At 50.2% G+C, this 144,179-nt stretch overlaps 1 protein-coding gene across 1 annotated transcript; it reads left to right on the top strand.

The window, feature by feature from the left end:
* Positions 1-30,678: 30,678 nt before the first annotated feature.
* On the top strand, positions 30,679-109,206 carry LOC142302351 (telomere repeats-binding bouquet formation protein 1-like). Its single transcript, XM_075343410.1, has 16 exons — positions 30,679-30,791; positions 36,700-36,824; positions 42,834-42,925; positions 51,485-51,603; positions 56,064-56,113; positions 71,971-72,081; positions 81,113-81,241; positions 81,324-81,455; positions 82,478-82,538; positions 82,623-82,735; positions 82,869-82,991; positions 84,057-84,209; positions 93,682-93,813; positions 95,073-95,198; positions 101,821-101,909; positions 109,099-109,206. The coding sequence occupies exons 1-16, from the start codon at positions 30,679-30,681 to the stop codon at positions 109,204-109,206; spliced, it is 1,776 nt and encodes a 591-aa protein (XP_075199525.1).
* The last annotated feature ends 34,973 nt before the right edge of the window (positions 109,207-144,179 follow it).

The following is a 144,179-nucleotide window of genomic DNA, read 5'->3' as shown; positions in this document are numbered from 1 at the left end:
GTAAGCTGCTCTATAGTTTATTTAATACAATTTAATTAAATTGTACCCAAAAGATGTCAGAAAAGATGTCTGCGAATTCCATGGGTTTTTCCGTCATCTAAAAAACTCTCGGCTCACGCTATCAGCAGTGCGGGAGCCGAGGATCATTGGCAGATCACATAGGATGTTTTACACTGATGTAACTCTAGCCTAAGGGAAAATCTGGTGAGATAGCTGCCCGCCGAATGATCAGACAGCTGTCATTGTATGGGGACTTAAACACTTGTTCAGCTGAGAAATATGGCCTAATTCAGATGGCTATAATATCAGCCGGGCTCAATAAACATATAATTATCAAGTATTTTTAATAAATTAAAGATTACAACATCTACATTGATAATTCACCGCAACCACCTTCAGGATATAAGTACAGAGACAAATCCTCATTAGTACATAACTACATCACAAGAACAACCATCAGTGCATGCCTACTCCACCAGAACAATCGTCAGTACAGAAATACAGCCCCAGATCCACCGTCAATACATGACTGCATCATCAGTACAGAAATACAGTACATCAGAACCACCGTCAGTACATTACTACATCACCAAGGTTAGTATAGTGATCACTTTCAATGTCAGGTTAGCCCCTAGCATATAAACTTGTATTCCTTAAAAATGGTAAGGAGATAATTGGAGTTGTTGTTGTTGTTGTTACCAGTCATCAAACTATGGACCATACAGGAACCACAGTACTGATTAACTGTTTACTAGTGCTGCTACCTGTAACTAAAGAGTAACTTAAAGGTTTTGTCTGAAGGCAAAGTAATTTTAATTCTAAATCCCTATCTGTTTAGTGCCAAAATGAAAACTATTTTTTAATATACTTGCATTAATAATTCCCTATTCTTTAACTACACCATCTTTTCTCTTTTTTTTTTATCCCCACTTCAATTTTGACGACGCTTCCTTTGAAAATCCCAGTGCATGGTGCATGCTGGGATACTCCTATAATATGTCATCAGGGGCCGAGGCTGCAGTCACTGCCATAACCTCGGAAATGAAGTGGCGCGCCCCACCAGGGCCGTGGGGCACTTGTTACCGGGCCGGTGTCTGGTCTGGAGATCGTCGTGGTGCCAAGGCTCGGTTCTGGACCCCAGCGGTGTTGTTAGGAAGATGGTGGGATTATTTACAGGGGATGGAAGTTCATGACTCTGTGGCGCCCTGGCCAAGCCAGGGGCCACAGGTAACTACACCACCACATCCTACACCCTGGTTAGGTACATCGAAGCCAGACACCAAAATCCTTGTTGCCTTCCCCAGGGGCTGATGTCCACACCAGGGGGTTGAGCCAGGCGGTTGGTCTCCACCCACCGAGGAGTTCACAGTCCTGGAGGAGGGAAAAGGAGCAGTTAGAGTTTGGAGGTGAAAGTGTGAGGAGCAAAGGAGTAGTGGAGCAACTGACTGACAGAGTCCGGGTGTGTGGCCCGGACAGAACAGCAAGGTTGGCAGATGGTGGTGACCGTCTGCAGGAGTGGCCGATTGGAATCTACCGTAAGGACCGTGGATGGGCGGTGGCCCGGCGGTACCGGACCGGTACACAAAGAGAAGCCAGCACCAGTGGCAGGGGCTTTTCGGACCCCGGCAAGGCTAGGAGTCGCCGTGAATTTGCTGAATCCGTTAGTGAAGGGGACCTCCTGGGTTTCCAAACAGTCAAGACCCGACAGAAGGCAACCGTCCAACCGTGAAGGGGAGACACCGCCACCGCCAAGGGCAACAGTTTCCCAGGGCCAGCGCCTGCGGGCAAAAGGGGCTCCTCCGGCCCATATCCAAGTCGGGGAGCGGGTTACTGGTGGGAACCCATCGAAACCAACACAGACTTAGGTGCAGGGAGAGACAGTCATCACTAACCTACCGGGAAGGAACAACCGCAGCCGTCTGGGGACCCGTCCATCCAGCCGAGTGTTTTACCAAGAACTGTGTCCTGATTACTGGCTGAGTGAGTACCCCCGTGCCGTGCGGCACAGCGTTGCCCCTGAGACCCTGCACCTCACCAGGCCCCGCAACCCGCCTGCCATCCATCCCTACCTACCCCATTACCGGGCCCCGGGACAACCAACCCCCTACCCACGGAGGGGAGAACTACTATCAAAGCTGCTCCCTGTCACCGCTCCCGGGATCCCCGTCTAGAGCAGCGGTGGTGTCACCAAAATCACCACAACCGTGGGTGGCGTCACGGACAATATAATCAAATCCCCACAATCAACCCCCTTTTCACTCATGGGCGAGGAACGCCGCTCGAGTCCCCGGGATCTGGCCCACCGCTTGAGCCACCACCGAGCAGCAGCAGCAGCAGCAGAGCCGGACCCGAGCAGTGGGAGAGCGCAGCGTCCCCTCCTCCGCCCGCGACAACTCCACCTGTGGTATTCGGCCAGAGATAGCCGATGCTGCGGGATAGGGACCGCTGGAGAAGATGATGATGCAGCTGAGTTGGTATATGTGATGCCTGCCTGGAGCCACGGACTCAGGATCGATGAAACAGGTGAATAGAGGCAACCGTCCACAAAGCAGGAACCCAGACCCCGCAACCTTTTAACCCCTATACAGGGATTTGGAATTACGACAGGGCCCAGGTGATCGCTGCCTGTGGAAGACTGCGGTCCTGAGAAGAGCAGTTGTGAGGCCCTTGACTAGCAAGGTAGTCACAGATAGTGCCCCGCACAACACCTTCCCCCAATAAGGTGACAGCAGCCAACCCTTTAAAAGCCTAGTCACCTCCCGCAGAGCTTAATGGACACACCAGGGGGCGGAGCCATGCGGTTGACCACGACCACTGAGTAGTTCAGGAGGCCTGAGGCAGGAAACCAGTAGTCAGATTAGTTTTGGAAGTGAAAGTGAGAGGAGGTCAGGCCTGTGGTACAGGCCGGTGACAGTCTGACCTGTGCTGGGGTCGTAGCCCTGGTACCTCGGCTAGGAGGCAGACGGTGGTCTAGCCTGCAGGAGCCGGGAAGACGGCTCGGTGGAACCGTGGTGGACCGGGACAGGGTAGTGGCCCGCCGTTACCGACCCGGGGAACCGACGCGGAAAGGGGGGTACTCAGACCCTGAATGAGGTCCAGAAGCCACTGGGCCGAGTCAAATCTACTGATTGCGGTCTGGACTATAGGTCCTTTCCCACTCAAGTCCCGACTGAAGACAACAGCCCACCGAGGGGGATAGAAAGCCACCGCACAGGCAGAGAGATCCCACGGGCCAGCGTCTGCGGGCAAACGGGCTCCTCCGACATACACAAAGCCGGGGAGCGGACTCCCGTTGCTGAAGCATAGGCAGTCAACACATTCAAAACACGGTGCAGGAGAAAGGCCAAGACCACCAAAACGGGTGAAGGACCAGACGCAGCCAGCTGCGGGCACCGACCACCATCAACTTTGTTTACCAGAGACTTGTGTGTCAGTAACTGTGAGTACAACAGTGCCATCCGACAGCGCTCTGCGCTGCACCGCCCAGATACTCTCCCCAATGGGCCCCGGGGCCATTATCTCTGCCCACGGAGGGGTTAACATCTTGCTGCATCACCATCTCCCCCGGGTGCCCCGTAACTGCAGCGGTGGTGTCTACACCTTCACCACGTCCCGTGGGTGGCGTCACGAACTTAAACACTGCTCCGGCCGTCCACCAACCTACCACCCCCCTAAGCAGCGCCAGCAAACCCCTTTCAGAGTGAAGTGACCCCGGGTCCGGAGGCGCTCGAACCACCCACCGACGAGCCCGGATCCAAGCGGCTCGGCTGCAGTCGAGCGCGGGGCGGTACACATCTACTCTTCTGGCGTCACAAACAGGATTGAGCCCATTCACTTACGTAGTGAAGTGCGCCTTGAAGTGAAGTCAGCAGTGATCCGTTACGAAATGTGCAGAATCCGCCATCTTGTCGCCATCTTTTGGCGCGAAGATTCCTGCCAGAGTCTTCTTCCCCGTAGAAAGGGCGCGAAAAACTTAAGCCCCGCCCCCTGGGAACGCGGCCGTGCAGAAAAGTGATTGGTCGCAAAACGAAACTGACCGGCTGGAGAACGGAGGGCCGCGAAAAGACCGAGGGGGAACGGATGGAGGATGTCTGCTCCCAAGCCTGATGCCGGCCCCGCACCGACCGCTGGAGCGGCGGCGCCCCGCAGATAATGCCGACGGCGAGGAGAAGGCTACAGCTCCCGCTCCAGTCGCAGGAGCGGCGGGTCCAGAGGCTCCGGTGGTGACCCCCCGTGCAGCAGCTGGCGGTGAACCGCCTCCCGCAGGAAGGATGTCGGCCCCAGCAGTCTGCCCGGCCGTGTCAGGAACGGCGCCCGACTCCGAAGACCTCCCGATAGCCAGCTCGGAGCCAGAGGGGGCGACCGACGGGGAGGCCGCGGTCCCCGCCCTGGATACCGGAGCTGAGGCGGCATGGGATCGGTTGCCGCCAGGGACGGCGACGTGGTTGGAGAGGAAGATGGCGCATTTCTGTATCCAGGTACGGGTTGAGTCAATGCAGCAAGCTTTAGGTTGGAAGCAGGAGATGCAAAAGATGGTGGCTGTGGTGCGGGCGAATGAGAGGCCCGCCTCATGGAAGGCACCCCGGCAGGATAAGGCCATGCAAACCCTTCCAGAGCCACCGACCCGTCGGGAGACAAGGCCCGCTTACGGTGAAACCGGCGAACCCCAGATGTCTCAGCGCCCAGAAGAGACGGCGTTGCTCGTGGGGCTGTCCCAGATCTCCGTGCCAGCCTTGTGTGTAAGGAGAGCATACATGGGTGCCCAGTTGCACGTCCGCCTCTCTTCGCCATCCTCTGACCATGAAGACGGCAAAGTCTAGTATAAGATGGTAGCGGTTCCTGGCTACCATACTGACTGTCCCCGTTGGGACTTTGTTGATGTTCCCGTTTTAAAATGAACAAGGCTGACTTCCGGATCCGGTCCTGGCTGAGGTGGAAGCTTAGAAGAGAAGCTCCTGCCACCCCTCACAGAAACCGACTAAAAAAAGACCCCCCCGGACGAGCCACCAAACAGAGAGCAGCACAGGAGGTTACCTAAAGCAGCCAGCTATGGAACGGTACCTCCTGAGAAGCGCTGGAAGCGGGGAGGGAGCCTGGAGAAGCTGTGACATGGACAGAGGAGAAGATAAGATTATGGCGTGGATAAGCCTGATGGGGGAGGAGCCTGAGCGCATGGTGTGAGACACAGAAAAGCAAACACAGAGCTAGAGGGGGGGAGATATGAGCCAGGAGACAGGAGATAAGGAAGATATGAGCAAGGAGTCACAGGAGGACACAGCAGGAGAGAGGTGGATGCAGGGGACTGATAAGGGTGGATCACAATGGGAGGATGAAGGAGATATGGAGGCAGAGGGGAGAGAAGATGCAGGCAAAGCAGGGCAGCTCAGAGACACAGCAGTGTTGGAGGATGAAACTGACAAACAGTACAGGGAGATTAATCCCACTCAGACACACAGGAAGTCAAATGCAAGAATTAATAGTACCCCTTACAAAGGAAACAAAAAACAGCCTACTACACCAACATCACAAGCCTGCAAGTTATTGGGGGATGGAGGTAGTGGCCCAGTCCAGACAAAGAGAACTAAGAAAACAGCACCACCTGCAGGCCAAGACAAGTACACACAAAATCTTAATGTGGACTATAAAAAACTGGCTGAAGAAGTGACATCACACTTGTCAAAAGAGATTAAAGTGGCTATTGAGGCAGCCATACAAACATCATTAGCTAATATGCAAAAACAGATAAATGCCCATGCATCTAGACTGGCAGAATCAGAGCAGAGAATATCTGACTCCGAGGAGACAATACTGGCTATGCAAGCACAAATAGCAGCTCTAGCAAAATCTAATGAATACTTGAAGGATAAAGCGGAAGATTTGAAAAACAGATCGAGACGAAACAACCTACGTATAGTCGGGTTACCAGAGTCTGTGTCGATTGGACAGTTGGATAATATATGCGAGTTGGAGCTACCGCAGGCCCTGGGCATAAAGGCGAAATTCAGAGTTGAAAGAGCCCACAGAGTGGGTCCACTGAGACACCAGGAGGCGAATAAGGGAGAGGACCAAAACTCAAACAAGAATACCCCGATAAGAGCCAGACAGGTGATTGTCAAGTACCTTGATTATAAGCATAAGGAGGAAATATTGAGGGCCTTTAGAGAACGAAAGCGTCCACTACAATATCAAGGCAACAGACTGCTAATTTTTGGGGATTATTCAGCGGAAGTATCCAGAAGGAGAAAAGAATTTACCAAAATTTGCTCATTTCTGTACAACAAAAAAGTAAAGTGCCAGCTATTATACCCTGCTACACTGAAAGTTAGAAACCCCAATGGCTCGTTTGTATACTACAAGGACTACAAAGAAGCAGAAAACATTCTCATGGCAGAGCTCGACAAGACTAGGTCAGAAAGGCAAGAAAAAGGAGCTAGTGGAGAAGGGAATAATAGAAGAGGATCCCCCACAAGCTCAGGAAGAGATGTGGGACGTCTTGGGGGACAAAAGCAAGTCGAGACCAGGGAGGAAAGGAGGCCAAGCCCAGGTCAACAGCATAATTCTCGCCCGGAACACAGGAACCAACCCTTGGGAGAGAAACCATGATACCTGAACTGGAACTCGCTCATTATTTTTCCTTTTTTTGCCTGTTTTTTTTTTTTTTTTTCTTCCCAAACAGGAAGAGGCGTTGAGGAGGATGCATTACGGAGAGAGGGTTGGGGAGGTGAGAGGAGGAGGCTGAAGGGAGAAAAGAGAGGAAAACATCCCAAAGTCTGGGTCCTCTTCCCCCCCCCCCTCTTTTTTTTTTTTTTTCTTCTTTTTTCTTTTTCTTCTTCTTTCTTTCTCCATCTTCTCTCCCCTTGGTCTTTTTTCTTTTTCTCCTTTGTCCAGGAACATCATCCAAATTCAAATGAAGTGGGCTTGTTCTGGGCGGACTGATGGCTACCTGGAGTCAGAGATAAGTAGGACTGGAGAATCTTGCTGAGGTTTTGACATACTGTGCTAATTTTTGCATAATTTTCAAAGGCTTATTCAAGTTAGTCCGGGGATAGAACATATATTTTATGGGGGGTGATTAGGGAGCTACATATTTTGGCTAGGAATAGGGGAGCTCACCAACGTGGCGGAAAGCGCCGTGGATTTCTCGGAAGGGAAAATATGTTTTACAGTTACATGCTTTTTGTTGTATTTGTTATATTTGCAAGGTGGGGAAAGGGAGTGTCGATTTTGTGGTTCCAACTGTGATTCTAGTGTCGAACATCTCGTCTTCCTTGATGCAGGGGCCCATAGGGGAGGGAGTAGTAAAAGCAGAATACACAGGTAAACATGATACAGATAACTACGTGGAATGTTAAAGGGCTGAGATCACCTAACAAACGAGCAATGATATTGAGACATCTGAAAGACTAAAGACAGACATTGCCTTATTACAGGAAACCCACTTGGGGGGGAGGACTTTTTGCGCATGAAGAAACATTGGGTGGGCACCGTTTACGGGGCAGCGGCACAAGGTAGAAAAGCGGGCACTATGATCCTAATAAATAAACAATTCAGTCATGAGGTAGTGGCACATGAGGCAGACGACCATGGAAGGTGGCAGCACTTAACAATCGTTAGTCCAACGGGTAAACTCAGTATTTATAATGTCTATGGCCCAAATTCACAACAAATCACATTCCATGATGACATAAAGGCCACCATATTAGCAGATGGGGAGGCTAACATTATAGTGGGAGGCGATTTTAACACCGTCCCAAACTCAGCTGAAGATAGAAGGAGGGGCGAGGAGGGGACAGCTAATGTGGGCAGGAGTTTAGACAATAGGGATGTAACATTAGAAGACGTAGGACTGAAAGACATCTGGAGACTAACTCACCCACATGACAGAGTATACACACTTCTCTCACCCTCATGATAGCTGGTCACGTATTGATCAGTTCTGGATCTCGCAAGATTTACTGAGTGGAACGCAAGATTGTGTGATAGAGAATATGATGATCTCTGATCATAGTCCTGTGAGATTGGGCATTAGAGAGAAATTCAGGAGAGGTACAGATATCATATGGAGATTCCCATCGTTCCTTCTCAGGCAAGATAATTTCCACAAGGTGCTACAGGAGTGGTGGGGAGAATTCGCAGAGGACAATAAGGAACATAGAGAGTCCCCAGTGATATTTTGGGAAACGGCAAAAGCGGTCCTAAGGGGCCGTCTGGTGGGGTACGCAGCCATGATCAAACGGAAAACCAATGAGAATTATAATTTCCATAGTGAAGCAGTACGGGTAGCATATACAAATTATGTGACAAATAGATCTCCCATGACAAAAGGCAGATGGCTGGAGGCAAAAGAGGGATTTGACGAATGGGCCAAAAAAAAGGAACAACTATTCTGGTCGCACAAGGAGGTTGACTTACATAGGTTTGGCAACAAGGCGGGAAGGATGTTGGCCAATCTGGCAAGGGGCAGCAGAAAGATGACAGTGATCTCTAAACTGAAAACAAAGGGGGGAGAGGTGACTACGGATCCTAAGGACATTAATAAACTGCTGGGAGATTACTATAGAAAACTATATGGGTTAGGGAATAACGACATGACTGATGAGGCAGAGTGGCTAAGACAAGCCCAAATGCCTAGCTTGACGGAGGAAGATTTGAGTGCCTTAAACGCAGATATCACAGTAGAGGAGGTGACGAGAACAATTGGGGAGCTTAACACCAACAAGGCACCGGGACCTGACGGTTTTAACAGTGAATTCTATAAGGCTCTGAAGGATCTGATCTCAACGGATCTAACCTCAGTCTTTAATGCTTTCCTGGGAGGGGCGGAAATACCCAAAAATTCCAACATAGCATATATTAAATTATTCCCCAAGGGAACCAAGGACCTGGATGATCCCTCTAGTTATAGACCTATATCGCTCATAAATCAGGATTTAAAAATTATGTCCAAGATCATGGCTAATAGACTGGCCGAGATCTTACCTAGGATCATTACGAATCACCAGGTGGGGTTTATTAAGGGGAGAAATGCCGTTACCAATATCCGAAAGACAATTCTAGTGGTAGACGCGGTTAGACTGGGTCTCACTGAGGGAGGGGCTATATCTGCCCTAGTTACACTTGACGCAGAAAAAGCGTTTGATAATGTAAATTGGAGGTGGTTAGACAAGGTAATGGAGGCCATAGGGATTGTAGGCAAGATGAGACTTTACATTAGAAACCTTTATGCCAACTCAGGAGCTAGGGTACACACTCCGGGCTTTCTATCAGACGTGTTCCCTTTGATGAAGGGAACAAGACAGGGTTGCCCATTATCTCCTCTTTTATTCAACCTGGCAATCGAGCCGTTGTCAAGAATACTACAGGGACAAAATAGCTTTAAAGGAATCAAGATAAGGGGTTCAGAAGTAAAGACAGCGCTTTTTGCTGATGACATCATACTTTATATGGGGGACCCCGGTGCGGATTTGCCACAGACTCTTGCCTTGATTGAAAAATTTGGCTCATTCTCCGGTTTCAAACTGAACAAAAAAAAGTGCGAGATCATGTTCCTAAAGGGGCATCATGGGACAATGGGGGGACAAATAAGGGATGGCTGTCTATGTGGAATTCCTATAGCACAATCTTCAATTAAATACCTGGGAGTGCATATAGGAAGATCGGTGGAAACAATCTATAACTTGAACTATGGACCGCTAATCAGGAAAATTATAGTTCAATTAAAGGGATGGAAAGGTCTGCCACTTCCATTACTGGCAAGATGCCACCTGATAAAAATGATGAGCTTTCCTAGGCTGCTGTATCCCTTCCAGACAATCCCGCTATTGCTAAAACTAAAGGATGTGAATAAGCTCAACTCCGCGTATACAGAATTTCTGTGGAGGGGAAGGAAACCCAGAATAAAGCTGCGTACGCTGATGAAGTCAACAGAGGAGGGAGGTCTAAACTTTCCAGATGTCCAAGGGTATAATCTTGTATGTATCATGAGGCATGTAATTGATTGGGTGAGAGGAACGAGTAGGCACTCAGATCATGCGATGGAAACTAAATATGCGTCACCGTGGGATCTGACGTCCATTCTGCACTCCCCACTATCCAGGGTTGAAGGGCACATAAGGAACTCAATTATATTCCGAGACACCATGCTAACATGGAAGTTGGTAAGGAAAAAACTGGGGCTCTCATGGAAAGTGTCCAAGTACTTGAACCCCTGGGCATTCCCAAATTTTCCCCTGGGACGAGAAAACAAGCTATTTACTAGATGGAAAGAGAGGGGAGTCAGGAGAATGATAGATGTCATGAATGTGGAGGACAGGAGGTGGATGACAGGTCGGGAAGTGTTGGATAAGTACAACCTTAATACCTCACATATCATCCAATATGAACAATTGAAACATGGAATAATAGGAGACCTTGTTGTGGTTGGAAGAGAGCTGAACAGAAGTTCGATTGATGAGTTACTGGAATGTGATGTAACAAGTATAAATGTCTCTAAAATTTATCGATCGCTAAGGGGGGTGCTTATCTCACGGGAGGAAAGTCGGACTTTAACAGCGTGGGGGAAACAATTGGGAAGGGAAGAAGTGGTGGATGATATACTGAGAGGATGGGTACAAGTGCGGAAACATATTACCAATGAGAGATGGAGAGACACTCAATTCAGAATTCTACATAGGGCCATTATGGGTTTCAACATACCAGGTAGGGATAGGTGGTGTCCTAAGTGTCAAAAAGAGAAAATGGATATGCTGCATGGGCTATGGGAATGTGAGACAATCGCTAGGTTCTGGAACCAAGTCAGACTATTTGCCCAGTCAACATGGGGAATTTTCAGCAAACTAGACTTAATGGTGTGGATTTTCCACTCCTTTGAGGGAGGAGTAGGAGGAGGCCCGAACACGCAGGAAAAGAGGAAATACGCAATAACGCATGACATAGCCATGATAGCTAAGCGTTGCATCTTAAAACACTGGATTCAAAGGGAGGGCCCATCCATAAAGGAGGTTATGGGCGAACTACACAACCTTCTGAAGTGGGAAAAACTAGAAGCGGAGAGGGATAAAGATGGGTTGACAGCCAAGTTTTTTGTGAGATGGAGACATTTTATTGAAAGCCAATTCACACAGGGAGAAATAATTAACCTGATGGCACCTTTTGTTCACTCGGAGTGGTATATCCTGAGCGATATCCAGGACAGCCTGGGTAAACTGAGAATCACCTAGGAGGGGGCTCTGGCGGGAGGGGGAGATGAGACGGTTGGGAATACCAAGGCACGCTAGCAAAATTGAAATCATTCAGGGACGACACAGAGATTTAACGAATTGTATTGCATATGTTATATTATATTTCATTACCTCTGTTTTGGTTTAATGTTACTGTATACTATCTTAAATCGAACAGCAACATGGAACTCCAAATTGGGGTATCACCCACCTCTATGTCACATTTTGTCAGACGAATGTTCTTCTTTTGCAATGATACTTGTCATGTTTTTACAAATTTGAAAAATCAATAAAAAACGTTTTGGAAAAAAGGCTGAGAACTTGCAGGCCACCCAAAAACGTTTTGGCTTGTAAATAATCCCGGACCACCCTTTCAGGTCTTACAGTCCCTGGGGAGGCTGGTTGGAGGAAGCGCCTGCGGGATGTTGTAGGCCAAGGTCCTGGGGTCCCCTGAACGTGGGGCCTCTGAGAGACTGCCGGGTATGGAACTTTGTACCCGGTCCGTTTGGGCAATACCCGGACCCGTTCCTATTTCCTAGATTGAGGAAAAGGGGTGCTGACCTGTTTTTAGAGGCAGCATCAAGGTTCAGGTTTGTTTGGGTGGGTAAATGGAAGGACCCGGTCCCATCCTGTTCCCGGTTATTAATAAAAATGTTTTTTCATGTTTGCAACGTTTGAAGTAACCTGCCTCCCGTAAGGGAAGAAAACAAAGTAACCATACTTGTACATATGTTAGTATACTTGTATACATGTTTTCTTATCTTTTCAGTTCAGAAAATAAACGGTGGTGGTCGGACAGCCCGCGGACGGTCTGTAGTTACCCAAGGGGGAGTGTGACGCCCTGGACTAGGCAGGTAGTCACAGATAGTGCCCCGCACAACACCTTCCCCCAATAAGGTGACAGCAGCCAACCCTTTAAAAGCCTAGTCACCTCCCGCAGAGCTTAATGGACACACCAGGGGGGCAGAGCCAGGCGGTTGGCCATGCCCACCGAGTAGTTCAGGAAGCCTGAGGCAGGAAACCAGTAGTCAGATTAGTTTTGGAAGTGAAAGTGAGAGGAGGTCAGGCCTGTGGTACAGGCCAGTGACAATCTGACAGGTACCGGGGTCGTAGCTCTGGTACCTCGGCTAGGAGGCAGACGGTGGTCTAGCCTGCAGGAGCTGGGAAGACGGCTCGGTGGAACCGTGGTGGACTGGGACAGGGTAGTGGCCTGCCGGTACCGACCCAGGGAACCGACTCAGAAACCGGAGCACAAGGGGGGTACTCAGAGCCTAAAGAGGTCCAGAAGCCACTGTGCCGAGTCAAATCTACTGATTGCGGTCTGGACTATAGGTCCTTTTCCACACAAGTCCCGACTGAAGACAACAGCCCACTGAGGGGATATAAAGCCACCGCACAGGCAGACAGATCCCACGGGCCAGCGTCTGCCGGCAAACGGGCTCCTCCGACATACACAAAGCCGGGGAGCGGACTTCTGTTGCTGAAGCATAGGCAGTCAACACATTCAAAACACGGGGCAGGAGAAAGGCCAAGACCACCAAACCGGGTGGGGGACCAGACGCAGCCGGCTGTGGGCACCGACCACCATCAACTTTGTTTACCAGAGACTTGTTTGTGTCAGTAACTGTGAGTACAACAGTGCCATCCGGCAGCGCGCCGCCCTGCACCACCCAGCTACTCTCCCCAACGGGCCCCGGGGCCATCATCCCTGCCCACGGAGGGGTTAACATCTTGCTGCATCACCATCTCCACCGGGTGCCCCGTAACTGCAGCGGTGGTGTCTACACCTTCACCACGTCCCGTGGGTGGCGTCACAAACTTAAACACAGCTCCGGCTGTCAACCAACCTACCACCCCCCAAAGTAGCGCCATCAAACCCCTTTCAGAGCGAAGTGACCCCGGATCTGGACGCGCTTGAGCCACCCACCGACGAGCCCGGACGAGCGGCTCGGCTGCAGCCGAGCGCAGGGCGGTACACAGTAACCAGAAAGGGTCAAATCCAGAAGGTAGTACAGGGACAAAAATCGTCAGGCGAGAGAGTGGTCAGATATCAGGCTAAGGGTCAAAACCGGAGCTAGCAGCGAAGTAAAGGAATGGCAGGCGGAAGAGTGGTCAGGTAGTCAAGCTAAAACAGTACAAACAAACAGCAAGGAATCAGAGTCTAGCAGGGAATTACAGGATTATATCTGGCACCTGCTAGCAGAAGGGAGAAAGCATAAGAGGGGTGTGGTGCCTTCCCATTGGCCCCAGCTGAAAGGTAGCTACTCCAGCCGGAAGGCACACACGACCACAGTCAACCAGTCCTGCATGTCCTAGTGAATCCCAGCCTAATAGATGAGCGGAGCCTACGCCCAGCAGAGCCACTGACTGCTCCCTCGTCCTCAGCGCCGCCCACAGTGGTGACATGGCGTCTGGTGATTGAAGCAGAAGTCGACTCCGGTGGAGACGTGACAGTATGGCTCTCCACAGGAGGAGCTGGGCCCCAGGGCTGTTGGGAGTAGTAGTCCTCACCGATGATAAAGGAAGTCTATGGTGTTGTGAAGGCTGGGTGCAGGGCTGGAGGCGCAGGCGAATAACAGAGCAACACAGGAATGCAGTCTCAAGGTTTTTACTCACTGTTAGGGGTACTTTGCACGCTGCGACATCGCAGGCCGATGCTGCGATGCCGAGCATGATAGTCCCCGCCCCCGTCGCAGCAGCGATATGTGGTGATAGCTGGCGTAGCGAAAATTATCGCTATGCCAGCTTCACACACACACTCACCTGCCGTGCGACGTTTCTGTGGCCGGCGACCCGCCTCCTTGTTAAGGGGGCGGGTCGTGCAGCGTCACTGCGACGTCACACGGCAGGCGGCCAATCGGAGCGGAGGGGCGGAGATGAGCAGGATATAAACATCCTGCTCACCTCCTTCCTTCCGCATATCTTACGGAAGCCGCAGTGACGCCGGTAGGAGATGTTCCTCGCTCCTGCGGCTTCACACACAGCGATGTGTGCTGCCGCAGGAGCGAGGAACAACATCGGACCGTCGCATCAGCGTAATTATGAATTACGCCGACGCTCACTGATGATACGATTACGACGCTTTTGCGCTCGTTAATCGTATCATCTAGGCTTTACACACTGCGATGTCGCATGCGATGCCGGATGTGCGTCACTTTCAATTTGACCCCACCGACATCGCACCTGCGATGTCGCAGTGTGCAAAGTGCCCCTTACTGTGCCACCCCTGCATCAGTCGAACTGCTCGGATCCGGGGGGTTGCTGCTGTGGTTCGAGGGTCTCTAAACCCGGGGGCTTGCGGCCACTTCAAATGAAAAGGTGGTATTTACAGGGGATAAGAGTTTGTGACGCCACCCGTGGTTCACGGTAAAGGAGTACCGCCGCTGCCGATGGGAGTACCCGGGGGAGATGGAGTGGGGCAGCCAGATGATGTTCCCTCCACGGGTAGGGGAGGCCCCGGAACTCTAGATGATGTAAGGGGGTGTAGGAGAGCGTGGTGCAGGTTGGAAGCAGGGGAGGACAGCGTACTCACTCAGGCAGTGTTGGTAGGGATGCGACTGCAAAGCAGACTCTGACACAGAGGTAAACCAAGTCACTGGGTGCCGCTGCCACTTCAGGGGAGCCCGTCCGGGAGTCCACTCCTTTTGGTATTTCTGATGATCTGTACCTTGCCTCCATGCACTGTATTTTAGTGTTCGTTGTGACCCCTATGCTTGAAGCTGTCGGGGTCCCGCTCCCCATTGTTAAGTAGTGAAGCTATGCTCTCGATGGCTGACACTTGGGATTTCAGTGGGCCGCATAAGCTGGAAAGCCCTATCCCCCTCTTTGTTTTGATGCCCTCGATCTCTGAGCTCTTGGGGAAAGTCCATAAAGAAACTATCCTCCACAGGTTAATTATCATGTTGCGTGAAGCTACTCCCTGATCCAGGGTCCAGTACCCTGCCGCCGTGCTCGATCCCGGTTCGGTTACTAAGTACTCCAGTGCCCGCCATTCCCCAAAACTAAGCCTGGCACCTTCCTCCAATACCCTGCGACGGGGTCTCCGACTCCTTCGGTCCCAGACCACCATGTGCGACCTAGCCAAAAGTGCCCAGGGATCTCCAACTTCCAGCTCCTCACTCTTTGAGAGCTACTTCTAGACTAGGGAGCTGCTGCTCCCAGCTCCTCACTCTTTGGGAGCTACTTCTGTTCTGCCTGTCAGCCCTGCTCTGCTTGCCACTTCCTCCTTCACTGACTTCCTCCCTCCCACCAGTCTGCTTGACCTCTAGGCGAGTGGCCCTGTTCCAGCTAGACCACCCACTGGTGTGCCTGACAGAGTGTGGTGTGAGGTGTGACTAGGATTTGCATGCTGATGGAGCATTACCAACGTTTGGGATCTCAGAACCATGGGGGGTTCAGACCTGCACCAGAAGAAGAAGTGCAGTACCCTGTGACACCCTGACTAGTTCAGGGGCGTCATATTACGAGTTCCAGGTTAACACATCTAGTCAGTGACCGCCTTTGGAGTGCTGAGTTCCACTGTGATGGGCCAAAGCCGATCCAGGGTAGTTCGGAGGCCAAGCCGGTGCACCCTTCTATGTTCCTTCCCTGGTCGCCTTCCTGCGCTGACCTCTCCCGCCTATCTTGTCTCTCCTAAGCACACAGTGCCCTGTGCCGGTGTCCGTGGGCCTTGTTGGGTGGCTTGAAGCTCTGTCCCTTGGCCCTATACAGTATGGTCACTTTCCAGTGGATTCGTGTGCGGTTGTGGCCTCGAATACTTGCAGTATCCTTAGCCTCCAGGTTTACTAGTTGAGCACGTTGGTTATTCTCCTCTAGTCTAGGGACCGGGTCCCTGAATGCAGCCAAGTCCCTTTACTCCATTACGTCATATGTGGAACGAGACCACGGGTGTATGGGGCACCTCCCATGAGCTCTTGGACCCCTTCTCTCCTGTGCCTGGGTCAAGCTGCTCCAGCTCCAGACCACAGGTCTTCACTACACTCTGCTGCTACCACTCGACTCCCTAACCTTCTACAGTGCCCCCCATTAACTAAACCCCACCTCCAAGCTGACTATGTCAGAACCGTGGTTAATGGGGTGTCGCTAAATAAAAGTGTCTTTGAATGTGTAAACCGACCTATGACCTCCTCCTTACCTGGGAATGAGATACCACATCTCTGGCTGCGGTGCAGTACCTCTGTGGCGACTGGAGCCTCAGGGGCGCCACACATGCACCTCCTGTGAGCTTGGTGTCTCGGCAGATACTCCAGTCACCGCTGAGTACAGTGACAGGAGGAGCTGCCAGTGATCGCAGCTAATGTGCTCACCTCATTCTCGGACCTCCACTAACGGCAGCATCTCCTGTCAGGGTTGAACCTAGAATGTACGGGCTCCTTCCAGGTCCTGACTGCAGCCTGTACATTTTAACAGACTCTCTAATAAAGACACTAGAAGACATCTGGAAGGACCCGTACATTTTAGGTTCAACTCTCCTCTCAGCCCAGTGTCACCGCTTGACTAGCGCTGAGCACAGAGCGGTCACAGGGGTAAAGTGGATTGCGCAGCATACGATGTGGGCTTCACAAATATGGCAGAGGTCTCCTCTCAGAGCTGTGACATCTTAGTTATCTGGACAGCCCAGGGGGTGTGTGCAGGTCACAGCAGGAAGTAGACACAGTGTAAAAGATAGTGTGATAGTCGGGATCCAACCCTATCAGCCATTATGCACAGGGGCCATCGTATTTGAGGTGAGTAACTGTCGTTACACACAGCCAATCAAAGATGGCAGCGCCCAGTGTTTCAGTGAAACTAGAAATAAAAACTAAATAAACAATGAATTACATTTTGTATTAAAAATAATTGATTCCATAATCATTATTAATACTAAAATTAAAAAACCCGGCACCTTCCCTTTAAGGGGTTAAGCAAACATGAAAATCGCAAAGAGAGAAGCACACGACCAAAGCCTGATGTGTTAAAAGTGAAATCTTTATTAACAAAAGGGGGAGAGGGTGCGGGGCGGCACGGAACAAGTGAGAACACTGGCGGGCAATCACTGATAAATAAAGAATAGTCTTACAACTACTGGCAATCCATACTCACATCCATAATTGTGATGTGTAGCAATTATACAAAAATTCAAGATACATATATAGACCAAAGGATGTCAGCAGTTCACCAGGCAAGACATTATATTAGTGGGTATTAACAGGTGATGGAACCCAATGTTAGAAAAAGTCTCCCATTACACTTACAGAAACAATCCATTGAAAATTCAACGCTGTGGTTGTGCAACAAAGGCAAATATTGTTGCACTATATCAAAGTTTTTGGAGCGGAGGAAGGTCCCTACTACTGGCTAGTACACAGGCTCCACGCTGATCACTGTTCCTCTCCAGGTAATAGATACACTGCTATTCTAATGATTGTATGATGTATATATGGTGTTAGGGACCTTCCTCCTGTAATGCTGCCACCAGGGGGAGCCAGAGCTCCGCAGCAGACGACACTACACAGAGCAATGAGAACCAGGAAGGAAATGCACAGCGTTCTCATGCACTGCCTAATCAGCACAGCTGAGAGGCAGAACTGCAGGGTATGTGAGGAATAGTCAGACAGGCTGGGTCAAACACCGTACGGGCAGAAGCAGGACCGGAGGAGCGAGCAGAAGCGAAGTCAAAGTCAGGCTAAGGTCAGTACCGGAGGAAGCAACCGAGTGGGGAAATAGGAGGGGGGACACAGGACAGGAGGGACGACCAGGGGACAGAACACAGACAAGGGCACGGGGGCACAGGAACAGACAGATCAGGATATCACTCACAGGACCAGCAATCACAGGCAAAGCAGAGCTAAGCTTATAGCCGGCGCTGGTTCACTGGAAGTGTCAGCTTTTAAGGCATCCAGGGGCCGGAAGTGAGGCCCGAGAAAAGGCTCCGCCCCCTAGCCATGTGGATAGGGAGGCGAATCATGACAGTACCCCCTCCTCAAGGGGGGGCCACCGGACCCCCAGGCTTCCCAGGATACTTTCGGTGGAAAGCCGCAATTAACCGATCGGCCCGCACGGATCGAGCCGGCACCCAGGACCAGTCCTCCGGACCGTAACCCTTCCAATGAATCAGATACTGGAGGGAACTACGAACCCAACGAGAGTCGATAATACGCTGAATTTCGTACTCCTCCTCACCGTCCACCAGTATCGGTGCCGGAATGGTCTGAGAATCCACCACCGAAGGAACAAATGGCTTAAGCAAGGAGGTATGAAACACATTGGGAATGCGCAAGGTCTGGGGCAGTTGCAACCGAAAGGCCACCGGGTTGATCACTTCGATGATCTCATAGGGCCCTATAAACTTAGGACCCAACTTAGCAGACGGAACCCTGAGCCTGATATTCCGAGTGGACAACCACACTTTGTCCCCCACCTAAAAGGGGGGTCCCAGAGAACGGCGTTTGTCCGCTTGGCGTTTCTGGGACTGTTGAGCCGTTACGATGCACCGCCGTACCTCCTTCCACACCTCCCCCAGATACTGAACGATGGAGTCGGCCCCTGGACACCCCGAATCCACTCTAGAGAAGGTCCCGAAGTGAGGGTGAAACCTGTAATTACAAAAGAAGGGAGAAGTTCCCGTAGACTGATGGACTCTGCTATTGAATGCAAACTCTGCAAGGGGCAAAAACGTACACCAATCCTCCTGCTGAGCAGAAACCAAGCACCGCAGGATTTGCTCAAGGGTCTGATTCGTCCTTTCCGTCTGCCCATTGCACTCGGGATGATAGGCGGATGAGAAGGACAACTCAATTCCCAACCGCCTGCACAAGGCCCTCCAAAACCGAGAAATGAATTGTACCCCCCTGTCAGACACAATATTCAGGGGCAACCCATGTAACCGAACCACCTGGTGGTTGGCAAGGGCCGCAGCAGAAGGTAGACCGGAGAGGGGAACAAAATGTGCCTGTTTACTAAAACGATCCACCACCACCCAGATCACAGTCATACCATTTGAGACAGGGAGGTCCGTAATGAAATCCATGGACAAGTGGGTCCATGGTCTTTCAGGAACAGGTAATGGAACCAGTTCCCCGGCCGTCCGGTTACGACATACCTTAGCACGGGCACATGTAGCACAGTCAGACACAAACCGAGCAACATCTGAGTGAAGAGATGGCCACCAAAACAGTCGAGCAACAGCCCTGCGGGTGGCTGTAACTCCAGGATGGCCACTAAGTACGGACTCATGGAACTCTTGAAGTACCCGTAACCGGAGGTGCAAAGGGACAAACAGTTTAGTGTCTGGAGCGGAAGATGGCGCTGAGGACTGGGCCTCCCTGACCTCAGCCTCTAACTCGGACGACAAGGCAGCGACCACCACCCCTCGTGGAAGAATGGAGGAAGGAGGCTCTGGAGGTGACACCGGGTCCAAACTACGAGACAGTGCATCTGCCCTCACGTTTTTTGACCCTGGCCGAAAAGTAATACAAAAATGAAATCTAGAAAAGAAAAGAGCCCACCTCGCTTGTCGAGGCGTCAGTCTCTTGGCGGACTCGATATACGCGAGGTTTTTATGATCAGTGATGACAGTAATACGGTGAACAGCACCCTCCAAAAAATGCCTCCATTCTTCGAATGCCAACTTTACCGCCAATAATTCACGGTTACCCACATCATAGTTCCTCTCAGCCGGAGTGAATTTCTTGGAGAAGAACGCACATGGTCGCATATTAGTCAGAGTAGCAGGGCCCTGAGAGAGAACAGCTCCCACACCCACCTCTGAGGCGTCCACCTCCACAACAAATGGCACCTCGAGGTCAGGCTGTACCAGGACTGGGGCAGACATGAACCGGTCCTTTAACTCAAGAAAGGCCTGGACAGCCGTTTGCGACCAGTTCTGCAGATCCGCCCCTTTCCGTGTAAGGTCAGTCAATGGCTTGGCAATTTGAGAGAACCCCTTAATGAACTTTCAATAATAATTTGCGAAACCCAAAAAGCGTTGTAGTGCCTTGATATCCCTGGGTTGCACCCAATCCACGATAGCCTGCACCTTTCCTGGGTCCATTTTAAACCCATCACGAGAAAGGAGTAACCCAAGAAAGGCTATTTCCTGAACAGAGAAAACACATTTTTCAAGCTTGGCAAACAGATGGTTATCACGCAATCTCTGTAATACTGAGCGAACATGCATAATATGCGTATCTCTATCGGCAGAATAAATCAAAATGTCATCGAGATAGATGACCACAAAACGACCAAGAAAATCAGAGAAGATATCGTTGACGAAATTTTGAAACACCGCAGGGGCATTTGTTAGACCAAAAGGCATCACCAAATTCTGAAATAACCCCTCTGACGTCAGAAAGGCCGTTTTCCACTCATCCCCTTCTCTAATACGGATAAGATTATAGGCCCCCCTGAGATCTAGTTTGGTAAACCACCGGGCTTCAGAGAGTTGGTTGTAGAGATCAGGGATGAGTGGAAGTGGATACGTGTTTTTCACAGTAATTTTGTTTAATTCTCGGAAATCGAGACATGGCCTTAATCCTCCGTCCTTCTTTACAAAAAAGAACCCAGCAGCCACAGGGGAAGAAGAAGGACGGATATGCCCTTTACGTATACTATCAGATATGTATGATTTCATAGCAGCCCTTTCTGGACCCGAGAGGTGATATAAACGGGCCTTGGGCAATTTGATATTGGGAAGTAAATCGATGGCACAGTCATATGGGCGATGAGGCGGCAAAACCTCGGCCTCTGTTTCCGAGAATATGTCTCCGTAGTCCCTCAGGTATTCCGGAAGACCCTCAGGACTTACGGAGAACACAGGTACAGATTGTAAACACCTTTTATGACAAGCAGGACTCCATTTGACTATGGTACGACACTTCCAATCAATAACGGGATTATGTAACCTTAACCATGGATACCCCAACACTAATCCAGCAGGGAGATTGGCCATTACAAAACAAGAAATAGTTTCAGAATGCAGAGACCCGATCATCAGAGTAAATTTTTCTGTAGCAAACCGAATGAGGTTTTGAGGCAGCGGAGTTTTATCAATTGCCAGGAGTTGAATGGGTCCTTCTAACCTCACTGTCCCTAACTCTAACCTTTGGACCAACTCAGAGTCAATGAAGTTCATAGCGGACCCACAGTCAACAAAGGCAGTAGCAGACCAGACCGACTCCTTGACCCGGAGGTCGACATTCAGAAGTATCTTATTGGAGGAGAGGAAAGGTACCTGATAGTCTGGGCAACCTCCTCGACCGTTACCCAGACTTAGAAGTTTCCCGACGACTGTTTAGCGGAGGGGCAAGCCGGGCAGTCTTTCCTCCAGTGTCCATGATGTCCACAATAGAAGCACAGCTTGAGATCCCGGCGTCTTCTCCTCTCCTTCTCATCCGGACTGATGGCTCCAACTTCCATCTGTTCCATGGCCAGCAAAGAAGGTGCCCTAGGTAGAGGGGGCGGAATCTCACGCATGGTTCTTCTTCTTTCCCGTAATCTGCGGTCCATACGAACTGCCTCCGTCATCGCATCATCCAAGGTGCTGGGAGGTGGGTGCAGAGCCAAAGCGTCTTTCAGGGAGTCCGAAAGACCTCTCCGGAATTGGCACCTGAGTGCAGAATCATTCCACCGTACCTCAGTGGACCACTGCCGAAACTCAGAACAATATAGCTCAGCAGTGTAGTTTCCCTGAGTGAGACACATGATCCTGTCCTCAGCCACCCGTACACGGTCTGGTTCGTCATATATCACCCCGAGGGAGTCAAAGAAGAGGTCGACCGAATGCCGTTCCGGGGCCGAAGGGGGTAGGGAAAAAGCCCAGGTCTGGGGACCCCCTGTAAGTATCGACATGATGATCCCCACCCGCTGGGTCTCATTCCCCGAGGACCGAGGCCGGAGAGTGAAAAGAAGCCTGCAACTCTCCCTAAATGTCCGAAAATGGTTTTTCTCCCCCGAGAATTTATCGGGGAGCATCACCGTGGGTTCGGGGGAGGTCAGTTGGACATCAGTGGGACTATGCTGTCCTACGGTTTGTGAGGTAACTGCCACTGAGGTGGCCCTCGCAGAAGCAGAAACCTCACTCTGCAGAATGTTGTGTGAAGCTACCAGGGTGCGATGCTCTGCAGCCAAATCTTGCACCAGCTGCGTAAGGTTGGCTACTTGCTCGCACAAAGTACTGAGTGGATCCATTACAGTCTGTTATCCTGCAAAGTTGGATCCCACTACCAAGAATGAAATGGCTTTTTTTTTTTCCTATGGGAGATAAAGCCTATTGGGGCCGGCTATACTGTAATGCTGCCACCAGGGGGAGCCAGAGCTCTGCAGCAGACGACACTACACAGAGCAATGAGAACCAGGAAGAAAATGCACAGCGTTCTCATGCACTGCCTAATCAGCACAGCTGAGAGGCAGAACTGCAGGGTATGTGAGGAATAGTCAGACAGGCTGGGTCAAACACCGTACGGGCAGAAGCAGGACCGGAGGAGTGAGCATAAGCGAAGTCAAAGTCAGGCTAAGGTCAGTACCGGAGGAAGCAACCGAGTGAGGAAATAGGAGGGGGGACACAGGACAGGAGGGACGACCAGGGGACAGAACACAGACAAGGGCACGGGGGCACAGGAACAGACAGATCAGGATATCACTCACAGGACCAGCAATCACAGGCAAAGCAGAGCTAAGCTTATAGCCGGCACTGGTTCACTGGAAGTGTCAGCTTTTAAGGCATCCAGGGGCCGGAAGTGAGGCCCGAGAGAAGGCTCCGCCCCCTAGCCATATGGATAGGGAGGCGAATCATGACACCTCCGCTCCAAAAACTTTGATATAGTGCAACAATATTTGCCTTTGTTACACAACCACAGCGTTGAATTTTCAATGGATTGTTTCTGTGAGTGTAATGGGAGACTTTTTTCTAACATTGGGTTCCATCACCTGTTAATACCCACTAATATAATGTCTTGCCTGGTGAACTGCTGACATCCTTTGGTCTATATATGTATCTTGAATTTTTGTATAATTGCTGCACATCACAATTATGGATGTGAGTATGGATTGCCAGTAGTTGTAAGACTATTCTTTATTTATCAGTGATTGCCCGCCAGTGTTCTCACTTGTTCTGTGCCGCCCCGCACCCTTCTCCCCCTTTTGTCAATAAAGATTTCACTTTTAACACATCAGGCTTTGGTCATGTGCTTCTCTCTTTGTTATTTACAATATAGCGACTTGCCTAAGTCCCCATCCAGTCCTATGTAAACACTATGTTTTTTGTATTATGCCTTTATACATCCATCTGGTAAATCATGGTGTGGCTGTGGCTGTTTTTGAATATTTTTAAACATGAAAATCGGCCAGAATACAGATTAATGTGGCATCCAAGTGCTGTCTCACTTTTATCCTCACACATCCAAAGACTTCTGTTTGTCGGGTTTAATTCCTGACTCAGATGATATGTGAATGTGTCCCCGTGTTTTGGGGCAGACATGTGAATACCACATAAAGTATATGGCTATGATTTCTATCTGTGAAAAGCTTGGATATAGAACTCATACTGGATAGACACCTGAATGAGGCTGAATGTTCCATGTGACAGGTCGGCTTTATCATTGCTTTAAAGTGCTCTGAACTAGAAATCCTAAATACTCTCCATTGTTTTTCTCCAACAGATACGGCAAAGACCATATCCAATAAGACCTGAATTGAATAAGTAAGTCTTATTTAACTCTCTTAAAAATGTTGTCCAATACTAAGATAACCCCTTTATGAATCCTTGTCTCCATTCCGTAGTAACGTGCCCATCATTGTTCCCATTCCATAGTAATGTGCCCCATTCTTGTCCCCATTCCGTAGTATGTGCCCCATCCTTGTCCCCATTCTGTAGTAATGTGCCCCACCTTTGTCCCCATTCTGTAGTAATGTGCCCCATCTTTGTCCCCATTCTGTAGTAATGTGCCCCATCTTTGTCCCCACTCTGTAGTAATATGCCCCATCCTGGTCCCCATTCTGTAGTAATGTGCCCATCCTTGTCCCCATTTTGTAGTAATGTACCCATCCTTGTCCCCATTTTGTAGCAATGTGCCCATCCTTGTCCCCAGTCTGTAGTAACGTGCCCTTCCTTGTCCCCATACATTTTTGTGAAATTTGTCACTGGGGATCTCAAAGTCCAAACAAAACGTAAATTTGGTAATCTCACAAAAACCCAGAGGGATGCCCTGAGGGAACCTAGGACCATGGATGAAGTGATATTTAAAAATGCAGACAAGGGGGGAACATAGTGATCTGGCCTAAGGACCAATGCGAGAGGGAAGTCTTTAGGCAGCTGAGGAACACTGATACCTATACTAAACTACACTCCATCCCCCTACCTCTCTTTGCTAGACAACTATAAGCCATTTTGATTAGGGCATTTGATGACGGCATTACCACCACCTATACCAAAGTACCCACCTTTTATGTACGCCTTAAAATACACAAAGTCCTCCTTAACCCACCAGGGTGTCCCATTGTGTCAGAGATAGATGGTCTATGAAACCCCATATGAAGCTTCATAGACTACTACCTTAAGCCACTTGTCGAGACATTACCATCATATGTCAGAGACACAATGGATGTCCTGAATAGGGTTGATGGGATCTTTGTGGATGACAACGTGTTGTTGGTTATAGCAGATGTAGAATCTCTGTGTACTTGCATTGACCATAATGATCTACAGGCAGTTTGTGTCTTCCTCAGGGTGGCCAACTGGATTGGACACCTATGTGATGATTGTTAAGCTGCTCAACTTTGCCCTGTCACACAATTTTTTTGTGTTCAAGGATTCCTTTTATCTTCAACGGCATGGCAATGGGGGCGGCCTGTGCCCCCTCTTATGCAAACCTCTTCCTGGGGTGTACTGGGAGTGGGGTTTGTTTGGCGAGAGGGGGGAACAGTCACTGGTCGCCTCCCATATCCAATGCTGGATAAGATACAGTGATGATGTTTTGATTTTCTGGCAAAGCACAATCGAGCAGCTCCATGTTTTTTTTCATACACTCAATGACAATGAGTATCACATCAAATTAACACACAGGTGGGATCCTTGTAAAATGTATTTTTTGGACATACAGTTAGAACTTGGTTGAGGGGGTGCTGTGCAGACCGATGTTTATAGTAAAAAAAGTCGGTTAATTTCTTTATTTCACACATCCTCCTCGCACCAACGCTCCTCCATTAGATCTATCCCGATTGGCCAGTTCCTGCGGATGAGGTGGACATGCGCTACCGAAGAACATTTTGAGGCTCAGACCAGTGACCTTAAGGCCCTGTGCGCACTAGGCCGTTTTACCCGCGGTTTTGAGAAATGTTTGTAATCTTCCTGCAAACATTTCCCAGCAAAACCTATGGGAAAAAAAAATAGCTGTGCGCACACTGCGTTTTTTTCTCAAGAAAATTCTTTCTGAAGATTTTCTTGAGAAAATTTCTTGAGAAAATGTGCATGTCACTTCTTTTCCACAGGTACCTGCGGTATACCCCCGGTATTTCACTCCATTCACTGTAATGTAATCGCGAAATACCGGGGGTATACCGTAGGTAGCAAATGATGTGCGGTATACCCCCGGTATAGCCGCGATTTACCTGCGGTAATGCTCATGGCTGCCTGCGGTTTTGCAGGAAGTGATGTCATTATGACAGAAGAGGAAGCGGAGCAGAGTAAACACACACGTCACACTCCCTGAACGCCGCACAGAAGCACTTCCGTGTGACCTCCAGGTGCCCGTGCAGTCTGTGTCCCGCGCCAGCCCCACGGCTGCCTGCACAGCAGTGTCATTGTCTGCCCGCAGTATCAGCAGCTTGTCACGCTGCAGCGCAAGCAGACACTGACACATCAGTGCGTGCAGCCGCGGGGATGCCGAGCGCTGCTGTCAGGAGGTGAGATGAGATCATTACCTGCTGTGACGATCTCCTGCCTCCTGACGTCACCGCGGTCACTGCTGTCTATGCCCGTCTCGCGAGTGGCCCAAGACTGTCACTAGCGGTGACGTCACGGGCTCTCGCGATACTGCTGACAACACGGCGGGCATAGAAGTCAGTGACAGCGCTGACGTCAGCAGTACAGGAGATGATCACTGCAGGTAATGATCTCATCTAACCTCTTGATGGCAGCGCTCGTCATCCCCTGCAGTGACCTGGGCTATTGATGTTAGCTCAGGTCACTGCATTGCTCTCCCAGCCAATAGGGAACATTCTGTTCTTCATTGACTGGGACAGTGACTATGGTATGGATCGCCGTGGGCCCCCCCCCATCCCTTTATTGGATTACGCCGGACGTGAAATTGATTGTTCTTTTCAATAAATTGGTGAAAGACGGAATGTTTTGGGGAGTGTTTTTTCAAATAAAACTTTTTTTGTTGTCTATTTTTTATTTCTTACTGACTGGGTTGGTGATGTCGGGTATCTGATAGACGCGTGACATCACGAACCCCAGGGCTTGATGCCAGGTGACATTACACATCTGGCATCAACCCCATATATTACCTCGTTTGCCAACGCACCAGGGCAACGGGATGAGTTGGGGCGAAGCGCCAGGATTGGCACGTCTAATGGATGTGCCACTTCTGGGGCGGCTGCGGCCTGCTATCTTTAGGCTGGGGAGTGTCCAATAACCGTGGACCTCCCTAGTCTGAGAATACCAGACCACAGCTGTCCGCTTTACCTTGGCTGGTGAGCCAATTTGGGGGGACCCCCACGTTTTTTGTTTTAAATTATTTATTTAATGTAAAATAACAGCGTGGGGTGCCCTCTGTTTTGGATTACCAGCCAAGGTAAAGCTGCCGGCTGTGGTTTGTAGGCTGCAGCCGTCTGCTTTACCCTAGCTGGCTACAAAAGATAGGGGGACCTCACGTTTTTTTTTTTTTATTATTTATTTATTTTATGGCTAAATACAAGGCTAGGCACCCTTTAGTGCCACATGAAAGTCACTAAAGGGTGCCAGCTTAGAAAATGCAGGAGAGTGGGACATTATATATGTCTTTCTCATCTATCTATCTATCCCTCTATCTATCTATCTCTCTATCTATTCATCTATCTATCCATCTTTCCCTCTATCCATTATCTGTCTGTCTATCGATTATCTATCTATTATCTATATTATTTATTGCAGTTACAGCATAAAAAAACCGCAGGGACCAACCTGTGGAAAAAACGTGGAAAAACCGCGGTAAAACCGCTGGAAAAACGCATGCGTTTTTCCCGCGGTTTTGATGCGGTTTTTTACCGCAGGTGTGGTAATCTTCAACTCCCAGAAGTTTCTCAAGAAATTTTCTTGAGAAAAATCACTTTTCTAGTGCGCACATAGCCTAAAGGGTACTTTACATACTGCGACATCACTAGAGATCTCATTAGCGATGTGAAATTCTAGATCGCAAGTGAAATCTTTCGAGATCGCACATACGTAAAATGACTTATGTGCGATCTCAAAAGATCACACTTGCGATCTAGAATTTCACATCGCTAACGAGATCGCTAGCGATGTCGCAGCATGTAAAGTACCCTTACGACCCGCTTTTTACAGAGATGCTACAGCAACAGGTGCATTAAAGGTACAAGAGGGCAAAATCCACTCCTCGCGCTCAATTACTTCAACCAACAAAGAAAGATGGATCTCAACAAAAATTGAGACTCGTCTCAACATACAACTGTGAGTGGTTTTATATATATATATATATATATATATATATACAGATATATATATATATATATATATATATATATATATATATATATATGTATATATCTATAAAGGCCATCCTTTCAAAACAATGGTCCATCTTACACATGGAGCCCTCCTTCACCCAATTCTTATCTGAGACATCAGTTATAACCTCTGTGATGTCCTTATCCAAAGTCATTATGTATCTAAGATAATAAACCCCTTTAACACCAAAGGTCCTATCGTTATCCATGTGGCCGCTGTGCTGCATGCGCTAATATCCTGAGCTGCTTCACTTTTGAGACAGCGGATGGTTCTCCTTCCTACAAAATAAATCACTACAAGACGTGTAAAAGCACCCATGGGGTATATTATGCCATGTACAGTTGCTCCAAAATCTATATTGGCCTGACCTCCAGAGAAGTACAGGTCATAGAGCACATGTGCGGGACATTGGCATGGCCAGGACAGCGGCCGGTGTGGTTTCCTGAAATACTTTTCCTCATCACTTCAGGGATTTCCATAATTGTGATCCTGGGTCCCTGAGGATTTGAGGCATAGACTAAAGGGGGCTTTACACGCTGCGACATCGCTAATGCGGAGTCGTTGGGGTCACGGAATTTGTGACGCACATCCGGCCGCATTAGCGATGTTGCTGCGTGTGACACCGATGAGCGATTTTGCATCGTTGCAAAAACGTGCAAAATCGCTCATCGGTGACATGGGGGTCCATTCTCGATTATCGTTACTGCAGCAGTAACGATGTAGTTCGTCGCTCCTGCGGCAGCACACATCGCTATGTGTGACGCCGCAGGAACGAGGAAGCTCTCCTTACCTGCCTCCCGGCCGCTATGTGGAAGGAAGGAGGTGTGCGGGATGTTACGTCCCGCTCAGCTCCGCCCCTCCGCTGCTATTGGGCGGTCGCTCAGTGACGTCGCTGTGACGCCGCACGGACCGCCTCCTTAGAAAGGAGGCGGTTCGCCGGTCACAGCGACGTCGCCTGGCAGGTAAGTATGTGTGACGGGTCTGGTCGATGTTGTGCGGCACGGGCAGCGATTTGCCCGTGTCGCGCAACAGATGGGGGCGGGTACCCACGCTAGTGATATCGGGACCGATATCGCAGTGTGTAAAGTAGCCTTTAGGCGGGCTTTGCACGTTGCGACATCGCAAGCCGATGCTGCGATGTCGCACGCGATAGTCCCCACCCCCGTCGCAGGTACAATATCTTGTGAAAGCTGCCGTAGCGAAAATTATCGCTACGCTGGCTTCACATGCACTCACCTGCCCTGCGACCGTCGCTCTGGCTGGCGACCCGCCTCCTTATTAAGGGGGCGGGTCGTGCAGCGTCACTGCGACGTCACCCAGCAGGCGGCCAATAGGAGCGGAGGGGCGGAGATGAGCGGGATGTAAACATCCCGCCCACCTCCTTCCTTCCGCATATCCTACGGCAGCCACGGTGACGCCGGTAGGAGATGTTCCTCGCTCCTGCGACTTCACATACAGCGATGTGTGCTGCCGCAGGAGCGAGGAACAACATCGGATCGTTGCGTCAGCGTAATTATGGATTACGCTGACGCTGCACCGATGATACGATTACGATGCTTTTTCGCTCATTAATCATATCATCTAGGCTTTACACACTGCGATGTCGCATGCGATGCCGGATGTGCGTCACTTTCAATTTGACCCCACCGACATCGCACCTGCGATGTCGTAGTGTGCAAAGTCCGCCTTAGTACAGGGAGGGATCAGGGATGGCAACCTTAGGAAAATCCGGGCATACAGAGAGAGACGAAATGGATTGTCTCTCGGTACGATGACACCTCAGGGATTAAATGAAATTCGGAGCTTCTCCCCATTCTTGTAGAATTCTTGCTTGCATCTGCTCTCCACATTTGTTTCATACTGTTTCTTTCTATTTAATAAAATGATATATTTTATTCAATTGTCAATAGTGCCTTGCTGTCATATTTCCTGTCTGGGACCTATTTACTAATGAATGGTAAATTTGATCCAATGGACATTATGGATATCATTTGCCTTCTTATTGTGGACACCTCATATTATTCATGGACTTGCCCCTATTTAGGGCTAATACTTGCCTTTGTTGTATTCAATGTATATGATGTACTTCTTAAAAACCAACCTGGTGGATGTGTGCGTGCGCCCCTAATGGCTATCTCTCCTCCCCTCTCTCAGTGTCTTGCGCGCATGTCTGGGTGCGATAGCAATGGGTTTCTTCCCCTGGACATGTGCCCTAGCATTATAACTCTGCAACTGCGATGAGCAGATTGGTTTTGGCTGGTGCGCATGCGCTGCTATATCTGCTGTGATTGGTTCTGATAGCCCATGTGACTGCTATCACATGCTCTAAAAAGGTCCTGACAGGTATACTGTTCACTGCCCTTGATAAAGCGAGCAATTTCACATGCAAAACATGTTGGGGCGTTCTCCTGGGGCTTCCTTTGCACCACTGTTACTCTCGTCGGGTGAGCAGACATGTTTAGCGAACCCACTGGGCCACAGCACACAGAACACGTAGAAAGGCTTGTTTACAGACCTGAGCCTGGTCTTCTCCAGAGCCTCTAATGGTGAGGATGTTATGCTACAGGTATGAGTCTGGATGCCACTCGGGAAGATTGGTGCTGCGTCGGCTGGCCCCAGGGGTACTGGAGCAATGGTGTCTGGCAGTAGGTTACAGGAGGAGCAGGTGTCGACATTCCATCCGGGATGGATGAGTGGTAAAGTAGCTGCGACTGGCGTCAATACTTGCAGACGCGGGTATTGTATAAGCAGGTCGGCATGGATGGTAGCAGCTGCAGTGAAACAGCAAGGTTAACTACTGTGTACTTACACATTGTCACACTCGCCTTCGGGAATGAGGTGGTGAGCGCAGGTTTTGACGCAATCCCAAGGTGAGGTGGTCCCTCTGGACCACATGGGGGGCCCGGACCCACCCAAGCAAGGGAAAGGTGGCATCCAGGGACTGTGGCAGCTGAGCCAGGGCTAGGTGACAGCAGGACAGGGAACAGGCTCAGGACAGACAGGACTGGCACAAGAACACAGTACAGTTCACAAACTGGTCAGGATCAGGCTGGTCCCAGGACACAGGAATGGACTAAAACCAAAGGCAAGATGGATCAGAGATTCAGGCTGGTCCCAAGACACAGGAATTCATGATGGGCGGATCAGGGATACTGGCTGGTCCCGGCCACGGAAACTGACAGGGATACAGGACAACAAAAACTGGAACAGGACAGACACAGGAAGTCATTATGTAAGATTCCAGGCATTAGGCAGAAGTCGTCAGACACCGTACATCGGGTAAGGCTGCTTTCACACCTCCGGTTTCTGCAATGCGGCACACTCCGGCACTTTGCAGGAAAATCGCAACCGTTTTTTTTTGCTGCCGGTTGCATTTTTTCTGCATAGACTTTAATTAGTGCCGCATTGTGCCGCATGGCCTTGCGTTCCATCCGGTTTTTGCCGCATGCGGCAGATTTAGCCGATGCGGCGGCCGGATGGAACGTTGCGTAGCACGTTTTTTCGTGCGGCAAAAAAAAACGCATTGCGCCGCATTCGGCCGATGCGGCGCATTTTTCATTGCATGCCTATGGCGGCCGGATGCGGCGCGATGCGGCAAAAAACGCATCCGGACGCCGCATGCGGTTTTTGCCACTGCGCATGCTCAGTAGCATGCCGTAAGCGGCAAAAACCGGACGGGCCGCAAGGGAAAAACTTAAGCAAAGGATGCGGTGTTTTCACCGCATCCGTTGCATAGCTTGCACAGCCGGATTGAGCCGCAGAGCTCAAGCCGGATGTGTGAAAGCAGCCGGCTCCTGGTTCCACAAGAACACAGTACAGTTAACGAACGGGTCAGGATCAGGCTGCTCCCAGGACATAGGAATGGACTAAAAACGAAGGCAAGATGGATCAGAGATTCAGGCTGGTTCATGCAGGGGGGATCAGGGATACTGGCTGGTTCTAGCCTAGGAAACAGACAAAATCACAGGAGAACAGACACTGGAACAGGACAGACACTGGAAGTCATCGGACACTGGACATAGGGTAAGGCTCCTGTCCAGTGGCATAACTAGAGTTTGATGGGCTCCGGTGCAAAGTTCAGACCTGAGCCCCCCCTCCACATACACCGACACTTGGGGTACGGGATAATGACACTGACACTCGGGGTACAGGATAATGATGCTGACACTTGGCTCTTACCCACAGCACCCAGATTTCCCATGATATGAAATCCCTCTATCAGCACACAACTTTCCTATGTTCTGATATCCATCTTGTCCTCGGCACTCAGCTTCCCCATTCTCTGCTATACATCTTTCCCTCAGCACCCAGCTTTCTCATATCAGAGCATGGGAAAGCTGGGTGCTGAGAGAAGATGTATAGCAGAGCATGGGAAAGCTGGGTGCTGAGGGAAAGAGCCTTTATCCCTCAGCAAAAAACATTCCCATCCCCTGATTGTATCTTTGTCCCCCCTTGTATATAGTTCTCTAAATACAATAATGGCCCCCCACATAGCCTTCCAAATAGTATAAAGGGTCCCACATAACCCTTCACATATTAGAATACACTTCCATAGTCCTCCATGTATTATAATGCATTTCCCATAGTTCTCCATGCATTATAATTCACCCCATAGCACTCAATATATAATACTGCACCACATAGTCCTCCATATAATATAATGCACCCCCATAATCCTCCATGTATAAAGTAGCCCTTCAATTATTATCATGAATTTCTCATAGTTCTCCATGTATTATAATTTACCCTATAGTTCTCCATATATTATACTTCACCACAGTCCTCCATATATTATAATGCAGCCCTATAGTCCCCCATGTTTAAAGTAGCCTTCATATCCCTCCAATTATTATAATGAATTTCTCATAGTTCTCCATATATTATAATTCACCCCATAGTACTCCATATATTAAACTGCACCACATAGTCCCCAATGTTTTATAATGCACCCCCATAGTGCATGTATAAGGTAGGCTCCATAGTCCTCCATATATTATAATGTAGCCCCCATAGTCCTGTATGTATTATAACTAGAGTTGAGCGCTGTTCGTGGTTCGCGGTTCTGCAGTTCGCGGTTCAAGTGATTTTGGGGGGTGTTCTAGATAGAACTCGAGCTTTTTGGTAAAAGTTCGACAGTTGGAGTTACGTTCGAGAACGGTTCTATCAGCAAAAGCAGGGCTTTTTACAGCTACAGTGTGCAGGGAGCCATCGCTGGCAGCCTGCGGTAGGCTGGTAACCAAGAAAAATATCGGGTATCCAAGCAAAGTGCTTTGTTTAGTAACCCGATATTTATCCTAGTTACGTGTGCAGGGAGCCGACACTTCCCCGCTGGGCTCCGCCCCCTCCTGCACTCGGTATGTACACACACACACACACTCACACACACACACACACTCACACTCACCTGTCCCCAGCCATGCAGTCCCCGGCACTGACGTCCTCATCACCACATGGCCCCACTAAGCTCCACCCACTTCGCACACCGCCGCCCGCACACATGGCCCCGCTAGGCTCCACCCACTTCGCACTCCGCCCGCACACATGGCCCCGCTAGGCTCCACCCACTTGCACTCCTCACACATTACCCTGCTTGGCTCCACCCACCTGGGACTCTGCACACATTACCCCGCTTGGCTCCGCCCACCTGGCACTCCGCACACATGGCCCCGCTTGGCTCCGCCCACCTGGCACTCCGCACACATTACCCCAATTGGCTACATCCACCTGGGACTCTGCACACATTACCCAGCTTGGCTACACCCACCTGGGACTCTGCACACATTACCCTGCTTGGCTCCACCCACCTGGGACTCTGCACACATTACCCCGCTTGGCTCCACCCACCTGGGACTCTGCACACATTACCCCGCTTGGTTCCGCCCACCTGGCACTCCGCACACATGGCCCCGCTTGGCTCCGCCCACCTGGCACTCCGCACACATTACCCCACTTGGCTCCACCCACCTGGGACTCTGCACACATTACCTAGCTTGGCTACACCCACCTGGGACTCTGCACACATTTCCCTGCTTGGATCCACCCACCTGGGACTCTGCACACATTACCCCGCTTGGTTCCGCCCACCTGGCACTCCGCACACATGGCCCCGCTTGGCTCCGTCCACCTGGCACTCTGCACACATTAACCCGCTTGGCTCCACCCACCTGGCACTCCGCACACATTACCCCACTTGGCTACATCCACCTGGGACTCTGCACACATTACCCAGCTTGGCTACACCCACCTGGGACTCTGCACACATTACCCTGCTTGGCTTCACCCACCTGGGACTCTGCACACATTACCCCTCTTGGCTCCACCCACCTGGGACTCTGCACACATTACCCCGCTTGGTTCCGCCCACCTGGCACTCCGCACACATGGCCCCGCTTGGCTCCGTCCACCTGGCACTCTGCACACATTAACCCGCTTGGCTACACCCACCTGGGACTCTGCATACATTACCCCGCTTGGCTCCACCCACCTGGGACTCTGCACACATTACCCCACTTGGCTCCACCCACCTGGGACTCTGCACAAATTATACGATACGTATATTGTATACGTATATATATATACGTATATTGTATTGTATACTACGATATTGTGCCGCCCCAGGACACCGTGCCAGCACAGCTGCCGCCTAGGACACCGGGACGCCACAGGAAAAAGCCAACAGCAGCCTGCCAGCGACATCGGGGGTCAGGTGAGGTAAGTTCACAATGGACTCACATGACCCCGTGACGGCAGTGCTGCGAGACCCGGTCCCGGTGTCCTTGGTGGCTGCTGTGCTGGCACGGTGTCCAGGGGCGGCACGATATCGTAGCTGCAGGTAATACTAGCTACTGCAGGCTTCAGAAATATGGCGCCGGAGATAAGCGCTATGCGCAGGTGCCAACTCTGGCGCCATGTTTCTGAAGAGAGAAATTTGAATACAACCAGAGGCAGGGAGGAACAGGCGGCGGGGGAGGGGGGATACACGTGCATAACCCACCCGGACATTAGGAGAGAGGTGCACACGTCAATCAAAAAGTGCTTGATTTTTCAAACTTTATAAAGTTGGATTTCACTGCCTAAACACCCGAGCTGCCCCCTGTGTATGTACACACTGTGCCTGATAGTGCCAGTACTGCACTGGCTGCAGCTTATACATGAAAATCCTGATGTTTGGGTCCCTTTAACAACCACCGTTTAATGTGTTTTGGCAGTCATTAAGGGGCTGAACAAAAATATCCTGTAAAATGTTTAGAAATTTTGACCGTTTTTCTTCAAAGCCTCCTCATTACAAGGGCTCAAAAGTAATTGGGTAAATTAACTTTACCATAAATAAAATGTTAATTTTTAACCCCTTCACCCCTGGGCGATTTTTTTTTTTCTTTTTGGAAAATGAGAAAAAATTCCAAATGTGGAAAAATAATGAATAAAAAAAAATTGTAGAATTTCACTTTTTTTCACAATGTTCACTATAAGGTAAAAAAGACGTGTCCGTACAATGCCTCAGGAATTCGTAGATACGAAACATGTGAGGGTGAAAAAAAATCAGAAGTTTGTCCAAAAAAGAATCGCGCTTTTATCACCATTTTCCAAGATCCGTAACATTCATATTTTTGGGGATCTTGGGCTCAGTTACGGCTTATTTTTTGCGTCTTGAGCTGCCATTTTTAATTCTACTATTTTTGTATAGATGTAATGTTTTGATCGCCTGTTGTTGCATTTTAATGCAATGTTGCGTAGACCAAAAAAAACGTAATTTTGGCTTTTGGAATATTTTTTTCGCTTTGCTGTGTACCGATCAGATTAATTGATTTTTGTATTTTGATAGATCTGGCATTTCTAAACTCGACGATACCAAAGGTGTATTTTTTTTTGTTTTATCCTCAAGGTGGGCAAAAGGGGTGTGATTTGAACTATTTGCAAAAGAACAAAAAAGGAGAATAGCCGGCTTACCACCTGATGATGAGACCAGGCATATAAAGGATCCACCTGTAGCTCAGCAACGGATCAGTACAGGAACCAACTGCACATGGATGAGCTTGGTAGAAAAAAATATTAAAAAAGCCTTGGCAAAAAGTGAAGACATTTTTTTTTTTTACCTGATTTTACTAGTCTGATCCACCCGCGCCTGTTAGCCTCATATATCTGCTGATCAGATCAGATATGTGCGGGGATGTGCATGGGACAGACATTGCCAAGTACGGTCCAGTACGTCCTTGGTCATAAAGGGATTAATACTTGTAGAGAATCCTTTGCAGGTAATGACTGCCTCAAGTCTGGAAGCCATGACGTCTGGAAATGCTGGCTATACTCCTTGGTGATGCTTTGTGGATATTTACTGCAGCTGACTTCACCTTGTTTGTTGTCTTTCTGCCTTAACCCCTTAATGACGGAGCCAATTTTGCAATTTTCAAACTTTGAATTTGTATGCCCTTAAACCAAAAATTTGTGTCACAAAACGGTTACTCAATAACATTTCCCACATGTCTACATCAGCGCCATTTCTGAAACAGCTTTATTTTTTTGTTAGGAAATTAGATGGGTTAATTTCTCATTTTTACAGTAAAATTTACAAAACCATTTTTTAGGTCCCACATCACATATGATGTGACTTTGAGAAGCCGAGGTGACAGAAAATACCCAAAAGTGTTTACTGTCGCATTAAGCATTAGAACGTTTAAACCTTCTCATATGGTATAAAAGGGGATTTCAGAGATGATGCTGATGTAAAGTAGATATGTAGTAAATATTGGCTAACTTTTAGGTTTTTTTTGTGTCATTCAGCAATTTAGAAGCAGATTCACAGTCGGAGGAAGGACCTCGCCGCAGTGAAAGGCTAAAGCTTAAGCCAAAGGCAATGTATGTATATGAACAGCACTATCCCAGCCACCTGTTCAGACTCCGAAAAGGTAAGATGTGTGTTGTACATGTTTATGTGAATGTTTTCCTGTACCTATTATCAGATTGTATTGTAGATTCTAACACTGGATAGTATAGGGTCAGTGCTTCTTTTGAAGAATGCCTACTAGGTGAAGAATATATACTTATGCTCAAAGGTTTACATACCTCGGCAGGTTTTTTTTGCATTTTTGGCCTTTTTACAGAGAATATGAAGGATAACACAAAAACTTTTCTTCCTCTCATGGTTAGTGGTTGGGTGAAGCCATTTATTGTCAAGCTACTCTGGTTTCTCTTTTTAAATCATAATGACAACCAAAAACATCCAAATCACCCTGATCAAAAGTTCACATACCCCAGTTCTTAATACTGTGTATTGCCCCCTCTAACATCAATGACAGGTTGAAGAAGTCTTTTGTGGTAGTTGTGAATGAGGCTATCTATTTTCTCAGATGTTAAAGCTTCCCATTGTTCTTGGCAAAAAGCCTCCAGTTTCTGTAAATTCCTGGGCTTTCTTGCATAAACTGCCCGCTTGAGTTCTCCCCAGAGTGGCTCAATGATATTGAGGTCAGGTGACTTAGATGGCCACTCCAGGGCCATGTGTTTTTGATTGTTGTCATGTTGAAACATCCAGGTATGTCCCGTGCTCAGCTTCCAGGCTGATGAGTGCAAATTTGCCTCCAGTATTTGCTGATAACTTGCTGCATTCATCTTTCCTTCAACTTTGACCAAGTTTCCTGTGCCTTTGTTTCTCACACATCCCCACATCATCAGCGATCCACCTCCATGCTTTACAGTAGGAATGGTGCTCCTTTCATCATAGGCCTTGTTGACACTTCTTCAATGTTTATGGTTGTGGTTGATTTTGGTCTCATCACTCCAAATTACTTTGTTCCAGAAGTTTGGAGGCTTGTATCTTTGTTGTTTGACGTATTGCAGGCGATATACTTTGTGGCATTTGCGCAGTAATGGCTTTCTTCTGGGTTACTCGATCATGCTGCCCATTTTTCTTCAAGTGACTCCTTATTGTGCATCTTGAAACAGCCACACCGCTAGTTTTCCGTGAGTCCTGTATTTCAGCTGATACCTGTGGGCTTTTCTTTGCATCCCAAATAATTTTCCTGGCAGTTGTGGCCGAATTTTTTGTTGGTCTCCCTCTTTGTGGTTTGGTTTTTACAGAGCCCCTGATTTTCCATTTGTTAAGCACAGTTTGAACACTGCTGACTGGCATTATCAATTCCTTAGATATCTTTTTGTATCCCTTTCCTGTTTCAGACAGTTCAACTATCTTTTCCCATAGATCCATTGACAATTCTTTTGCTTTCCCCATGACTCACAATTCAGAAACATCAGTGGCTGGATGACAGATGCAAGAGTTTGTCTGGATCCGAGAAACTCACTCTGCTTTTATGCACACATACTGATTTCAAGCAAACAAGTCATAGGGGAGGATGTTACCTTTATTAGCCATTCAAACTCATTTATGTCAACTTCTCTGCATGTTACAGAGTTCATAGAAAGAAGAAATAAGGAAGGAATCACCATGCATTATAAAATATAATGCAATGGGTCCGTTAGGATTCAATAACAAAAATGACTTGTCAGTTTTTTTTATAAGTAACTTCCATTGTGTTTTTGAGTTCTAGCAATACAGGTTATGAAGTAGTTAAAAGTAGTTAAAAATTGTTGTTTTTCTTGGTGTTTTAACAATGTTTTTAGTATAGTGATGTCAGTTAAGTACACAGGTGTGTCTTATAAGAGTAAGGAAATGATGTCACTCTTTGTGGACCCGTAGAAGCGCCGTGTGCAGGTGCGAAACAGCCATTGTCCTATGTGTTTTGTGTCTCCCCCTCCCCGCTTGCCTTCACATGTAACCTGATTCAGGAATAAAGCCTTTTTGATACAGCAACACCGGTGAGTGCCTTTCATCCTATGGATTATGTATTCTGTGCATGTTATCAGGCCAAAATCACCAGGGTGTGTTAACTTTTGGTCAGGGTCATTTGGATGTTTTTGGTTGTCATTATGATTAAAAAGAGAAAACAGTAGTTTGACAATAAATGGCTTCACCAAACCACTAACCAAGAGTGGAAAATAGTTTTTGTTATCAATCATATTCTCTGAAAAACGGCCAAGAAAGCAAAAAAAACTGCCGGGGTATGTAAACTTTTGAGCACAACTGTATTAAATTGTATCTTAGTATTGTGTTTTTTTATGTAGTTTTCATATCATGCCTGTTTTGACCTTCCTGACCAGGTACATTTTTTTTAATTCTGACCAGTGTCACTTTATGAAGTAATAACGCTGGAATTTCAATATATTCCAGTGATTCTGAGATTTTTCTCTATTTTTTGTGACATGTTGTACTGTGTTTCAAACAGTTTTTTAGAGATCACATGTGAAATGACTGAGAGGCCTATGTGGCAGAAAACAAAAAAAAAGTGACATTTTAAAAACTGCACCCTCAAAGTGCTGAAATCCACATTCAAGAAGTTTATTAATCCCTTAAGCCCGCTTTACACGCTGCGATCTTGCTAGCGAGATCGCTAGCGTGCGTGCCCGCCCCCATCGTTTGTGCGACACGGGCATATCGCTGTCCGTTGCCCACAAAATCGCGCACCCCCGTCACACATACTTTCCTTCATATTGATGTCACTGTGACCGGCGTACCGCCTCCTTTCTAAGGGGGCGGTTTGTTCAGCGTCACAGCGACGTCACTAAGTGTCCGCCCAATCAAAGCAGCGGGGCGGAGATGAGCGGGACGTAACATCCTGCCTACCTCCTTCCTTCCTCATTGCTGCCGGGACGCAGGTAAGGTGAGGTTCCTCGTTACTGCAGTGTCACACGTAGCGATGTGTGCTGCCGCAGGAACGACGGACTACATCGTCCAAGCAGCAGCAACGATAATTGCGAATAGGGGGGCATGTCACCGATGAGCGATTTTGAACGTTTTTGCAACGATTCAAAATCGCTCATAGGAGTCACACACAACGAGATCGCTACAACGGCCGGATGTGCGTTACAAATTCCGTGACCCCCAATGAGATCGCTGTAGCGAAATCGTAGTGTGTAAAGCCACCTTTAGGTGCTTCACAGGAATTAAATCAATGTGAAAGAAAAAAACTGAAAAGTTTTCTTTTTCCTCACAAAATGTTGCTTTAGCCCCAAATTTTGCATTTTCACAAGGGTAAGAGGGGGAAGTGGATCTTACAATTTGTTTTGTAATTTCTCTTGAGTACCCTGATACCCCATATATGGTGGAAACCTACTGTTTGGGCGCATGGCAGAGCTTGGAAGGGAAGAAGCACCATTTAACTGTTGGACTGCAAAATTAGCTAAAATGGATAGTGGATGCCATGTCACATTAGCAGAGCCTCTGATGTGCCTAAACAGTGAAACACCCCCACAAGTGACCCCCATTTAGGAAGCTATATTCCTCAGGGAATTTATCTAGTGGTGTGGTGAGCCCCTTCAACTCACTGGTGCTTCACGGAATTTTATAACTTTGTGTCATGTAAATGAAAAAAATAAATTTTTCCCACAGACATGTTGCACATGAGACAATTTTTTTATTTTCACAAGAGTAAGAGAAGAAAATGGACCATACATTTTGTTGTGATATTTCTCAAGTAGACAGATACCCAAAAGTGGTGTACTCCAAGCTCGGAAGGGAAGAAGCGCTATTTGAATTTTGAAGCACCATTTTGGCTGTAATAGATGGCAGATGCCATGTCACTGTTATGCACGTAGTACCGCACACATGGAATATATAAAAGATAGTCTAAATCAGAGGTCTCAAACAGGCAGCCCGCGGGCCGCATGCGTCTCCTCAGGTGGCTTCGTGTGGCCCCCAGGCCCGTGCCCCCGTTGACTATCGCGGCAGGTGTAGGGGCCAACCGCAGCCCCTTTCTGCGCTTTTAGATTAATGTTTTGAGTCAAGCGCTCTGCGGCAAAACAATCATCACATAAATCGCTGACAGGGGCTGTGGCACCTGCACCTGCCGAGATAGTCAACGGGGGCACAGGCCTGCAGACAGCAAGAGGCAGAGATGAGGCAGCCGAGGGGACGCGGGACGGGTGAGAAAAATGGTGTTTTTTTTTTATCATGTGTATTGTGTGTGTATGTTAACCCCTTAGCGACCTATGATGTACTGGGTACATCATGGCTCCCTGGTACTTAAGGACCCATGACGTACCTGGTATGTCATGGCGAAATCGCGGCCCCGGTGGCTGTGATCGCTGTGCAAATACCAGGGAGGAGGGGACATCTGCCTGACCTCAGGAGGGGTGGTGTGTCCTCCCCGGACCTACGGAGGCTGTGATTGGCTCAGCCATTGAAAATGGCTGAAACATTGAAATCCAGCCATGATCAGTGCAGCTATACCTCTGTTTCACCCGTCCCCAGCTCTGATTGGAGAGACCGGCCTTGTAACCGATCTGTAACGCCTGCCTGGATCCAAAGACTCAGACGGGCTGTAATGGACAGGCTAGAGGGAAGCCACTCGCCAAGCAGGACCCCCAGAACCCTGAAACCCTTTAACCCCTTTACAGGGATTTGGAATTACACAGGGCCCTGGAGATCACTACCTGTGGAAGGCTGCAGTCTGAGAGAGTAGTCGTCAGGCAGGGTCAGACGAGGAATAGCAGAACAGGGACGGAATCGGCAGGCAAAGACGTAATCAGAAACAAGCAGAGGTCAAAACCGGATCGGGCAGCGAGGTAGGCCGGAGGGTAGTCAGGAAACATGCGGTAATGAGAGCATGAAATCACAGGAAGAAACAGGAGCCAGAATTCTCAGAACTATCTCTGGCAGAGGTCAGCAGACAGGAGGGAAATTAAAAAGGGTGTGGTGTCTTCCCATAGGCTGTAGCTGAATGATTGTACCTCAGCTGGGAGACACCCGCCACCTACAGTCAGCCAATGGCATTGCAGATCCCCAGGAAACCCAGTCCAGTGGATGAACGGAGCCTGCGCCCACCGGCGCCGCTGGCATCGACTCCTCTCCCATCACCAGCACCATCCACGGCAGGAACAAAGTGGGCACATTACTATAGGATAGGATAGGGACAAGGTGGGCACATTACTAAAGGATGGGGACATTACTATAGGATGGGGACAAGGTAGGCACATTACTAAAGGATGGGGACATTACTATAGGATGGGGATAAGGCGGTAACATTACTAAAGGATGGGGACATTACTATAGGATAGGGACAAGGTGGGCACATTACTATAGGATATGGACAAGGTGGGTATATTATTATAGGATGGGGACAAGGTGGGCACATTACTATAGGATGGGGACAAGGCTGGGGACATTACTAAAGGATGGGGGCATTACAAGGATGGGCACAATATTATTGGATGGGGACATTACTATAGGATGGGGACAAGGTGGGCACATTACTATAGGATGGGGACTAGGATGGGCACAGTACTACAGGATAGGGGCATTACAGCTCTCACAAACAGATCGGGTACCAGTATCATTCTGCATGAGTGATGCGGCTTCCAGTCACCAGGGGGAGTGAACCGCTGTAGAACGCAGAGGGACCTGACAGCGATGCAGATTTGTATGTGAGAGCCCATTCACCTGCTAGCTCTAATTATTTGGAGTCTGATAAGTGTGATTCATTTAGGGGGTGTCTGCTTTCCTTTAAGGGTAAACTTAGCAGTACATGGAGGATAATAAATGTAAGCAGGTAATGGAAACCTTTGTAAATATGGCGTGTACCCACCACTATGAGACTAGCGGATCGGATCAGATAAGAAGAAAGGAACATTGGAAAGATTGGTGAATGCTGCCTACAAGGCCCCTGCTCTTCTCCTTTGGCCACAGTTTAGTTAATGCAGTTGTATCTGATATTTTCCCTCTAGTACTGTTTTGTAAGCAGCATGGATGCTAATAATGTCACTGTATTATTTTTTCGGTTTCGTATATTTTTTTTTACTTTTCATCTACTTATAATCCTTTTGCACCATCCATAGCAGAAACCTTGTCTGTCAATGCTCTTCGTCAGGTCCCACCAGCCAAAGGAAGAGACCCTTGGAGGAAAAAATGGATGAAGAATTACTTAACAAACTGCAAAAACTGGAGCAAGAGAACAATGAGGTGTGTGCCTGTCAGTAATATAGGCTCAATATGAGCTCTGTGTGCTGCTGCCTTCAGTATATCTTTCACTTTCTATCCTGCACTTACTTCATCTTCATCATTTATGGAGCCAGTTTTCTCTGCCCTCCCTGAGACTATAGAAGGATTTCTTCCTCTCCCTGTCACGCTAGGTATGGGGGAAGGACCAACCGAGCGGCAAAGGGAAGTGAAGGGGACCCTTGCATCTAAGGAAGGGGAAGATGGTGACCCCTGACCAAACCAACTGCTGGTCCCTGGAGTCCCTCCCCACTCTAGATAGGTTCCTGTACCGCCCCCGTGCCAGTAGCCTGGCTGCTCGGATCCGGATCCGCAGTGTGGCTCGAGGGATTCTACCGGACCCGGAGTTCGAGCGGACACTTCAACTAAAAAGGGACGTATTTGTTCGGGTTGTAGTAAACTGTCTGTGACGCCACCCACGGTGTGTGGTGAGATGTGGCACCACCGCTGCTGCTGTGGGACACCCGAGGCGATAGGATGGCAGGTGGTTGTTAACCCCTCCTTGGGTGGGGATGGTTGCCCCGGGACCCAGTGGCTTGGTGCAGGGGACGGTGATGGCAGGGGCCGGCGCACCTGGTCAGACCAGGGAGTCTCAGCTTACTCACGGTGAAAGAAATCAGACAAGTCCAATGGTTAACCAAGGTGCTGGTGGCCGGCCGCCGCGGCCGGGTGTACTCTGGTCCCCTACCCGGGCTGGTGGTCTGTGTCACTTTTCTCTGCACTGTGTTGTGATGTGGTGGACTTCCCGGTGTGGAACGCGGGAGTCCACTCCCGGTACTATTGTTGAGAGCCGTGCCCGCTGACGCTGACCCGTGGGATCTACAGGCTCTGACGGATGCCCTATCCCTCTCTGTGGGTGGTTATCTCTTTTCGGGACTTAGGTTGGGACAGGACCTATAATCCTGCCCTCAATCGGTTAATTAGCTAGGCCATTGGTTCCGGTCCTGGCTTCAAGCTCCGAGTACCCCCTCTGTGCACGGTTTCCGGTCGGGTCTACGGTGTCAGTACTGGCGGGCTCCTACCCTGTCCCGGTCCACCTCGGATCTGCCGAGCCGTCTTCCAGTCTCCTGCTAGACACGGGCCCACCGTCTGCCACCTAGCCAATGTGTCAGGGCTCCGACCCTGACACCTTTCAGCTTCCACTTCCACTCTCCTCTTCACTCCAAACTTATCTGACAACTTCATCTGAACTGAACAGTTTTCCCACCCCGGGCTCTCCAGACCCCTAGGTGGGCGTTCTCCAATAGCCTGGTCCTGCCCACTGGTGTGCCTGTCTTTCCCTGGGGGAGGTGACTAGGGTTTCTGGTCGGCTGTGTGTATCCCTGTGAGGGAAGGTGTTATACGGGGGCCTATGTGTGACTACCTGGTTTTGCCAGGGCGTCACAATGGCATCTTGGACAATTTCCTATATTTGGACCAGCACTAGACGTACTGTTTTCGGCACATGGATATCACAGTGAGACTTCAATCTTTGGAGCCCTTTCACTTACATCCATTGATTCTGCCATATGCTAAGTAGAGTTCCAGCCTTGGCAGATGTCAGATCTTTCTTTGTCGCTCCTTATTGGGAGACCCAGACAATTGGGTGTATAGCTATGCCTCCGGAGGCCACACAAAGCATTACACTAAAAGTGTAAAGCCCCTCCCCTTCAGGCTATACACCCCCCGTGCTGCTACGGGCTCATCAGTTTTTTTGCTTTGTGCGAAGGAGGTCAGACATCCACGCATAGCTCCACAGCTTAGTCAGCAGCAGCTGCTGACTATGTCGGATGGAAGAAAAGAGGGCCCATAACAGGGCCCCCAGCATGCTCCCTTCTCACCCCACTCTTGTCGGCGGTGTTTGTTAAGGTTGAGGTATCCATTGCGGGTACGGAGGCTGGAGCCCACATGCTGCTTTCCTTCCCCATCCCTCAATTAGGGCTCTGGGTGAAGTGGGATCCCATCGGTCTCCAGGCACTGAGACCGTGCTCCATCCACAGCTCCTGAGGACCCTGCTGGATAGGAGCCGAGTATCGTTCAGGGACATGGCCCTGCTACTTGGAGGTACTCTGTGTCCCCGTGGGGACCGCGCACAGCAACACTCCAGCATTGCTGGGTGTGCTAGTGCACCGGGGACAGCAGCGCTGACTGTGTTTGTGCCACTATACACTCAGCGTCGCTGAGTGTGTTTGTGTAGGGGGACTGCCGCGCTGACCGCCGCTGCCATGGGTATCACTGCGGCGCGGCTGGGACTGTTAGTGCGCCGGGGACTTCCGCGCCGACCGCGCTTATACGGCGGCCGCGCTTATAACTCGAGTCCCCAGCTTCTGCGGCCTAGTCTCTTTTTCTTCCCGCCCTCAGCCCTGCCAGTCAGGGGAAGGGCGGGACGCTGTACAGGGCATGGCTACAGTACGGCAGCACTGAGGGCTGGAGCATGCTTTGCATACTCCACCCCCCTCACTCTGCACAGTGGGGCACCAGTTCCCGCACTTTTCTGGGTCACGCCCACGGCTCCCTCCTCTCCTCAGGACGCCGGCAGCCATTCCTCTCAGCTCTGCTAACGCTGGAGAGGACAGACAAGCTCAAAGAGACCCAGGCAGGAATTCTGGTGCCCACACAAACGCTTTGCGCGGGCGGTAAGCAGCACCTGTGGTGCTGGCCCCACTAGTGCAGAAGTGTATTTATAGTTTATTGATTATAGTCTATACTTTACACTGTATGGTGCACTGTTGATTTTTGGCTATATCCCCTCCTGTATTGCTCAGAGGAGACAACAGCATGTCGTCCACAAATAGCAAGGGACAGACTTACTATGCTGCCTGTGCAGCATGTACGGCTATACTGCCGGCAGGTTCCACTGACCCTCATTGTGTGCAATGCTCGGCCCCTGTGGCATTTTCTCAGCCGGAGTCTCTGCTAAGGGTGACCCAGGGAGATCCACCTGTTAACGCTGTCCAGGTGACAGGGACGGAGTTTGCAGTTTTTACTGAAAGACTTTCTGAGACTATGGCTAAGATATTAGAAGCCTTGCAGTCCAGGCCGGCATCTCAAGCCAGGGGCACTGTGGAATCATTGTCCCCTGGTCCCCCTCAGTTGGAACAGCAATGTCTTCCCGGGGTGTCTCATGGATCCCAGGGTGACGTCTCTGACACGGACCGCAGCCCCAGACCGACTAAGCGAGCTCGCTATGAAATCCCCTCGACATCATCACAATGTTCAGGGTCTCAGCGAGAGGACTCTCTGTATGATGAAGCGGAGGTAGCTGATCAGGATTCTGATCCTGAAGCCGCTCTCAACCTGGATACTCCTGATGGGGACGCCATAGTGAATGATCTTATTGCGTCCATCAATGAAATGTTGGATATTTCTCCCTCAGCTCCTCCAGTGGAGGAGTCAGCTTCTCAGCAGGAGAAATTCCGTTTCAGGTTTCCCAAGCGTACAAAGAGTATGTTTCTGGACCACTCTGACTTCAGAGAGGCAGTCCAGAAACACCGAGCTTGTCCAGATAAGCGTTTTTCCAAGCGCCTTAAGGATACACGTTACCCTTTCCCCCCTGACGTGGTCAAGGGCTGGACTCAGTGTCCCAAGGTGGATCCTCCAATCTCCAGACTGGCGGCTAGATCCATAGTTGCAGTGGAAGATGGAGCTTCACTCAAGGATGCCACTGACAGACAGATGGAGCTCTGGTTGAAATCCATCTATGAAGCTATCGGCGCGTCTTTTGCTCCAGCATTCGCAGCCGTATGGGCACTACAAGCTATCTCAGCTGGTCAGGCGCAAATTGACGCACTCACACGTACGTCTGCGCCGCAGGTGGCATCCATAACCTTTCAAACGTCGGCATTTGCGTCCTACGCTATTAATGCTGTCCTGGACTCTGCGAGCCGTACGGCGGTTGCAGCCGACAATTCGGTGGCAATACGCAGGGCCTTGTGGCTGCGGGAATGGAAGGCAGATTCGGCTTCCAAAAAGTGCTTAACTGGTTTGCCATTTTCTGGCGACCGTTTATTTGGTGAGAGATTGGATGAAATCATCAAACAATCCAAGGGAAAGGAAACATCCTTACCCCAGGCCAAACCAAAAACACCCCAACAGAGGAGGGGACAGTCGAGGTTTCGGTCCTTTCGGGGTGCGGGCAGGTCCCAATTCTCCTCGTCCAAAAGGCCTCAGAAGGATCAGAGGAACTCCGACGCGTGGCGGTCTAAATCACGCCCTAAAAAGACCGCCGGAGGTGCCGCTACCAAGGCGGCTTCCTCATGACTTACGGCCTCCTCACACCGCATCCTCGGTCGGTGGCAGGCTCTCCCGCTTTTGCGACACCTGGCTGCCACAAGTAAAAGACCGTTGGGTGAGAGACATTTTGTCTCACGGTTACAGGATAGAGTTCAGCTCTCGTCCTCCGACTCGATTCTTCAGAACATCTCCGCCTCCCGAGCGAGCCACGGCTCTGCTGCAGGCGGTGGGCATTCTGAAGGCAGAAGGAGTGGTGGTCCCGGTTCCTCTTCAGCAACAGGGTCACGGTTTCTACTCCAACCTGTTTGTGGTTCCAAAGAAGGACGGGTCCTTCCGTCCTGTTTTGGACCTAAAACTGCTCAACAAACACGTAAGGACCAGGCGGTTCCGGATGGAATCCCTCCGCTCCGTCATCGCCTCAATGTCCCAAGGAGATTTCCTAGCATCGATCGATATCAAGGATGCTTATCTCCACGTACCAATTGCTCCAGAGCATCAGCGCTTCTTGCGCTTCGCCATAGGAGACGAACACCTTCAGTTCGCGGCACTGCCGTTCGGCCTGGCGACAGCCCCAAGGGTTTTCACCAAGGTCATGGCTACAGTAGTTGCGGTCCTCCACTCTCAGGGTCACTCAGTGATACCCTACTTAGACGATCTGCTGGTCAAGGCACCCTCTCAAGAGGCATGCCAACACAGCCTCAACGTTACTCTGGAGATTCTCCAGAGTTTCGGGTGGATCATCAATTTTCCAAAGTCAAATCTGACACCGGTCCAATCGCTGACATATCTTGGCATGGAATTTCATACTCTTCCAGCGATAGTGAAGCTTCCGCTGGACAAACAGCGTTCACTACAGACAGGGGTACAATCTCTCCTTCAAGGTCGGTCACACCCCTTGAGGCGTCTCATGCACTTCCTGGGGAAGATGGTGGCAGCAATGGAAGCAGTCCCTTTCGCGCAGTTTCACCTGCGTCCTCTTCAATGGGACATCCTACGCAAGTGGGACAGGATGCCGACGTCCCTAGACAGGAACGTCTCCCTCTCTCAAGCAACCAAAGCTTCCCTTCGGTGGTGGCTTCTTCCCACCTCATTATCGAAGGGGAAATCCTTCCTACCCCCATCCTGGGCGGTGGTCACGACGGACGCGAGTCTGTCAGGGTGGGGAGCGGTCTTTCTCCACCACAGGGCTCAGGGTACGTGGACTCAGCAAGAGTCCTCACTTCAGATCAATGTTCTGGAGATCAGGGCAGTGTATCTTGCCCTAAAAGCGTTCCAGCAGTGGCTGGAAGGCAGGCAGATCCGAATTCAGTCGGACAACTCCACAGCGGTGGCTTACATCAACCACCAAGGTGGGACACGCAGTCGGCAAGCCTTCCAGGAAGTCCGGCGGATTCTGCTGTGGGTGGAAGCCACAGCATCCACCATATCCGCAGTTCACATCCCGGGCATAGAAAACTGGGAAGCAGACTTTCTCAGTCGCCAGGGCATGGACGCAGGGGAATGGTCCCTTCACCCGGAAGTGTTTCAGGAGATCTGTTGCCGCTGGGGGATGCCGGACGTCGACCTAATGGCGTCACGGCACAACAACAAGGTCCCAACATTCATGGCTCGATCTCAAGATCACAGAGCTTTGGCGGCAGACGCCTTAGTTCAGGATTGGTCGCAGTTTCAGCTTCCTTATGTGTTTCCTCCTCTGGCACTGTTGCCCAGAGTGTTACGCAAGATCAGGGCCGACTGCCGCCGCGCCATCCTCGTCGTTCCAGACTGGCCGAGGAGGTCGTGGTACCCGGATCTGTGGCATCTCACGGTCGGCCAACCGTGGGCACTGCCAGACCGACCAGATTTGCTGTCTCAAGGGCCGTTTTTCCATCTGAATTCTGCGGCCCTCAACCTGACTGTGTGGCCATTGAGTCCTGGATCCTAGCGTCTTCAGGATTATCTCAAGAGGTCATTGCCACTATGAGACAGGCTAGGAAACCAATGTCCGCCAAGATCTACCACAGGACGTGGAAAATATTCCTTTCGCAGAAAGTGGTTTTTCTAGTAGCAGTCACCTCACTTCGGAGAGTGTCTGAGTTGGCAGCGTTATCATGCAAAGCTCCTTTCCTGATGTTTCACCAGGACAAGGTGGTTCTGCGTCCGGTTCCGGAATTCCTCCCTAAGGTGGTATCCCCTTTTCATCTCAATCAGGACATCTCCTTACCCTCGTTTTGTCCTCATCCAGTTCACCAATGTGAAAAGGATTTGCACTTGTTAGATCTGGTGAGAGCACTCAGACTCTACATTTCCCGTACGGCGCCCCTGCGCCGCTCGGATGCACTCTTTGTCCTTGTCGCTGGCCAGCGTAAAGGGACACAAGCTTCCAAATCAACCCTGGCTCGGTGAATCAAGGAACCAATTCTCGAAGCTTACCGTTCCTCGGGGCTTCCGGTTCCCTCAGGACTGAAGGCCCATTCTACCAGGGCCGTGGGAGCGTCCTGGGCCTTGCGACACCAGGCTACGGCTCAGCAGGTGTGTCAGGCAGCTACCTGGTTTAGCCTGCACACTTTCACGAAACACTATCAGGTGCATACCTATGCTTCGGCAGATGCCAGCCTAGGTAGGCGAGTTCTTCAGGCAGCAGTTGCCCACCTGTAGGACGGAGCCGTTACGGCTCTATTATGAGGTATTATTTACCCACCCAGGGACTGCTTTTGGACGTCCCAATTGTCTGGGTCTCCCAATGGAGCGACAAAGAAGAAGGGAATTTTGTTTACTTACCGTAAATTCCTTTTCTTCTAGCTCCAATTGGGAGACCCAGCACCCGCCCCTGTTTTTGTATACACATGTTGTTCATGTTAAATGGTTTCAGTTCTCCGATATTCCTTCGGATTGAATTTACTTTAAACCAGTTTATAATTTTTTTCCTCCTTCTGGCTTTTGCACCAAAACTGATGAGCCCGTAGCAGCACGGGGGGTGTATAGCCTGAAGGGGAGGGGCTTTACACTTTTAGTGTAATGCTTTGTGTGGCCTCCGGAGGCATAGCTATACACCCAATTGTCTGGGTCTCCCAATTGGAGCTAGAAGAAAAGGAATTTACGGTAAGTAAACAAAATTCCCTTCTTTTTTGATCTGGAGCCCGTCACAGCGGAGCTCGGCACCCCAAAAGCGGTGATACTTCAGTGAGTAAAGAACCATGACTGTAGCTTCTCTGTCGTCTCATCACTGTCGGCGCTCTCATCTTCGCGCCCCTGCACCCCCATCCACTACTACTCCCAACAACCCAGGGGCGCAGCTCTGCCTGTGGAGAGCTCTACCAACTCTGCTTCGTCACACCATCCGCCCCAGAGAGAACCTCATGCAACGGCGGCTGATACCTGGCTGCACACCACAGGTGGCGTCATGAATAACTACTCCCATCATCCCCATCTTTATTGACACCGCCGGGGTCACGGAACCGGGCCTGGCCGCTGTGACATCCTATACCGAAACCGGCCCGGTGACGAGTAACACCCAAGACCCCGTGGGCGCGTCACATACTGTGGGTGGTTTGTGGCAATGGAAAGGAAACAATGCGAGATACCATGAACTTCGAGTGTGGACGGATACATGAAGTGGGAACGAGAAACCAATCCTTGGACGGACTGGCCCCAGATGATAGGAACTGGAGGACAGAACCCTAGCAGCAAGGCCCTTTAAACCGTCAAGATACCGGGTTAACCTCAACTGATGTGTGAACTATCAATCGAGCTGTTTCCCGCTAGATGTCCGGGCTTGCAGGGCTTTACTTCGGTCATCATGTGACCCCTAATGAGACTGGACATGGGATTAGTGAACTGTTGGTAAGTTGCCATCTGTTCCTGGCCAGCTGACGTCAGCGGCAGGGGTTCCCAGCCGACATGGCTCAAATCGGCACACCCAGCCCGGATCTGATATTTCATGTAGGGTGCAGGGGTGTTCGGAGTCAATCACCATATCCATAGGACATGTCAGAAATGTTCAGTAGATGCTGGTCCGCATTTATCTCAACTATGGGGCTGCTGTTGGTGGAGAGGTGGTCAGAATTTCACCTCTCCAATGATCGTAGTGTTAGTCCTTGAGATAAATGTGACTGCCATTGGTAGTATTCATTTATGGGGTACCCTATGCCATAAATGTTCTAGATGTGAATGAATACCCCTTTTACATCAGAATTCTCCTATGGGGCAGTAGCATCTGGCATCTTCCCAGCTGTGCCCATTGCTGGTTTCCACCTTGCTTAGAAGAGGTTTCTGGTGCAATTTGTTATATTCTGCTCATTTTTCACAAGTTGTTTTTTTTCTTTAATCTAGCAAAATGTTCTCCAGCTACCGGATCCGGCTATGGAGAAAATTAATAATGATCTCCCGCCACCAGACGAGACATCAGAGGACAATAAGACATCAGAGGATGATGACCAGAGTAGTCAAGGGTATTCTGTCACAAATGTAAAATATGTTGTCACATCACCTACACATTAAAGTCCACCAATCACCAGGATTTTCCTATATAACCTAAAACCAGTGTTATACTGGCACTATCATGTAGACGCTATACATACCTTTAGTTGTCAGCTAGGATGTATAGGTTTTGAAACACCAGTAAAGTTTGTAAAATAAGCAGCTCTTTGAATAACAGAAGCTGCTGATAGCTGGGGTGGGTATATTCATAGTGATTCCCATCCCCCTGCCTCTCCATCCTCCCCCTGTTATTTATGCTAATTCTATTATAGAATTTTTTTACTAAGTGGCTAGAAAGACCTTTGCTGATGTCATACCCATGTGATGAGAAGGGGCGGGGCCCCAGCCAACATAGCTGATATCAGGAAGCAACATTATTTTAATGTTGGCTGAGGTCCTGCTCCTTCTGATCACATGGATATGACATCAGCACAGGTCCTTCTAGTCAGATAGTAAAGCGATTCTGTAAAAGAATTATCATAAATAACAGGGGGAGGAACAATAGGCAGGGGGGGTGGGAATCACTATGAATACACACCCCAGCTATCAGCTGATCGGCAGCTGCTGTCATTCAAAAAGCTGCCCATTTTATGTTTAATCTCTTTTTTATTGAAACATTAAGGTTGGTTACAATAAGCAGGGCTGCAGACCAAGGCAAACCCCCAAATAGAGACAAAACAAAAAAAAAACAAGAATGCAATGAAACATGAAAGGCTTTGCATGGTTGTAGCCATATACAGTTTGTTACAATAAAGAACATTTAAGAACATTTATATCATTCTGTCTTGAACCATTATAAAAGTATAAAATCCATAAACTATACCATAAACAGCGAAGATTTACCATTCATACCATAGAGGCACATAATGGTCAGTCGAAGGAAAAGAAATCAAGAGAGAAAGAAAGAGGGAAGTAGACAAAGTGAATGATGACGGGGAAAAGGATCATGGGGAAGGGCAAGAAAGGGCCGGGAATAACTAGCAGGAAAAATCTAGGTAGAATCTCAACTCGCCCCAAAGAGGGACCTGAAGTCTGGAGAATCCAAAAAAATGACCCAGGGACTCCAGATCTTAATAAATTTTTCAGTAGCGTCCTGAATTTCAGCAGTGAGACTCTCCATTCTGTAAAGGGAGGCCATCTCCTCAAGCCACTCATCCAAGGCGGGGGCACGGGTGGACCTCCAGTGTCTGGGGATCACGGCTCGGGCAGCCGCTAGGCAAAACCGCAATAGTCCCATTTTCTGAGATTTAACAGACCCCGGTAGTATAGATAAGAGAGCGATTTGTGGAGAACCAGAGAGGGCCTCCCCACTAATGCTATTGTATGCCGAGAAGACCTTGCTCCAAAAAGGCTTAATGAGGCTACAGCTCCACCATATATGCAACATATCCCCCCCTCTCGTGATTACACCGCCAACATCTGTCTGAAACTGAAGGGAAGATTGCGTGTAGGGCATGAGGGCAGCGGTACCAGTGGGTGAGAATTTTATAACCCTTTTCCTGGACCGAACAGGCCCTAGAAAATTTGTGAGTGAAAAGAAAAGCAGTCCTCCATTCCTCAACCCGGATAGTCACGCCCAAGTCTCTACTCCATCCCCCCACAAATTTGAGCTCGTCCACATCCCCCTTCTGGATCAAAAGGTTATAGATAAGGGACAGGGTATGTCCCAGAGCATCTTCCAAAAGAAAGAGCTTTTCAAACGAGGAGGGGGGGGCAGCATAAAGTGCCTCCTGGCCTGATCCGGTCAAGAAAGACCTGATCTGGAAGTATTCAAACCAGGGTATGGCCCCTCCCAAGGCAGAGGCAGAGAGCAAGTCGTATGTGGGCAATGGGGATCCCTGAAGTATGTGAAAGAAGCGCACGTCCCCGCTCCTCCTCCGGCACAGGAAAACATCGGCCCCAACTGCCGGGGCAAAATCTGGGTTTGAAAAGATAGGGGAGAGGGGACTGCACCGCCTGGACAGACGACCCCTTTTGGTTTCTAAATCCCACGTCCTCAATGTCGCCCTCAAGAGATCAGCCTCAGAGAGAGGCTGGCCCCTGGAGCCCGAGCTAATCCAAGGGAGGTAACGCAAGGGGATCTCGTGGTCCATTTCTTCTAGGCTTACCCACTGGTTTGTGGCCCCATGATATTGCCAATCTAGTAATCGCATCAGTAGAGCCGCTTTATGATAGAGTTTAAGGTTGGGCAATCCGGCCCCCCCCTGGCTTTTAAGTCTGCAAAGGGTAGTGAAGCCTATCCTCGGGCGCTTACCTCCCCACACGAAGCGCGTGATAACTGACTGCAGGCTGGAGAAAAAGGCCGCAGGAGGAACCAAGGGGACCGTCTGGAACAAGTACAAAAAGCGAGGCAAAACGTCCATTTTGATAACATTTATTCGTCCAAACCAGGATAGTCTTTTACTATTGTATGAGGTAAGATCCTTTCTTGTCCTGTTCAGAAGGGGAAGGTAGTTAAGCTGATATAGTTTTGAGAGATCCATGGGGACTGTTATCCCTAAGTAAGTAATGGCGGAGTCCTGCCACTTGAAGGGGAAATTTTTCTTGATATGATCCACCTCAGCATCAGGGAGAGATATGTTTAATGCCTCGGATTTTGAGTAATTGACCTTAAAGTTGCTGAGGTGACTGAAGTTTTCAAATTCTTGAATAAGTGAGGGGAAGGAAAGGCGAGGCTGTGAAATGAACAGAAGTAGATGATCTGCGTAAAGAGCTGCCTTGCATTCTCCACCCCCCACCCCTATCCCGTGGATACTGGAATTGTTTCTGATGGCCACGGCAAGGTGTTCCATAACCAGGACATAAAGTAGGGAGGAAAGGGGGCACCCCTGACGTGTACCATTATGCATTGCAATTGGTGATGAGAGAAACCCATTGACTTTGACCCTCTGCCCATTTTACAAACTTTTTGTGTTTGTGTTTCAAAACCTATACAGTTAAGCTGACAACTAAAGGTATGTATAGAATCAGCATGATAGTGCCAGAATAGCTCTGGCTTTAAGTTATATAGGAAAATTTTGGTGATTGGTGCACTTTTAGTACCTTCAATATTGTACGAGACCCTCCAAATACTTTATAGCAACATCAGAGCTCCATTTTTTTGGATCAGTGGGGGAGGGTCTTAGCGGTAGGACTTCCACCGATAAGCACGTTATCCCTCTCTCCTATGGATAAGTGATAGAATAACCCTTTAAATATCATGATAAAAAATGTTTCTTTAACCTCTTCACGACCCATGACGTACTGGGTACGTCATGGATCGTGTGAGGTTAATCCCTGCAGCTGCCTGATTTCAACAGCTGACATGTGTGCCTGCGAGTCGCGAGTGGAACCGCGTTCCACCCGCAACTATTAACCCATTATATCTCGCTTCCAAAATCTGGCATCGAGATGTATCAGTGCGCCGCCATTACCCAGCCATATCGGAAGTCACATGAAATGATCACGTGACTTCCGGTGGTTGCCATGGTAGCACAGGGTCATGTGATGACGCCTGTAGCTATCATGAGTCACTTTCTGTCAATGTTGGCAGAGTGTCAGCTGTGAGAGTAAAGCAGTTTTTCTCCAGATCTCAGCTGTATAGCTGTGATCTGGAGAAATGGAAGACTGATCAGACTGCTGATCGCTATAGTCCTCTAAGGGACCTAATAAAATAAAAAAAAAGTTAAATATAAAACCTAAAAGTTCAAATCATCCCCCATTCACCCCATTGATAATTAAAGGGTAAAAAATATGCATATAATTGGTATCGCCGCGTTCAGAAACGCCCGATATATCCAAATATAAAGCCAGTTAATCTGATTGGTAAACGGTGTAGCGGAAAACAAAATCCAAACGCCAAGATTTTGCGCAAAATGCAATAACAGGCGATCAAAATGTAGCATCTGCGTAAAAATGGTACGGTTAAAAACGTCATCTCAAGACGCAAAAAATAAGCCATCACTGAGCCGTAGATCACAAAAAATTAGAACACTACGGGGTTTGAAAAATGGCGCAATATGTGAGCCACTTTTTTTTGGACAAACTTGTGAATTTTTTTAACCCCTTACATAAAAGTAAACCTATTCATGTTTAGTGTCTACGAACTCGCACTGACCTCAGGCATCACACCCAAACATCAGTTTTACCATATATTGAAAATGATGAATAAAATATCCCAAAACCTATTGTGCGATTGCACTTTTTTTTTGCAGTTTTTCTACACTTGTAATTTATTTGCTGTTTTCCAGTGCACTATATGGTAAAACTTATGGAGTCATTTAAAAGTACAGCTCATCCCGCAATAAACAAGCCCTTATATGGGAAGATTGATAGAAAAATATAAAATTTACAGAAGGAGAGGAATAAAAAACAAACGGAAAAACGCCCGGGGTGAAGGGGTTAAAAAAAGTATTCTGAATTTACCAACTCTTAGTATATTTTTTTCTTACAGATTAACCCCTTCTAAACCTCAGGCTCCAGTTAGAGAAGAAAAGGATCTAGGTAAAGTAAGAAATAAGGGGTTTACAGTCCTAAATCCAAATATGCACCTCTATGTATGTACCACATATGTCACCCAGGTATTGTGCACACCTAGTCAAGTTATGATGACCATTCCCTGTGGTTGAATTCACACACCTCTTTTTTTCTGGTCTATATAAACAGACCAATATTGTGTGGATCCGATTTTTTTATTTGTTTTTACCTACTGGGTTAAGAAAAAGAAATGATGGGTGTTTCACAAACAGTTAAATGCAAACAACACACCATTAATAAAAAAAAATAAACAGGAATCTCCTGACGCTACAGAGGTCCTCGTGGGTCCTGCAGCGATGACGTCTTATCCATCATTCACATGACCGCTGCAGTCTTCTAGTAGTGATATCAGCATGTACAGCACAAGACTGCTGAAGTCAGGACCCTGAATACTCAGACGATATGTCATCATTGCATTACCGGCACGGATCACCAAAGTACGAGGGGCTGCTGATAAGTCTTTGGCTTTGATCTTTTTTTTTTTCAATGGTAATGAATGTTACATCACATGAAAGCCTTATGTGTCTAATATATGTTTTCAAAATTTTGTGTTTGTTGCTTATGGCAACAGTGTTCTACGCACGTGGGAAAAAAAAATGGCGGAGTCTAAAGTACAAGGTCGGAACCCCACCCCCTGTGTGGGTGGAGGCCAGCATGACTTGGTTAGGAGGAGGTGGCCCCCAGAATGGGGTGGGGGTGGGATTAGGGGTCAGTTGGAGTATATGGAGGCCAGCCTGGGGGTTGAGGATCCTTTGGCCTGCGCTCCCCTGGGATTGTGTCCTACCTCCATCTGACGACCAATACATGCTGTGGCCTTCAGGCAGGCCCTGGCTGCCGGTGCGGTTCTCGTCTGCTGGCTGGTACCTGCCTCCTCTCTGCTCCTGGAGCAGACTCACCGCAGGTCCTGGCGCCAGCTCCCCGCAGCACATGAGTCTTCCTATGTTCTGCCGCAGGCCCTGGCCGTCGGTGGGGCTGTTCACTGCAGCACTTGAGTCCCATCCCCCTCCCCTGTGCTCTGCCGCAGGAGGGCCTCAAACCTCGGCCGTTATCGGGGCTGTCCACTGCAGCCTCTGAGCGCCCACCCACCCTCCCACTGCTCTGCCACAGGAGCGGCCTTCCCGCGGGCATCGGCGTGCCTGTCCCCTGCAGTGCTGCAGTGTACTTCTCTGCTCTGCCGCAGGACCGCCCTTCCCGCAGGCCCCGGCTGCCAGCGGGGCTGTCCAGGGATGCAGCTGTGTGGCCTCAGTGGTGGCACAGAAGCCCCTACGAGGACCCTTCGGGTGCGGGACAGCAGCCTGGCAGTGTGAGACGGATGATGGTGAGGTTTCAAGCATGCTCCCTTATCTCAGTAAAGTTTCTTGATCAGGAGAAGGTGGTGTTATTGATAAAGGGTTTTCTGTGGGTTTTCAGATTCTCTCTTCTGTCTTTTGGATTCTGTGGATTTTATGAAAAAAAAAAAATCTCCAGGTGACTTAGTGGTATCCAGCAGGGGTTAGGGATCGTTGGGCCCCCCCCCATTCCTTTTTTTGGTCTCTCTGATTTTTCTGGATTTGGAAGTTTTTTCCCTGTTGGGGGTGGCTCCCAAAGAGGGAATAAGTTAAGGTGGTTGGTCACTGTGGTATTGATGCACAATTTTGCTCGGTAGTTACACAATGTTTGACAAGGTGGAAGAGTGGGATTCGTTATTGTGGCAGGGGGGCCCTAATGGAAAAAAAATGGATATGTAACTGGCATTTGGTTTTATTGCTGGTCTATCCTGACACTGTTCGCATTCTCGGCTGCTTCTGGGACAGGGTGTGTTTTGTTGACAGGTGACTATCTATAGGCTGTTCATTGTCGTGTTATTGTTCTAATTATTTACTTCCTTTTGGGGTGTGTGGTATGAGACATTTCAGGGGTTTTGTTTTGTTACCAGGATGAGTTTTCGGTGTCGGCCCCATTGGGGTTTCTGAGACTTCTTGTATTATTTTTGCGGCAATAACAAGGTTAGCGGGGCATTTTGAACGCCTCCCCCCCTTTTGGTGAGTGGGAGGGCCCGGAAAACTCTGCTTGGGAACCTTAAGTTGGCAGGCCGGTGTATTTTCCGTCGGCTCACCTATGCTACAGCCGTCATGCTGGCGCTGCTTCACTATGTTCGTATGTCGGCGGAAGGTCAAAATGGATTTAGTAGTTTGGGGGACATTATCGTGTGAGCATAACAGCCGTTCATTGCTCATGGACCCCCTGGTGGATAATTGAAAAATATGATCTATTTGCTAGTGCGACAGGGGTTTTATTTTCAGGGACGTAAATTTTGGAGGAGCATGGGGTGATGTATTTTCGGTTCTGGAATTAAAAAAAAAAAAAAAAAAAAAAATATTTTTAAGCTTTTTTCTGCTCTGGGGGGGCGGATATTTTGTGGAAGAAGCAGCTTCAGATCAGGAGAATGCACTTGGATGGTGATACAGTGGAGTGGTTCTGTCGATAAATCATTTATCAGCCTTTTCAGCTGCTGTGGTTAGTGTTCTTTGTCGGCGGGTTTGTTCCTTGGGTAATGCTGGTTTGACTGCCTCTCATGTACCGGGTATTCAGAACTCTATAGATCATGTGTGGCGCCCTGGACAAGCCAGGTCGTCACAGGTACTGCAACAACACACCCCACACCCCGAGATAGGCACATCAGTCACACACAAATCCTTGTTGCCTCCCTCCAGGGGCTGATGTCCACACCAGGTGGGGTGGAGCCAGGCGGTTGGCCCCACCCACCGAGGAGTTCACAGTCCTGGAGGCGGGAAAGGAAGTCAGTGGAGTTTAGAGTTCAGAGAGTGCAGTTAGGGAGAGCAAAGTGGCAGTGGAGGAGTAATCTGACCGTGTCCGGGTACGTGGCCCGGGCACATACAGCAAGGTTGGCAGACGGTGGTGACCGTCTGCAGGAGGGGCTGATTGACGTGAACCGTAAGGACCGGAGACGGGCGGTGGCCCGCCGGTACCGGACCGGGGAGCGAAGAGAAGCCAGCACCATCCGGCAGGGCCTACGGACCCCGACCAGGCTTGGAGTCGCCGTTAAACCGGTCAAATCCGTTAGCGACTGGAACCTCCGGGGTTTCCTAGCAGCAAAGACCCGATAGAAGGCAACCGTCCAAACCGAGAAGGGAAGTACAGCCACCGCCAAGGCTAAAATTCCCAGGGCCAGAGCCTGCGGGCAAAAAGGGCTCCTCAAGCCCATATCCAAGCTGGGGAGCGGGTTACCGGTGGGAAGCCATCGGGACCGAAGATACACCACAGGTGCAGGGAAAGGCAGCCACCACCAACCGTCTGGGAGTGACCACTGCAGCCGGCTGCGGGCCCCGTCCATCCAGCCGTTTGTTTTACCAGAGACTCTGTGACGCCCTGGACAAGCCAGGACGTCACAGGTACTGTAACAACACACCCCACACCCCGGTTTGGCACATCAGCCGCACACACAAAATCCTTGTTGCCTCCCTCCAGGGGCTGATGTCCATAGCAGGTGGGGTGGAGCCAGGCGGTTGGCCCCACCCACTGAGGAGTTCACAGTCCTGGAGGCGGGAAAGGAAGGCAGTTAAGTGAGGGACAGTGAAAGGGAAGGAGTAAAAGTGGTAAAGAAGCAGTCTGACCGTGTCCGGGTACGTGGCCCGGGCACATACAGCAAGGTTGGCAGACGGTGGTGACCGTCTGCAGGCGAGGCCGATTGACGCACAACCGTAAGGACCGGGGACGGGCGGTGGCCCGCCGGTACCGGACCGGGGAGCGAAGAGAAGCCAGCACCATTCGGCAGGGCCTACGGACCCCGACCAGGCTTGGAGTCGCCGTTAAACCGGTCAAATCCGTCAGCGACGGGAACCTCCGAGGTTTCCCAGCAGCAAAGACCCGACTGAAGGCAACCGCTCAACCGTGAAGGGAAATACAGCTACCGCCACAGCTAGAGTTCCCAGGGCCAGCGCCTGCTGGCAAAAAGGGCTCCTCTGGCAAATACACCGCTGGGGAGCGGGTTACCGGTGGGAAGCCATCGGGGCCGAGAACACATCAAAGGTGCAGGGAGAGACAGTCACCGCCAACCTACCGGGAGTGACCGCCGCAGCCGTCTGTGGAACTCGTCCATCCAGCCGTTTGTTTTACCAGAGACTCCGTGTACGTTACTGGCTGAGTGAGTACCACCGTGCCGTCTGGCACTGCGCTGCCCCCGCGACCCTGCACCTGTCCAAGCCCCGCAATCCACCTTCCAGTCAACATCACCGGGCCCCGGGACCACCAAAATCCCCCTACCCACTGAGGGGAAAGAAACATCAAAGCTGCTCCCTGTCATCGCTCCCGGGATCCCCGTACAGAGCAGCGGTGGTGTCCTAACCTCACCACACACCGTGGGTGGCGTCACAAACCAACATCCCAAATCCCAACAACCAACTACCCCTTTCACTCACGGGCGAGGAACGCCGCTCGAGTCCCCGGGATCCGGCCCACCGCTTGAGCCACCGAGCAGCAGCAGCAGCCGGACCCGAGAAGCGCACCCTCGCCCGCGACAACTCCGTATACGTTATTGGCTGAGTGAGTACCACTGTGCCATCTGGCACCGCGCTGCCCCCGCGACCCTGCACCTCACCAACCCTGCCTCCCCCGTCAGCTCACCGGGCCCCGGGACCACCAAATCCCCCTACCCACGGAGGGGAAAGAAACATCTCGGCTGCTCCCTGTCATCCCTCCCGGGATCCTCGTCCAGAGCAGCGGTGGTGCCCCAACCTCACCACAAACCGTGGGTGGCGTCACGGACCAACTCCCCAAACCCAAACACCCCCCCTTTTCACTCACGGGCGAGGAGCGCCGCTCGAGTCCCCGGATCCGGCCCACCGCTCAAGCCACCGAGCAGCCAGCAGCAAGCAGCCGCAGCGCCGGACCCGAGCGTTAGCGAGAGTGCAGCGGCGGCGGCCTCCTCCCTGCCCACGACACATGCGCTCTTTCGTTTTCAGTGGGAATGTTTACGGGTGTTGGCCCAGGAGGCAGAGGCTGCAGAGATGGAGTGCGCTCCCGATCTCGGGAGTGTAGCGAGCACTTGATTAAACATGTCTTGGCAGACACTGCAAGTGGACCGCTTATCAACAAGGGTGAACAATGGGAGTGCCTGGTGGATTGCGTCCCCCCCACTCCCCTTTTTTATCTGAGGAAGAGCTGGTGGGCATGTGGTTGCTGTGGGTCACTGGTTCAAGGGGATGGAGGGCCCTCCCGAACCCAGGAGTGTGGTGCCATGGCTGTCGAGCACTGGCTTAGGGAGGTCTTGCGGATGCTCTGGGGCTTATCATCAGCAAGCGGGGACAATGGGAGTGCTTGGTGGATTGCTTTGAGTCCCCCCTATTTTTTTATCTGAGGAGGAGCTGATGGGCAGGCGGTTGCTTTGGGTCGGTCAGTGGTCCGTGGCTGGTTCGTCTTCAGCGAAGGTTCGTCGGCTGATTGCAGGTTTGATGTTTGGTTTTAGCTTCATCATCGCCGGAAGTTAACTAAGAATTTTGTGGTACAACAGGCGCCAATGGGTTTTTTCCTTAAGGGAGGGGCGGGAAAAGGATTGAAGGTTGGAGTGGGTCCTCGAAGTTGGCGTAAATTGTTACTGGGGGTTCCGTGGAAATATTGATCGCCCCTTTTTAATTTACTGTTTTGGTTGATGGTCTGGTGATTTGGGGGACCGATGGCAATGGAATATCCGGTCCCGTGTTTGGTATTTATTCACCCCCACTCCAACCTCTTTTTTCATTGATGCTCCCGAGCTGGTAATTATGGCTTGGAGTAAGTGTGGTCTGGGGGGCAAATTAATGTTAATAGGTTTCTTAGTTAAACTACTGATTTTTGAGCTTCGAGGACCCCACTCAATATAAGTTGGGGGCTTTTTTGGTTTGGATACGGCGAGTAATGTGCCGCATTCATTCTACATCGGAAGAGGGGACATAGACTGCTGATGTGGTTGACCCCCAAGATAGTTTGAGAGAAGTGGTCATTGGGAGTCTCGGCGGTATCAGGGATATGTGAGGCCTGAGGGGTTGTTTTAGCTTGGCTGTTTGGACCAGGTTTTCATTGTAGGTGTTGGGGCTGGCTTTTGCCAGAAGTACTCAGGACAATGCATTTTGTTTGGGCTCTGGAGAGCATGTGGGGTTGATGATTCAGGGGTTTTTAGGGATTTAGCTGGTTTTGGTGTGGAAGTACAATAAGGCTCGGAATAAGGTCACTGGGACAATCTAAAAATTCGTCAGGGCGGACATGGTAGTACGGTCTGGTAAGTGATTGTCACAGATGGCCACCGGATGGCGCTATGATAGCACAAAAATCCAATACCACCCATGTAACACAGCCTAAGCCTCAAAGGCTACCATTACTATTACCAACAGAGCTGACTCACCCATGAAGTGCACTTGTACCTTTATGTGTTGAGTTGCCCTGACGCGTGTTTTGCATATGGCTTACTGGGGGGAGGGGCGCAGAGAGAAAGTGTAATGTGCATGTTTTTATATGGGGTGTCTAAGGCTAGTGTTATGATCTAGTGTTATGATCTCTTAACCGTGGATGATCACAAAAATCCCATCAGCAGAAAAACACGTAAAACACAAGAGTAGTTAGAACCTGAGCTGACTGCAATTCCCTATCTGTCAGAATACACTAGAAGTAGCCGTGGAACATTCCTAAACACACCTAGATGCCTCGTTACAGCCGGAGAAACTTACTACACCTCACAGATAGAAATGAGTAAACCTATCTTGCCTCAGAGTAGTCCCCAAAGGAATAGCAAGCCCCCAACATATAGAGCCAACGGTGATGTAAGAAACCACAATACACAGATAGGAAATATAGATTAGCAAAGGCCAGGCCCGACTTCCTAGATAAAACAGTACAGGACAGATAACTGATTGCGGTCAGTGCAAAACCCTGTGGAAAAATAACAATCTACTGATATACAAGAAACCCTGAGACCACTGGGTCTCTCCGACACTATGTCAGGTACTCTTGTAAATAATGGGAGAAATAAAATACCAAAAAACACAAGAAATACAAAAGTGCAAATAGTCAAGTAGAACAGGGATAATCTCCCTTTTCTTGCAGTGGGGCTTGCAGAGGGGGAACCCCTATGCTCATCAAAACAGAAAGACAATTCCTCTCCTGCAAGAAAACAGACCTTAAGCAAAATGAAAGAAACACAAACACCCTTAGGTGTGGATCAGGCAATAAAGCAAATAACTTGCAACTTATCTGGAATGGTACAGGCACAGGATAAATGGAAGGACAAACTCCAAGCCAATTTAGAGATTGAAGATAAACGTTTATCACCGCCCCAGCCAGCAGACACTGCTCTTCTATATAGCCTAGGCTAATCTGCAATTGGACTTCCCAAACTCTAAATTAACTCCCACATCTGTTGAGTCACAGTCAACTTCACCCCCAGTCCTGACCACCAGAGGGAGCTCCAAACCATCCCCCCCTTGCATGACATTCACAACAAGCGAGATCATTGCTGTTTGGGCGCGTGCAGGGGGCAGGACGCCGCACATAGAGCCCGTCTCATCCGGTCATTTCAGGGGAGGCGTGGATCGGAAGAATACTTCCGCTGATGTCAGTTAACCCACGCATCCCCCTAAGGAAGCTCCCTCGGCGGGAACAAATGCTGAGGCTACCCCGCGCATGTGCACCCATCGGGACTACATCTACTACTGGGAAGTGAAAAGGCACAAACAGGGTCGTAAGAAAATCATCCAAAACTAAGGAGAATCAGCCTAAGCCTAAAGAATATGACAATGTATAGTGTACCGCCCAGGGATTTGAGGTACTCGGAACCCGGGCAGTGTATGTCTTGGGAATGTCACGGTGGTGGCCGTTACCCGGTCCCGTGCACTGGGCCCTTTTTTGTAATGGTGGTGTATTTACAAGGGATAAAGTTAGTGTTCATATGTGATGCCACTTGCGGTGTTGCGCCTAGAGGGATGGAGCCGCCGCTGCAGATTATCACTACTGGGGCTGATGTTATTTGCAGCTATGATGGTAGGCCCTCCGCAAGCAGGGCCGGGTCCCAGTGGATGGGTGATATGACAGGTGTTATAAGAAGGGAGTCCACACCAAAGTTCAGTGTAACTGGTCTTTACTCACTGCTGGTTGGTGATAACTGGTTGCCTGAGGCCAGCTGGTTTCACCTGCAGATCCCCTTCGTTGAAGTGCCGGTTTGGTTCTCAGGTACCTTCTTCCCCTGCACCTGTCTCTGATAAATGGGTCCCCGTGGCGTGGAACAACTGGGGGTCCCTGTCCAGTGGTTTGTCCACTTCTGTCTGCCTGATGGTAGCGTGAACCCTGTGGGGTTGGAGTCTCTGGTCCTGTCCCCGGTTCTTCCTTTGCTACTGAGTCTTCGGATTTTTAGGGTCAGTAAGGTCCTTGATGGTCCCCTTGCTTTGCAGGTGTTAACAGGTCGGCTTGGACCTCTTTCCTGTCCTAGGATCGTGTACCCCGTCGGTGATTAGTTCCGGGAGTACTCCACCGGCAACCACTCTCCTGGGTACCAGGTCACTGTCAACCCGCATCAGACCGTCTCCTTGCGTCCACCTCCTGTCTCTACACTCTACTGACTTCAACTCTCCACAGTCTGCCCCTCCCACCTGGTCAACTAGTGGACTGGACTGGTTCCACCTCTAGGCGGCCATCCATTGGTCCGACCCTAGCTGGGTTCCATTGTATGAGGGATTGTTGGGGAAAAACTGGGATTACCTGAATTTTTGGTGTAAGGGCTCGTGCGCACATTGCGTAATTGAATGCATTTACGCTGTGCATAGCATGCATCCTGCGTCCCCTGCACAATGTATGAAGATTGTGTATGATAGTGCGCACCATGCTTTTATGAACGCAGCGATTTGGGTGCTAAAATTTTGACCCAAATCCGTGCGTTCATAAAATGAGCATGTCAATTAATTTGTGAGTTCTGGATGCAGCTCCCACTCTGTCTAAGGTGGGGGCAGCAGCCAGAGCGCATGTGTACCGCCCGTGGCTCGGCTACGACCGAGCCGCTCGGATCCGGGCTCGCTGGTGGGTGGCTTGAGCGTCTCCGGACCCGGGGGCCCCGTGGTCACTTCGATTTGAAAGGGGGGGCTGGCGCTTTTAGGGGACGTAGATGTACGGCCGGAGCCGTGTTTGAGTTTGTGACGCCACCCACGGGTTGTGGTGAAGGTGGACACCACCGCTGCGGTTACTGGGCACCCGGGGGAAGATGTTACGCAGCAAGATGTTAACCCCTCCGTGGGCAGGGGTGGTGGCCCCGGGACCCGTTGGGGTTTGTTGGGCGGTGCAGGGAGGTGCGCGGCCGGTGGGCACTGTTGTACTCACGATTAGTAACATACACGAGTATCTAGTAAACCAAGTTGATGGTGGTCGGTGCCCGCAGCCGGCTGCGTCTGGTCCCCCACCCGGTTGGTGGTCTCTGCCTTTCTCCTGCACAGTGTTGTGTATATGTGGGCTACCTACGCTTCAGCATCGGAAGTCCGCTCCCCGGCTTTGTGGATGTCGGGAGAGCCCTTTTGCCCGCAGACACTGGCCCGTGGGATCTCTATGCCTGTGCGGTGGCTTTCTATCCCCCTCGTTGGGCTGTTGTCTTCAGTCGGGACTTTGGGTGGGAAAGGACCTATAGTCCAGACCGCAATCAGTTAATTAACTCAGTCCAGTGGCTTCTGGACCTCGTTTCAGGGTCAGAGTACTCCCCTTTGTGCTCCAGTTTCCGAGTCGGTTCCCCGGGTCGGTACCGGCGGGCCACTATCCTGTCCCGGTCCACCACGGTTCCACCGAGCCATCTTACTGGCTCCTGCAGGCTGAGGCCACCGTATGCCTCCTAGTCAAAGGTGCCCGGGCTCCAACCCTGGCACCTGTCAGACCTCCTTCACTCAACTTCACTCCACTTCACTAGACTCAACGGACTGCCTGCCTGATTTCCCGCCTCAGGCCCTCTGAACTTCTCGGTGGGCGTGGCCAACCGCCTGGCTCCACCCCCTGGTGTGTCCATCAAGCTCTGAGAGGGGTGACTAGGGTTTACTGGTTGACTGATGACACCTTTTTAGGGGACAGGTGTTGTGCGGGGCTCTCACTGTGACTACCTGGCTAGTCCAGGGCGTCACACTCCCCCTTAGTTAACTACAGACCGTCCGCAGGCTGTCCGACCACCACCGTTTATTTTGTTCTGAAAAAGATAATAAAAAACATGTATACAAGTATACTAACATATTTACAGTTCACGAAAGCTTGTTTTTCATCCCTTGAAAACGTTACACGTTAAACGTTACAACTAAAACATTTTTATTAACCGGTCACGGGACGGGACTGGGTCCTTTCCATTTTGCCCAAGCAAACCTAAACCTTGATGCTGCCTTTAAAAACAGGGTCAGCACCCCTTTTCCCCAGTCCAGGAATCGGGTTCGGGTCCGGGTGTTGCCCACACGGGCCGGGTACAAAGTTCCTTACCCTGCAGTCTCTCAGAGGCCCCACATCCAGGGGACCCTTGGCCCGGAAGGTTGTCACCATTTTGCATGGTGACGGGACCTCGGCCTACTCTGCCGCAGGCCCTTCCTCCAACCAGCCTCTCCGGAGACTGTAGGACATGAAAGGTTGGTCAGGGGCTATTTACAAGGCCCAATAGTTTTTGGGTGGCCTGCTAGTTCTCAGCCATGTCTATGTAAAATGGAGGTAAAACAGCTGGAATCAACAAAGTCCCAACGGGGACGGACAGTAGCCGGGAACCACTACCTTTTAACAGTCTTCATCTTCGGGACTGTATGGCGGGGGAGGGGACTGAGTGTGCCTCCGGGCACTGCGGCTCACCCTCCTCTTCACATCGAGGGCAAACCATCCCCTCTCCCCGCAATGCCGGGTGTACGTGACAAGCTCACCCGACTCCAGGTCCCGGTCCGGGTGACCCATCGGGAGGTTGGGATTGACGTCCCTCCGGGACACGAATATCTCCACATCCAGGCCCGGCTCGAAGATGAACCCCCATCTACAGTGGGGGTCAAAATGCCAAACTTGGCCTTCAAAGGTCGGGCCCAGCACCCGGTAGGTGGCATTGCGGAGGTTGTCCTACTCATGGATGGTCCGGGCCAGCACCTCTGCTTTCTTCTTCTCCCGGGCCACAATCTCCCGGCCCAGCTGGTTCTGCTGCCGCTCCCAGTACGGAGTGTCTGCCTGCTCCGGGTCACTCTGCGCCGGGGTCGGGCCCAGCCGGAGCTCCCCTGTGTCGGCTACGACTGGCACCTTCTGCATTGGGGAACCCCGCTGTGTCGTGGCCTGTTCGGCTGCCTCGCAGCGGCAACCCCACAACGCCTCAGCCGAGGCCTGGTTTTTTGGAACGGTCAGCTTCGCCCGCTGGGCCCACTTCCAGTCTGCATCCACCTCGATCTCGGCCGGGCGGAATGCCGTGGCCTGGGGTAGCTGGGGCGCTGCCTCTTCCGGGACCGGTTGGTTTACTCCTGGGCCGGGCACCTTATGGAGGTTACTTTTCCACGGAAGCGGTATTGGCGCCGGTCAGGTGACTGGCAGTCCGCGGGCTGCTTCCACAGGCTGGTCCTCACGGGCGGATAGGACGGGCTCCGCTGCCGGTGTTGGGGGCAGTGGACCAAGCGGAGGGTCAGCGGCAACCGGTACGGGCAGCGAAGGAGGCAATATAGAGGGCAGGGGCAGATCGGGTCCCTCAGCCGAATCAGACGGTCCCTCGGGGTCATAGGGGCGTTCGTCGCTCACCTGCTCCACTAAGGTTGCCTCCACTTCGCGTGCCCGCACGGCCGCAGCCAGCTCCTCCATCTCGGCCATCCACCGCTCCATTCAGAACCGCGCCTGGGCTTGTATCCGGCGACACATCTGGGTGGTCCGGGCTTCCAGCCACGCCGCTGTTCCAGGTGCAGGCTCCGGTGCTGCGAGCTTGCGGGACAGGTCGGCCATGTCGCTCTCGCGGGGTCCAGGAACCAGAAGTGTGGCAGGGTCCTGGAGTCCCTGCCCTTTATCAGCTCGGTCACATGTCGCTGAATCTTCACCTGCCCCCCCTTGGTCTTTTCGCGGCACTCCCTTCTTCGGCCGGTAAGTTTCGTTTTTCGACTTCCGGCTTTGCTTTTCGGCCGTGTTCCCATGGGGTGGGGCTTCAACTTTCGTGCCCTTTCTGTGGGGAAGAAGACTCTGGCGGGAATCTTCGCGCCAAAAGATGGCGGCAAGATGACGGATTTTAGAAATTTCACAACGGATCACCGCTGACTTCACTTCAAGGCGCACTTCACTAGGTAAATGAATGGGTAAGTATCCTGTTCGTGATGCCAGAAGAGTCAATGTGTACCGCCCTGGGCTCGGCTGCGACCAAGCCGCTCTGATCCCGGCTCGCTGGTGGGTGGCTCGAGCATCTCCGGACCCTGGGGCCCCGTGGTCACTTCGATCTGAAAGGGGCTGGCGGTTTAGGGGACGTAGATGTACGACCGGAGCCGTGGTTAAGTTCGTGACGCCACCCACGGGTTGTGGTGAAGGTGGACACCACCGCTGCGGTTACTGGGCACCCAGGGGAAGATGTTACGCAGCAAGATGTTAACCCCTCCGTGGGCAGGGGTGGTGGCCCCGGGACCCGTTGGGGTTTGTTGGGCGGTGCAGGGGGGAATGCGCGGCCGGAGGGCACTGTTGTACTCACGATTAGTAACACACATGAGTCTCTGGAAAACCAAGTTGATGGTGGTTGGTGCCCGCAGCCGGCTGCGTCTGGTCCCCCACCCGATTGGTGGTCTCTGCCTTTCTCCTGCACCGTGTTGTGTATATGTGGGCTACCTGCGCTTCAGCGTCGGAAGTCTGCTCCCTGGCTTTGTGGATGTCGGGAGAGCCCTTTTGTCCGCAGACGCTGGCCCGTGGGATCTCTATGCCTGTGCGGTGGCTTTCTATCCCTCTTGTTGGGCTGTTGTCTTCAGTCGGGACTTTGGGTGGGAAAGGACCTATAGTCCAGACCGCAATCAGTTCATTAACTCAGTTCAGTGGCTTCTGGACCTCATTCAGGGTCTGAGTACCACCCTTTGTGCTCCGGTTTCCGAGTCGGTTCCCCGGGTCGGTACCAGCGGGCCACTACCCTGTCCCGGTCCACCACGGTTCCACCGAGCCGTCTTCCCGGCTCCTGCAGGCTGAGGCCACCGTATGCCTCCTAGCCAAAGGTGCCCGGACTCCAACCCTGGCACCTGTCAGACCTCCATCACTCCACTTCACTCCACTTCACTAGACTCAACGGACTGCCTGCCTGATTTCCCGCCTCAGGCCCTCTGAACTCCTTGTGTGGGTGTGGCCAACCGCCTGGCTCCGCCCCCTGGTGTGTCCATCAAGCTCTGAGAGGGGTGACTAGGGTTTACTGGTTGACTGATGACACCTTTTTAGGGGACAGGTGTTGTGCGGGGCTCTAACTGTGACTACCTGGCTAGTCCAGGGTGTCACACATGAAATTGGCTTAATTTGTACAGAAAAACTGCATCCATTATGCAGTGTTTCTGCAGCGATTTGACGCGCACATGTGCTGTCAAATCGCTGCAGAATATTCAGCAGTTACGTGCTCATGAGCCCTTACCAGAACTGGATCTCAGGGTCCCTAAGGGGGTAGGCCCTGCATCCTTGTGGGGATGCAGAACCTTGTAGCACCCTGAGGCTTCATGGGTGCTACATATAGTCCTTAAAAGATGTTCTAGATGGGTTTGAGATAATAATCAATAACTTGGCTAGCTATTTCGTCATCAGCTGACGGTCTCCTTTTTTTCTCAGCCCCAGATCCCCGAGAGTGGAGCCCCAAAGGGTCTGTGCGGTTTCTTCCTGAAAGCTGCCAAAGTAGTCTGCCATCTTGTGTTTCTTGTTCCTGCTCCAGCTGTTATACAGCCAGCTGATTCAGAGAGTCCGGGGTTAAGTGCTGGAAATTCTCCCTGCACTTTTTAAACCGTCCAATTATAGATGAGGAAAAACCTCAAAACAGCTGCTTCCAACTGGTTCTTCACCTGACAGCTGATTCAAAACTTCTCTCACATATAATGTGGCGCCCTGGACAAGCCAGGACGTCACAGGTACTGCAACAACACACCCCACACCCCGGCTAGGCACATCAAAGTCAGACAAAAATCCTTGTTGCCTCCCTCCAGGTGCTGATGTCCACACCAGGGGGTGGAGCCAGGCGGTTGGCCCCACCCACCGAGGAGTTCACAGTCCTGGAGGCGGGAAAAGGAAGGGAGAGCAGTCAGTTGAGTTTGAGGGTTGGAGAGTGAAGGAGTAGTGGAGCAGACTGACCGTGTCCGGGTACGTGGCCAGGGCACATACAGCAAGGTTGGCAGACGGTGGTGACCGTCTGCAGGAGGGGCTGATTGACGTGAACCGTAAGGACCGGGGACAGGCGGTGGCCCGCCGATACCGTAATGGGGAGCGAAGAGAAGCCAGCACCATTCGGCAGGGCCTACGGACCCCGCCCAGGCTTGGAGTCGCCGTAAAACCGGTCAAATCCGTTAGCGAAGGGAACCTCCGGGGTTTCCCAGCAGCCAAGACCCGATTGAAGGCAACAGCTCAATCCGTGAAGGGAAATACAGTCACCGCCAAGGCTACAGTTCCCAGGGCCAGAGCCTTACGGCAAAAGGGGCTCCCTCAGCCTCCATCCAAGCTGGGGAGCGGGTTACCGGTGGGAAGCCATCAGAACCGAGAACATAACACAGGTGCAGGGAAAGGCAGTCACCGCCAACCTACCGGGAGAAAAACCACCGCAGCCGTCTGTGGGACCCGTCCATCCAGCCGTTTGTTTTACCGGAGACTTTGCATTCATCATTGGCTGAGTGAGTAACACTGTGCCGTGCGGCACCGCGCTGCCCCCGCGACCCTGCACCTCACCAGGACCCGTAACCCACCTGCCATTCCTCCCTCACCGGGCCCCGGGACAACCAACCCCCCTACCCACGGAGGGGAAAAACAACATCTAAGCTGCTCCCTGTCATCGCTCCCGGGATCCCCGTCCAGAGCAGTGGTGGTGTCACAACCTCACCACAACTGTGGGTGGCGTCACGGACAATAAATCCCCAAAACCATTCCCCTTTTCACTCACGGGCGAGTAGCGCCGCTCGAGTCCCCGGATCCGGCCCACTGCTCGAGCCACCGAGCAGCAAGCGAAGCAACCCCGAGCCGGACCCGAGCGTGGTGAGCGCACCGTCCTCCCCCCCGCCCGCGACAATAACACTAAAAATTTGTTAACCCTATCATTACTGTTGATGAAAGAAACAGGATTAAAGGGGAAGTACACATAAAAGCTTTTTCATACCTATACTATTATAGGGTCTGTGCAACCATGAAGTCACCAAGCTAAGGTGCTACGTGGGCCTATCATTATGCTCATCTGAAAAATTTAGAGTGCTGTTAGGCTATCTCCTCCATTTTGTCAGTCCCTGAAAATTGTACTTCACTTAGATGTTATCTGAGTGTGGTCCAATTTTTTCAACGGACCCATTGGCTTGCATGGCCGAGTACGATCCGATTTACAGAGGCAAATCGGGCATACTGCATTCATTTTCATCAGACAGACTCGGACCAAGGAAAAAATAACGTTTGTCCGAGTGCGATGCAATGTTTGGTCAAATCGCACTTGACCGAAAATACAGTCTTCTGCACCTTGCCTTACATGTAGTGCACCAGGCCAGCTATAGGAGAATGGGAGTGTGAGTGGTCGCTCATCAGCATTTTGCTGCCTCCCCATGTGTTGCTTGTCTGCAGTGTATTGATGATATAACCGTACATTGGCAAGTATGGCTTCTTATTTTTCTGTCATATTGATAAATAACTTCCATTATTTCCATTTTTACCAGAAATGAAGTCAGAACTCAGTGTCTTAATGGAACGTCTGAAGGTTCAAATGGACGATCTTGAATCCCAGAACGAGACCTTGCGGGCCGTGAAATCGATTTGCCAGGAGAATAGTAAGAAATATATATGTGTATATCTATCTATCTATCTATCTATCTATCTATCTATATATATATATATATATATATATATATATATATACATATATATATATATATATATGTATATATATATATACAGTGCTGGCTAAAAGTATTGGCACCCCTGCAATTCTGTCAGAGAATACTCAGTTTATTCCTGAAAATGATTGCAATCACAAATTATTTGATATTATTATCCTCATATAATTTGTCTTCAATGAAAAAAAACAAACATTTTCATAAAGCCAAATTGGATATAATTCCACACCAAACATAAAAAAGGGGGTGGACAAAAGCAGTGCTTTTTTTGCGGTGGTACGCGCCGGTACAGCGTACCGGAAAATCTGAAGAGCGCCTCTGGCTCTGTCCACATGGCTAATTTGTAAACTATTCAAATTAGCCATGTGGAGCGAAGGCAGGAGCCAGAGGCATCTCCAGGGGGCGCTGTCGGGCTGCCTGATGCGGCGGTGTGGAAGTCTTTCGGGTGGGAGCCGCTATTCTCTGAGCGAAGCTGTCACGCTGACAGCTGTACTCATAGAAGCTGCAGCGCGCGGCTCCCACTGCTCAATTGTCCTAGTATCTGTCAGATTCGAGGACAATTGAAGCGGTGACGCCGGCGCTGACTTCCGGATCAGCGCGACGGCTGCCATGTGATCAGGTCAGCTGATCAGACTGCTGACCCGGAAGCCAGCGCCACAGCGCAGAGGCGGCAGAGAAATGCTGAGAAGTGCTCCACTGTGGAGCTGAAGAAGACATGGACGGAGGAACATTATGGGGTAAGAGGGTAGTATTTATGAAACAGTATCGGGGAGAGGGGGGGGAGGGAACTATTTGTGGACACACTATGGGGGGGACAGATGGTGAGAGAGGGAACCATCTGTGCACAGACTATGGGGGGGACAGAGGGTGGGGAGGGGGCAATATGTATATACACAGTATGGATGGGGGAGGGAACTATCTGTGGACAGAGTATGGGGAGAGAGAGGATGAGGTTTCATGCATGGGGAGAGAGGATGAGGGGTGATGTATGGGGAGAGAGAGGATGAGGTTTCATTCATGGGGAGAGAGGATGAGGGGTGATGTATGGGGAGAGAGAGGATGAGGTTTCATTCATGGGGAGAGGATGAGGGGTGATGTATGGGGAGAGAGAGGATGAGGTTTCATGCATGGGGAGAGAGGATAAGGGGTGATATATGGGGAGAGAGAGGATGAGGTTTCATGTATGGGGAGAGAAATGATGAGGGGTGATGTATGGGGAGAGAGGATGAGGTTTCATTCATGGGGAGAGAGGATGTGGGGTGATGTATGGGGAGAGAGGATGAGGTTTCATGCATGGGGAGAGAGGATGAGGGGTGATGCATTGGGGAGAGAGAGGATGAGGTTTCATGCATGGGGGGAGAGGATGAGGGGTGATATATGGGGAGAGAGAGGATGAGGTTTCATTCATGGGGAGAGAGGATGAGGGGTGATGTATGGGGAGAAAGAGGATGATTTTTCATGCATGGAGAGAGAGGATGAGGGGTGGTGTATGGGGAGAGAGAGGAGGAGGTTTCATTCATGGGGAGAGAGGATGAGGGGTGATGTATGGGGAGAGAAGATGAGGTTTCATGCATAGGGAGAGAGGATGAGGGGTGATGTATGGGGAGAGAGAGTATGAGGTTTCATGCATGGGGTCAAAGGATGAGGGGTGATGCATGGGGAGAGAGAGTATGAGGTTTCATGCATGGGGTCAAAGGATGAGGGGTGATGCATGGGGAGAGAGAGGATGAGGTTTCATGCATGGGGAGAGAAAAGATGAGGGGTGATGTATGGGGAGAGAGAGGATGAGGTTTCATGTATGGGGAGAGAGAGGATGAGGTTTCATGTATGGGGAGAGAGGATGAGACTTCATGTATGGGGAGAGAGAGGATGAAGTTTCATGTATGGAGAGAGAGAGGATGAGGTTTCATGTATGGGGAGAGAGAGGATGAGGTTTCATGTATGGGGAGAGAGAGGATGAGGTTTCATGCATGGGGAGAGAGAGGATAAGGTTTCATGCATGGAGAGAGAAATGATGAGGGGTGATGTATGGGGAGAGAGAGGATGAGGTTTCATACATAGAGAGAGAAATGATGAGTGGTGATGTATGGGGAGAGAGAGGATGAGGTTTCATTCATGGGGAGAGAGGATGAGGGGTGATGCATGGGGAGAGAGAGGATAAGGTTTCATGCATGGGGAGAGAGGATGAGGGGTGATGCATGGGGAGAGAGGGGATGATGTTTCATGCATGGGGACAGAGGATGAAGGATGATGCATTGGGAGAGAGAGGATGAGGTTTCATGCATGGGGACAGAGGATGAGGGGTGACGTATGGGGAGAGAGAGGATGAGGTTTCATGCATGGGGAGAGAAATGATGAGGGTTGATGTATGGGGAGAGAGAGAATGAGGTTTCATTCATGGAGAGAGAGGATGAGGGGTGATGTATGGCGAGAGAGAGGATGAGGTTTCATGCATGGGGAGAGAGGATGAGGGGTGATGTATGGGAAAACTTAGAGGATGAGGTTTCATGCATGGGGACAGAGGATGAGGGGTGATGCATGGGGAGAGAGAGGATGAGGTTTCATTCATGGGGAGAGAGATTGAGAGGTGATGCATGGGGAGAGAGAGGATGAGGTTTCATGCATGGGGAGAGAGGATGAGGGGTGATGCATGGGGAGAGAGAGGATGAGGTTTCATGTATGGGGAGAGAGAGGATGAGGTTTCATGTATGGGGAGAGAGGATGAGATTTCATGTATGGGGAGAGAGAGGATGAAGTTTCATGTATGGAGAGAGAGGATGAGGTGTTATGATCCGGAACCATGGAAGACCACCACAAATCATTGGTAAAAGGTGACAAGAGCATTGGCAACTAATCTGGCCGCCATCCCCTTACTAACCATCACAACTAGAAGTAGCCGAGGGGTGAACTAACATCCTGTGCACCGCGAACCCAGCCGGAGAACTAACTATCCTAAAGGAAGGAAAGATGAATAGCTCTCTGCCTCAGAAAATAGACAAGAATAGCAAGCCCCCCACATTCAAAGACTGCGGTGATATAGGAAAAACACAATACACAGATAGATGACAGGATTAGCAAAAGGTGAGGCCCCCACTGACTAAAATAGGAAAGGACAGGAAAGGGACTGATGGTGGCCAGAGAAAAACCCTGCAAAATTCCAAATTCCTGATAGTACAAAAAGGCCCTCAGATCGCACGATCTGAACTCCATCCTATACCAGGTGCTTTTGTCATACCAGTGAACAGAAAACAAGAATCATAACAAATTCAACAAGCCACAAACACATGGACCCAAAGGAGCTATACTCCAAACAGAACTGCAGGGAGTTCCCCAGCAAAGCAACTGAGGGGGAAAATCCCTGCAAGCAAATAAACTGAAAACTACCACAGCAAGTGACAAACCCAGAAAAGAGCAAAAGAACCAAACAATAAATAAAGAGCAAGCACTTATCTGGAGTAGATGTGGTGTGGAGCAGAATGAAGCAGGCTGGTGATACAAAGAACAACTGACATCCAGCATCACCTGCTATCAGAGCAGGATTTAAATAAGCAGAGAGTTAGCAAAGGAAACGCCCATTGCACAACACACCTGGTCCAAGTCCAAACCATTCCTGGCCACCAGAGGGAGCCTCCCAGCAGCCAAAACATAACTAACATTCACAACAGTACCCCCCCTTGAGGAGGGGTCACCGAACCCTCACCAACGCCATCGGGTCGCTCGGGATGAGCATGATGGAAGGCGCGAACCAACCTGTCCGCATGAATGTCAGAAGCCACAACCCAAGAGTTATCCTCCTGCCCATAACCCTTCCATTTCACAAGGTACTGAAGCTGACGCCTACTGCGATGGGAATCCAGAATTTTTTCAACCTCATACTCCAGATCCCCTTGTACCAAAACAGGGTCAGGAGGCGCTGCTGCAGGAACTGTTGGCTCAACATGTTTCTTCAACAAGGACTTATGGAAGACATTGTGAATTCTAAATGACGCAGGCAGAATCAAACGGAAAGATACAGGGTTGATAATCTCCGAAATCTTATGAGGTCCAATAAATCTGGGCTTAAATTTAGGAGATGGAACTCTCATAGGAATATTTTTAGAGGACAACCACACCATGTCCCCTACTTTAAACCGGGGACCAACAGTCCAACGCCGGTTGGCAAACTTTTAGGCAGTTTCTTGGGACTGAAACAATTTATCCACTACCTGCCCCCAAATCTGCTGCATTCTGTTGACTACCGAATCCACCCCTGGACAGTCAGACGCCTCAAGCTGCCCTGAGAGGAACCTAGGGTGATACCCAAAATTGCAGAAAAAGGGGGACAACAATGTGGTAGAGCTAGCTCTATTGTTAAGGGCAAATTCAGCCAAAGGCAAAAACGAAACCCAGTCATCCTGATCCGCAGAAACAAAACACCGTAAATAGGTCTCCAGGGTCTGGTTAGCCCTTTCAGTCTGACCGTTGGTCTGAGGATGAAACGCCGAGGAGAAAGACAGCTGAACACCCAATTTGGAGCAAAAAATCCTCCAAAACCTGGATACAAACTGCACCCCTCTGTCAGAAACAATGTTTTCGGGAATACCATGCAAACGAACAACATGTTGGAAAAACAAAGGCACCAACTCTGATGAAGACGGCAACTTAGATAGGGGAACCAAGTGGACCATCTTGGAGAATCTGTCACAGATCATTCAAATCACAGTCATTTTCTGAGAGACGGGAAGCTCTGAAATAAAATCCATAGAGATGTGCGTCCAAGGTTTCTTAGGTACCGGCAAAGGCAATAATAGCCCACTAGAACGTGAACAACAGAGCTTGGACCTAGAAGAAACTCCACACGACTGCACAAAACAACGGACATCCCGGGACAGGGAAGGCCACCAAAAAGAGCGTCTCACAAGATCCCGAGTATCAAAAATGCCAGGATGACCCGCCAAAACAGAGCAATGAACCTCAGAGACAACTCGGTCTCTCCATTGGTCCGGGACAAACAGTTTCCCCGTAGGACATCTCTCAGGTTTATCCCCCTGAAATTCCGCCAGTGCCAACCGCAGATCAGGCGAAATAGCCGAGAAAACTACACCATCATTCAGGATAGTAGACGGTTCAACAACCTCCAAAGAGTCAGCGCAGAAACTCCTGGAAAGGGCATCGGCCTTAACATTCTTGGTGCCCGGCAAAAAAGAGACCACAAAATTAAACCGGGTAAAAAACAAAGCCCACCTGGCCTGCCGAGGATTCAACCTCTTGGCCGATTCCAGATAGATGAGATTCTTGTGGTCCGTAAGCACCACAACTTGATGCCTAGCCCCCTCCAACCAATGCCTCCACTCTTCAAATGCCCACTTCATAGCCAATAATTCCCGGTTCCCCACATCATAATTCCGTTCAGAAGGAGCAAACTTCCGAGAGAAAAAGGCAAAGGGCTTAAGTTTACCCGAAGTAGCGTCTCGTTGAGACAGAACAGCACCTGCTCCGATCTCTGAGGCATCGATCTCAACTTGAAATGGGCGAGACACATCAGGTTGCTGCAGGACTGGGGCAGAAGTGAATCGCCTTTTAAGCTCCTGGAAGGCCACAATTGCCTCTGGGGTCCAATACTCAGCATCAGCTCCCTACTTTGTCAAATCTGTCAGAGGTTTGACAATGGCAGAAAAATTGGCTATAAATTTACGGTAAAAATTAGCAAACCCCAAAAACCGCTGCAGGGATTTTAGAGAAGTCGGTTGCACCCAGTCGTAAATAGCCTGAACCTTAACCGAGTCCATTTCGATAGCGGAGGGAGACAAGATGAAGCCCAAAAAGGAAATCCTTTGCACCCCAAAGAGGCACTTTGACCCCTTAACGTACAGTGCATGATCCTTAAGTATCTGAAAAACAGCCCGTACTTGCCCAACATGAGAGTCCCAATCATCAGAAAAAATCAAGATGTCATCCAAATACACAATCAAAAATTTACCAATAAGGTCCCGAAAAATATCATTCATGAAGGCCTGGAAGACGAAGGGTGCATTAGTGAGCCCAAAAGGCATCACTAGGTATTCAAAATGCCCCTCAGGAGTATTAAAAGCCGTCTTCCATTCATCACCCTCCTTAATACGGATGAGATTATACGCACCCTTGAGATCCAGTTTCGTAAACCATTTGGCACTCTACACTCTAGAGAACAGATCAGACATCAGAGGCAAAGGGTACTGATATTTGACCGTAATTTTATTAAGAAGACGGTAATCAATGCAAGGCCTCAACGAACCATCTTTCTTAGCAACAAAGAAGAAGAATGTGCCCCTTCTCCAATGATTCCCTGATGTATGACCACATGGCACCATGTTCGGGCACAGACAAGTTGAAAATCCGCCCCTTGGGAAATTTACAACCGGGCACCAACTCAATGGCACAGTCACAGTCCCGGTGTGGGGAAAGAGAATCAGATTCCTGGTCATTAAATACATCACGGAAATCAGACAAGAAGGCCGGAACATCAACTCCCTGAGCAGACGTGGACGACACGGAAAGGTCCTGATGCAAACCTTGACAACCCCAACTAGCTACTGACAAGGATCTCCAGTCAAGAACTGGATTATGGGTCTGCAACCACGGAAATCCCAGTACCAAGGTATCCTGTAGATTATGCAATACTAAAAATGTACAAGTTTCCTGATGCGCTGGTGCAACTCTCATAGGCACCTGGGTCCAAAATTGGGGTTTATGTTCTGCCAAAGGGGTAGCATCAATGCCCCTTAAAGGAATTGGATTTTGCAAAGGAACCATGGGGAAACCACAATCCCTAGCAAACCCAAAATCCATCAAATTGGATGCACACTAGGAACTCAGTACTCCGGGACACAGCTCTCCCTAACCAACGATAAATGCAGGGGAAGCACATGGCTACTTATAGATTAACACTGCTGTGAATGTTAAGGAGCCACTCATTACTATTCATGAGCCGCTCATTACTATTCATGAGCGGGTACTTAACATTCACTGCAGTGTTAATATTTAAGTAGCCATGTGCTTCCCCTGCATTCATTGGTCGTTAGTGGGAGAGCTGCATCCCAGAGTGCTCATGAGCCAATCTTTACTATTCATGGTCAGTGGGAAATGAAGACACACACACACACACACACACACACACACACCACAACTCCCACACAGCCCAACACAAACACACACACACTGGCACACACAAACCACCACACACACACACCGCCGTGCGCACACACACAACCCCGCTCATATCAAGCCCCGCCCACAGACACATATGAAACACAGACACCCACATACCAGGATGGGGGCCATACAAAGATGAAGACTATACCAGGATGGGACACAGACCAGTATGCTGCATACACAAGGATCCTACCTATACCACGATGGGGGTGTTGCGGGCAGGGGCTAGACCGTAGCTAAGGGGCTGCTCGGGGATGCTCGGATCCGGGGCTTTATTGTGGCTCGAGTGGGAACCGGACCCGGGCTCGAGCAGCGGTCCGCCACCCACAAGTGAAAAGGGGTTATTTACAAGGGATAAAGTGTTTGTCAGTGACGCCACCCGTGGGACGCGGTGATGATAGATGGCACCGCCGCTGCCGGTATATGGGGTACCCAGGGCTGATGGATCTAGGCAGCAAGGTAGGGGAGGGGAGTTGTAGTCCCAGGGCCTTGGTTATTGTGAGAGGGATTGCAGGGAGCAGGAAACTCACAGTTCAGTTGTCGTGGTGCTGGATGAGGCTGTATTAATGTCCGGCGCTGCACGTCCTCACCCTCCCCCACCACCCGTATCCCTGATATGTGCTTGGATTAAAGCTTCATCTTTCATCCAGATCCTTGTGGAGTGCGACCCTTCTTTTCTATACTTGGATTTTGCATTGTCTTTGCTTTGGAATACGCACCCGGATCTCCCCTGACTTATTGGGAAACTGTGACAGCCAGTCGTATGTGGACAGCTGTGCCCGGTACTCCTCACTGCTGCTCTCTCTCTCTCTCTCTCTATATATATATATATATATATATATATATATGTATATATATTATATCCATTAAGCTAAAACACGAGCATCCTACTTAAAGAGCTCTGTATCTAAAGACTCTAATGCGGGCTTTACACGGTACAACATCGCTAGCATTTGCTGCCGATGTCGAGCGCAATAGCACCCGCCCCCGTCGTACGGCCGATATGTGGTGATCGCTGCCGTAGCGAACATTATCGCTACGGCAGCGTCACACGCACATACCTGCTCTGCGACGTCACTCTAGCCGGCGAACCGCCTCCTTTCTAAGGGGGCGGTTCGTGCGGCGTCACACGGCAGGCGTCCAATAGAAGAGGAGGGGCGGAGATGAGCGGGACGTAACATCCCGCCCACCCACTTCCTTCCTCATTGCCGGTGGAGGCAGGTAAGGAGATGTTCGTCGCTCCTGCGGTGTCACACATAGCGATGTGTGGTGCCGCAGGAACGAGGAACAACATCGCTAATAAGCAGAAAACGATTTTTTGTTTCAGGACGACCTCTCCGCGGCAAACGATTTTGACCGCTTTTGCGATCGTTTCAGGTCACTCATAAGTGTCACACACTGCGTTATCATTAATGACGCCGGATGTGCGTCACAAACAACGTGACCCCGACTATAATTCATTAACGATATTGTAGCGTGTAAAGCCCGCTTAAGTGTATATTCACATGTGCAAATCTTCTGTGTATAGACGTCCGCACAGATCTTGCGGTACATCCTTTTTGCTGCTTTGATGTTGCATTGAAAATGTATTCTTGTAAATTGGAAAGTCCACAGTGTGTCCGCCACATGTGAACATTCCCTAACAAGGGGCACATGACTTCTTGGTCCCACTCACTGGACCCCAGAATCGAGGGCACGTCCCACTTTCTGACGTGGCTTTTACAGTATGTTAAAGTTTGCGCTATGTGACGCCATATAGCACAAGCATAAATATAGTATTGTTTTTTTTCTACAGGTGACTTGTGCAAGTACTTCGTAGACATGGGTGGATTAAGGCTTCTCTATAATTTAGCCAAATCCAGCAGTCACTCCCGGGTAAAGGGAGCCTCCTTATACACGCTGGCGGTCTTGGCACGAAGCAACGGTAAAGATGACCCCAATTCTGACAATTTATTGTAAAATGGTCCAAAATATTTTTAATATTTCTATCCTGACTTCCATTCCAGTGTATTGTCAGCAAATCCTGAGCACCGCCGAATTCTTTGGATACATCTGCACATACTTATCAGATGAGGGGTCTTCGGTAAATCTAAAGCGGATCTCTGTCTTCTTGATCCTGGTCTTGGTGTCTAATAACAGTAAGTCCTCACTTCAGCTGTCAGGGAACTGTTCACACTAAGTTTAGTAGTTCTGCTACATCCTAGTCGTTTCAGCGCTGTCCGTCATCCAGTTTGCCCAGTTCAAGGCCACTTTGGAAATAAGTGGATAGTACAGATGTGAATTGAGCAGCAGGACCCTAGTCCAGTGGCCACGTCACTATTCCGTGGCCGCTGAACAGGATCCCTGCGGATGACCTCCTACCTACCGGTGCCTCTTCTGATCAGTAAGTGCAGTGATGACGTGGTGTCAGGCCTACTAATCAGAAGAGACAGCAGGAAAGAGGAGATTTGCAGGCCTATGGAATAGTGACGTGGCTGCCGGACGACAGTCCTGCAAATCTATTAGCTCATCTCTACTGGGCTCCCATTAAAGGGAATCTGTCAACAGGTTTTTGCCACCTAATCTGAGAGCAGCATAACGTAGGGGCAGATACCCTGATTCCAGCGATGTGTCACTTATTAGGCTTAGCAAACAGCTCAGTAAGTGACACATCACTGTAATCAGGGTCGCTGTCCCTGTGATTTTGATAAAAATCACTGTTTAATCAGCAGGAGATTATTATTACAGGACTACTTGGCCTGGTGCAAGGAAGTCCAGCATATCCATGAGCTCTGTATAGCTGCTAGATCTGTAGGAGAGAAAACATTCATCAAATGTGAATTTCACATCAAATCATCAATATGCCTCAGATTAAAAGCAGAGGTACAGTGTAACCGCACAGAAGCCTTCCTGTGGCTCCGACAATGACGGCCATGTGCAGAAGCCCTAAAGCTGAGAATGAGCTTGTGTGTAGAGAGAAGCAAATACGTTGTCAGAAACCTCGGCGCCTTCTAATATCCCATGAGGACAAAAAGAATGGGGCATATCGAAATCCATCAGCCCAATCCTTCCTCCATCCGATTGTTCGATGTGTATGGACAGCTATGCCGCATTCTTCTTGCTAGATGTGTTGGTTGATTTATTGTGTTTTATTGTTTTTTTTTCTGTTTTTGTTTTTTAGAGACCGGCCAGAATCTTGCTAGAGAATTGGGATGTATTGAAACACTTCTCTTCTTATTTAGGTAAAATATGGAAATGACTTTTTCTCCCATCTGATGAAATCCACACAGAGATATAGTTTTATATGTCTTTTTTATGCTTTGCAGCAAAATATTGATAAGTAATGTGGTGCTGGTCAGTGGAAGCACAAATCCGGAATATCAGCTGTGGTCGTCTGTCTGCAGCGCGCTGGGCGCCTGTGCTACTAACCCACAGAATGGTAAGATCTCTTTATATTCACTGTTCACTTCCTGACAGGTGAGAGAATAGGGTTTATTCAGCCATGAAGGGCGAGTGCTGCCAGGTTTTCCATGTCAATCTATGGCTTCATTCATTTTGTGTTTCTCTTTCAGAAGAGAACCAGAAACTCTGCAGTTCAGCATTTCCACAGGCGATCAAATGGCTTCATGATTCTCTCCAACATGAGATAGTGCGGCCTATCTGTTGCATGATTAGACCCATTGTCGCCAATAGTAGTAAGTGTATGGGAGCTATCTTGATACATTAACTCTTCATTATAAAATAGTTAGCAACCACCTGCAGCCTTACATCACCAAGCATAATGCTGAGCCATACATCACCAAGCACAATGCTGAGCCGTATATCACCAAGCACAATCCTAAACCATACATCACCAAGCACAATGCTGAGCCATACATCACCAAGCACAATGCTGAGCCGTACATCACCAAGCACAATCCTAAACCATACATCACCAAGCACAATGCTGAGCCATACATCACCAAGCACAATGCTAAGTCGTATATCACCAAGCACAATGCCGAGCCATATATCACCAAGCACAATCCTAAACCATACATCACCAAGCACAATGCCGAGCCATATATCACCAAGCACAATGCCGGGCCATATATCACCAAGCACAATGCTAAGTCGTATATCACCAAGCACAATGCCGAACCGCACATCAACAAGCACAAAAATGAGCCGTATATCACGAAGCACAATGCCCGAGCCGTACATTACCAAACACAATGCTGAACCATTTATCACCAAGCACAATGCTGAGCTGTACATCTCCAAATATAATGCCGAGCCATACATCACCAAGCACAATGCTGATCGTCGGATGGAGCGGTGTAAAGCTACCACCACTGGACTCTCATGGAGACATGTTCTGGGCAGTGAGGGATCACACTTCTTATCTGCGTCGGATGGAGGAGTCTGGCTTTGGTGATTCGAGGAGAACGTTACCCCCTGATGCATTGTGCCCACGGTACAATTTGATGGATGAGGAGGCCGAAGCCTCTTAGTTCCAGTGAAGGGAAATCTTAATACTTCAGCACAAGACATTTTGGACATTTATAGCGTCCGGCTTGCACAAAGTCCATACAGATGTTGGGAGGACAACATGATGGCCACACAGGGCCCGGACCTCAGCCCCATCCAACCCCTATAATGGAGATTGTGAGCCTGGCCTCCCCCAACATTAGTGTCATCTGACAGGTCATAAAATGTTTGCCAGATGTAAAAGTACAGTCAGACTGTGTTTTATGTCTGAAATCATTGTGTTTCCTTAGGATTTGTCCAGGATTACTTTGCCTCTATTGGAGGGCTAGAAATATTGGCTGATATTCTCTCCCACCTAGTGAATGGTTTACAAGAAAGAAGTTTGGATTTCAGGCTTGCTTTGGTGGTTACGGAGACTTTGGACACGTGCATCACAGAAAACTGTAAGTTAACAAGGCTGTACATGGAGAACTGCAAGTGGCACATGGCCACACAATCCCACAGTGTGGACTTTTCCCATCGCCATGTGCATGGTATTCTGTCCACCTCTCCCTTGGTCGGTGACAACCGCATCCGTCCCGTTCTGTGTACAGTCCGTGTGTCATCCGCGTGACTTCCGTTTTTTTGCGGACCACAAAAAGCGGAAGGAGAGTTCCATAGAGTCCAGGGTATCTAGCCAGATGCTGGTCCCCATATAAGGTCTATGGGAAGCAGAATCCGGCACAAAGGGGTAGGAGTAAGCGCTACATACTCACCGAACACTGGGCGGCTGTCACACTGCTCCTGTAGCAGCTCTTTGTTCTTCCGAAGCCGGCCGCTCATTAGGCTCATTTCATATTCACTGTTTCCATGCTTATCGGCATTATTGCTGGTTAGTCGGGTCTATATCGTACAGTACAATAAATAAATAAATAATTTAAAAAAAACAAACAGCGTGAGGTCCCCCCAATTTTGATCCCAGTCAAGATAAAGACTCACAGCTGCTGGGTGGTATTCTCAGGCTGGGGAAACTCACATTATTGGGAGCCCCCCAGCCTAAAAAAATCGGCCAGCAGCCGCCCGGAATTGCCTCATCCATTACATGCGACAGTCCCGGAGCTTTACTCGGCTCATCCCGAATGCCCTGGTGCGTTAGCAAATTGGGTAATATATCGGGTTGATACCAGCTGTGTAATGTCATCTGTCATCAAGCCCTGGGGTTAGTGATGTCACTGTGTCTATCAGATGCCCGACATCACAAATGCAGTCAGTAATAAAAAAAAAAAAAAAAAAGATGACAATCAAATTTTTATTTGACAAAAACACTCCCTAAAACATTCCCTCTTTCACTAATTAATTGAAAAGAAAAACAAATCTGGGTCCAGCGTAATTCAATAAGGGGTTCCACGACGATCCAAACCATACTCAGTGTCCCAGTCAATGAAGAACAGAATGTTCCCCATTGGCTGGGAAAGCAGTGCAGTGACCTGAGCTAACATCAATAGGTCACTGCAAGACATAACGATCGCCAACGTCATGAGCTTAGCTAGGTACATTACCTGTGATGATGAGATCCGCTGTACTCCTGACGTCAGCGCTCTCCACTGACTCCCATTGTCTGCCGCATTCACAAGCGAAGTATCGCGAGCGGCCTGCGACATAACAGCTAGTCATAGTCTCGGCCCGCTCACGAGACTTGATGTGAGAACACGTCAGGCATGGAAGCCAGTGACAAGCGCTATCGTCAGGAGTGCAGGACTTTATCACTACAGGTAATGAACTTTGCTAACCTCCTGATGTCAGCACTCGTCATCCCCGCAGCTGCTCACACACTGCAGTGCGGGCAGATGCTGACATACTGCAGTGCGGGCAGATGCTGACATACTGCAGTGCGCGCAGATGCTGGCATACTGCAGTGCGGGCAGATGCTGACACACTGCAGTGTGGGCAGATGCTGACATACTGCAGTGCGGGCAGATGCTGACATACTGCAGTGCGGGCAGATGCTGACATACTGCAGTGCGGGCAAATGCTGACATACTGCAGTGCGGACAAATGCTGACATACTGCAGTGCGGACAAATGCTGACACACTGCAGTGCGGGCAGATGCTGACATACTGCAGTGCGGGCAGATGCTGACATACTGCAGTGTGGGCAGATTCTGACATACTGCAGTGCGGGCAGATGCTGACATGCTGCAGTGTGGGCAGATGCGGACATACTGCAGTGTGGGCAGATGCGGACACACTGTTGTGCCAGTGTGCCGCTCCCATGCCAGCAGCCGTGCTGCTCGGACCCGGATCTGCGGTATGGCTCGAGGGATTCTACCGGACCCGGGGGTCGCGCAGACACTTCAACTAAAAAGGGGGCATATTTGTACGAGATTGGTAATAAACGGTCTGTGACACCACCCACGGTGTGTGGTGAGATGTGACACCACCGCTGCTGTTGTCGGGTATCCGGGGGCGATGGACTGGTAGCTGGATGTTAACCCCTCCGTGGGTAGGGATGGTTGCCCCGGGGCCCAGTGTCTCTGTGCAGGGGGGTTGATGGCGGCACAGACCGGTGCGCCCGGTCAGACCGGGGATTTTACTCACAGTTGAATAAAGCACACAAGTCCTTTGGTAAACCAAGGTGATGGTGGCCAGTTGCCGCAGACGGGTGTATCTGGTCCCACACCCGGGCCGGTGGTCACTGCCCCTTTTCTCTGCACTTTTGTGTGTTTTCAGTGTTAGACTTCCCGGTGTGTAACGCAGGAGTCCGCTCCCGGTCCTTTTGTTCGGAGCCATGCCCGTCAGACGCTGACCCGTGGGATCTACCGGGCCGTGGCGGATGCCCTATCCCTCTCTGTGGGTGGTTGTCTACTTTTCGGGACTTAGGTTGGGACAGGACCTAGAATCCTGCCCTCAATCTGTTAATTAGCTAGGCCGTCGGTGCCGGTCCTGGCTTCAGGGTCCGAGTACCCCCTTGTGTGCACGGTTTCCGTTTTGGGTCTCCGGTGTCAGTACCGGCGGGCTACAACCCTGCCCTGGTCCACCTCGGATCTGCCGAGCCGTCTTCCCGTCTCCTGCTGGCGGTGATCACGGTCTGCCACCTAGCCAATGTGTCAGGGCTCCAACCCTGACACCTGTCAGCTTTTCCTCCTCCCTTCAACTCCCTCAAAACTCATCTGACTTGTTTTCCCGCCCCGGGCTCTCCAGAGGTGGGCGTTTCCCTTCCGCCTGGTCCCGCCCACTGGTGTGTCCGTCCTTCCCTGAGGGGGTGACTAGGATTTTATCGGCTGATTTAACCCCGTGTGGGAGCGGTGTTATGCGGGGGCCTAAACTGTGTGACTACCTGGTTTTCGCCAGGGCGTCACACCAGCAGCTGCGGGGTTGGCGGGGAGTGGGAGACAGACTGTAGGGGCACCCGACTCACAAAGCACCACACAATACCCCCTGAAAATGGTTTTTCATTTTCAGCTCAACATGCCGACACCACAGCCTCCCTTTCCCCTGATGAATCGCTTTTGAGGATACGCATCGGGAAGGAGGACATTGAGTTATTGGTGTTACCTAAGGGGTATTATGTGGTGCTTTGTGAGTCGCCCCCCCCCCCCCCCCCGAATTCTGTAAGGTAACACCTGTATCATTGGTGAAGCAGTGGGGTGGACGGTGAGCATAGATCCCACTGCCACCATTGACTGCACTATTTGCACTTTTGAGCACTATTATCACTTAAACCATTTATTTTCCCTCCCTGATATCAGTGTTTTTATGACCTGAGGTTATTTATCAATTTGCACGTAGCCACTTTCCAAAAGAGTAATACTCATAGGGCAAAAGTGCAATTATGGGAGGTCAACGGCTTTGCACAATGTCACTTTAATTCATTTAGATGAATATGATTGGACCGGTAGGACTGTGAATGAATTTATAACAACTCCTGTGAGTCCATTTTCTACACATCCAATTTGTACCTTGTGTTAACTGCCTTGTGGTATCTTTGTCAGGATTTTTCTAATATTTTAATGTTATTTATTAAAAGTTAATTTTTAATTACCAGTGCTTTACATACATCTTTAATTTGGTAATAGGATTTTCATTATAGGGACATGTATACCAGAATGAGGCTATTATGGTGACATTTATACCAGGATGGAGCCATTATGGGGACATGAATACAGGACACGGCCTTTATAGGGACATGTATAGCAGGATGGGGCCATTATGGGGGCATGTCTAACCGGATGGGGAGATCTTTGGCAGGATAGGACCATGATGGTCTTATCTATACCAGGATTGGCCCATTACGGAGACATCTATATCAGGATTGGGCCTGTTATGATTCAGTGACCGAGGAGGATCCGAAAAAAGGACAAAAACTGGGAAACCCAGAGTGTTACCAGAGTGGTTGAAATCTTATCGGACTGCAGACCTCACACTGACACACAACTAGAAGTAGCCGTGGGACGTGCCTATGATGACCTAGTTGCCTCGACACAGCGGGAGAGCTAATTATTCCTATAGAGAGAAATACAAGAAAAGCTAATCTGCCTCGGAGTAGTCCCCCAAAGATATAGATAGCCCCCCACGTATAAAGAATACGGTGATTTATGGAAACCCAATACACAGGAAGAAAACAGATTCATCAAAGATGAGACCCAAACTATCTATATAGGAAAGGATAGAAAAGAGCACTGTCTGCATACGTTCAAAAACCTAGAAAATACCAACACGCCTGATATGGAAAAATACTGAGTCTACATGGACTCTGCCCCTACTATATCAGTACTTTGGTGTTACTGGGATCCAAGCAAAACACTAATATAGAGGAGGCACTAAAATCAGTACCAAGCATGACAAAACAAAAAATACTGCAGAAAATGAAGCAAGGTACACAGACATTCCCAGTAGAGAATGATCCAACTACACCCAGACTCCGCACAAGCAAAAATCAGAAAATTAGCTTAAGTACCTAAACAGCAAACAAGTAAATGGAAGCAATTAGCAGGGTACAAAGACCAGACTTATCTGTAATGAGTCCAGGTAGAAACAAAAGGTTAGGCTGGCTTTAGGATATCCTAGAACACAGGAGAAAACATTGAGCACCGGCCAGGAACAAGAGAACACTACACAGTTATTTAGGCCAGTCAGAACAACCCAATTTCCAATCCTCATCGGCTGTCTGGCTTCTATTAAGCAAGCCAACTCCACTACCAGCATTGGCCACAAGAGGGAGCCCAAAACTGGAACCCAGTCCAAATGTGTTCACAACAGGGGACATGATGAGGACATATGTACCAGCATGGGGTTAGGATGTGGATATATATTAGGATGGACTATGATAGGGTTATATATACCAGGATGGACCCATTAAGGGGATATGTATACCAGGATGGGGACATTTATGCCAGGATGAGACCATGATGATGACATTTATACCAGGATAGGGCCATTATGGCGACATCTATACCAGGTTGGGGCCATGATGAGGCCATGATGGGGACATACATATGAGGATGGGGACATATGTACCAGGATGGGGTCAGGATGTGGATATATACTAGGATGTCAGGATGGGCTATGATGGGGATATACTGTATATACACTAGGACAGTGATGGCGAACCTATGGCATGCGTGCCAGACTGGGCACGCAGAGCCCTTTTTGTTGGCACGCGCGCTGTCGCCACACTGCACCAATTTACACTATCGGTGTGGTCGCGCCGACAGTGCAAATTGGTGTTTAGCAGAGGACATCTCTGCTCCTTCTGACACACCTCCTCTCCTGGGCTGCAGGCCTGTTGCCTAGGAGACGGAGGAGCGTCAGTAGGCGGTGCCGGTGTCTTGTGGCCGCGCGGGAACTGAACTGAGGACGCAGCGATGGCGCGAGTGTTGCAAGGTGAGTTTTTTTTTTTATTTTTAAGCTGTGTGTGGCTGTGCCAAGGTGTGGGGGACAGAGCCAGCACCGGGGGAACATGGAGCGCACGGGGGAACAGGGGACAGAGCCAGCACCGGGGGAACATGGAGCGCACGGGGGAACATGGAAGCACAGGGGACAGAGCCAGCACCGGGGGAACATGGAGCGCACGGGGGAACAGGGGACAGAGCCAGCACCGGGGGAACTTGGAGCGCACGGGGGAACAGGGGACAGAGCCAGCACCGGGGGAACATGGAGCGCACGGGGGAACAGGGGACAGAGCCAGCACCGGGGGAACATGGAGCGCACCGGGGGAACATGGAGCGCACGGGGGAACATGGAAGCACAGGGGACAGAGCCAGCAACGGGGGAACATGGAAACACAGGGGACAGAGCCAGCACCGGGGCAACATGGGAGCACAGGGGACAGAGCCAGCAACGGGGGAACATGGAGCGCACGGGGGAACATGGGAGCACAGGGGACAGAGCCAGCAACGGGGGAACATGGAGCGCACGGGGGAACATTGGAGCACAGGGGACAGAGCCAGCACCGGGGAAACATGGAGCGCACGGGGGAACATGGGAGCACAGGGGACAGAGCCAGCACCGGGGGAACATGGAGCGCACGGGGGAACATGGGAGCACAGGAGACAGAGCCAGCACCGGGGGAACATGGAGCGCACGGGGGAACATGGGAGCACAGGGGACAGAGCCAGCACCGGGGGAACATGGAGCGCACGGGGGAACATGGGAGCACAGGGGACAGAGCCAGCAACGGGGGAACATGGAGCGCACGGGGGAACATGGGAGCACAGGGGACAGAGCCAGCACGGGGCAAACATGGAGCGCACGGGGGACACATGGGGAGCAAACATAGGAGCACGGGGGCAAACCGACAGAGCACGGGGGAAAGCAAACAGAGCCCGGGGCAAACAGAGCACGGGGCATACATGGCTGCAAAGATGTGGGAAACGTGCAAGGATGGGGGAAACATGACTTCAAGGATGGGGGGAAACATGGCTGCAAGGATGGGGGTAAATATGGCTGCAAGGATGGGGGGAAACATGACTGCAAGGATGGGGGGAAACATGACTGCAAGGATGGGGGGAAACATGGCTGCAAGGATGGGGGGAAACATGGCTGCAAGGATGGGGTGAAACATGGCTGCAAGGATGGGGTGAAACATGGCTGCAAGGATGGGGGGAAACATGTCTGCAAGGATGGGGGGAAACATGGCTGCAAGGATGGGGGGAAACATGGCTGCAAGGATGGGGGGAAACATGACTGCAAGGATGGGGGGAAACATGGCTGCAAGGATGGGGTGAAACATGGCTGCAAGGATGGGGTGAAACATGGCTGCAAGGATGGGGGGAAACATGGCTGCAAGGATGGGGGGAAACATGGCTGCAAGGATGGGGGGAAACATGGCTGCAAGGATGGGGGAAACATGACTGCAAGGATTGGGGGTAAACATGACTGCAAGGATGGGGGGAAACATGACTGCAAGGATGGGGGTAAACATGACTGCAAGGATGGGGGTAAACATGGCTGCAAGGATGGGGGTAAACATGGCTGCAAGGATGGGGGTAAACATGGCTGCAAGGATGGGGGTAAACATGGCTGCAAGGATGGGGGTAAACATGGCTGCAAGAATGGGGGTAAACATGGCTGCAAGGATGGGGGTAAACATGGCTGCAAGGATGGAGGGGAAACATGGCTGCAAGGATGGGGGGAAACATGGCTGCAAGGATGGGGGGAAACATGGCTGCAAGGATGGGGGGAAACATGACTGCAAGGATGGGGGGAAACATGGCTGCAAGGATGGGGGGAAACATGACTGCAAGGGTGGGGGTAAACATGACTGCAAGGATGGGGGGAAACATGACTGCAAGGATGGGGGTAAACATGACTGCAAGGATGGGGGTAAACATGGCTGCAAGGATGGGGATAAACATGGCTGCAAGGATGGGGTAAACATGGCTGCAAGGATGGGGGTAAACATGGCTGCAAGGATGGGGGTAAACATGGCTGCAAGAATGGGGGTAAACATGGCTGCAAGGATGGGGGTAAACATGGCTGCAAGGATGGAGGGGAAACATGGCTGCAAGGATGGGGGGAAACATGGCTGCAAGGATGGGGGGAAACATGGCTTCAAGGATGGGGGGAAACATGACTGCAAGGATGGGGGGAAACATGCCTGCAAGGATGGGGGGAAACATGGCTGCAAGGATGGGGGGAAACATGGCTGCAAGGATGGGGGGAAACATGACTGCAAGGATGGGGGGAAACATGGCTGCAAGGATGGGGGGAAACATGGCTGCAAGGATGGGGGGAAACATGCCAGGATGGGGTACATTTAGCAGGAAGGGGAACATGCCAGTAAGGGGTACATTTACCAGGATGGGGGATACATTTACCAGGATGGGGGGAAATATGCCAGGATGGGGGTACATGAACATGCCAGGATGAGGACAAATGCCAGGATGGGGAACATTTAGCAGGAAGGGGTACAATTACCAGGAAAAGAGACATTTACCAGGAAAGGGGACATTTACCAGGATAAGGCCACATGCCTGGATGAGGTACATTTACCAGGATGGGGTCATTTAACAGCATGGGGGAACATGCCAGGATGGGATACATTTACAATGATGGGGTACATTTACCAGAGTGGAGGACATTTACCAGGATGGGGCCATGATGGGGACAAATATACCAGAATGTAGGAAATATATATATCAGGATGGGGATGGGGGTGATGTTTACCAGGAAGTGGCAAGGAAGGGGGACAGAACTACACAATGAAGGGGAGGGGGCAACTCGTACGTCTTTATGGGATTTCAGGGTGTTCAGACTTTGAAATGTAGATGTGGATTACAGGGTGACATCTGATTGCATTCCAGGCTAAAATCTCTGTCTAATATGCTGCAATTTTTTCCAAAAAGATCAATCCAACTGCTGTGTCTGGAAAGGGCAGGGGCTCAGCTTCAGTGTGTGGTAAGCATGAGTGTGATGTCCCCTGCTGAGGAGAAGACGACAAAGGTAAGGTTACAATCAATTATTTATATAATAGGATTGGTTGGCACTAAAAAAAATGGGTTTAGGGCTACAGTTTGGGCACTCGGCCTGTAAAAGGTTCGCCATGACTGCACTAGGATATAGCCATGATGAGGTCATACACCAGGATGAGGGACATATTCACCAGGAAGTAGCCCAGGATGGGGGACATTAGTCCAGGATTGGGGGCAGTACTACAAAATGAAGGGGGAGGGGAGAAACTGATATGTCTTTATAGGATTTAGAGCGCTATAGCGGCCCATACATCTGACCAGCATATGGGTGGGGGTCCAGGCTCAAACTTTGCAGCGGGGCCCATCGGACTCTAGTTATGCCTCTGTTACCACCCATCGTGATATATTAGACCTGGGGAAACTCATTGCAAAAATATGCTCATAAGTAGCGCTTCACTTCAGCGAGAGGCTTATGCTCCTCACAGAGAATAAATCCAATGCCTGGATGTCAGTCCATCCTTATGTTGGTATGTACAACTATATATAGGAAACTGATATTAAATTGTGGCCGATATCACACAGTATGGACCACGATGTCAGAAATAGCCACAGGTCTCCTGATCCAAATTCAGCAGCCTCATAGGCATTTACAAGACTGTCGATTTCAGGGCAGGAGACCCACAGTCAGTCTGTACTAAGTCCGAGCTACACGGATGTGTGACACCAGCATAAGTGTTCACATCTACATTCTCAATTCAGATTTTCCACTATGTAATTAAACAACAAATCATTTAATCTCACACCCTATATTATTGTCCCCAATGGAACCTATTGATGTATAATGGAGTCTGCTGGAAAGAAAAGCCTCAGATGCAGGAATGAATGAGATGTAAAGTGGCATTAGGTGAAATTTTACACTGAAGCCAACTATCAAAACATTTCTGGGACCTGATCAACACAAAATAGTAGCGATATAATAGAGAACGTATAGTAACATTGGTACTATGATTTATTTGTTTCCTAGCTGAGGCTATCCGTCACCTGGAAAATCACAGTATAATATCAAGTCTGATGAGTCTTTTGTCCTGCGGAAACCTGGAAGAAAAATACAAGTTGAGCATTGTCCGCACCATCGGACACCTCACAGAAGACTGCGGTATGTGTTCTACAATGGTCAATAGTTTCCATTAGGGCCCCGTTCACACGTCCGTGATAGACACGCACGTTTTCATGGTCCGTGGTGTGGGTATGTATGTGTGTGCGTGTTTCGTGTGTGTGTGTTCAGCATGTGCTGTCAGTGTGCTATCCATGTGCTATCTGTGATAGCACACAGACAGCAGGAACGTCTATACTCACCTGTCCCCGGCGCTGCTGTCCCCAGCGCTGCTGTTGCTTCTGGGTCTGTAGTGCAGTGAATATGTATGAGCATAATGAGCAAGCCCGGAAGCTAGTGACAGCAGCGCCGAAGACGGGTGATAATAAAAAATCATTATATTTCAAAGACACGTGTTTTCTCCAGTATGTGCCACACTGATGTAACATGGATCACATCAGTGCACGGGCCGTGTGACATCAGTGCTTCCAGAGGAAAACGGACATGTCCCCATGTGTAGCACAAGGACACGTGTGTGCGCCACATGGAGACGGGTCCGTGAGAAAACATGGATGTGTGCATGAACCCATTGATTTTAATGGGTCTGTGTATGTCTATGTCTCCGGTACTTATGACGTCCGTTTTCATAAGTACCAGAGATCACAGACGTGTAAAGAGGGCCTTAGAGATGGTGCGAGTCGATTCGCCGGATCTGGTTTATTGGTCGCGTCAGTGATCCGTGTCGTCAGTGATCTGTGACCGCTGGACAGGAGACCTGAGGACCGCTCTTCCTGGCGTGATGTCACCCATGCGTTACATCACAATAATTACATCACATCAACCAGGTAGTCTACTACATCTGAGTGTCTGCCTCCAGTAGGCATATAGGCTCGAAAATGGTGCACACAATGCTTCCATCTGCACCATTATAGTCAATGGAAAAAGTTCAGAATCCCGTTTTGTGGGGGGATCGGATGGGACCACTGAACGCGGGGAAGAATACATTGTGATAGCACCTTTATATCTGTACTTATATAAACATGATGCAAAATATAAAGATCTACTTCTACTTTTCACATTTCCCACAAATGAAATCAAAGGGCATTGTAGGATCTCGTGAGAAATAACTGTGGTTTGATACGGTTTATCCTTTCTTCTGCATTCATATTTTATTGACCCACATGCTGCTCTGTTTCTGGAAAACATTCATGGCAACAGCTCCGACACAATAACATTTACACAGCGGTGGAGCGATACGAGATCAGTGATATGAGATCAGTACCATAGTGTGAACTGTTTTTAATAAGTGTCTCATTCCACAGAGGCAAATCAATATGAACTGCTGAAAAGCCACGGACTTTCCCTCATGGACCAGATTCTGGAGGAGTCACAGGATGACAAATTACAAAAAGCAGCGAGATTCGTCCTTCAGAACTGCAGACCTATTAGTAAGATTGCAATGATGTTTGTGATTTGGCAGTGGTGGTGAGGTGGGGAGGTATACCACCCATGGGTACCCCACACCCCATAATAACAGTATCGTCTTAGATGTGTAAAGAATTATATAGGCAAAAAAACTGATGGCAGTCCCAACATGCAGTCTGAACGGCTGCAAAACTCAACGTGACATAGACAGTTGCACTCTGAAATGCTGGCATGCTTTAACATTTCAGAGTGCAGCTGTCTTTGTTAAAGTAAGTATATGTTCCACTTATGTGTCAGGAGGATTTCCCAATGTATTCCTCTGTCCCTTTCAATCTACATACAGTGGAAAAAGTTGCCAATAGGCTCTTATATTACAGACGCCCACCTTGTACATACATGGCATATCCATAGGATATACTATCAATGTGTAGTAGATACAAATCCCATCAACCTCAAGAACACTTGAGATTTCTAGTGACACCGGGTTCATTCTGTGAATAGGCAACAAATATTCGAGATGGAAATGTGGCGCCCTGGACAAGCCAGGACGTCACAGGTACTGCAACAACACACCCCACACCCCGGTTAGGCACATCAGCCGCACACACAAATCCTTGTTGCCTCCCTCCAGGGTCTGATGTTCACACCAGGTGGGGTGGAGCCAGGCAGTTGGCCCCACCCACTGAGGAGTTCACAGTCCTGGAGGCGGGAAAAGGAAGTCAGTGTAGAGATCAGTTAGGGAGAGTGAAGGAGAAAGTGGCAAGTGAGGAGCAGTCTGACCGTGTCCGGGTACGTGGCCCGGGCACATATAGCAAGGTTGGCAGACGGTGGTGGCCGTCTGCAGGAGAGGCCGATCGACGCGGAACCGTAGGACCGGGGTCGGGCGGTGGCCCGCCGGTACCGAACCGGGGAGCGAAGAGAAGCCAGCACCATTCGGCAGGGCCTACGGACCCCGACCAGGCTTGGAGTCGCCGTTAAACCGGTCAAATCCGTTAGCGACGGGAACCTCCGGGGTTTCCTAGCAGCAAAGACCCGATTGAAGGCAACCGTCCAAACCAAGAAGGGAAATACAGTCACCGCCAAGGCTACAATTCCCAGGGCCAGAGCCTGCGGGCAAAAGGGGCTCCCTCGGCATCTATCCAAGCTGGGGAGCGGGTTACCGATGGGAAGCCATCGGGGCCGAAAACACACCACAGGTGCAGGGAAAGGCAGCCACCACCACCCGTCCGGGAGTGACCACCGCAGCCGGCTGCGGGACCCGTCCATCCAGCCGTTTGTTTTACCGGAGACTCTGTATTCGTCATTGGCTGAGTGAGTACCACCGTGCCGTCTGGCACCGCGCTGCCCCCGCGACCCTGCACTTCGCCAACCTTGCCTCCCGCGTCATACCACACCGGGCCCTGGGACAACCAATCCCTACCCACGGAGGGGGAAAACAACATCCAAGCTGCTCCCCGCCATCGCTCCCGGGATCCCTGTCACTAGCAGCGGTGGTGTCCAACCTCACCACAAACCGTGGGTGGCGTCACGGACCATACCCTCCAACCCTAAACTACCCCCTTTCACTCACGGGCGAGGAGCGCCGCTCGAGTCCCCGGATCCGGCCCACCGCTCGAGCCATCGAGCAGCGGCGAGCAAGCGACAGCAAGCGTCCAGAGCCGGACCCGAGCGTGGTGAGCGCAGCGCTCTCCCTGCTCGCGACAACTTGGCGTCACGAACAGGATCTTACCGCTCTACCGGCTGGTAGAGGTGAGCCTTATGTCCCGCCGGAGGTGTCCGGCCGAAAAGTTTCAGAATCCGCCATCTTGGGCGCGAAGATTTCCCCGCTCGATTGTCTTCTCGAGCAGTGGAGGCGCGAAAGCCGAGACTCCGCCCCTGAAGAGGAGGTGCAGAGAAAAGACCAAGGGGGGACGGATGGCGTCCGGCCGCATGTAAACCGCGGCTATAAAAGCAGGGACGCCAGGACCCTGCGGCCATCTTTGGTTCCTGGAAGAGGCCGCTGCAAGAATGCATAGCCCGTCCGGCAACACCGTAGTCCCCGCGCCTGGTACCTCGGCGTGGGTGGAAGTCCGGACCATCCAGCTAAGCAGCCGCCTGCAGCTCCGTGTGCAGCTCCTCCTGGAGGAGTGGGAGGCCGACATGGCGGACGTGGTGGCGGCTATACGGAGACGCGAGGTGGAGGAAGATTTGGAGGAGCGGGTAAGAGACCCACGCCCCTGTATTCCCAAGGGATCGGCCGCTGCGGCTGAGGGGCTCGGTCTACACCCGCTTGCCCTGCTGCCTCTCCCGCTACCTGTGGTAGTCGCTACTGCCCCGCCATTAGGCCCGCTACCCGCCCAACCGGTAGCGGTACCCTGCCCGTCCGCCCAAGCGGACCGACCTGCAGCAGAAGCCCGTGACCGTCCTGAACTGCTTCCCTGGAAGCTACCGAAGACCGTGCCCGTCAGCGGAGATGTACCGGAGGCACTTGCAGTGACCGTGCCTAGTCCCGTACCGGCTCCGGCAGTCCGTCCCGTGCAGGAGGAGGCGGAGGTCAAGCGGGAGAGGAACCCTGTACCCATTCCCCACGCCTCGGCTGAGGCTGCGCCGGATCATTGCTGCGAGGCAGCGCCCCAGGCCATGACACTGCGGGACCTTCCACAGAGGGCGCCAGTGATGGGCAGCGTGGTGGAAGTCTCGCGGGGCCCAACCCGCGCGCAGGGGCAAGCAGTGGCCCCTTACTGGGACAGGGAACCGACCCCGCTAGGCCGAGAAATTGCGGAGAGAGAAAAGCGGAGAGCTGAAGTTATAGCCCGCACCATCCAGGAGAAGGAGAGTCTCCGCAGAGCCACCTTCCGGGTACGGGGCCTGATCCACGAGGGGCAAGTAAGGAAGTTTGATGTCCATCGGGGGTACGGATTCATCTTTTAGCCGGGCCTGGAGGCCGAAGTGTTCGTAGCCCGCCGGGACGTTAATGCCCACTTACCGGAGGACCACCCGGGCCGTAACCTGCTCCCAGGGGATCTGGTCCAGTACACGCCACATTGCGGAGAGAGGGGCTGGTTTGCCCTTGACGCCAAACTGAGAAGAAGCCAGGAGCCCCAAGCACCAGCCCAGCCCCCTCCCCCGGTCTGTGGGGTGGACCTGACGTGAGTCAGCGGTCCCCCGTTTCACCGTTGTCCCCGTTGGGACCATCAGCACCGTTATGTGAGTTAAATGAATGAGTAAATGAAAATGAATCAACCGAACTGTTACCTGATTAGCAACCGTGATTGAACCGGCCGTTGCCGGCAAGTAGTCCCCGAAGGGACCCTTTGCACCGTTTGCGTAAGGAACTGCTTACGGACATGCCTGAGAACTTGCAGGGCAACCACAAACTTGTGGCATGTAAATAATTGGCTTTATTCCGTTGCCGCCTCCAGAGAGGCAGATTGGAGGAAGAGCCCGCAGCAGAGTAGGCTGGGGCCCGGCCACCACCTGGGCCGGTGGCCATCTTCCGGGGGTCAGGGGTTCCCCATGGACGTGGGTCCCCTGAAGTGACCGTAGGGTATGAAATACCGTACCTGTACCCGCTCGGGCAGCCTGGAACTGGACTGGGGTCAAGGGGTGCTGCCCATTTTCTTAGGGGCAGCATCAGGGCCAGGTTGTTTGGGTGGGAGAGAGCGGAAGCCGTGTGTTGTTAATAAAAATGCACCGTTAGTAACGTTAAAGAAAGTGCCTCCCGTTAAGGGAAGTTTCATGAAAAATGCTTATGTTAATATGTTTGCCGTTTACCGTATATTTATCTTTTTCAGTTGCAAAAATAAAACCGGTGATGGACGGGCAGCCCGCGGACGGTCTGCATTTAACCAAGGGGGAATGTGGCGCCCTGGACAAGCCAGGACGTCACAGGTACTGCAACAACACACCCCACACCCCGGTTAGGCACATCAGCCGCACACACAAATCCTTGTTGCCTCCCTCCAGGGGCTGATGTCCACATCAGGTGGGGTGGAGCCAGGCGGTTGGCCCCACCCACTGAGGAGTTCACAGTCCTGGAGGCGGGAAAAGGAAGTCAGTGTAGAGATCAGTTAGGGAGAGTGAAGGAGTAAGTGGCAAGTGAGGAGCAGTCTGACCGTGTCCGGGTACGTGGCCCGGGCACATACAGCAAGGTTGGCAGACGGTGGTGGCCGTCTGCAGGAGAGGCCGATCGACGCGGAACCGTAGGACCGGGGTCGGGCGGTGGCCCGCCGGTACCGAACCGGGGAGCGAAGAGAAGCCAGCACCATTCGGCAGGGCCTACGGACCCCGACCAGGCTTGGAGTCGCCGTTAAACCGGTCAAATCCGTTTGCTGCTAGGAAACCCCGGAGGTTCCCGTCGCTAAGACCCGATTGAAGGCAACCGTCCAAACCAAGAAGGGAAATACAGTCACCGCCAAGGCTACAATTCCCAGGGCCAGAGCTTGCGGGCAAAAGGGGCTCCCTCGGCATCTATCCAAGCTGCGGAGCGGGTTACCGGTGGGAAGCTATCGGGGCCAAAAACACACCACAGGTGCAGGGAAAGGCAGCCACCACCACCCGTCCGGGAGTGACCACCGCAGCCGGCTGCGGGACCCGTCCATCCAGCCGTTTGTTTTACCGGAGACTCTGTATTTGTCATTGGCTGAGTGAGTACCACCGTGCCGTCTGGCACCGCGCTGCCCCTGCGACCCTGCACCTCGCCAACCCTGCCTCCCCCGTCATACCACACCGGGCCCCGGGAGAACCAACCCCTACCCACGGAGGGGGAAAACAACATCCAAGCTGCTCCCCGCCATCGCTCCCGGGATCCCCGTCACTAGCAGCGGTGGTGTCCAACCTCACCACAAACCGTGGGTGGCGTCACGGACCATACCCTCCAACCCCAAACTACCCCCTTTCACTCACGGGCGAGGAGCACCGCTCGAGTCCCCGGATCCGGCCCACCGCTCGAGCCACTGAGCAGCGGCGAGCAAGCAGCAGCCCAGAGCCGGACCCGAGCATGGTGAGCGCAGCGCCCTCCCCGCCCGCGACAGAAATACCTCCTTAAGAAAGCATTTTTCTTTTTGCTTGATGTCTCCTAATGGAAAAGTAAAGCAGATGTCCCTTTTTTCATTCCATTTCATAAGGTAATAGGATGCTAGATACCTTTAGTGGCAGCTTATCTCCCTTAAAGGGAATCTGTCACCACGTTTTTGCTCCCACATCTGAGAGCAGCATGATATAGAGACCCTGATTCCTGCGATGTCTCACTTACTGAGCTTTTTGCTGTTATTTTGATAAAATCAATGTTTTCTCTGCAGTTTTACAGAGATCATGAATATGCTGGACTACCTGCAGCACGCCAAGCAGTCCTCTAATCATCTACTGCAGTAATTTTATCAAAACTACACAAAGCTGCCCAGTAAGACACTTCGCTGGAATCATGATCTCTTCCCCTAGGTTATCCTGCTCTCAGATTAGGTGGCAAACAACCCTGGTGACAGATTCCCTTTAAGGACAAAAGGATAAGGCATGTAGAATTCAAACAGCCCAATCATTCCTCTGCTTACCCATCTGCCTTTGGGGGAAAGTCATAAGATTAATACTTTCCCTAAAAAAAAACCTACCCCAAAAATAAGCCCTAGTAAGATTTTTGGGGCTTTTTTGAGTATGCTTAAAATATAAGGCCTACTTAAAAAAAACCCTTCTTGCAGTTCCATAAGGAAGTGTCCAAGCAGCTAAGAAAGTTAAAGAATACAACAGAACTTTCTATCAAAGAAAGCAGACACCCCCAAAAACAAGCAGACACCCCCAAAAGAAAGCAGCCACCCCCATAAACAAGCAGACATCCCCAAAAGAAGGCAGACACCTCCAAAAGAAAGCCGACACCCCTAAAAGAAAGCAGCCACCCCCGAAAACAAGCAGACATCCCCAAAAGAAAGCAGCCATACCCCCCAAAAAAATGAAACTGTCCCCCTCCTCCTGCAAAAAAAAATATGACACTCACCAGACCCCAAACAATTACAGTTGGCAAGTGCTGATGGTGGATGGGCTCTCACACAGAGATCTGCGTTGCTGTCAGGTCCTCGCTGTTCCAGCTGCATTGCACTGCAGCTCTCACAAACAGATCGGGTACCAGTATCATTCTGCAAGAGTGATACGGCCTCCAGTCACCAGGGGAAGTCAACCGCTGTAGAACGCAGTGGGACTTGACAGCGATGCAGATTTGTATGTCAGAGCCCATTCACCTGCCAGCTGTAATTGTTTGGGGTCTGGTAAGTGTGATTCATTTAGGGGGTGTCTGCTTTCCTTGGGGGTAAACTTAGCAGTACATGGAGGATAATAAATTTAAGCAGGTAATGGAAACCTTTGTAAATATGGCGTGTACCCACCTTTATAGGACGGGTTCTGCACTATGAGACTAGTGGATCAGATAAGAAGAAAGGAACATTGGAAAGATTGGTGAATGCTGCCTACGAGGCCCCTGCTCTTCTCCTTTGGGCACAGTTTAGTTAATGCAGTTGTATCTGATATTTTCCCTCTAGTACTGTTTTGTAAGCAGCATGGATGCTAATAATGTCACTGTATTATTTTTTCGGTTTCGTATATTTTTTTTACTTTTCATCTACGTATAATCCTTTTGCACCATCCATAGCAGAAACCTTGTCTGTCAATGCTCTTCGTCAGGTCCCACCAGCCCAAGTACGAGACGATTTGAGGAAATTGCAGAAGTACGACATAAAAGAATACAAAAACTGGAGCAAGAGAACAATGAGGTGTGTGCCTGTCAGTAATATAGGCTCAATATGAGCTCTGTGTGCTGCTGCCTTCAGTATATCTTTCACTTTCCATCATGCACTTATTTCATCTTCATCATTTATGCAGCCAGTTTTCTCTGCCCTCCCTGAGACTATAGATGGATTTCTTCCTCTCCCTGTCACGCTAGGTATGGGGAACGACCAAGCGAGTGGCAAAGGGAAGTGAAGGGGACCCCTGCATCTAGGGAAGGGGGAGATGGTGACCCCTGACCAAACCAACTGCTAATCCCTGGAGGTTCCGTACTTAGGCGCAGCCAGAACAATAGAAAGTCAGGGAGCCTTCTGCGCAGCCAAACGCTGTGACCTTCTATTTCCAGAAACCACATGACTGTCACCTGTGACACTCGCCATCGTGGAGATCTGTGTACAGCCTCCTCCCTTCTGCTATCTCCTACACTTTAAGAAGAGAGGGGGAAGGCAGACACAGTCACCTGGATTAGGTGCAGGAACCCTGACAGATTTGTAGCACTTGTGTGACTTTTTAGCAGCAAAATGGTAAAAAAAAAATTATTAATGAAGACTAATTAAAAAATTACATTTAGGAAACAAATAAATTCTAGGATTATTCTTAAATAATCCAGTTATCGTCTATCTATCGATGGGGGATCACTGATCACTGGGGGTCTAGGAGCTCTATGTAGGTCCCCCAGTGATCCCAAGATTGAGTCTTTGTAGCCCTGGAAACATTCAGGACAGGGCTACAGAGCCTCATTTTTACACGGTTCCAAATTTCTGATCCTGGGATCACTGGGGATCCCAGCAGCAGGACCCCCAACGATCAGCAATTTACCTCCTGTCCTATGGCTATGTGGAAAATTTGATTTTCTTTGTCGCTCCATTGGGAGACCCAGACAATTGGGTGTATAGCTTCTGCCTCCGGAGGCCACACAAAGTATTATACTTAAAAGTGTAAAGCCCCTCCCCTTCTGCCTATACACCCCCCGTGTCATCACGGGCTCCTCAGTTTTCATGCTTTGTGCGAAGGAGGTCAGACATCCACGCATAGCTCCACTGTTTAGTCAGCAGCAGCTGCTGACTATGTCGGATGGAAGAAAAGAGGGCCCATACTAGGGCCCCCAGCATGCTCCCTTCTCACCCCACTCTGTCGGCGGTGTTTGTTAAGGTTGAGGTATCCATTGCGGGTACGGAGGCTGGAGCCCACATGCTGTTTTCCTTCCCCATCCCTTAGGGCTCTGGGTGAAGTGGGATCCTATCGGTCTACAGGCACAGAGACCGTGCTCCATCCACAGCCCCTGGGGATTCTGCTGGACATGGAGCTGAGTATCCGAGGAGGTCGCATCAGGGACACGGCCCTGCTACGTTGAGGTACTCTGTGTCCCCGTGGGGACCGCGCACAGACACACGGCAGCACTGCTGGCTGTGTTAGTGCGCCAGGGACTGCGGCGCTGCCCGCACTTGTGCCATCGCACACTACAGCGTAGCTGGGTGTGTTAGTGTATTGGGGGACTGCCGCGCTAACCGCCGCTGCCATTTTTATCTCAGGCGCGGCTGGGACTTGTAATGCGCCGGGGACTTCCGCGCCGACCGGGGCTTATATGCCGGCCGCGCTTATCACTTTAGTCCCCGGCTTTTGCGGCCTAGTCTCACTTCGTTACCGCCCACAGGCCTGCCAGTCAGGGGAAGGGCGTGACGCTGCACACCACGTCAGCGCTGAGAGCTGGAGCATGCTTTGCATACTCCACCCCTCTCACTGTGCACAGTGTGAAACCGGATTCCCGCACTTTCTGGGGCACGCCCACGGCCTCCTCCTCTACACAGGACACCGGCAGCCATTCCTGTCAGTTTTTTCTGTGGCTGAGAAAGGAGACAAGCTTTGGGAGACCCTGACAGGGATTCTGGTGGTCACACAACCGCTGTGAGCGGGCGGTAAGCAGCACCTGTGGTGCTGACCCCACTAGTGCCGAAGTGCACATATAGAGATATGCTTGTATGCTATACATTGCACTGTACGGTCGCACTATTGTAATTTGGCTATATACCCTCCTGGATTGTTCGGGGGAGATAACAGCATGTCGTCTGCGAAAGACAAGGGTGCAGAAGCACAAGTTTACTATGCAGCCTGTACAGCATGTACGGCTATACTGCCGGCAGGTTCCACGGACCCTCATTGTGTGCAATGCTCGGCCCCTGTGGCACTTACTCAGCCGGAGTCTCTGCTAATGGTGGCCCAGGGAGACCCACCTGTTAACACTGTCCAGGTGACGGGGACGGAGTTTGCAGTCTTTACTGATAGACTTTCTGAGACTATGGCTAAGATACTAGAAGCCTTGCAGTCCAGACCGGTCTCTCAGACCATGGGCACTGTTGATTCATTGCCCCCTGGTCCCCCCCAGTTGGTACAACAATGTGCTCCTGGAGGGTCTCATAGATCCCAGGGTGAGGGTTCTGACACGGACCGCAGTCCCAGACCCCCTAAGCGAGCTCGCTGGGAGCATCCCTCAACATCATCGCATTATTCAGGGTCTCAGCAGGGGGACTCTCTCTATGATGAGGCGGAGGTATCTGATCAGGATTCTGAGCCTGAGAACGCTCTCAACCTGGATACACCTGATGGTGACGCCGTAGTGAATGATCTTATAGCGTCCATCAATCAAATGTTGGATATTTCTCCCTCAGCTCCTACGGCTGAGGAGTCAGCTTCTCAGCAGGAGAAGTTCCGTTTCAGGTTCCCCAAGCGTACATTGAGTACGTTTCTGGATCACTCTGACTTCAGGGAGGCAGTCCAGAACCACCGAGCTTGTCCAGATAAGCGTTTTTCCAAGCGCCTTAAGGATACACGTTATCCCTTCCCTTCTGACGTTGTCAAGGGCTGGGCTCAGTGTCCCAAGGTGGACCCCCCTATCTCCAGACTGGCGGCTAAATCCATAGTTGCAGTGGAAGATGGGGCTTCACTCAAAGATGCCACTGACAGACAGATGGAGCTCTGGTTGAAATCCATCTATGAAGCTATTGGCGCGTCTTTTGCTCCAGCTTTCGCAGCCGTCTAGGCGCTCCAAGCGATCTCAGCGGCTCAAGCGCAAATTGAGGCAGTCACACGTACGTCTGCGCCGCAAGTGGCGTCTTTAACATCTCAGACGTCGGCATTTGCGTCATACGCCATTAATGCTGTCCTGGACTCGGCGAGCCGGACGGCGGTTGCGTCCGACAATTCAGTGGTAATACGCAGCGGGAATGGAAGGCAGATTCTGCTTCCAAAAAGTGCTTAACAAGTTTGCCAATCTCTGGCGACCGCTTGTTTGGTGAGCGACTGGATGAAATCATCAAACAATCCAAGGGAAAGGATACATCCTTACTCCAGGCTAAACCGAACATACCCCAACAGAGGAGGGGACAGTCGAGGTTTCGGTCCTTTCGGGGCGCGGGCAGGTCCCAATTCTCCTCGTCCAAAAGGCCTCAGAGGGATCAGAGGAATTCCGATTCATGGCGGTCTAAATCACGTCCTAAAAAGACCGCCGGAGGTACCGCCACCAAGGCGGCTTCCTCATGACTTTCGGCCTCCGCACGCCGCATCCTCGGTCGGTGGCAGGCTCTCCCGCTTTTGCGACACCTGGCTGCCACAGGTAAAAGACCGTTGGGTGAGAGACATTCTGTCTCACGGTTACAGGATAGAGTTCTTCTCTCGTCCTCCGACTCGATTCTTCAGAACATCTCCGCCTCCCGAGAGAGACGAGGCTCTCAGGCAGGCGGTGGGCACTCTGAAGGCAGAAGGAGTGGTGGTCCCGGTTCCTTTTCAGCAACAGGGTCACGGTTTTTACTCCAACTTGTTTGTGGTTCCAAAGAAGGACGGGTCTTTCCGTCCGGTCCTGGACCTAAAACTGCTCAACAGACACGTAAAAACCAGGCGGTTCCGGATGGAATTCCTCCGCTCCGTCATCGCCTCAATGTCCCAGGAGATTTCCTTGCATCGATCGATATCAAGGATGCTTATCTCCACGTGCCGATTGCTCCAGAGCATCAGCGCTTCCTACGTTTCGCCATAGGAGACGAACACCTTCAGTTCGCGGCACTGCCTTTCGGCCTGGCGACAGCTCCACGGGTTTTCACCAAGGTCATGGCAACAGTAGTAGCGGTCCTCCACTCTCAGGGACACTCGGTGATCCCTTACCTAGACGATCTGCTTGTCAAGGCACCCTCTCAAGAGGCATGCCAACACAGCCTCAACGTTACTCTGGAGACTCTCCAGAGCTTCGGGTGGATCATCAATTTTCCAAAGTCAAATCTGACACCGGCACAATCGCTGACATATCTGGGCATGGAATTTCATACCCTCTCGGCGATGGTGATGCTTCCGCTGGACAAACAGCGGTCACTGCAGACAGGGTTGCAATCTCTTCTTCAAAGTCAGTCACACCCCCTGAGGCGCCTCATGCACTTCCTGGGGAAGATGGTGGCAGCAATGGAGGCAGTCCCTTCGCGCAGTTTCACCTGCGTCCTCTTCAGTGGGACATCCTTCGCAAATGGGACAGGAAGTCGACGTCTCTCGACAGGAACGTCTCCCTCTCTCAGGCAGCCAAAGATTCTCTTCGGTGGTGGCTTCTTCCCACTTCATTGTCGAAGGGGAAATCCTTCCTACCCCCATCCTGGGCGGTGGTCACGACGGACGCGAGTCTGTCAGGGTGGGGAGCAGTTTTTCTCCACCACAGAGCTCAGGGTACGTGGACTCAGCAAGAGTCCTCCCTTCAGATCAATGTTCTGGAGATCAGGGCAGTGTATCTTGCCCTAAAAGCTTTCCAGCAGTGGCTGGAAGGCAAGCAGATCCGAATTCAGTCGGACAACTCCACAGCGGTGGCTTACATCAACCACCAAGGCGGAACACGCAGTCGGCAAGCCTTCCAGGAAGTCCGGCGGATTTTGATGTGGGTGGAAGCCATGGCCTCCACCATATCCGCAGTCCACATCCCGGGCGTAGAAAACTGGGAAGCAGACTTTCTCAGTCGCCATGGCATGGACGCAGGGGAATGGTCCCTTCACCCGGACGTGTTTCAGGAGATCTGTTGCCGCTGGGGGAGGCCGGACGTCGACCTAATGGCGTCTCGGCACAACAACAAGGTCCCGGCATTCATGGCACGGTCTCACGATCACAGAGCTCTGGCGGCAGACGCCTTAGTTCAGGATTGGTCGCAGTTTCAGCTTCCTTATGTGTTTCCTCCTCTGGCACTGTTGCCCAGAGTGTTACGTTACGCAAGATCAGGTCAGACTGCCGCCGCGCCATCCTCGTCGCCCCAGACTGGCCGAGGAGGTCGTGGTACCCGGATCTGTGGCATCTCACGGTGTGCCAACCGTGGGCACTACCAGACCGACCAGACTTACTGTCTCAAGGGCCGTTTTTCCATCTGAATTCTGCGGCCCTCAACCTGACTGCGTGGCCATTGAGTCCTGGATCCTAGCGTCTTCAGGGTTATCTCAAGAGGTCATTGCCACTATGAGACAGGCCAGGAAGCCAACGTCTGCCAAGATCTACCACAGGACGTGGAAGATCTTCTTATCCTGGTGCTCTGATCAGAGGTTTTCTCCCTGGCCATTTGCCTTGGCCACGGTTCTTTCCTTTCTTCAATCCGGATTGGAAAAGGGATTGTCGCTCGGCTCCCTTAAGGGACAAGTCTCAGCGCTATCTGTGTTTTTTTCAGAAGCGTCTTGCCAGGCTTTCTCAGGTACGCACGTTCCTGCAGGGGGTTTGTCACATAGTCCCTCCTTACAGGAGGCCGTTAGAACCTTGGGATCTGAACAGGGTTCTAATGGCCCTTCAGAAGCCACCTTTCGAGCCCTTGAAGGATATCTCTCTTTCTCGCCTTTCGCAGAAAGTGGTCTTCCTAGTAGCGGTCACATCTCTTCGGAGAGTGTCTGAGCTAGCAGCGCTGTCATGTAAGGCCCCTTTCCTGGTGTTTCACCAGGACAAGGTGGTGCTGCGCCCGGTTCCGGAATTTCTTCCGAAGGTGGTATCCATCTTTCATCTCAATCAGGATATCTCCTTACCTTCTTTTTGTCCTCATCCAGTTCATCAATGTGAAAAGGATTTGCATTCGTTAGATCTGGTGAGAGCTCTCAGAATCTAAATTTCCCGTACGGCGCCCCTGCGCCGCTCGGATGCACTCTTTGTCCTTGTCGCTGGTCAGCGTAAGGGGTCACAGGCTTCAAAATCCACCCTGGCTCGGTGGATCAAGGAACCAATTCTCGAAGCCTACCGTTCTTCTGGCCTTCCGGTTCCCTCAGGGCTGAAGGCCCATTCTACCAGAGCCGTGGGTGCGTCCTGGTCTTTGCGGCACCAGGCTACGGCTCAGCAGGTGTGCCAGGCGGCTACCTGGTCGAGTCTGCACACTTTCACCAAACACTATCAGGTGCATACCTATGCTTCGGCGGATGCCAGCCTAGGTAGACGAGTCCTTCAGGCGGCGGTTGCCCACCTGTAGGAAAGGGCCGTGTTACGGCTCTATTACGGGGTATTATTTTACCCACCCAGGGACTGCTTTTGGACGTCCCAATTGTCTGGGTCTCCCAATGGAGCGACAAAGAAGAAGGGAATTTTGTTTACTTACCGTAAATTCCTTTTCTTCTAGCTCCAATTGGGAGACCCAGCACCCGCCCTGTTGTTTTTTTCTGTACACATGTTGTTCATGTTGAATGGTTTCAGTTCTCCGAAAATTCTTCGGATTGAAGTTACTTTAAACCAATTTATTAGCCTTCCTCCTTGCTTTTGCACTAAAACTGAGGAGCCCGTGATGACACGGGGGGTGTATAGGCAGAAGGGGAGGGGCTTTACACTTTTAAGTGTAATACTTTGTGTGGCCTCCGGAGGCAGAAGCTATACACCCAATTGTCTGAGTCTCCCAATTGGAGCTAGAAGAAAAGGAATTTACGGTAAGTAAACAAAATTCCCTTCTTTTTTAGCAGGAAAATCAAAGCTCTGTCTTCCCCAAAGTCACACTGAAAGGTCCTAGGAACATGCACATTGTCTGTTGTATATGCAATATGGTGGTCACACAAGGAGGACTTGTCTTACGAGGACCCTGCATGCCGCAGCGCAGATCTCTGCTTCCTGGACCCTGTATTTATGGGATATTGAGTAGCTAAATATTCTTATTTCTATACTGACATATTTTAGTGTACTTATCATTCTGTTTTTTTTCAGGCTTTAGAAAACATTCAGCAACTCGTACCACCTGGATTCCATAGAGAGGTACAGCATCAAAAATCACATTACTTCTCAAAACCTATTACATATTGCTTTGCTGACTGATTTTGGACTATCAGGTCCAGAGTGACCCTGGGTCTTCCGTCCCGAACATATTACATATTGCTTTACTGTCCGATTTCAGACTGTGAGATCCAGAGTGACCCTGCGTCTTCTGTCCCGAACATATTGCATATTGCTTTGCTGTCCGATTTCAGACTGTGAGATCCAGAGTGACCCTGGGTCTTCTGTCCTGAACATAGTACATATTGCTTTGCTGTTGATTTTGGACTATCAGGTCCAGAGTGACCCTGCGTCTTCTGTCCCGAACATATTACATATTGCTTTGCTGTCCGATTTCAGACTGTGAGATCCAGAGTGACCCTGGGTCTTCTGTCCTGAACATATTACATATTTCTTTGCTGTCTGATTTCAGACTATGATCCAGAGTGGTATAACCTATACAAAAACACTCCATAATTGTATTCACATAAAAATATATATCTTTATTAATGTATTACAATAAAAGAAAGATTAAAATTCAAAGAAAGAAGTAGACACAAGAAAACACCTTGGTCCATGCAGTAATAAATAGTAGAAAAATTCTCTTTTACAAATTTAACCCACAAGTAATCACATAGTTTTGTATAAAGTGCAATAAGTTCTAAAACCACAAGGTGGCAGTAAATACCCGAAATATTCGCTAAATCCAAATGGAAACATCCAGGGAAATTGCTACATTCAAATGGGTCCTCACTAATTAAGTCTCACTCCACATGGAGTATAGACCGAGGAACCGCAGCCAATGATAAAGTGGAAAAGGTCCAAGGACAATAAAACAGAGGGATTACAAGTCACCACCACATGTGATCACAGGGAACAATAAATATATTTACCGCAGGGACCCCACTTGACGTACGTTTCGCCGCCGTGCTTCTTCAAAAGGGGTGTGGTTATTAGTGTGACTAGCGTGTCTTTTATATAGGAGACAGCCAATCAGCTGTCTCCAAAAATGCCGTCATGTCGGAAATTGCGGTCGTCGGGGCAACGCACCACGCTGCGGTAAGCGTCCGAACCCTGACAGACCTACCCCTCAGATAGATGACGTACCCGGAATACGTCACACAGAGAGGCACCCCCGCCACCGCACAGACACCAACACGCGTCTAGGTAACGTCCCGCCCGCACAAGCGCAATAGCTCAGAAGTCAAAGAGTATGGTATTGGTGAGCAAAGACAAGGAACCATGAGTTTGAGGGAAACCGTATCCATATTCACAGGTAAGTTATACAGTAATCAAACATAAATAATATATGTAAAAAAAAATGTATTTAAAAGAAAATATATATATATATATATATATATATATATATATATATATATTGTGAGACTGTGACCGGGGTTATCTATGACGGCCGGTATGTCTCGCCCCGGTTGTGCTCACTCCATGATAGGAAGTAAATCCACTACAGGGTTAATGCTGTTTCCCTACAGGCTTAAGGAAGGGTTAAATGGAAACAGGAACGAGGGCAGGTGTGCCGGGTGTGAGGGAGTGATCACATCTCCCTGAGTTCTCTGCCGGAAAGGCACATATGTACTATTGTGGACTTTGTCTTTGGGATAATAAACCGTGTGCTGTGAACCTTGGTGCCTGGATCCCGTGTCTTCTGCAGCGCAGCCGACGACGCTACCTCACAATATATATATATTTATTTAAGAAAACAGTGTCTACATTTGAACGGCCAAAAATATAGCAATTAACAGATATGTGCATACAAAAATCACCACTTAAAGGCTGGAAAGTACATTTATAAACCATATATACCTATTGAACAATACATATATAAAAACACACATAGGACACAACACATATATCTAATATATAAAGCTGAATGTGTGTGTATGTGTGTGTGTGTGTGTATGTCTGGGATTGGCATCTGCACCGTCGCAGCTACAGCCACAAAATTTTGCACACTCACACTTCTAGACCCCAAGAGCGTCATAGGCTATGTTTTGAGGGGAAATTTTGACCCCGCTCTTTACAGTTATTCGCCAAAAAACCTGCCTCCATTAAAGCGAATGGAGCTGGGAGCCACAGTGCAGCCAGAACTTCAGAAGAATGCGCAGCCACGCCCTTATATGGAATGTTGGCGTGTCACAATGCAGCCAGGCAAAGAGACAGACACAGATGGCGTGTCACAATGCAGCCAGGCAAAGAGACAGACACAGACAGGGAAAGAGACAGACATAGACAGGGTAAGAGACAGACAAAGAGACAGACTGACAGGGAAAGAGAGAGACAGGTTAAGAGACAGACAGGTAAAGAGACAGACACAAACAAAGAGACAGAGACAGACAGGGAAACAGACAGAGAGGGAAAGAGACAGGGTAAGAGACAGACAAAGATAGGTAAAGAGACAGACAAAGAGACACAGGGAAAGAGACAGACACAGGGAAAGAGACAGACAAAGACAGGTAAAGAGACAGACAAAGAGACAGACACAGGGAAAGAGACAGACACAGGGAAAGAGACAGACACAGGGAAAGAGACACACAGGGAAAGAGACAGACACAGGGAAAGAGACAGACAAAGAGAGAGAGAGAGAGAGACAGGGAAAGAGACAGACAAACAAAGAGAGAGAGAGAGAGATACAGAGGGGTAGACCGACAGAGAATGGGAGAGAAACAGAGAGACAGTTACTACCCCAGGCGTTAATACATTCTATTTACACATTCTATCCCGGGAATGTTAATACATTCTATTTTGTCAACAACAGTTATTAACCCGGGCGAAGCCGGGTAGTACAGCTAGTATCTAATATATAAAGCTGAATGTGTGTGTGTGTGTGTGTATGTGTATGTGTGTGTGTTTGTGTGTGTGTATGTCCGGGATTGGCATCTGCACCGTCACAGCTACAACCACAAAATTTTGCACACTTACACGTCTGGACCCCGAGAGCGTCATAGGCTATGATTTGAGGGGAAATTTTAACCCCGTGCTTTACAGTTATTCGCCAAAAAAACTGCCTCCATTAAAGTGAATGGAGCTGGGAGCCACAGTGCAGCCAGAACTTCAGAAGAATGCGCAGCCATGCCCTTATATGGAATGTTGGCATGTCACAATGCAGCCAGGGAAAGAGACAGACACAGACAGGGAAAGAGGCAGACACAGACAGGGTAAGAAACAGACATAGACAGGGTAAGAGACAGACTCAAAGAGACAGACAAAGAGACAGACTGACAGGCAAAGAGACAGACAAAGAGACAGAGATAGACACAACGAAACAGACAGACAGGGAAAGAAAGGGAAAGAGACAGACAGGGTAAGAGACAGACAAAGAGACAGACACAGGGAAAGAGACAGAGGGAAAGAGACAGACAGGGAAAGAGAGGGAAAGAGACAGACAGGGAAAGAGACAGACAGGGAAAGTGACAGAGATAGATAGACAGACAGGGAAAGAGATAGATAGACAGGCAGGGAAAGAGATTGAGACAGATGTAGAAAGAGACAGTCAGAGACTGACAGGGAAAGAGACAGACAGACAAAGAGATAGAGAGAGAGACAGAGAGATATATACAGAGGGGGACACAGACATTATAATTACATTTATATCTATTTGTTTTGTGTTTTTTGTGTGCAGAATACATTTTTGTTCATACATTCTATTTTGTTAACAGCAGTTATTAACCCGGGCGAAGCCGGGTAGTACAGCTAGTATATATATATAAACTATGTATATTGAAGAATATATATAAATGTCTATATACATGTTTATACAAATATTAAATAAGATCAAACTAAAAAACGTGAAAAAAGAAAAGTACAGTCAATGTACTAATAATTATAGTGATAAAAATTATAAATATTATGTTGACAAAATATCTATAAAGTGACTTATGCATAATTAATATAAATATTAATGATGTATAAAAAATCTATATAATAAGTGTAGAAAAAAATGTGATTTTAATTATTGTATCCAATTAATGTGAAACGTGAAAAATATAAACAATATTAATTTAAATACAATTATTATATCCCATCAACTATAAAAATTCATATATATAGGTATACATGTACCAAATATAAATTAACCTACATGTGTCGCAAAAAATAGAGTGTATGAATATATAACGATACTAAAATAAATGTTGTATCAAGAAAAATGTAACTGTGAAAATTATTAAAATTATTAAAATGCATGTATATGAGTGTACATGTACCTAATATAATTAAACCTGCATGTATCAAAAAAATTAGACTGGGCTGTCTAGGAGTTCTATGTAGGTCCCCCAGTGATCCCAAGATTGAGTCTTTGGAGCTCTGGAAACATTCAGGACAGGGCTACAGAGCCTCATTTTTACACGGTTCCAAATCTCTGGTCCTGGGATCACTGGGGATCCCAGCAATAGTACCCCCAACGATCAGCAAGTTACCTCCTGTCCTATGGCTATGGGGAAAATTTGATTTTTTTTTTAGCAGGAAAATCAAGGCTCTGTCTTCCCCGAAGTCATACTGAAAGGTCCTAGGAACATGCACATTGTCTGTTGTATATACAATATGGTGGTCACACAAGGAGGACTTGTCTTACGAGGACCCTGCATGCCGCAGCGCAGATCTCTGCTTCCTGGACCCTGTATTTATGGGATATTGAGTAGCTAAATATTCTTATTTCTATACTGACATATTTCAGTGTACTTATCATTCTGGTTTTTTTTCAGGGTTTAGAAAACATTCAGCAACTCGTACCACCTGGATTCCATAGAGAGGTACAGCACCAAAAATCACATTACTTCTCAAAACCTATTACATATTGCTTTGCTGTCTGATTTTGGACTATCAGGTCCAGAGTGACCCTGGGTCTTCTGTTCCGAACCTATTACATATTACTTTGCTGTCCGATTTCAGACTGTGAGATCCAGAGTGACCCTGCGTCTTCTGTCCCGAACATATTGCATATTGCTTTGCTGTCTGATTTTGGACTATCAGGTCCAGAGTGACCCTGCGTCTTCTGTCCCGAACATATTGCATATTGCTTTGCTGTCTGATTTTGGACTATCAGGTCCAGAGTGACCCTGGGTCTTCTGTCCTGAACATAATACGTATTTATTTGCTGTCCAATTTTTGTCTATGAGGTCCAGAGTAATCCTGGGTCCTCTGTCCCCAACATATTACATATTGCTTTGCTGTCTGATTTTGGACTATCAGGTCCAGAGTGACCCTGGGTCTTCTGTCCTGAACCTAATATGTATTTATTTGCTGTCCAATTTTTGTCTATGAGGTCCAGAGTAACCATGGGTCCTCTGTCCCCAACATATTACATATTGATTTGCTGTCTGATTTTGGACTATCAAGTCCAGAGTGACCCTAGGTCTTTTGTCCCGAACATAATACATATTTATTTGCTGTCCGATTTTGGACTGAGGTCCAGAGTAGCCCTGGGTCTTCTGTTCCGAACCTATTACATATTTCTTTGCTGTCTGATTTTAGACTATGATCCAGAGTGGCCTTGGTCCTCTGTCCTGAACCTATTACATATTACTTTGCTGCCCGATTTCAGACCATGAATTCCAGAGTGGTCCTGGGTCCTCTGTCTCGAACATATTACATATTACTTTGCTGTCCGATTTTGGACCATGAAGTCCAGAGCGGCCCTGGGTCCTCTGACCCAAACTCAACACCCTCATTTGTATACATGAAGCTATCCGGACATCGTGGTCTATAGTCAGATCATCAATGTTGATCGTGAGATAATACAACAATGATATTGTATTAGGGCAATTTCCTATGTTTGGACCAGCACTACACGTACTGTATTTCGGCACATGGGCATCACAGTGAGACTTCTATCTTTGGAGCCCTTTCACTTGCATCCATTGATTCTGCCATATGCTATGTAGAGTGCCAGCCTTGGCAGATGTCAGATATTTTTTTGATATGCAAATATGTAGCGACGATGTCAAATTTAAAGAGGTGTTCCAATCTTGTACATTTATGTCATTGTAAGAGTGGTGGATGAAAGTTATCGCTTTCACCAATCTCATCAATGTATTGTTATGGTATATAGTGAAATGCATGATATACAGTATTTATATGTTTAGTAATTAAGTTGCTTGACAACAAGGTCAAAAGTAGTTAAGTGTTGGGACTAGCTGGGAGGAGTCAACTGAGAGGGAAAGTGATGATTCATTCTAGAAAGAGCCCATGAAGGCTTAGTGACAGATGTATGGTCACTCGTGAAGGTTGCATATGTGGCGCCCCTGCGGATTCAGGCGCCACAGGGTACTGCATCTCAGCCGAGGTGTAGTATCCATCTCGGGTAAGGAGGAGGTCATTCACCGGTGTACACCATACTTCATACAAAACACAGTTAGTGTTGCGGGCGGGGGACAGACCACGGCAAGGGGGCTGCTCGAGATGCTCGGATCCGGGGTTGTGACGGTGGCTCGAGGGGAAGTCGGACCCGGGCCTGAACACCCGTCCATCGCCCGCAAGTGAAAAGGGGGGGTTATTTACAGGGGAGAGTTTGTCAGTGATGCTACCCATGGGTTGCGGTGATTGTTGGTGACACCACCGCTGCCTCGGTATGGGGTGCCCGGGGCTGATGGAGCGAGGCAGCAGGATGGTATCCCCTCCATGGGTAGGGGCGGTGTTGTCCCGGGGTTCAGATGTCGGTGAGATAGAGTCATGGGGCGCTGTCTGCGGTGATGGAACGGATGATACCGGTATACTCACTGTTTTGAATAAAGTCACACAGAGTCCATATAGTAAACCAACTGCCGGTAACCGGTAGCCTCCAGAGGGGTGTGCTCTGGTCCCGCACACCGGTGGACAGAACAGGGGCCCTTCCTCCTGCACTTTAGGTTGGTGTCTTGTGTGTTGACTAGTCCGCATGAAATGGGGAAAGTCCACTCTCGGTGTCCATGCTGTGGGAGCTGTCGCCCACGAGAACTGACCCGTGAAATTTTAGCAGGCACTTGCAGACGCCCTATCCCCCTCGTTGGGCTTCCGTCTCGCTCTATCTGGGCTGTTAGTGGGACAAGACTTGGAATCTTGTCTCCTGCTGGTTAATTGGAAAGGTGCAGCTGTCCCCGCCCTAGGGTCCAGGTACCCCTGACTGTGCATGGCCTCCGGACCGGATTTCCGCTGTCGGCACTGGCGGGCTACAACCTTGCCCCGGTCCACTTAAGGTCTCTCGTGACCGGTTCTCTGTCGCCTGTGGCTCTGCTCTGCCATCTGCCACCTAGTCAGCTCCAGTAGTCCAGGAGCTACAACCCCCAACTACCACTTCACTCCTCTCACTTCCACTGTCCAAGCTTAACTCACTTGTTCCCTCCCCTTGACACCTCAGAACCCCTAGGTGGGCGTCACCATCTGCCTAGCCCTGCCCACTGGTGTGTCCCTATTGTCCTGGGGGGGGTGACTAGGCTTTTGTGGCTGGTGTTATGTACCTGTGTGGGGTTGTGATGGAAGGCCAAGGAGGGGAGAATCCTGCATCTGGAAGATGGATGCAGTCTCCTGTGACAACCTGATTTTGTCAGGGCGTCACGCTCCCCCTTGGTAGAACACAGCCCGTCCTCGGGCTATCCGGCCACCGGTTTTTATTTTAACTGCTTTTGTAAAAGGTAAAACGTTAACATGTTATAAAACATTATGTACATTTCATCCCTTCAAAGGGAGGCACTTTACTTGAACATTGCAAAAACAGTCCCTTTCCCACCAGTCCACCCCAAAGAGTCCCAAAGTCCCGAACCCTCTGGTCTGGAGGTTAGCCACCGGTTTTGTTAGTGACTGGGCCTCGGCCGACTCTACCACAGGCCTTTCCTCCAACCAGTCCTCTCCAGTGGGTGTTACAGTCCTGGTGGGCAGAGGAACAAGAAGGCAAATGGGGTTATGTACAAGAACCCAAGAAAGTCTTTGGGTGGCCTCTGCTAGTCCTGAGGCCATGGTCCATAAACAACAAAAAGGGTAAAGCTGGGTTAAAACAGGGAAAGGGGGTAGCCGGGTTCCACTACCTGTTTACTCCTTCTTTTCATGTAGGTGAATCAGGTGAGGTACACGGTTAATTGGCATTTTGACATTAACAACTAATGAACACTTACAGTTTGTTTATATACATACATTGCTATATACAAGTACATACAGGCATCTCTCACTCCCTGTATCTGAGTGGTGGCTGACCTAGGTTAGGGCATGTAGACCTCCTCAGCCCTAAGTTCTCTCCTAGGCCCTGTGGTGCTGTACTGTCTACGGGTTCCTCACTCTCCGTTATGGGTACTGTAGGTAGAAACCTACGGGTGCGTGGCATGGGTACAGATGCGACTCTTGGTGTGTTTACTGGTGCAATGTCAGCAGGCCTCTCTGGTTCTGGCTCTTCCACGGGTTGTGGGAATGTTAGAACGGGAACAATCACTGCTCCATTTTGCATAGGCCAATCTGCTGAGAAGTCACCTAGGACGGTATGGATCACCTCCTTCCGTTTCTCGACACCCAGGACTGGAGTGGGAACTTCTTCTGGGATCTTCAGAGGTCCCGGGCACTTTTTCAAGTGATCCCTGGAGAATGTAGCCGTAATTCTGCCTTGGTCTTTGCTAATAAGACAGGTCTTCTGATTATCAAAGTCAGAGGGTTGTATGACATAGGGGGATCTTAGTGGACCCGTGGAAGCCTAATTACAGGCGAAACGGCCGTCGTCCTCAGTGAGGGGGCGGTATCCAGGTCTCCTCCCGCCGATGTTTTTATCCTGCACTGAAGTCTGAATAAAGATCATCCGGCACAGCAGCTGTTTTGCGGTCATTTTCTCCTTACCTTTGATGAATGGAATGCTTCTTCTCATCTGACCAGCACGCTGCGTCCGGAGTAATACCTATCCTGGTGCTGCACCTTCCTGAATGTGAGTTTACTAATCTGGTAACAGAGGCGCATGAGTGGTGCAGGACTCACCTTTCCATTTACGTATTGATCAGTCCTCTGCACAACTTACCTCGCTGCAAATACAACCGGCTCCTCTCTTTCCACAGCCTCTGAGCTTATACCGGAGCAGTGGACTCCAACCTGGAATCAGCTTGGGAAATCAGCGACTTGATCAATCGGACTGCAGGATCTCTATCCTGCACTTTTTGCCAACCGTGATGAGGTAATGCGTTGAATGCTGCCTCCTGTTGACCACTGTAATATTTGGTGTTTTCCAAACTGTCGGGTTGATGGAACGCGGGCAGTTCAATCTCTTCCAACTCGTCCTCATCTAATCCATCATCAGGCAGGTGTGGCATTCTAGACAACGCATCAGCATTGGTGTTCTTACGACCGGCTCTGTACTTTATGGTGAAGTCATAATTCGCCAGTCGGGCTACCCAGCGTTGTTCTAGGGCTCCAAGCTTCGCTGTGTCTAGGTGGGTTAAAGGACTGTTGTCCGTATATGCAGTGAACTTTGCAGAAGCCAGGTAATGCTTAAATCTCTCTGTCACAGCCCAGACGAGCGCTAGGAACTCCAACTTGAAAGAACTATAATTCTCATGGTTCCTTTCTGTTGGGCAGAGCTTCATACTTGCGTAAGCTATCACCTTCTCCTTGCCATTCTGCATTTGGGATAGGACAGCTCCCAATCCCACGTTGCTGGCATCCGTATACAGTATAAACGGGAGACCGTAGTCGGGGTATGACAGGATCTCTTCTCCGGTCAGGGCTGACTTCAAATATTGGAAGGAACTTTCCTGCTCCTCACCCCATGTGAATGGAGGACCAGAAGGCTTGCCATGCTTGGTGTGTTTGACAAGGAGATCTTGCATAGGAGCTGCCATCTTGTTATAGCCCTTGATGAAGCGGCGGTAATAGCCCATCAGGCCCAAGCACTGTCGTACCTTCTTGATAGTAGTGGGTCTTGGTCAATTCTGGATAGCTGTTATCTTCTCCGGATCCGGAGCCACACCTTCTGCACTAACCACATGCCTGAGGTATTGGACTTAAGGCTTCAGCAAGTGGCATTTGGATGGTTGTAACTTCATCGCTTACTTGGAGAGAGCTTCGAAGACTTCTGCAAGGTGTTCCAGTTGATCTTCATACGTTTTAGAATAGACGAAGACGTCATCTAGATATAGCAGTACCGTCTCGAAGTTGCGGTGTCCTAAGCAGCACTCCATCAGTCTCTGGAAGGTTCGTGATGCGTTGCACAACCCGAAGGGCATGCTATTGAACTCACAGAGACCCATCGGGGTGGCGAAGGCAGTCTTCTCACGGTCTTCCTAAGCAACAGACACTTGCCAATAGCCACTAGTGAGATCAAGGGTAGAAAAGTAATTTGCAGTTCTCATGGCAGCTAACGATTTCTCAATACGGGGAAGTGGATACGCATCCTTGTGGGTGATTTGAATAATTTTTCAGTAGTCCACACACATTCTCATGGTGCCGTCCTTCTTCTTTACCAGGACCAACGGAGCTGCCAAGGGGCTACAAATGTTACGGATAACCCCAGCCTCCTTCATGTTCCTCAATATGTCCTTGGCACACTGATAATGTGCAGGTGGTATTAGCCTGTACCTTTCTTTAATGGGTGGGTGTGCACCTGTGGGAATGTAGTGTTGGACCCATTTTATTCTCCCAAAGTCTAGCGGGTGTTTACTGAAGACTTGCTTGTATTCTTGCACTACCCTGTAGACCCACTTCTTTTGATGTGATGGTGTGGAGTCAGTGCCTACATGTAATTCTTGACACCACTCCTCTTACTGACTTGGTGAGCTGCCACTGACTGGTTGGGGTGCAGTGTTGGTGGATGCTGCTGCTTGGATGACATGTGTATCTACTGTGAACAGCTTGGTAATAGTGGCATATCTGGGTAGCTTAACCTCTTCTTCTCCGCAATTCATCACTCTCGCGGGCACTCTCCCCTTCCGGACAGGGGCTCCACCACTGCCTGATAATCTTGTCCAAGGGAACCTACTGCTGCCCTACACCAAATCATCATCTCACTTCGCAGAGGCAGTACCAGGGGAGCTACATCGATCACTTGCACACCACCAATCTCTCCACCAGCCAGAGTCACCTGTTGCTGCTGCAAGAGTGTCCGGATTTCACGTTGCAGGACCCTCTGCCGTCTGCTCCTGCAGTTGCATACAGCTGCTGAAGCAAGTACAATACTTCCCCCATACAATTTTCAATAACATTGGTTCCTAGGACCATTTTCGGATTACGATCACTAGGGTCATTCTGCACCACTATAAGTTCTTGATGCTCTAACTCCACTTCCCCCACCTTAAGAGTCACTTCTTTAAACCCCACTTGGGTCATTGGGAGTCCATTGGCTGCAATAATGGTGAGGCCAGAACCTGGCGGGGTAAGGTCATCATCAGACTAGTAGCGTTTATACAGTACATAGGGTATAGTCGTTACCTGCGAGCCGGTGTCCAGAAGTGCAAACGTCGGAATCCCGTCAACGGTGAGGGAGATGATGGGGCGGCCTACGACATACCGCTCATGCCAATCAGCTGGGCCTTGTTGGTCTATTCTTGAGGACTGGCCCTTGGCCTCAGGGGTTGCCCGTTTAAAGGACATCGTCGGGCGTAATGGCCGGTATTGTTGCACTTGTAACAAACGGGTTGTTCATACCGGTTGCTGCTCCTTCTCTGCATCCAGTGGACGTCCTCAGGGCTGTCGGTGAGCTAGATGTTCTCCGCCGGCTTGGTCTTTGTCTGGAGTTGCATGGCCTCGAGGATCCTAGCGACGTCCTTGCTCAGCTGTTGAACTTGGGATGACAGGTCACCGGGGGCTCCAGGGGATGCTGCTGGCACTGCAAGTGCTGGTAACGCTAATAGAGAAGGTTTCACCAGCAGGTGAGAGGTGTCAGCTGGCCAAGATGATGGTATAGAGTCATTGACCTCGGTGGTCTGTAGAACCTTTATGGCCCGGTCCTTTAAAACTGCAAAGTTTAAGTCCGGGTGCTCCAGGGCCCACAGCCGCAGCTGCTTGAGATCTTCTGCTGACCCCAGCCCCTGCAGGAACTGCTTCACAAGGATTTTATTGCTCTCTGGTTCATTGATAGAGTCTATTAGCTATAGGGTGCGCAGGGCGGTTTGTAGCCTCAGGGCATAGTCTCTAATGCTTTCCTGGGGGCGCTGTCTGCAGTTGTAAAATTGCATCCTCAGCACCGCTTCCGTGCGGGTTTCAAAGGCTATTTGCAGTTTATCAAATACTAGATGGTGGCCCGATTCTAACGCATCGGGTATTCTAGAATGTATTGTGCAGTTAATGTATGATTTTTGTTATATATATAAATGTTGTTGTGTAGGGTGCTGTAAATGTTCTGGGTGTTGGGGGTGTGTGAGAGCAGTGTTGTTTGTGTGTTGCATTGTGTGTGTTGCGTTGTTTGTGGAGCTCTGTGTGTCTGCAGCGTTGTATGTGTGTTTGGTGCTGTGTGTGTTGCGCGGTTTGTGTGTGGGTGTGTGTGGGGTGCGTCTATGTGTTTTGGGGTGAGGTATGTTTGTGCAGTGTGTGTGTTGCGCGGTGTTTGTGTATATTTGTCTGTGTGTGCCGCGGTGTTTGTGGGTGCGTGGTGTTTTATGTGTTGGGTGTTGTGAGTGTGGCGGTGTGTGTGTGTTTTGGGGGAGGTGTGTATCCCCATTGTGTTCCATCCCCCATGGTGCTCCATCCCCCATGCTGCACACCCCTCAGAGAAGAGTATAATAGGAGGACTATAATAGGAGGATTATAATAGGAGGAGTAGTCCTGGGGAGAGAGGAGTATAATAGGAGGAGTAGTCCTGGGGAGAGAGGAGTATAATAGCAGGAGTAGTCCTGGGGAGAGGAGTATAATAGGAGGAGGAGTAGTCCTGGAGGTGAGTTGAGAGGAGTATAATAGGAGGAGTAGTCCTGGTGGTGAGGAGTATAATAGGAGGAGTAGTTCTGGAGGTGAGGGGAGAGGAGTATAATAGGAGGAGTAGTCCTGGGGAGAGAGAAGTATAATAGGATGAGTAGTCCTGGGGAGAGAGGAGTATAATAGGAGGAGTAGTCCTGGGGAGAGAGGAGTATAATAGGATGAGTAGTCCTGGGGGGAGAGGAGTATAATAGGAGGAGTAGTCCTGGAGGTGAGGAGTATAATAGGAGGAGTAGTCCTGGAGGTGAGGGGAGAGGAGTATAATAGAAGGAGTAGTCCTGGGGGAGAGAGGAGTACAATAGGAGGAGTAGTCCTGGCGAGAGAGGCGTATAATAGGAGGAGTAGTCCTGGGGAGAGAGGAGTATAATAGGAGGAGTAGTCCTGGAGGTGAGGGGAGAGGAGTATAATCGGAGGAGTAGTCCTGGAGGTGAGGGGAGAGGAGTATAATAGGAGGAGTAGTCCCGGGGAGAGAGGAGTATAATAGGATGAGTAGTCCTGGGGGGAGAGGAGTATAATAGGATGAGTAGTCCTGGCGAGAGAGGAGTATAATAGGAGGAGTAGTCCTGAAGGTGAGGGGAGAGGATTATAATAGAAGGAGTAGTCCTGGGGGAGAGAGGAGTACAATAGGAGGAGTAGTCCTGGGGAGAGAGGCGTATAATAGGAGTAGTCCTGGAGAGAGAGGAGTATAATAGGAGGAGTAGTCCTGGAGGTGAGGGGAGAGGAGTATAATCGGAGGAGTAGTCCTGGAGGTGAGGGGAGAGGAGTATAATAGGAGGAGTAGTCCCGGGGAGAGAGGAGTATAATAGGATGAATAGTCCTGGGGGGAGAGGAGTATAATAGGATGAGTAGTCCTGGCGAGAGAGGAGTATAATAGGAGGAGTAGTCCTGGAGGTGAGGGGAGAGGAGTATAATAGGAGGAGTAGTCCTGGAGGTGAGGGGAGAGGAGTATAATAGGAGGAGTAGTCCTGGGGAGAGAGGAGTATAATAGGATGAGTAGTCCTGGGGGGAGAGGAGTATAATAGGAGGAGTAGTCCTGGAGGTGAGGGGAGAGGAGTATAATAGGATGAGTAGTCCTGGGGGGAGAGGAGTATAATAGGAGGAGTAGTCCTGGGGAGAGAGGAGTATAATAGGATGAGTAGTCCTGGGGGGAGAGGAGTATAATAGGAGGAGTAGTCCTGGAGGTGAGGAGTATAATAGGAGGAGTAGTCCTGGAGGTGAGGGGAGAGGAGTATAATAGGAGGAGTAGTCCTGGGGGAGAGAGGAGTATAATAGGAGGAGTAGTCCTGGGGAGAGAGGAGTATAATAGGAGGAGTAGTCCTGGGGAGAGAGGAGTATAATAGGAGGAGTAGTCCTAGGGAGAGAGGAGTATAATAGGAGGAGTAGCCCTGGGGGGAGATTTATAGGTGCCCAATGTGTGCGGGGGCTGAGCCAAGTGGCCAATGTGTGGGGAGGTGTGGCTCCACGTGGCCTCCTCTCCCCTGCAGAGTCCATGTGTCCTCCTCCTGCCCTGCAGCGTCCATGTGGCCTCCTCCTGCCCTGCAACGTCCATGTGGCCTCCTCCTGCCCTGCAGCGTCCATGTGGCCTCCTCCTGCCCTGCAGGCTCCATGTGGCCTCCTCTACCCTGCAGCGTCTATGTGGCCTCCTCTCCCCTGCAGAGTCGCATTTTTGGCTCACTGAGTGCTTACCTGCTCCAAGTGTCGGCGGCCCCTTCTCCGTCCTCCTCTGCGGCACTTTGCACACTGACGCTGACAGGCGGCAGTATGGTGAGGTAATCTCACCACGTTGCCGTGACCTCTGCAGCGTCATCACGCCGCCGGACGCCAGGTCAGAGAGCAAACTGGCTCCACTGAACCCGGAAGTGCGGCGTGCACGAAGGTACGGGGATTCATTTTTATCTGCGTCTTAAAGACGCCGATACAAATGAATACAGGGAACTGGATCGCCGACACTGATTGTTGCCGGTTCGGTGAAGCGGCTGTTATTTTAACAACCGGTTCGCCCGAATCGGACAGAACTGGCTGAATCCCACCCCTGGGCTGAGGCGAGCGTCCAATGTGTGCGGGGGGCGGGGCTGAGGCGAACGGTAAATGTGTGCGGGGGGCGGGGCTGAGCCGAGCGACCAATGTGTGCGGAGGTGGGGCTGAGCCGAACGGCCAATGTGTGCAGGGGGCGGGACTGAGCCAAGCAGCAAATGTGTACGGGGGGCTGAGGCGAGCGGCCAATGCGACGGTTGTCACTGTAATGACGTCGTTTTGGTGCAAGACAGACAGACAGACAGAATAAGACAATTATATATATATATATATATATATATATATATATATATATATATATAGATGATAGGTACTGAGGCCCGATCCTCGTCAGTCCAGGTCTCTACCTTCAGCTCGGCTGCGCCTGTCAGCTGTCCGAGCACCACGGATGCGCGCTGCCGGCTAGTCATTGCATACATATCGAGAACAGTACATATCTTTTTTAAATAACTGCAGGGCATCAGGTCGGCCATCATACTGGGGCAGCCAGGCGGCACCGGACACGTAAGGTAGAGTAATCGGCATAACGTGCGTGACCGCCGGGACCGCAGTGTCCGCCGCTCTTGTGACCGGAGCGGGGCCTGCTGCTTCTCCGTCATCTTGTACTAACACGGGAGCTGCGGCTCCACAATCATCATCAGGCCCCGATCTTTCCAGTGTTTCCCCTTAGTTTTCAACAGCAGTCTCGCGGGACCCACTGTCCTTTGCTACTTCCTGCTCTCGAGGTCACCAGGTTCCAGCTGAGTTCACAGGAAGGTGGGCGGAGCTCCAGACTCACGCTCTTTTCGGGGATGATGATGGTGAGGTTGTTGTCTTTGACGCCAAAAAGGCGGGCAAGATGGCGTCGGTCCAAAAAATTGTAGCGTTTCAAGGGTTAACAGTCCAGGAAAGGCGCACTTCACCCAGGTTAGTGGATGTGGTAAGTATCCTGTTCGTGACGCCAAGTTTTGTTGCGGGCGGGGGACAGACCACGGCAGGGGGGCTGCTCGAGACGCTAGGATCTGGGGTCGTGGCGGTGGCTCGAGGGGAAGCCGGACCCGGGCCTGAGCACCCGTCCGTCGCCCGCAAGTGAAAAGGGGGGGTTATTTACAGGGGAGAGTTTGTCAGTGACACCACCCGTGGGTTGCGGTGATTGTTGGTGACACCGCCGCTGCCTTGATATGGGGTGCCCGGGGCTGATGGAGAGAGGCAGCAGGATGGTATCCCCTCCACGGGTAGAAGAGGTGTTGTCCCGTGGCCCAGATGTCAGTGAGATAGAGTGATGGGGCGCAGTCTGCGTTGATGGACCGGATGATACCGGTGTACTCACTGTTTTGAATAAATTCACACAGAGTCCAGATAGTAAACCAACTGCCAGTAATCGGTAGCCTCCGGAGGGGTGTGCTCGGGTCCCGCACACCGGTGGACAGAACAGGGGCCCTTCCTCCTGCACTTTAGGTTGGTGCCTTGTGTGTTGACTAGTCCGCATGAAATGGGGAAAGTCCACTCCCAGTGTCTTTGCTGTGGGAGCTGTTGCCCGCGAGAACTGACCCATGGGATTTTAGCAGGCACTTACAGACACCCTAGGTACCCCGACTGTGCATGGCCTCCGGACCGGATTTCCGCTGTCGGCACCCGCGGGCTACAACCCTGCCCCGGTCCACTTAAGGTCTACTGCGACCGGATATCCGTCGCCTGTGGCCCTGCTCTGCCGTCTGTCACCTAGTCCGCTCCAGTAGTCCAGTAGTAGAGGAGCTACAACCCCCAACTATCACTTCACTCCTCTCACTTCCACTGTCCAAGCTTAACTCACTTGTTCCCTCCCCTTGACACCTCAGAACCTCTAGGTGGGCGTCACCATCTGCCTAGCCCCGCCCACTGGTGTGTCCCTATTGTCCTGGGGGGGGGGGTGACTATGCTTTTCTGGCTGGTGTTATGTACCTGTGTGGAGTTGTGATAAAAGGCCAAGGAGGAGAGAATCCTGAATCTAGAAGATGGATGCGGTTTCCTGTGACAACCTGATTTTGTCAGGGCGTCACATTAGGTACCCACCACTGGGACTGGGCTAGGGTAGTATGCTGGGGGTTTCCATCATAAGGAATGGAACCTCACGCTCACTGGTAAAGCAACCTGGGAGGCGGGGCACCACTTGGGGAAGTCAGGAGCCACACATTCAGATGGGGAGAGAGCCTGGAGAGCGGGCGTTGTACACACCAGCAACGACACGTAGGAAGAGAGAGTACTTACAGAAAGGGGCCCATGGTCCGGGGCTAGAAGCCCGACCCTGGTTCTTAGGAAGAAAGGGGATCCCAGGGTGCGCGGCGAGTGCAGCAGGCACGTGTGACCCGTTCCACGGCCCAGGAGCTGAGGTGGAGGGAATACCATTGGAAAGGACACACAGAAAGCACACCGGCCTTCACCTCCAAACTATCCAGGATCATCTGGAGCCCGCCACAGCGGAGCTCGGCACCCCAAAGGCGGTGAAACTTCAGTGAGTAAAGAACCTTGACTACAGCTTCTGTGTCGTCTCATCACTGCCAGCGCTCCCATCTTTGCGCCCCTGCACCCCCATCCACTACTACCCCCAACAACTCTGGGGCGCAGTGTACCACCCCGCGGGCTCGGCTTCGACCGCCGAGCCGCTCGGATCCGTGCTCGTACTGCGGGTGGTGGCTCGAGCTTCTCACGCACCCGGGGGTCACGTCGCTCTGCAAGGGAGTTGGCGCTACACGCGGGGATTTGGGTGTTTGATTTGGAATGACAGTTCGTGACGCCACCCACGGGTTGTGGTGATTGTGGACACCACCTCTGTGGTGAAGGTGCGGGGATCCCGGGAGCGGTGTAATGGCGCAGCTAGGTGTTGACCCCTCCGTGGGTAGGGGTTGTTGGTCCCGGGGCCCGGTAGGAGAGGGCCGGGGTGCAGGGTGAAGTGTCGCGGTGCGGTGCGGTGCCTGATGGCACTGGTGTACTCACTCTGACACAAGACACTGGAGTTGCTGGTAAAACAAACGGAGTGATGAATGGAGCCCGCAGCTGGCTGCAGCTTCTTCCAGACTAGGTTGGTGGTCTCCACCTTTCTCCTGCACCTCTGCGTAAATGTTTTGACTCCTGTGCCTAGACACCAGTAGTCCGCTCCCCGACTGGTATATGCCGAAGGAGCCCGTTTGCCCGCAGGCGCTGGCCCTTTGGGTCTCTATGCCTTGGCGGTGGCGTTACCCGGTATGGTTGGGCTGTTGTCTTCTAAAGGGACTTGGGTGGGGTAGGTCCTTAAGTCCAGCCCGCAATCAGTTGATTCGACTCAGCCCTGTCGGTTCAGGGATTTGTGCTGGGTCTGAGTTCGGTTCGGTTCCGGCGGGCCACTACCCCGTCCCTGTCCCTTACGGTTCTACCGGTCGTTTTCCCGGTCTCCTGCAGGCGACCACCACCGTCTGCCTCCCTGCCAATGGTGACTGGGGCTCCGACCCAGTCACCTGCTAGTCTCTTATCAGGGCACGGACACAGAACTGCCCGTGACCTTGACTGCTCTCCACTTGCACTTGAACTAGACTACTCTGTTTTCCCGCCTCCAGGCCTGTGAACTCCTCGGTGGGTGGAGCTAACCACCTGGCTCCACCCCCCTGGTGTGGACATCAAACCTGGAGGGTGGTGACAAGGTTTTTAAGTTTGACTGGTGTTACCTAACCGGGAAGGGGGTGTGGTTATGTGTCTACCTGGGATGACCTGGATAGTCCAGGGCGTCACATTCCCCCTTGGTTTACTGCAGACCGTCCGCGGGCTGCCCGTCCATCACCAGTTTATTTTTGTTGTAAAACTGCAAAAAGATAATAAACACATGTACATTTATAATAACATATTTACATTTTCACGAATATTTGTTTTTTCTTTCTTCCCTTACGGGAGGCACATTACTTTCAACGTTGCAAACATTTTTAACAACAACGGGTCCATGTCCTTCCGCTTTCTCACCCAAGCAACCTAGCCTTGATGCTGCCCTTAAGAAGTGGGCAGCACCCCTTTTCCCCAGTCCAGAATCAGGAACTTGGCCAGGCCACCCAAGCGGGAACGGGCACGGTGCTTCGCACCCGGCAGTCACTCAGAGGCCCCACGTCCAGGGGACCCCTGACCCAGAAGATGGTCACCGGTTTCTGTGGTGACCGGACCCCAGCCTGCTCTGCTGCGTGTCCTCCCTCCAACCAGCCTCTCCGGAGACCGGCAGTTGCGGGAAGGGCAATAAGGGCACTATTTACAAGCCCAAAAGTTATTGGGTGGCTTGCTAGTTCTAGTTATGGTTGGGCTGTTGTCTTCTAAAGAGACTTGTGTGGGGTAGGTCGTTACGTCCAGCCCGCAATCAGTTGATTTGACTCGGCCCTGTCGGTTCAGGGATTTGTGCTGGGTCTGAGTACCCTGCCTGGTGCTCCGGTATCCAGTTGGCTCCCCGGTTCGGTTCCGGCGGGCCACTACCCTGTCCCGGTCCCTTACGGTTCCACCGGTTGTATTCCCGGTCTCCTGCAGGCGGCCACCACCGTCTGCCTCCTTGCCAATGGTGACTGGGGCTCCGACCTAGTCACCTGCTAGTCTCTTCATCAGGGCACGGACACAGAACTGCCCCTAACCTTGACTGCTCTCCACTTGAACTAGACTACTCTGTTTTCCCGCCTCCAGGCCTGTGAACTCCTCGGTGGGTGGAGCCAACCGCCTGGTTCCACCCCCCCTGGTGTGGACATCAAACCTGGAGGGTGGTGACAAGATTTTTAAGTTTGGCTTGTGTTAACCACACCACACCCCCTTCCCGGTTAGGTATGTGTCTACCTGGGACGACCTGGATAGTCCAGGGCGTCACAGCAGCTCTGCCTGTGGAGAGCTCTACCAACTCTGCTGCGTCACACTATCCACCCCAGCGAGAACCTCCCGCAGCCGCGGCTAATACCTGGCCGCACACCACAGGTGGCGTCATGAATAACTACTCCCATCATCCCCATCACCATCTTTATTGACACCGCCGGGGTCACGGAACCGGGCCTGGCCGCTGTGACACCCCATATCGAAACCGGCCCGGTGATGAGTAACCCCCAAGACCCCGTGGGCGTGTCACATACTGTGGGTAGTTTGTGGCAATGGAGAGGAAACAGAAAGCGAGATACCGTGAACCTCGAGTATGGACGGATACACGAAGTGTGAATGAGAAACCAATCCTTTTACGGACTGGCCCTAGATGATAGGAACCAGAGGACAGAACCCTAGCAGCCAGGCCCTTTAAACCGTCAAGATACCGGGTTAACCTCAACTGATGTGTGAACATAGTTTATCAATTGAGCGGTTTCCCGCTAGATGTCCGGGCTTGCAAGGCTTTACTTTGGTCATCATGGGACCCCTAAAGAGACTGGATGTGGGATTAGTGAACTATTGGTAAGTTGCCATCTGTTCCTGGCCAGCCGACGTCAGCAGCAGGGGTTCCCAGCCCACACGGCTCAAATCGGCACACCCAGCCCGGATCTGATATTTCATGTAGGGTGCTGAGGTGTTCGGAGTCAATCACCATATCCATAGGACATGTCAGAAATGTTGAGTAGATGCGGGTCCGCATTTATCTCGAGTATGGGGCTGCTGTTGGTGGAGAGGTGGTCAGAATTTCACCTCTCCAATGATCGTAGTGTTAGTGTGCCGCCCATGTGCCAGCAGCCGGGCTGCTCGGATCCAGATCTGCAGTGTGGCTCGAGGGATTCTACCGGACCCGGGGGTCGCGCGGACACTTCAACGAAAAGGGGACGTATTTGTATGGAATTTGTAGTAAATTGTCTGTGAAGCCACCCACGGTGTGTGGTGAGATGTGACACCACCGCTGCTGTTGTGGGGTACCCGGGGGCGATGGACTGGCAGTTGGATGTTAACCCCTCCGTGGGTAGGGATGGATGCCCCAGGGCCCAATGTTTCTGGTACTGAGGATGGTAGCTGCAGGGGCCGGCGTGCCCGTTCGGGCTGGGGAGTGTTAGTTTACTCACGGTTGAATGAATCGCACAAGTCAATGGTTAACTAAGGTGCTGGTGGCCGGCCTCCGCAGACGGATGTATCTGGTCCCACACCTGGGCTGGGGGTCTGTGTCTCTTCCCTCTGCACTCAGTGTTTTGTGTGGTGGACTTCCCGGTGTGAAACATGGGAGTCTGCTCCCAGTCCTTTGGTTGGGAGCCGTGCCCGCTGACGCCAGCCCGTGGGATCTATAGGCCTTTTCGGATGCCCTTTTATCCCCCACATAGGGCTGTTGTCTCTTTTCGGGACTTAGGTGGGACAGGACCTAGAATCCTGCCCTCAATCGGTTAATTAGCTAGGCCGTCGGTGCCGGTCCTGGCTTCAGGGTCCGAGTACCCCCTTGTGTGCACGGTTTCTGGGTCGGTTCTCCGGTGTCGGGAGCGGCGGGCTCCAACCCTGCCCCGGTCCACCTGGGATCTGCCGAGCCGTCTTCCCGTCTCCTGCCGATGCAGACCACCATCTGCACGCCTAGTCATTGTGTCAGGGCCCGGACCCTGGCACCTGTCACTTCCACCTCAACTCCCAACTTGACTCTGTCCTTCACTGGAATTAACTCAACTCTTAACTTCACTGACTGTTTTCCTGCCCCGGGCCCTCTAGACTCCTTGGTGGGCGTCCCCATCCGCTTGGTTCTGCCCCCCTGGTGTGTCTGTCCTGCCCTAAGGGGGGGTGACTAGGACTTCAGGATGGCTGGTGTAACCCTGTGTGGGAAAGGTGTTATGCGGGGGCCTATTTGTGACTACCTGGTTTTGCCAGGGCGTCACACTCCCCAGGTGTGAATGACAGTTATGCTTTTGCTGCTGTGAGGCTCCCTCTTGTGGCCAGGAATGGTTTGGACAGAGACCAGGTGTGCTGGAGCAATGGGTGTCTCCATTGCTAGCTCTCTGCCTATTTAAACCTTGGTGTGCTAGCAGCCTGAGCCGGTTGTCATTTGTTCTTAGTTTACCAGCCTTCTCATCTTGCTCCAGATCAAATCTACCCCAGATAAGTGCTTTGTTCTTTCTTATGTTGTTTTGTTCTTTTTGTTCTTATCTGGGTTTGTCATTTGCTGTGGTTATTGTCAGTTCATTTGCATGCAGGAATCTTCCCTCTCTGTTGCTTAGCTGGGAAGCTCCCTGCAGCTAGGTTTGGAGTATTGCTCCTATAAGTCCATGTGTTTGTTGCTTCTTGAATTTGTAATTGTTGCTGCTTTCTGTTCATTGGTTTGACAAGAGCGACTGATATAGGACGGAGTTCAGATCGTGCGATCTGAGGACTTTTTGTACTATCAGGTATTTAGATTTTTGTAGGGTTTTTCTCTGGCCACCATCAGCCCCTTTCCTATCATTTCCTACTTAGTCAATGGGGCCTCACCTTTGCTAATCCTATCATCCATCTGTGTATTGTATTTTCCTATATCACCACAGTCTTTGAATGTGGGGGGCTTGCTATACCTTTGCGGTCTATTTCTGAGGCAGAGAGCTATTCATCCTTCCTTCCTTTAGGATAGCTAGTTCTCCGGCTGGGTTCGCGGTGCATAGGATGTTAATTCACCCCTCAGCTACTTCTAGTGTTGATGGTTAGTAAAGGGATGGCGGCCAGATTAGTTGCCAATGCTCTTGTCACCTTTTTGCCAATGATCTATTGTGATCTTCCATGGTTCTGGATCATAACACTCCCCCTTGGTTAAATACAGACCGTCCGCGGGCTGTCCGACCACCACCATTTATTATAACCGGAACTAGAAAAAAAGGTAGAAAAACAAGATTACATTTATACTAACATTTGTACAATAACTTCTTCCCTTTCGGGAGGCACCATTCTTAAATGTTGCTAACGGAACAGAATGGGCTACCTTCTCGTTGCTCCCACCCAAGCAAACCTGACACCTGGTACCACCTCTAAGAACTGGTTGGCACTCCTTTTCCCAAGTCCAGGAATGGGTCTGGGTGTTGCCCACATGGGCCGGGTAAAAAGTTCCTTACCCGGCAGTCCTCTACAAGGGCCCCAAGTCTGGGGACCCCTGGTCTGGAGGGTAGTCACCGGTTTTGATGGTGACGGGGCCTTGGCCTACTCTGCCGCTGGCCCTTCCTCCAACCTGCCTCTCCGGAGGCTGTGGCGGTGCACAATGGGAAGGTGACAGGGTATATTTACAAGACCCAGAAAGTTTTGGGTTGGCCTGCCAGTTCTCGGCTGTGGTCCATTTTAAAACTGGGGGTAACTTAAACGGGGGTTTAACTGGGGTAGCCAGGAACCGCTACCTTACTCATCTTCTGTTAATCAGGTGAAGCATTCGGTTGATTGGAATTCATTCGCACACACTATTTACACAGCAAGCAGACACCACTCACTAAACATTAGTTTCTCGGTACCTGAGTGGTGGCTGACCTAAGTTAGGGCGTGTGAACCTACTGAGCCCTCTATCCTTACATAGTTACATAGTTACTTAGGTTGAAAAAAGACCTAGGTCCATCTAGTTCAACCTTCCTCCACCAGTTCTACATTTAGTCACTAAGTCATTTATAACCAACAATGTTTTGTGTACTGAGGAAATCATCCAGCCCTTTTTTAAAAGCTGTTATAGTATCTGCCATTACTACCTCTTGTGGTAGTGTATTCCACAGTCTGACCGCTCTAACTGTAAAGAACCCTTTCCTATTTAGGTGTCGGAATCGCTTTTCTTCCACTCGCAGTGAGTGCCCCCTGGTCCTTAGTATTGTTTTTGGAAGAAATAAGTCATGTGCCAGTCCTTTATATTGACCACACATGTATTTATACATATAAATGAGATCTCCTCTGAGACGTCTTTTTTCTAAGCTAAACATATCTAACTTTTTCAACCTGCCATCATATGGGAGGCCTTCCATTCCTTGTAATAGTCTAGTTGCCCGCCTTTGAACTGACTCTAACTTCTGAATGTCCTTTTTAAAATGTGGAGCCCAAAACTGGATCCCGTATTCCAGATGTGGTCTTACAAGTGATTTATAGAGGGGTAACAATACGTTGGGATCACGGGATCTAATCTCTCTTTTTATACACCCTAAAATCTTGTTTGCTTTAGCAGCTGCTGCTTGACATTGAGTGCTGCTGCTCAGCTTATTTGTAATGAGAATACCCAAGTCCTTCTCCTGTTCTGTAGTCCCGAGTTTACTTCCATTTAATGTATACGCAGCTATAGGATTACTCCGTCCTAGGTGCATTACTTTACATTTATCAACATTAAATCTCATTTGCCAAGTATCTGCCCATTCTGACATCTTATCCAGATCTTTTTGTAATATTGTACTATCCAGGTCAGTTTTTAATATCCTACATAGTTTGGTGTCATCGGCAAAGACTGACACTGTACTATCAATCCCATCCACAAGGTCATTAATAAAGAGAGTAAAAAGAATCGGTCCAAGCACAGATCCCTGCGGCACCCCACTGCTGACTATAGCCCATTTAGAGAATGTACCATTTATGACTACTCTTTGTTTCCTATCTCTTAGCCAATTCCTTACCCAGTTGCATATTGTGTCCCCTAGTCCTTGCTTCTGGAGCTTTAGTATAAGGCTATTATGTGGTACAGTATCAAATGCCTTTGCAAAGTCCAAATAAATCACATCAGCTGCATTACCAATATCCAGGTTTGAACTTACCCCCTCATAGAACCCCAACAGGTTGGTTAGACACGACTTATCTTTCATGAATCCATGCTGTTTGTCAGTTATCATATTATTTTCTGCAATATATTTTTGCATGTCATCCCTTAAAATGCCCTCAAAAACTTTGCATACTACTGATGTCAGGCTTACTGGACGGTAGTTGCCTGGATCTACCCTCTTACCTTTCTTAAATATTGGTACCACATCAGCAATCCTCCAATCCTGAGGCACCAACCCCGTTACAAGTGAGTCTAAAAAGATGAGATACAGCGGTCTGTCGATTACGGAGCTCAATTCCCTCAATATTCGTGGATGAATGCCATCTGGCCCTGGGGATTTGTCAATGTTTAATTTACTCAGACGTAGGCGTACTTCATCTTGTGTTAAATTAATTATATCGGGTGGTGGACTTTGATTTTTCACTTGTTGAATGATCCCTGGTACAGTCAGTTCCTTGGTGAATACAGATGAGAAATGCCTATTTAATATCTCAGTCTTTTGTTTGTCCTCTATAACTAACTTGTTATTATATTTTAAGGGTCCGATACTATCCTTTGTTTTCCTTTTGGCATTAATGTATTTATAAAAGATTTTGGGATTTATTTTAATGTCATTGGCGATTTTTGTTTCAGTAGCTAGTTTTGCTTGTTTGATTTCTTTTTTGCATTGCCTATTGATATCTTTATACTCCTGCAATGCTATTTCTGTATTCTCAGCCTTTAAGATTTTAAACGCCCTTTGTTTTTGTTTTATTATACTTTGTACAGTCTTATTTATCCATAGTGGTTTCTTTTTATTCCTGGACATTTTATTACCAGAGGGTATACGTTTTTTACAGGACTCTAGTAGTATATCCTTAAACTTACCCCATTTATGTTCGGTATCCCCAGTTACCATGACTCTGTCCCAATCTACACATTTAAGCTCTTCCCTTAATTTGTTGAAATCAGCTTTCCTAAAATTCCAGGTTTTAGCATTCCCCCTTTGAAATGTTCTATTGAATATTACGTCGAAGCTTACCATATTATGATCGCTGGTGCCCAAGTGCTCCCGGACCTGTAGATCTGAAATTGTATCCGGTCTATTTGACAGGACCAGATCTAGCAAATTATCTCCCCTGGTCGGTTCACCTACCATCTGAGAGAGGAAATGGTCTTGAATGGTAGATAAGAACTTACAGCTTTTAGCAGAACCAGAAGATTCTATGTCCCATTGTATGTCTGGATAGTTGAAATCCCCCATAATAAGAACCCGATTATTATTATTAGCTGCCTTTTCAATTTGTTCCAGCATTTCACCCTCTATTTGTTCAGGTATGTTTGGAGGCTTATAGCAAACTCCAATTAGCATTTTTCCATTATTCCCCTCCCCATGTACATTTACCCATACTGACTCTACATTGTTGCTGTTCCCCTCAATGTCATCATACAACACAGGTTTTAGGTTAGATTTGATAAATATACACACCCCACCACCTTTTTGGCCTTTCCTGTCCTTCCTAAATGTACTATAACCCTGTATGTTTGTCACCCAGTCATGGCTTTCATCCAGCCAGGTTTCCGTAATGCCCACCACATCATAATCCATGGTTGACATAAGAGTCTCCAATTCATTCATTTTGTTTGCAAGACTTCTTGCATTTGCCAGTAGACATTTAATCCTATTAACACCTTTATTACTCCTAGCCTCCGTACGTTCCTTGTATGTCCCATCCCCCCCTAATCCTTCATTGACCCCTACCGTTTCCCTGTCTCTATCTGCTCTATCTATCCCCTTATTTGCTCCACTACCCTCCCTCCCCCCCGATCCTAGTTTAAAAGCTCCTCCATCCGTCTGACCATTTTCTCCCCCAGCACAGCTGCACCTTCCCCATTGAGGTGCAGCCCGTCCCTACCGTGGAGCCTGTAGCCGACTGAGAAGTCGGCCCAGTTCTCCATGAACCCGAACCCTTCCTTCCTGCACCAATTTCTAAGCCACATATTTATCTCCCTAAGCTCCCGCTGTCTTTCTAGTGACGCTCGTGGCACCGGTAGTATTTCTGAAAACACCACCTTGGAGGTCCTGGACTTCAGCTTCTCTCCTAGTTCCCTGTAATCATTTTTAAGGACCTTCCACCTGCCTCTAACTTTGTCATTAGTACCAATGTGCACCATGACCGCTGGGTTTTCCCCAGCCCCACCCAGCAATCTGTCTATCCGATCCACAATATGCCGAACCCGAGCACCCGGCAGACAACACACTGTTCGGCATTCACGGTCTCGGCGACAGATGACCCTGTCTGTCCGCCTAATTATAGAGTCCCCTACCACCAACATCTGTCTGGGCTTTGCTGCACTCCTATTTCCCACCTTCCTACAGCAGTTGTTTTCCTGGTTGCTAGGAGCAACATCCTGCTGTAGTGACCCTAGTCCTGGCCCTTCATTCCTAATATCAGCCAAACAGGCATATTTACTAGGTTGTGCCAGGTCAGGACTAGGCTCCCTGACACTTTTCCCCCTACCTCTTCTTCTAACTGTTACCCAGCTACCTACCTCTGGGTCCTGATCTTCCCCACTTCCACCCTCCTCCATATCACTGGCCCCAGCCAGAGAAAGCTCAGTGAGCTCTAAACTCCTCTCCAGGTTTGCAATGCCCCTTAGTGTTGCAAGCTGCTTATTTAGATCAGTTACCTTGGCTTCCAAATACGCAACATGCTTGCATCGAGTGCAGAGATATTCACCCTCGAACGGCTGCTCAAGGCATGCATACATCTGACAAGATACACACCTGGTAGCATTGTCCATGGAGCACCTATCAAATGGGGATCAACAGTAAAGTAGAAAAACAAAGAGAAAAAAACTAAAGAAACCCAATGGAAAAAGTATAAGGATAAATTCAAACTATGTTCTTGTGTCAAACTATGTAATTGTGTTGAAACTATGCACTTATCTTAATTTCAGCACTTTACTGCAATTCAGCACCTCGCTCGCTCAGAGCCTCGCTAGTACTGGCTGGTTTATATAGATGTACAGTGACTATCAGAAGCTGCTGGAAGCTTCTAGAAACAGGTGTGACTAATCCTACTAATTAAATCACAAGACTAACTTTTTTTTTTTTTTTTTTCTCCCTTTTCACAGAATCACAAACAGACACACAATTCCCTAATGCAATTCAACAATTACAGTTATCACCACTATGTAATTGTGTTGAAACTATGCACTTATCTTAATTTCAGCACTTTACTGCAATTCAGCACCTCGCTCGCTCAGAGCCTCGCTAGTACTGGCTGGTTTATATAGATGTACAGTGACTATCAGAAGCTGCTGGAAGCTTCTAGAAACAGGTGTGACTAATCCTACTAATTAAATCACAAGACTAACTTTTTTTTTTTTTTTTTTCTCCCTTTTCACAGAATCACAAACAGACACACAATTCCCTAATGCAATTCAACAATTACAGTTATCACCACTATGTAATTGTGTTGAAACTATGCACTTATCTTAATTTCAGCACTTTACTGCAATTCAGCACCTCGCTCGCTCAGAGCCTCGCTAGTACTGGCTGGTTTATATAGATGTACAGTGACTATCAGAAGCTGCTGGAAGCTTCTAGAAACAGGTGTGACTAATCCTACTAATTAAATCACAAGACTAACTTTTTTTTTTTTTTTTTCTCCCTTTTCACAGAATCACAAACAGACACACAATTCCCTAATGCAATTCAACAATTACAGTTATCACCACTATGTAATTGTGTTGAAACTATGCACTTATCTTAATTTCAGCACTTTACTGCAATTCAGCACCTCGCTCGCTCAGAGCCTCGCTAGTACTGGCTGGTTTATATAGATGTACAGTGACTATCAGAAGCTGCTGGAAGCTTCTAGAAACAGGTGTGACTAATCCTACTAATTAAATCACAAGACTAACTTTTTTTTTTTTTTTTTTTTTTTTCTCCCTTTTCACAGAATCACAAACAGACACACAATTCCCTAATGCAATTCAACAATTACAGTTATCACCACTATGTAATTGTGTTGAAACTATGCACTTATCTTAATTTCAGCACTTTACTGCAATTCAGCACCTCGCTCGCTCAGAGCCTCGCTAGTACTGGCTGGTTTATATAGATGTACAGTGACTATCAGAAGCTGCTGGAAGCTTCTAGAAACAGGTGTGACTAATCCTACTAATTAAATCACAAGACTAACTTTTTTTTTTTTTTTTTTTTTTTTCTCCCTTTTCACAGAATCACAAACAGACACACAATTCCCTAATGCAATTCAACAATTACAGTTATCACCACTATGTAATTGTGTTGAAACTATGCACTTATCTTAATTTCAGCACTTTACTGCAATTCAGCACCTCGCTCGCTCAGAGCCTCGCTAGTACTGGCTGGTTTATATAGATGTACAGTGACTATCAGAAGCTGCTGGAAGCTTCTAGAAACAGGTGTGACTAATCCTACTAATTAAATCACAAGACTAACTTTTTTTTTTTTTTTTTTCTCCCTTTTCACAGAATCACAAACAGACACACAATTCCCTAATGCAATTCAACAATTACAGTTATCACCACTATGTAATTGTGTTGAAACTATGCACTTATCTTAATTTCAGCACTTTACTGCAATTCAGCACCTCGCTCACTTAGGACTGGCGGGGGAGATTGAATTACGGGTCCCTCTTCTCTAATGTCAGGTATAGCTGGTAGGGACCTACGGGGGAGTGGTGTAGGTGCATCCCTGGGCGCTAGTGTTGGCGTGTTACTGATAGATCTCTCTGGCTCTATATCTTCCACGGGTTGTGGGAACATTATAACGGGAACAATCACTGCTCCATTCTGCATAGGCCAATCAGCTGGAAAGTCACCCATAATAGTGTGGATCACCTCTTTCTTCTTCTCCGTATCCGGTGTGGGAGCAGGAGCCTTCTCCATCATCTTCAGGTGGTCCCTGGAAATAGTGGCCGTAGTCTTCCCTTGGTCACTGCTGACAAGGTACGTCTTCTGATCCTCCCGACCAGTGGGTTGGATAACATACGGGGTCCTTTCCCACTGGTCATCCAATTTGTGCAGCCTTCTCTTCCTTTTCAGCACGACATCTCCAGGTTCAAGGGGGCAGCCTGGGCCTGTCTATTAAAACGCTGCTCTTGCCGTTCTCTGCTCTGGCGCAGGTTCCGCTCCACATACTCTTGGATCTGTCGGTACTGCTTCCGACACGTAGGGCGGCTTTGCACACTACGACATCGCAGGTGCGATGTCGGTGGGGTCAAATCAAAAGTGACGCACATCCAGCGTCACTTGCGATGTCGTAGTGTGTAAAACCTTTTTAATACGATGAACGAGCGCAAAAGCGTCGTTATCGTATCATCGGTGTATTCTCCGACATTTCCATAATGCCAGTGCAGAGACAGGTATGATGGTGTTCCTCGTTCCTGCGGCAGCACACATTGCTGTGTGTAAAGCCGCAGGAGCGAGGAACATTACCTGCCTCCCGGCTGCAATGAGAAGGAAGGAGGTGGGCGGGATGTTTACATCCTACTCATCTCCGCCCCTCCGCCGCTATTGGCCGCCTGCCGTGTGACGTCGCACGACCCGCCCCCTTAGGAAGGAGGCGGGTCGCCGGCCAAAGCGACGGTCGCAGGGCAGGTGAGTGCATGTGAAGCTGGCATAGCGATAATTTTCGCTACGCCAGCTATCACAAGATATCGTACCTGCGACGGGGGCGGGGACTATCGCACTCGACATCGCAGCATCGGCTTGCGATGTCGTAATGTGCAAAGCCCGCCTTAGTGTCCCAATCGGTAGTTGACAGGATGGTCTCAGGCACTTCAACATCCAACTCCAAATCCACCGGCAGTCTTCCGGGTCGTGCCCTCATTAGATATGCGGGTGTGCACTTAGTGGAGCTGCTAGGGATATTATTGTACATATCCACTAAATCAGGCAGTTTCTCAGGCCATAGGTTCCGCTCTTCCAGGGGCAAGGTCTTGAGAAGGTTGAGGACCAGGTGATTCATTGTCTCGCACATCCAGTTGGTCTGAGCATGATAGGGCGTGGTACGGATTTTCTTGCACCCATACAAGTTGCAGAACTCCTGGAATATTTCTGCCTCAAAGGCGTGGCCTTGGTCCGTGAGCACATTCTCCGGGTAACCGTGCGGCCGGCAGAAGTGTGCCTGGAAAACCTTCGCCGCAGTGTGGGCTGTTAGGTCCTTAACGGGTACCACCACCATGAACCTAGAGTAGTGATCGAAGATGGTGAGGGCGTATGTGTAGCCGCTCCAGCTTGGCGTGAGCTTGACATGGTCAAGAGCGACCAGCTCCAGTGGCTGATGAGTGACAATTGGCTGCAGCGGGGCCTTCTGGCTGGTTCCATCTTTTCTTCTCAGCGTACAGGGACCACAAACCCGGCATCATGCCTCGATGGACTTCCTCATCCCGACCCAGTAAAACCGTTCTCTTAACAGCTTTTCTAGCTTCTTCTAGCCGAAGTGTCCAGCTCCATCGTGATAAGCTTTCAAGACCATGGGCACATACGCTTGCGGTACCACAATCTGGCAGACTTTCTCGTGCGTCTTAGGATTGATCAGCCCTCTGTACAGTTTGCCCTGTTGTAAGTACAAGCGGTCCTTTTCCTTCCAAAGCCGCTGCGCTTCTGCAGGGGCAGTAGACTCCAACCTGGCATCGGTTTGGGGAATCAGCATTTTGACTAGCCGGATTGCAGGTTCCTTGTCTTGGGCTTCCTGCCACCCATGGCGGGGAAACCGGTCGAAGGCTTCGGCCGGCCCTGTATTTGATGGTGAAGTCATAATTCGCCAGCCGAGCCACCCAGCATTGTTCTAGGGCCCCAAGCTTTGCCGTATCCAGGTGGGTCAGAGGGTTATTAACTGTATAAGCAGTGAATTTTGCAGAAGGCAGGTAGTGCTTGAACCTCTCCGTTATCGCCCAGACGAGGGCCAGGAACTCCAACTTGAAGGAGCTATAGTTCTCAGGGTTTCTTTCCGTTGGCCGGAGATTCCTGCTTGCATAAGCGATCACTTTCTCTCTGCCATTCTGCATCTGGGACAGGACAGCACCCAGGCCCTCATTTCTGGCATCGATGTATAGAACAAATGGAAGGCCATAGTCGGGGTAGGCTAGGATCTCTTCTCCGGTCAAAACTGACTTCAGCTGCCAAAAGGACTCCTCCTGTTCTTCACCCCAAGTAAACGGGGGTATGGGAGTCTTGCCATTCTTGGTATGTCCCACCAGGAGGTCCTGCATGGAGTCTGCCATTTTGGTGTAACCTTTGATGAAGCGGCGGTAATAACCCACCAAGCCCAGAAACTGCCTCACCTCTCTGGTCGTGGCTGGCCTTGGCCAGCTCTGAATGGATGTGATTTTCTCTGGTTCCGGTGCCACACCTTCAGCACTCACCACATGCCCGAAGTACTGTACTTTGGGCTTCAGCAGATGGCACTTGGAGGGCTTCAGTTTCATCCCGTACTTAGAGAGGGCCTCAAAAACTTCAGCAAGATGGTCCAGATGTGCCTCGTATGTCTGGGAGTAGACAATGACGTCATCCAAGTACAGCAGGACGGTTTCAAAGTTTCGATGCCCCAATCAGCATTCCATCAGCCTCTAGAAGGTTCCTGGCGCGTTGCACAGTCCAAAGGGCATACTGTTGAACTCGCAGAGACCCATCGGAGTGGCGAAAGCAGTTTTCTCTCGGTCTTCTTCTGCGACGGATACCTGCCAGTACCCACTAGTAAGGTCAAGGGTAGAGAACTAATTTGCTGTTCTTAGTGCAGCCAACGACTCTTCGATACGGGGAAGGGGATACGCAGCCTTGTGAGTTATCTGATTAATCTTCCGATAGTCCACACACATTCTCATTGTGCCGTCCTTCTTCTTGACTAGAACCAACGGAGCTGCCCAGGGACTACAACTATCACGGATGACCCCTGCCTCCTTCATGTTCCTCAACATGTCTTTGGCACACTGGTAATGCGCAGGTGGAATCGGCCTATACCTCTCCTTAATGGGTGGATGTGTACCTGTGTACCATACCTGGGAATATGGTGTTGGAATCCCTTGATCCTCCCGAAATTCAACAGGTGTTTGCTGATTACCTGCTCGTACTCCCGCACTACTCTGTACACCCCTTCCTTGTGATGTGCAGGTGTGGAGTCAGTGCCGACGTGTAGCTCCTGACACCACTCCTTTAGCTGTTCTGGTGAGCTGTCACTGTCTGGCTGTGATGCAGTGATGGTAGTGGTCTTTGCCTGGATGGCATCAGTGTCTACTGTGAATAGTTTAGCGACGGTGGCGTAACGGGGAAACCTAACCTCTTTCTCTCCGCAATTCATCACTCTCACGGGCACTCTCCCCTTCTTAACAACAATCACCCCTCTGCCTGCCACCACTGTGGGCCAGTGCTCCGAAGGCAGAGGCTCTTCTACTGCTGGGTAAGCCTGTCCACGGGGACCTACTGCTGGCCTGCACCAAATCATCATCTCACTCCGCAGAGGCACCACTAGAGGTGCTACATCCATCACCCGCACGCTGCCAATCTCTCCATCTGACATGTTCACCTGTTGCCGCTGCAGGAGGGCCCGAATTTCATGTTGCAGAACCCTCTGCCGGCCTGCTCTTGCCGCGGCAGACAGTTGTTGCAATAAATGCAGTACATCTCCCATGCAGTTCTCAATTACATTTGTCCCTAGGACCATTTTCGGGTTACGGTCACTGGGGTCATTTTGCACCACAATGAGTCCTTGGTACTCCAGCTCCACTCGCCCCACCTTTTAAAGTTACCTCCTTAAACCCTACTTGGGTCATAGGGAGTCCATGAGCTGCAATGATGGTCAAACTGGCATCAGGTGGAGTTCACTGTCAGACCAATAACGTTTGTACAGTACATAAATAATAGGTGTTACCTGCGAGCCAGTGTCCAGGAGGGAGAACGTCGGGATACCGTCCACCGCAAGGGAGATGATAGGACGACCTCCAACATACCGGTCGCGCCAATCAGCTGGGCCTTGAGGATCTATTCCTGAGGATTGGCCCTTGGTCTCAGGGTTTGCTCGTTTAAAGGACACCGGCGGGAATAATGACCAGTCTTGTTGCACTTGTAGCAAACGGGCGGTCCATACTGGTTGTTGTTGTTGCTGTTTCTTCTCCTTTGCATCCAGGGGACGTCCTCTGGGCTGTCGGCAAGCTGGATCTTCTCTGCTGGCTTGGCTTTCGGTGGAAGGTGTAGGGCGGCAAGGATTCTGGCGACGTCATCACTCAGACGCTGGACTTGCGATGATAAGTCCTCAGGAGTCCCAGGCGATGCGGCGAGCACCGGCAAGACTAACAAAGGGGCCGCCACCGAGACGTGAGCAGTGTCAACCGGCCAAGATGGTGGCTCGGGGGCACCAGCCCCCGATGTTTGGAGCGCTTTAATGGCCCGGTAATTTAGGACCGCAAAGTTCAAGTCCGGATGTTCCAGAGCCCACAGCAGAAGCTGCTTGCGATCTTCAGTGGACCCCAGCCCCTGCAAGAACTGCTCTACCAGTATTTTGTTGCTCTCAATCTCGTTGATAGAGTCTGTCTGCCTCAACGTACGAAAGGCGATCTGCAGCCTCAAGGCGTAGTCCCGGATGCTATCTTGAGGGCGCTGCCGTCAATGGTGAAACTGCATCCGCAATTCTGCTTCTGTGCGGGTTTCAAAGGAGACTTACAGCTTGTCAAAAATGGCGGTTACCGAGGCCCATTCAGCATCGGCCCACGTCTCCACTTCCAGCTCAGCGGTGCCGGTCAGTTGTCCCAGCACTACCGCTGCGCGCTGCTTGCCGGTCATAGTGTACCTGTCAAGAACAGCGCATATTTTCTTCTTGAATAACTGCAGGGCATCGGGCCGTCCATCATACTGAGGTAGCCAGGCCACGCCGGGTACATAAGGTAAGGTGATCGGCATAACTTGGGTGACCGCCGGAACCACAGGCCCCACCGCTCCTGCGACCGGAGCGGGAGCCGCGGCTTCCTCGCCACCCGCTTCGTTCGCGGGCGCCGCCGCTCCAGCGGCAGGTGCTGCCCCACCATGATTATTGGGCACGGACATCTTTTCGCTTCTCCCCCGTGGTTTTTCAGGAGCAGCCTCTAGACGCAGCTATTAGTTTCATTTTCGGCCTCAGGGTCTTCCTTCCGGCCGTGTTCCCAGGGGCAGGGTTTCAACTTCGCACACTTTATTGAGGAAGAAGACGCTGGGTTGTCGTTTTCGTGCCTAAAAATTGCGGTTAAAATGGCGGTTTTCCAAAACTTTGCAGCGGAGCACCGCTGACAGTCCAAAACAAGGCCTTTTCACCAGGTAAGTGAATGGGTAAGTATCCTGTTCGTGACTCCAGAAATTGAGGTGTGCCGCCCCCGTGCCAGCAGCCGGGCTGCTCAGATCCGGATCTGCAGTGTGGCTCAAGGGATTCTACCGGACCCGGGGGTCGCGCGGACACTCCAACTAAAAGGGGACGTATTTGTACGGGATTTGTAGTAAACTGTCTGTGACGCCA

Source organism: Anomaloglossus baeobatrachus, chromosome 4 (assembly GCF_048569485.1).
Source record: "Anomaloglossus baeobatrachus isolate aAnoBae1 chromosome 4, aAnoBae1.hap1, whole genome shotgun sequence".
NCBI classification, from domain to species: domain Eukaryota; kingdom Metazoa; phylum Chordata; class Amphibia; order Anura; family Aromobatidae; genus Anomaloglossus; species Anomaloglossus baeobatrachus.
This window is presented reverse-complemented; position numbering and strand designations above follow the sequence as displayed.

What these genes read in the sequence shown, in the direction of transcription:
- LOC142302351 (XM_075343410.1), top strand. Translation starts at nt 30,679, where the DNA reads ATGGATGGTAGCAGCTGCAGTGAAACAGCAAGGTTAACTACTGTGTAC. An exon ending in GATGACCAGAGTAGTCAAGG is followed by an intron (nt 51,604 to 56,063) that starts GTATTCTGTCAC and finishes TTTTTCTTACAG; the next exon opens with ATTAACCCCTTCTAAACCTC. An exon ending in TAGAGAAGAAAAGGATCTAG is followed by an intron (nt 56,114 to 71,970) that starts GTAAAGTAAGAA and finishes CATTTTTACCAG; the next exon opens with AAATGAAGTCAGAACTCAGT.